Source organism: Carassius auratus, unplaced genomic scaffold, assembly GCF_003368295.1.
Source record: "Carassius auratus strain Wakin unplaced genomic scaffold, ASM336829v1 scaf_tig00217432, whole genome shotgun sequence".
In the NCBI taxonomy this organism is placed as follows: Eukaryota; Metazoa; Chordata; class Actinopteri; order Cypriniformes; family Cyprinidae; genus Carassius; species Carassius auratus.
Window position 1 is genome coordinate 15658 of NW_020529067.1, and position 142490 is coordinate 158147.

General features: G+C 37.4%; 12 protein-coding genes and 2 long non-coding RNA genes across 25 annotated transcripts in view; 5 read left to right on the plus strand and 9 right to left on the minus strand.

Moving 5' to 3' along the window:
* Positions 1 to 7719, minus strand: part of LOC113100969 (nicalin-1-like) — a 10354-nt gene extending 2635 nt beyond the window's left edge. The window contains exons 1-10 of one of the 4 annotated variants that reach the window (XM_026265460.1): positions 7369 to 7719; positions 5385 to 5575; positions 5161 to 5305; positions 4362 to 4456; positions 2784 to 2861; positions 2596 to 2699; positions 2432 to 2520; positions 1562 to 1701; positions 1254 to 1477; positions 1052 to 1139 (exon numbers count right to left, since the gene is read on the minus strand). In XM_026265460.1, coding sequence (XP_026121245.1) covers positions 1052 to 1139; positions 1254 to 1477; positions 1562 to 1701; positions 2432 to 2520; positions 2596 to 2699; positions 2784 to 2861; positions 4362 to 4456; positions 5161 to 5305; positions 5385 to 5575; positions 7369 to 7522 — 1308 coding nt within the window. In that variant the 5' untranslated portion in view covers positions 7523 to 7719. Of the gene's footprint in view, positions 1 to 1051; positions 1140 to 1253; positions 1478 to 1561; positions 1702 to 2431; positions 2524 to 2595; positions 2700 to 2783; positions 2862 to 4361; positions 4457 to 5160; positions 5306 to 5384; positions 5576 to 7368 lie in introns of all 4 variants that reach the window. The other 3 variants (XM_026265459.1, XM_026265462.1, XM_026265461.1) reach the window with 3 other exon arrangements.
* Positions 7720 to 11839: 4120 nt separating this feature from the next.
* LOC113100978 (uncharacterized) lies at positions 11840 to 22209 on the plus strand. The gene is made up of 2 exons (XR_003289869.1): positions 11840 to 15915; positions 21664 to 22209. It is a non-coding gene; the product is annotated as an uncharacterized LOC113100978 (long non-coding RNA).
* Positions 22210 to 29077: 6868 nt separating this feature from the next.
* LOC113100960 (sphingosine 1-phosphate receptor 4-like) lies at positions 29078 to 32887 on the minus strand. 2 transcript variants are annotated; one of them, XM_026265445.1, is made up of 2 exons: positions 32783 to 32887; positions 29078 to 31849 (listed from the first exon to the last, which is right to left on the minus strand). In XM_026265445.1, exon 2 carries the CDS (start codon positions 31761 to 31763, stop codon positions 30591 to 30593), a length of 1173 nt encoding a protein of 390 aa, XP_026121230.1. In that variant the 5' UTR covers positions 31764 to 31849; positions 32783 to 32887; the 3' UTR covers positions 29078 to 30590. The 2 variants fall into 2 exon arrangements, with proteins under 2 accessions (XP_026121230.1, XP_026121231.1); XM_026265446.1 differs by having other exon boundaries at positions 29078 to 31859; positions 32783 to 32886.
* A 5363-nt stretch (positions 32888 to 38250) lies between these two features.
* Positions 38251 to 77171, plus strand: LOC113100959 (unconventional myosin-IXb-like). Of its 4 annotated transcripts, XM_026265441.1 has the most exons (42): positions 38251 to 38565; positions 48289 to 49185; positions 57108 to 57202; positions 58575 to 58637; positions 60257 to 60356; positions 60483 to 60583; positions 60675 to 60804; positions 61852 to 61941; positions 62027 to 62143; positions 62229 to 62363; positions 62452 to 62573; positions 62666 to 62807; positions 62940 to 63135; positions 63385 to 63460; positions 64253 to 64345; positions 65057 to 65170; positions 66025 to 66064; positions 66750 to 66866; positions 67298 to 67378; positions 67565 to 67675; positions 67785 to 67904; positions 67997 to 68146; positions 68246 to 68403; positions 68519 to 69484; positions 69581 to 69644; positions 71017 to 71135; positions 71667 to 71773; positions 71852 to 72030; positions 72179 to 72286; positions 72468 to 72638; positions 72759 to 72800; positions 72879 to 72990; positions 73071 to 73144; positions 73233 to 73425; positions 73584 to 73712; positions 73780 to 73885; positions 73975 to 74106; positions 74198 to 74321; positions 74535 to 74582; positions 75284 to 75399; positions 75474 to 75601; positions 75932 to 77171. In XM_026265441.1, the coding sequence occupies exons 2-42, from the start codon at positions 48349 to 48351 to the stop codon at positions 76354 to 76356; spliced, it is 6531 nt and encodes a 2176-aa protein (XP_026121226.1). In that variant the 5' UTR covers positions 38251 to 38565; positions 48289 to 48348; the 3' UTR covers positions 76357 to 77171. The 4 variants fall into 4 exon arrangements, with proteins under 4 accessions (XP_026121226.1, XP_026121228.1, XP_026121227.1 ...); XM_026265443.1 differs by lacking the exon at positions 65057 to 65170; XM_026265442.1 differs by lacking the exon at positions 64253 to 64345.
* A 3261-nt stretch (positions 77172 to 80432) lies between these two features.
* Positions 80433 to 84921, minus strand: LOC113100976 (uncharacterized). Its single transcript, XM_026265468.1, has 8 exons — positions 84744 to 84921; positions 83748 to 84089; positions 83379 to 83660; positions 83159 to 83278; positions 83035 to 83070; positions 82795 to 82827; positions 80883 to 81232; positions 80433 to 80708 (listed from the first exon to the last, which is right to left on the minus strand). Exons 1-8 carry the CDS (start codon positions 84784 to 84786, stop codon positions 80649 to 80651), a joined length of 1266 nt encoding a protein of 421 aa, XP_026121253.1. The 5' UTR covers positions 84787 to 84921; the 3' UTR covers positions 80433 to 80648.
* A 6226-nt stretch (positions 84922 to 91147) lies between these two features.
* LOC113100956 (uncharacterized) lies at positions 91148 to 92822 on the minus strand. The gene is made up of 3 exons (XR_003289866.1): positions 92692 to 92822; positions 91361 to 91690; positions 91148 to 91219 (listed from the first exon to the last, which is right to left on the minus strand). It is a non-coding gene; the product is annotated as an uncharacterized LOC113100956 (long non-coding RNA).
* Positions 92823 to 101078: 8256 nt separating this feature from the next.
* On the minus strand, positions 101079 to 104539 carry LOC113100971 (SLAM family member 5). 2 transcript variants are annotated; one of them, XM_026265464.1, is made up of 6 exons: positions 104455 to 104539; positions 103339 to 104324; positions 102635 to 102916; positions 102400 to 102543; positions 101724 to 102095; positions 101079 to 101594 (listed from the first exon to the last, which is right to left on the minus strand). In XM_026265464.1, the coding sequence occupies exons 2-6, from the start codon at positions 103691 to 103693 to the stop codon at positions 101512 to 101514; spliced, it is 1236 nt and encodes a 411-aa protein (XP_026121249.1). In that variant the 5' UTR covers positions 103694 to 104324; positions 104455 to 104539; the 3' UTR covers positions 101079 to 101511. The 2 variants fall into 2 exon arrangements, with proteins under 2 accessions (XP_026121249.1, XP_026121250.1); XM_026265465.1 differs by lacking the exon at positions 104455 to 104539 and having other exon boundaries at positions 103339 to 104442.
* A 903-nt stretch (positions 104540 to 105442) lies between these two features.
* Positions 105443 to 107847, plus strand: LOC113100974 (SLAM family member 9-like). Its single transcript, XM_026265467.1, has 4 exons — positions 105443 to 105574; positions 105974 to 106294; positions 106368 to 106664; positions 106756 to 107847. Exons 1-4 carry the CDS (start codon positions 105526 to 105528, stop codon positions 106911 to 106913), a joined length of 825 nt encoding a protein of 274 aa, XP_026121252.1. The 5' UTR covers positions 105443 to 105525; the 3' UTR covers positions 106914 to 107847.
* Positions 107848 to 107965: 118 nt separating this feature from the next.
* Positions 107966 to 112258, plus strand: LOC113100972 (gamma-glutamyl hydrolase-like). Its single transcript, XM_026265466.1, has 9 exons — positions 107966 to 108257; positions 109223 to 109337; positions 109474 to 109524; positions 109656 to 109740; positions 109836 to 109974; positions 110353 to 110459; positions 111144 to 111234; positions 111444 to 111581; positions 111751 to 112258. Exons 1-9 carry the CDS (start codon positions 108161 to 108163, stop codon positions 111870 to 111872), a joined length of 945 nt encoding a protein of 314 aa, XP_026121251.1. The 5' UTR covers positions 107966 to 108160; the 3' UTR covers positions 111873 to 112258.
* A 139-nt stretch (positions 112259 to 112397) lies between these two features.
* LOC113100977 (podocalyxin-like protein 2) lies at positions 112398 to 129679 on the minus strand. 2 transcript variants are annotated; one of them, XM_026265470.1, is made up of 9 exons: positions 129324 to 129679; positions 124754 to 124978; positions 121940 to 122110; positions 120093 to 120778; positions 119227 to 119301; positions 116039 to 116195; positions 114869 to 114930; positions 114572 to 114751; positions 112398 to 114338 (listed from the first exon to the last, which is right to left on the minus strand). In XM_026265470.1, exons 1-9 carry the CDS (start codon positions 129355 to 129357, stop codon positions 114126 to 114128), a joined length of 1803 nt encoding a protein of 600 aa, XP_026121255.1. In that variant the 5' UTR covers positions 129358 to 129679; the 3' UTR covers positions 112398 to 114125. The 2 variants fall into 2 exon arrangements, with proteins under 2 accessions (XP_026121255.1, XP_026121256.1); XM_026265471.1 differs by lacking the exon at positions 121940 to 122110 and having other exon boundaries at positions 129324 to 129676.
* A 597-nt stretch (positions 129680 to 130276) lies between these two features.
* Positions 130277 to 136999, minus strand: LOC113100957 (DNA replication licensing factor mcm2-like). Its single transcript, XM_026265438.1, has 16 exons — positions 136867 to 136999; positions 135936 to 136120; positions 135319 to 135491; positions 134952 to 135224; positions 134650 to 134869; positions 134333 to 134540; positions 133833 to 133967; positions 133117 to 133308; positions 132944 to 133037; positions 132606 to 132856; positions 132331 to 132457; positions 132034 to 132146; positions 131424 to 131666; positions 131145 to 131327; positions 130875 to 131030; positions 130277 to 130782 (listed from the first exon to the last, which is right to left on the minus strand). Exons 1-16 carry the CDS (start codon positions 136870 to 136872, stop codon positions 130672 to 130674), a joined length of 2670 nt encoding a protein of 889 aa, XP_026121223.1. The 5' UTR covers positions 136873 to 136999; the 3' UTR covers positions 130277 to 130671.
* A 391-nt stretch (positions 137000 to 137390) lies between these two features.
* Positions 137391 to 140014, minus strand: LOC113100958 (coiled-coil domain-containing protein 51-like). Of its 2 annotated transcripts, none has more exons than XM_026265440.1 (4): positions 139844 to 140014; positions 139084 to 139442; positions 138699 to 138863; positions 137391 to 138278 (listed from the first exon to the last, which is right to left on the minus strand). In XM_026265440.1, the coding sequence occupies exons 2-4, from the start codon at positions 139396 to 139398 to the stop codon at positions 137499 to 137501; spliced, it is 1260 nt and encodes a 419-aa protein (XP_026121225.1). In that variant the 5' UTR covers positions 139399 to 139442; positions 139844 to 140014; the 3' UTR covers positions 137391 to 137498. The 2 variants fall into 2 exon arrangements, with proteins under 2 accessions (XP_026121225.1, XP_026121224.1); XM_026265439.1 differs by having other exon boundaries at positions 139859 to 140013.
* Positions 140015 to 140255: 241 nt separating this feature from the next.
* Positions 140256 to 141163, plus strand: LOC113100966 (translation machinery-associated protein 7-like). The gene is made up of 4 exons (XM_026265457.1): positions 140256 to 140356; positions 140614 to 140669; positions 140829 to 140916; positions 141001 to 141163. Exons 1-4 carry the CDS (start codon positions 140341 to 140343, stop codon positions 141033 to 141035), a joined length of 195 nt encoding a protein of 64 aa, XP_026121242.1. The 5' UTR covers positions 140256 to 140340; the 3' UTR covers positions 141036 to 141163.
* Positions 141164 to 141165: 2 nt separating this feature from the next.
* LOC113100965 (deoxyribonuclease gamma-like) overlaps positions 141166 to 142490 on the minus strand; it is a 5926-nt gene continuing 4601 nt past the window's right edge. The window contains exons 7-10 of one of the 2 annotated variants that reach the window (XM_026265456.1): positions 141817 to 141974; positions 141651 to 141747; positions 141461 to 141533; positions 141166 to 141373 (exon numbers count right to left, since the gene is read on the minus strand). In XM_026265456.1, coding sequence (XP_026121241.1) covers positions 141369 to 141373; positions 141461 to 141533; positions 141651 to 141747; positions 141817 to 141974 — 333 coding nt within the window. In that variant the 3' untranslated portion in view covers positions 141166 to 141368. Of the gene's footprint in view, positions 141534 to 141650; positions 141748 to 141816; positions 141975 to 142490 lie in introns of both variants that reach the window. The other variant, XM_026265455.1, reaches the window with a different exon arrangement.

Genomic DNA, 142490 nt, shown 5'->3' on the forward strand with positions numbered 1-142490 from the left:
TACAGTCAAATATTACAATAAACATTTTGCTTCATATTTTTTTATTTAGTAGTTATTTTTTTCTTTTTAAGTCAAATATTACAATAACAATATTTCTTATTTTGTTTCATATTTTCTTTAGTAATTATTTTCTCTTATTTTAGCCAAATATTACAATAAAGATTTCTTATTTTGTTTAATATTTTTTATTTCGTAATTATTTTCTCTTTATTTTACAGTCAAATATTACAACAATATTTCTTAATTTAATATTTTTATTTATTTTTATTACAATATTTCTTATTTTGTTTAATATTTTTAGTAATTATTTGTTAACAGTCAAATATTATATTTATTTTTTTAAATTAGAAATTATTTTTCTTTTTAGTTTAGTCAAATATTAAATTTTTTTATATATTTTTATTTAGTAATTATTTTCTCTATTTCACAGCCAAATATTACAATAATAAAATGTATTATTTTGTTTAATATTTTTATTTCGTAACAATAATAAAGGAATAAACATGGTGCAGTTTAAGCAATTATAATCACAATAACAAATCACAAAAACTGTTTCAAGAGTGAAGAATGACACAGTTTAACAATTTGTACTGTAAAAGTAAACTATCATCATTTTTCTTAAAAACGTTCTTATTTTATAGTCCAATATCACTATAGTAATTTTTTAAAATTCTGTTTAATATTATATACACTTATAACTTAGTTAAAATAACTAAATAACTTCAGCTACTTGCAAATTAAACGTTTTTAATTATTTTAACGATGTACTAGTAAAAGCAAACCTGTAGAAATACAATAAATCAATATATATAGCTTATATATAATATTCTAAAACACACACACACACACACACACACACACATATATATATATATATATATATATATATATATATATAAAACAGTAAATTGCAAGTAGATTTTTTTTCGTGCAGCATTAGATCAAAAAGATCACAAAAGTGGTCTTACATTTAATATGTTCATCAAATTATTTCGCACACACATCAACATTTGTGAAGAGACGAACACAAACGAAGATAACGCAACATTACCTTCTCCGTCAGGTTGTATATGACTCTCGCTAGTGTTTCTGCGATGACTTTAGTGTTGCGACTGAGCTTCGTCAGATCCACATGAGGCCTGCGGGAAACGGAATCAAGAGCGAGATGACATCATCAAACCGAATTAACCAATGGGCAGCGAGGGGAGGGAACTAGTCATGAGGGGAGAGAGAGAGCACCAATCATCACCCACCCAGCGGTGGCCTCTCCCGCCCCCTCCAGAGAGGACGACACTGACCGCTTGTCCATGATGGAGTGACGCGCCGGGCTGCGGTGGCTCTCCAGGTGGGACAGGGTGAAGGCGGGCAGGCGGCGGATGCCGAAACGCTCGTGCTCCCACGCCAAAGTGTCATCAGCCAGGTTGATCTTCTTGTGGACCATTGAGAACTTCAGCTCCGGGTGCTGATGGGCCACAACCTAATGGCAGGACACAACGATGACCGACTGAAGGCGTGAAGTAAATGCTGTGTTTATTTCTAAACGAGGAGCGGAGAATCTTACAGTCTCTAGCTCTTTGAGCAGGATGTGTTGTGGGCTTCCCTCTTTCGGAGGCTTGGACACGTGCAGGTAAAGGTTGTCGCTGTTACCCAGAGTGTCTAGACACAAAACAAACGCCACGTTGTCCTGAAGCAGACTGGAATCTGAAAGACAAGGGGGAGGTCAATCCGTACAGATTTTTTAAATTAAGAATTTTTATATATTTTTTTAAAACAGCTTTGAATTGACTACTTAATATCATATTTATTATTAACAGTAGTAGTAGTAGTAGTACTATATAATGCTATTAAGGTTAATTTTGTAAAATTGGACTTTTGTAAATTAAAATTTACGGTTGCAATAAAAACGTATCAAAACTGTGGTGACATTTACAAATGAAATTATTTAATTTGTTCGGTTACAAAATATTGAGATTTATCTTCAATACATTTGTAGCAATAGTCAAAAATACATTGTATGTGTCAATATTATAGATTTTACTTTCATGCCAAAACTCATTAGGACATTGGTTTAAAGATTTTGTTACATGAAGATATTTTGTAAATTTGCTACTGTAAATAATTTAATAAAACTAGATTTGTAATTAGCCCAAAATACACCAGGACTCTTATTTTGAAATGTGCATGCATTACTATTTTCAGCTGGTCATAATAAACACAGTTTACCCAAAATACCAAAAGATAACCAGAAGATAAAATACATGCATTATACAAGACTTTTAATTACAAACAAGGCTGAAATAAACAGACTCTTCTTATGAAATTGCACTTCATATTAACTATATTTGTTTTGAACGATCATAAACATCTAATTTTAGTCGCAAATGCGAGTAAAATGTTTAACCCATTAAGCACAGCTTTGGTCGTGAGGTACCTGTGTGATCCAGGTTGTCTTCCAGCCAGCGTTTAGTGCCTTGGTAGTTAAACTTCCCGCCTCCCGACAAGAAAAACAGCAGGTTGTATCTGCTAAAGACATTTTTTTCGTAAAGCACGTAGATAGAAAACGGTATCAAAATAACTACATAAATCATTAGCTACCCTGCATGCGAGCGTTTGTAGGAATAGAGTCTAGAAAACAGTCTTGCGAGCTCCAAAAGTATAGCGACGCCGCTCCCGTTTGAGTCCGCGCCATACGACAGCCACTGAAAGAAAAAACCACACTCTGAATATAACAACAAACAACTCAAAAAGAAGTATGAAGAATTAAAACGACATGATGTCCTTACCGGAGCAACTCCAAAAGAGTCGTAGTGAGCCACCAGGACAATAGTGGGCAGATCTTCTCCCGCACCTGTGAGACGACCCTGAGAACAAGATTGAGAGATTATATCAGGAGTAAAAAAGGGCAACTAGTTATCGAGAAGCTAATCTTAAATGACATTTCTGTGCAGCTGGAGGGTTTATAAACCTGACGTTCGACTGAACTGACTTCTCAGATTAGTAGGGATGTTACGATTCACTCAACTCACAATTCGATTCAATTCACGATTTTGATTTTATGATTCGATTAATGATTTTTCTTTTTACAAAATAAGATTAAAGACTAATTAAAATTTAAATGAATTGACACAGGATCCTTTTATTATCGCTTGGACAAAATGCTTTACATTTCTTAGTGAAATTGGAAATATAACACTATAATAATATAATAATATACCACTTGAATATTATTATTATTCTTTTGTTGGTTTTGATTGCTTCCATTGTCCATTTTACCTTTTGGATAAAAGCATCAACTAAATAACAAAATGTAAATATAATAACAAAAATAAATTGAAATAAAAAAAGGCCCAAATCAAATAAATAAGTAACACAAATAAAATAAATATCTTCATATATCTTCATATGCCTGGTTACCGCTGTAAACAAAGCACTTATGAACACTGCGGCAGGTGGAGCTTAAAGCGTTTCCTTGGTTACCGCTGTAAACAAAGCACTTACGAACACTGCGGCAGGTGGAGCTTAAATCGTTTCCATGGTTACCGATGTAAACAAAACACTTACGAACTCTGATGCAGGTGGAGCTTAAAGCGTTTCCTTGGTTACCGCTGTAAACAAAACACTTACGAACACTGCGGCAGGTGGAGCTTAAATCGTTTCCTTGGTTACCGATGTAAACATAGCACTTACGAACACTGCAGCAGGTGGAGCTTAAAGCGTTTCCTTGGTTACCGCTGTAAACAAAGCACTTACGAACACTGCAGCAGGTGGAGCTTAAAGCGTTTCCTTGGTTACCGCTGTAAACAAAGCACTTACGAACACTGCAGCAGGTGGAGCTTAATGCGTTTCCTTGGTTATCGCTGTAAACAAAGCAGCACTGCACATACAAACTTTAATATGCACTATACAGAGGCAAGATTAAAAGAAAAATATACCATTTAAACTTTTCTTAAGACAGTAAGTTCCCCTCAGACATATATTCATAAAAACTTCTACCCTTAATTGAATTGCAATTTGTTGAGCATCTCAACCAATTTGAATCGTCACATATTTTAATCAATTTTCAACCAGCTCACGGTTAATCGTTACATCCCTGCAGATTAGTGTTATTAATGTCCTCTGAACCTAAAACTGCTGAGGATTCAACACAAAAGTGGATGAATTACGGTTAAGACCCTTTTTAGAGTTTGACAGCTTCTATTCACAATTGACTTTCACTTTATGAGATCTGCGTGAACGTTCTTCAAAACATCTTTACTTTCGGTCCACACGACAAAAGAAAGTCACACAGGTTTTTAAATGACACGAGGGTCAGTATTTGCTGAGAGGTGCTGGGTTAATGTTCGGGAGTCAGTTTTACTCACCTCTAGGCTAGTAATGGCCCAATCACTGACAGCTTTACTCTGAGCTCCACTGGTCACCATCTGAAAACCGTTAGCTGTCGCTGTGTGCAGCAGCACTGGTCAAAAAAATACGAGTCATCTTTAATATACTTCAGCGTACTATTAAGATATAAATGTATGCTAAAAACTATATAACTATATAACTACATATATATATATATATATATATATATATATATATATATATATATATATATATGTAGTTATATATGTTATATAACATGTATAAAATACTGTAAAAATTTTGTATACGTGCACTTTAATATAATACATATTTTAATATATATTTATACAATATATTTATGGTATATTTGTGTGCATATGCTTGATTATAATATGTATATCTAATACATATACTGCATAATATAATGCATAATATAATAATAATATAATACTTAAAAATACATTATTAAAAGAAATTGTAATTTAAATAAAAATAAAGTTCACAAATAATATACCACATTAATATGGAAATATTATTAAAAAACATACCCACACAAAATGTATTTATAAACAATATTTTTAATGATCATGTATAAAGTATTATTAAAAACAAAACATATGTGCATATTATTAAGCAATATATATTACTCAAATATATTTTTGTACATGTATATATGCTTTATTGGAATTTATCATTTTATATACTTTGTAAAAATATATACTATATAAATATTACATAATTTATAATAAAAAATATACTAATTAGTATGCATGACAAATTTTATATATCATATTTTCTGGGCTCAGTGTGAAGTACCTTCAGCAGCTGATGAAGACCCCTGTGAGGAAGAGGAGATCTGTGTCTGTGTGTAGATGGACAGCAGCTCCTCGTCCTCCAGAGCGAAGTACACGGGCACGATGGTCTCTGTGGCCAGCAGCTCCGGCTCCAGCTCCATGAACTGCTACAGGAGCGAAACACACCACAATCAGCCTCCAGCGAGCGGGACGGCCCCATCAGACTCTAGCAGACCCCAGCGTTACCTGCACTATGTCCTGCGGCATAGTGGACATGTTCTGGGGCAGTATGATGACCACGGCCCCCGCTGACTGTTGCAGGGCTTTCTGATATTTCTCGTAAGAGAAATCGGCGAGTCGCATCATCACACATCGACGGCTGAGCACCTCGGCCTCCACCGTACGAGCCTCCGTGTTTAAAATGGCGTTACGGGAACCTGTGAATAAACTTGGATTATTAGTGCATGGGATGCATATTACAGACAATATGAAAATTAAATATCGGACTAAAATAAAAATAATGAATGACATTATTTATAAATAAAAGCTAAACTCAAAAAGTAAATTAAAAAGTACCTTAATGTATATAAAAAAACTGTATCTTTAAAAAATAGTTTCTCACATAATTAGCATGTTGCTAGCATGTTTCTAACATATTTATGTACTGTATAGGTAGATGCCCCATTCAATTGTGCCAAGCATGCAGACGTGTCCACCATCTTTAAATGGGGGGGTACAATGGTGTTTCGTGTATTCAGAGTTGTTCACAGGGTTAAAGAGATGGATTCTCATGCTAAACATGGCCAAAGTTTTAAAAAATTATTTCGAAGAATGACTGAAAATTTCTGTGCCGGAAATCTTACTTCCGGGTTGGTACAAGTTTCGGCTGTTTTTTTTTTCGATCGTGGATCTAATGACGTAGACAAGAGTGGAACTCCTTACATAAGCATTTCACCCAGAAAAGCACACATTGACCGGAGGAGAGCGAGACCGCGCACATCAGCACACTTCAAAATTGTCGGCAGCGTTGCGTAGGATTTGTTCGAGAATGCCTCCAAATAAGTTAATTTTTGGATATGAGGGAAAGTTTACCGTGTTCAGCTTCCCCAAGAAACCAGCGTTACATGAACAGTGGATGTAGTTTGTTTTTCCGGGGCAGCAACGGAGTGTATCAAGTGCGTTTGTGTGTTCTGGTCAGTGTGACGAACGTTTTATAAACAAGGTCCAGGTCGACGCTGGATTTGCACATCGTTTGCTATTAAAACATGGAGCCGTCCTTGTGATAAAAGACCTCATTCATGTAAGTACAACTTTATTAGATTTCTATCTTTTGTTGGAAATCAGCACATAAGTGAATATATGTTAATGTAAACAACACGAAACCTCAGTATTATAATTCCGCCTACCGCACGCCTCGAGCTCTGCTTTTTCCGGAGAGAATCGCAAAGCTGTATTTTTCTTTTATAAATATGATAAAACTAAAGACTTTTTGGATACATGAAGGATGCAGTACTACTCTATAGGAACTCAAGATTAACATGAGATTATGAATTATGTACCCTTTAATGATCAACTTGACGTCATTCACCATATAATAATCAATGAAAATTCGAAGATGCCACAATCCTGCACAGCCGTTGGTTGTTAAAAACACCTGGATTTATATTCCAGGAGCAACAGGATGACCTGACTTTGACAGATAGATAGATAGACAGACAGATAGATAAACGGACAAATAGAACGATAGCTAAAACAATAGATAGATAGAACAACAGATAGAACGATAGAACGATAGATAGATAGATAGATAGATAGATAGATAGATAGATAGATAGATAGATAGATAGATAGATAGATAGATAGATAGATAGAGTCTCAAGGCATTCTGGGAGTTTATGTTTAAATTTTGACAGTTGGAGTTTGAATTTTGACAGTTGGGAGTTCGAATAGTCTTGGCTCATCTCAACATTCCGTCAATGTAAGTCTATGGGACTTTTATGATTTTTAGATCATTTAAAATCCTTAGTTTCATGATAAACAATGAGTCAGAAAGTCTGGAGGTCTGAGCTGATCGGAGTTCGGGGGTTGTAACGTTAGCTTGAAAGCTCTCGGAGGAGTAGCGTTCAGAAATTAATAAGAAGAAGCTGTAACAGCAGATCAGTAGACAGACGTTCTCAAGTCAAACTAATACAGCATTATGGGATGTTGTGAGGTGTAGCGAGTGTCTCACCGTAGGTCTGTCCCTGCAGGTCGTACTGCTGCATGCGGTACACGCTGAACTCATGCGCCGCTTCCGCCCGCAGCAGCACCAGAAACAGCACCAAACTCAGCGGCAGCGACCACTTCAGCATGTTCTCCAACACCTCACTGGCCTCCTCGAACATACTGCAGCCGGTGCTGTAGACTCCTGCGGAGAGAAACCGAGAAAACACGGAATGAATGACCGACGGAGATCTCTCGAGCTGTCAGGAGCCGCGGTGGGGATTTCAGTCAGGCGAAGTCAACGGACACCTACACGCCTGCCTGTATTGTTTCAGCGATGCACGTTTAGCTTTTTCTATAACAGATTTGGTTTAAAATATATAAAATTAAGCATTTGGGGTTTTGGAAAATAATTTTAATTGATTAAATCTTGTCCACGTGCCTCTTGTGAGTGATAGCTGGGGTCCATCAGGAAATTTCAGGGACTGCCTCAGCTGACCTTTTTCTCTAGTTAGATTTATTATCTTTTTTTTTTTTTTTTTTTTTGGGAAAACATTCAGAAGCAGTTTCCTGTGGGGGATGCAGTGCAAGTTATTCATTTAACGAATTACTAATAAATTAAAATACATTTTAACTTACTTAGTGTACAACCTTTTAATTAATTTCATGTTTCTAAAATATTTCTATTTTATATAAATTTGTATTTACTTGTCATAATAATTAATGAGCCACATATTAAATTAGATTTAAAAACTAGAATGAAATCTGTTTTATTTCTTATATAAAGAAAACAATAAACTTCCCGATGATGATGGTAAAAAGGCCATTGAAATAAATAATTCCATTACATTAAATAATTAAACATATTATTTATTTGTGAAATAGAAAACAACATGTTCCCTGAAAGTGAATAATAATAATAATATTTAAATACAAATGAATAATTGAATATTACATTCAATTATTAAACTATAAATATTGGTTATATCCAAAACCATATGCTCCCTGAAGTTTAATAATAATAATAATAATAATGTTTGAATTAAAGTAAATTATATGTAAAAGTTGCATGAACTAATTACAATTAAATGCTTTTATCGTCCTCTAGAGGGAAGTCTTCCGCAATAATCAAAATCTGACCCCAGTTGAACTTTTCTAAATAACACACACAGATAGACACAGTAAGATCACTTCATTTAGTTCACATCTAAAATACAAAAACATATTCTTAATGCTGAAAATGCTTTATTTGTGAGGTGAAGTCAATAGGTAATAGAGGTTTGCATTTATTTGTTATCTTTTCTGCTTTTGTTTATGATAAAATGGATCCATGCAAGATTCCAGTTACAATTTTCCCAATCGTGTGATTATTAAACAATTATATGACATTCAAATGGGCGTTTTCACATAACCTTTATGAGAAATACCCATTAAAGCAGTGCAAATATTTTTGATTGAACAAAAAGCACATTAAGCAGAATATGTAATGGCATTTGGAACAGAAAGGTAAACTCTAGTGATGGCTGTAAGTGGTTGAGGGAGACAATCAATCTGTTTAAGTGCTATAAAATCCAAAACAGTCTCTAAAGTGTTCACTGGTTTTTAGAAAAGGCCAATCCTTTCCAAAAATGTTCTCGGAATGTTCTGACAAAGCTTTCCTCAAAGTTATGAATAATCGTTTACCGAACATTGAGTCTGTGTTGTCTGGTCTTCAATAACGTTCATTAGTAAGCATTAGCACAAAAACGTTACTTGTATTTATGGTTCTCTTAAAAAAAAAAAAAAAAGAGTCTTTAAAATTCCGAACATAAAGTAACAGTGTTTGCAGAATTCTAAAAAGCAAAGTTCTCCCAACGTTCCAAAGGAGCAACATTTAAAAATGGACACTTTGAATTTTCAGAGAATGTTTATTAATTGAGAAAGTTAATGAATGGAATTTATGTATTGTGTTATTTGACACGTTCAGTCTCTGTGAGCAGCTGGAGTAAAGTCTAGCCTCTCAAAACAGAGCAATGAGTAAAATATAAACAGTTATCATTGGTTTTTAAATAGCTATCAATAGCTATAATCCTTCAGTCGCTGGCTTTCTGTTTGTGTGTGTGTCAAGCCACTGCGGTGAACAGGTCAGCTATAGACGTGCACTTGTTCTGGGTGATAAACACGTGAATGTAAACACAAACAGATATAACATCAACAGAGCCATGCAGTGAAACAGACAGCTTGGCTTGTGTTCTGATGGCAGTCAGAGCTAATGGACAGAGTAGTCCTGAAGGAGCCAACGTTTCCATTAAGTCACATTAACGCGTTCAGGAAAGACTCATCTCTTAAGATCCGGCTCTCTGAAAGCCACACGGGCCGGGACAACACACTTTATATGTTATTTAGAGTTTGGACTCTAAATGAAAGGGCCACTTTTGTCTCACAACGAGTGACCCATACACACAAAGCATGTCCAACATCCCATCTACTCTTTCTGCTTCCTTAAACCAGAGAGATGTCATAACGTCCATTAGCAGAGCAGATCGGTTTCATCGCTTCCAGAAACACAGGCGAACTGTCTAGGTTTTGCTCTGAGGTCTTCGCTTCGTCTGGGAAAATATTGTGAAGTGCTGCATACGATATTGTCTGGAATGTGCCTGATGGGATTCAAAATGTTTGGGAAATGCAAATGTGGCTAGACGTCTATTATCTTGTTGACCATTATAGTTGCGTTTAGAGATAAGAAACAGAATTGAGTCAACTGTGAATGAAAGAATGTTTTATTATATATCAGTGTGGTTAAATAGCCCATGACCCTGCTTCATGTTGAACGTGATGTCTGTTTGTTTTTATTGTGATGCTGCAATGTTGTGGCTGACCACGGTTCTTTTGAAACATAGCCGTTATAATTGCAGCTCTTGTGCGTCACAAGTGTGCCATCGTGTCACCTTCTTTTTAAGCTGATGTGAACTAACCGGGAATGTTTTCAGTACTTTGGCTGATGTTCTGGCATGGTTATGCAAAGTTATGTACAAATTGTTCCAGTAAGTTTGATAGATTGTTTGTTCAAAGTTAGCAGGTATTTAAAGGAATAGTTTTCCCCCCAAAAATGAAAATTTGTTTAAAATGTACTCACCCTGAGTTTGTTTCTTAATCGGATTTGGAGAAATTTAGTACTCCATCATTGCTCACCAGTAGATGCTCTGCAGTGAATGGGTACCATCAGAATGAGAGTCCAAACAGCTGATAAAAACATCACAATAATCCACACCACTCCGGTCCATTAGTTAAAGTTGTGTAGGCAAAAGCTGTGTGTTTGTAAGAAACAAATCCATTATTACGTTTTTTACCTTTAAATGTTTATATAATCCATAATAACGTTGCATTGAGTGGAAATGTTCATCTCCTGTTGTCCTTTCACAAGCAAATCTTCTTAATCTGTGCAGATTTCTCTCCTGATTCAGACGAGATGAGTTTCCACTAGAGAAAGCAATATCATGGATAGATGATTTTATGGATTTATATTAATGGATTTGTTTCACAAGACATTAACTGATGGACTGGAGTGCTGTGGATTACTTGTGGATTATTATGTTTTACCAGCTGTTTGGACTCTCATTCTGACGGCACCCATTCACTGCAGAGGATTCATTACTGATCAAGTGATACGATGCGACTGTACATTTCTCCAAATTTGTTTCAGTGAAGTTCTGAGGGTGAGTACATTTTCAGTAAATGTAAAATTTTGGGTTTACTACTCCTTTAATAATGTTCTAAAAATTTTTAGCACATAAACATTTATACATCATTCATGGAACCTTTGACATACTTTATTTTTTAATGCATTCAAACAACATTTAAAAGTAACATTCCCATAATAATAGAATGGAATTTTCCTTTATGTTCTTTACAAACAGTTGCATAAAAAAAGTTAAAAAAAAAACACATTCAGAAAAGATTTTTTTTTATAACAGGAATGTAATCGAAATGTTCCCAGAAAATAATTGTGTTAGCTTTTGAAAGCACTGGTTAAGCATCAAAACAAGTCAGAGGTATGTGTGTGGGCTGGCAGTTACTGTAATATTAACATCTTAAATACGCTGCAATTAAACTCCCACTATGGCTCTGAAAGAAGCCATTTACTTGAAAAGAGCAAAGAGCAAGACATGCTGTCTATGGTCTGGCTTTTAATATAAAAGCGCTTCAGGCCTGACATTAAATCACTGTATGACCTTTAGAGCAACAAACAGAAGACGCACTATGACAGAAATTCGCCTAGATTGACACAGATGTATTATGATACATCGAAAGTGTTGTGATTTCAATTGGCAGCTGTGCAACACACATTTGTCTTGTGTAGTGCTAAATGCAATGCAATATCATAAACAATGAGAAGGCATTTGTGTCACATCACTTTTCAGAAGAAAACAATGATAAAACGGTCTACTTCTGCAAAATGTCACAGTATTCTTATAAAAAAACCTTGTTGGCACATCAATGTGACACTCAGTTTGATCAGTGCCACACTTCCGTTTCCTGACAGCTCTACTGGTGTTAATCATCTAAATAAATATCTTGTAAAGCTTGCTTTTGTGCGTTGAGGATCCAGTGCATGAATGAATGGGCACATTTTGTTTGTTGCAAGTCAATTTACAAAAGAAAAAGACAGATTCCAAATTCAATAACACTTGTTTTGGACGTATTTGTTTTTATTAATCTGTAGACGTGTAAATCTTTTTGGTGAACTGATATCACAATAAGTCCATTATAGTTTGAATAGCACAGATCTTAGAGTCCAAGGTTTTTCTTTTCATGTTTCACCACAGAAAATATAGGAATGGAATACATTTCGCTGGCCCCTCGAGTCTCAACACTTTTTGCATTTCTTTATGATTCAGTGACGAATCATGGCAAAATACACACAAGATATGACCTTAAGGTCATTTTGAAAGTTGAACTATTTGTGATTTGTACAGCTTGAGATAAAAGATTCTTCAAGTGTCAGTTTTTTAACCAAGATGTGGAGGATTTTGATCCTTTTAGCTCAAGGGCAACAAAGAATTAAATAGCTTATTTAAAGCACACCATCAGATCCTAATTAGTGGCCATGAGTTCTGGACTACCTGAGGATTTGGAGACATTGGGTCGTGTTTGTACATTCTTGATATGCTATCAGTGATCCAGACGCAAATCTGGAAAGCTCTGCGCAGGAAATGAAGAAACTTCTTGGCTACAAGTGATGCAAAGAGCCTAGTGGACAGATTGCTGCCCATGTTTACAAACAGTGCCTTTATTAATATATAATGCGAGATTAATGAAAGTCTAGTTCAAAGGTCAGAATTTTAATAGCGCATTTAACATTTAACACTTTTTCTGTGAATCTAATATGGTTCAGACGACAGCGCTGTAATTGAGATATAGTCTACATCCGCATTAAAACTGCAATACTACGCTTGAAGTGGTAATGTCAAGTGTCTCCCTTGAGCAATGGCTGCGGACAGCATTAACATCTCTCTTTTCCTCTGCCTTGTCTCAGCGTCTGGTCTTGATGGATTGCCTGTGCACATGATGGAGCGGTGAGGAAGAGATGATGAATTGGTCACGTCAAGCTCGTTCCTAAAGACAGCGGGGGCTTGAGGTAGATGCCACCCAGCAGAACAGCCAAAACTATGATCTCAGATCAGTTGCATGTGTAAAGAAGCAATGCAATCCACCATTCCACAGAAGGGTGTTGCATATGCCACTGAAATCTGGATATCCACGGGCCTCTTTGAACAGGGATTACCGTCCTCACAGTCCAGGATTTAACTTTGATGTGAGCACAGCGGTGGATGCCAGATGATGAGGCCCATCTGTGGTCTGGATCTTTTAGGATTTTATGCTCACCTGCTTGAGAGGATCCACGTTGTCACAGATGTGATCGTTCTGAGTCAGGCTGATGGATCATTGCATATGCACAAATCACAATACATAATTAAAAGATAAACAAATAGTAGAAAGAAGATAGTAACTGATCAGAGTTCTCTACAAACTTGGGTTCCCAAATGGGGGTTTTCACTGCGATTCCATAGAATAACCATTTTGGTTCCCCAAAGAACCTTATTTGTTAGTGTGATAAACATTTGAATTATCGGAAAAAAATGTTTTTACACTGTGTAGAACATTTTGTCCAATGGAAAGTTCCAAGGATGTTAAAGGTTCTTTATTCAATTTAAAATGCCAATAAAGAACATTTCTATTTAAGAATGAACATGGTCAGTTTACAATCTTTAGTACAGTAATTCTGTAATGCTTGGAATACGAGATTAATATTGCCTAGAAAACCCAGTGTACGTGAAGTGAAGTGCAAAGAGTTTCAAAAGGGAACGAGGACAAAACAATATACTAGACATGTTTTTTTTTTTTTTTCTTTTATCTTATAGTGGGCGAGAATGGAGGGCCTCGGAGCAAAGAGCACTCATACGTTATGAGTATATGCACAATCCTCGCCCACAGTTTAGGATGAAGTAGTTTAAGATTATACAATTACTAAAGTTTTAAAGCAGAACATATATGGCCAACCTGTATATCCTAAAACCATCCAAATGCAGTTTAGGCTATTGTGGTTCTGTAGACACCGGTTTCTGGGAATCAGTTTGTTATGCTTGGCAACAGTTCTCCAACTTGACTACAGGATGGAGCCTTGCAGATTTGTGTAATTCTATAGAAATCAGTGATGTACAATGAAGCTGATTGTATTTTCCAACCAGTTTCAAAGTTATCATCAGGTCAGAACTTGCAAACCACTTGAAAATGTCATGGTCGATGCCTTTAAATCTTCAATTCTTTTCCGGTTACACAAGAGAAAGACCATTTTTCTAGTTTAGTCTGTTGTGACGGTTGACCTCATGAACAGAGGGATTCTTCTTGGCACACTGGAGTGGGCTGCAGCTCTGGGTATCTGCCACATACCACCAAGCCCTCCGATGTACATGGCACTGTGTCTTTGGGCGTTTCTTCCGAGCAGAGCAACCGGCTAGCATGGCATCCAAACAACAACTGCCCACTCAGACCAAAACAAGCCACACTTCTTCTTCACTACGCTGGCAAACAGGCCAGCAAAACAAACAAACCAAGGGCAGTGGAAGTTCTGCCACTCCATGTCACTGCGAGTATCATACAGTGGTTTTCATAGACAATCTGAAAGAAATGTTGGAGGAAAAAATGATCTCATGTTTGGCTGCCACAAAATCTGAATGTTTTGACAGTTACTGGTAAGCTAATTTGGGTGGTCATACTTATCAGGATGCAGATCTGGAATGGCCACAGACAACATTTACATCACTCCATGCCATTTCTTTCCAACATAGCTGAGGTTTCACTGCGGCGTTACGGAAGGATGACTGTTTAAATGATCAGTTTATGCAAATACTTCCTTATTAAATTCAGATTGTTTTTTAAGTGTTCTTGAGATCTTATGCCAACAAGTTTATAAAAGAAAGAATGGCGACTTTTTGTCCACTTTTGATTATATTGTAAATTTGATTGTATATTTTTACTGCAAAATGTTTGCACACATTCTGATCAATTAACTGCATAAACAGCACTCCTTTATGGAATAGAGTAGCTTAAAATGAAATAAATGTTTCATCTTTATTTGTGTTCACTCCGTTTTTATTTTATTCATTTTTTTAATCCGTTTTTCATATTGCCAGTGGCTGTCAAGTGTAAACACTAACATAATATTATATTTCACTCATGCTGTGAAGATTTGTCATATAATTTTGACATATTTTTCAAATATTTCCACATTACAATTGAACCACATCCATGAATGGAATATTACATTGAATAATCGTTTCTGAGTGAACCTTTCCTTTAAAGAATAAAACCGTCAGGAGGCTAAAAAGAGGGGTGAAGAGATGAGAGAGAGTGAGAGAGAGAGAAAGAGAGAGAGGAGAGATTACCGCACTAAAAGCTTTTCTGCTCTGGCTAAAGGCTAATGTTATTGCCATACTGAAGAAATCTCCGGAGCTGAAGAAAAAAGCGCTGAGCTGATTCATAAATGGACTGTGAGGATCCTCTGGGACAATAATTAGACAAGTCTCAGGCTCAATCTCGCTTCATCCCGCATGTTTTCTCTCTCAGATGATGGATTTACAGCCTTGGCGTGGTCTGGGAAATAATTCATCAGGTTTTAGTGAGAGTTTTAGCCGTTAATTGAACAGTTCCTTACCTCAGCTCGGCAGCGCGCGAAACTCTAGTCCTACGCCAACGGTTCACAGCTCTTGAATATTAAGTAGATCCCAATGACGTCGCCGATAGCTTTCCAATGGGAAACGAGTCTCTTGTAAACTTTTGTTAAATTATTCTGACGTCGCCTACAGAACGTCCAATAGCAAAAGCTTGATCTTTAAATATTAATTACGTGTTTCTGACGTCGCTTGGTATTCGTCAACCGGCTAATACATGGATCATGAATACTAAGTGGCAAACTTTCACCATAGTAGGATTGGTAAATTCGCGTCGCAGTTCGAGGTTAAATGACATGATCTGGAGAGGTTCACTTCATTTCCAACATCCTCATGTGAACCATCACAATACTTGATTTAATGCGGTAAGTGGCTCTGAATTGCATTATAAACGACTTTTTAGTAAAGCTATCTATCTATCTATCTATCTATCTATCTATCTATCTATCTATCTATCTATCTATCTATCTATCTATCTATCTATCTATCTAGTCTGTCTGCCTATTTTGAGGAATCTTTTTTTCACATTGATCCCTGTTTTAAGTTAAATTTAAGATGAAATGAAACTGAGACATTCCAAAAATTGTTTTTAAATTTTTTTTTTTTTTTTTTTTTGTGTGTGTCAGACATTGAGTGTAAACATAAGTGCATGTACTTTGCATTGTAATTGAAAGGTTTCTGTACTGAACTGTATTGAACCAGATGCAAGTGCAGGTCTTATGGACCCTGATAAATATTTAAATGTGTACTGGAGTGAGTAACAACCCATTTGGAAAGTCTGGAAGCAGTAGAAGGAAATTGTATGCATCTTTTCAAACTCCATCCTTTATGAAAGGGATGCGGTTGGAAGGATTGAATCAGGCGGCCAGACAAGTTTAAACCACGGCATGAAATGACTTTGATAGGCCAGACTGCTGCATTTTTACTTTACAAACATGGCATGATCAGACTGGAATGTTCGGCTGTGGTTGATGAAGTACAAGCTCACACACGTGGAGACGTGGGCCCATAATGCAATGGCTTCAGGATTGACGTTTTTAGTGCTTCGGACACCTTGTGAGACAGCTTTTCTCCACTAAATCCTTTCATTTGTACTTCATTGTTAGATTAATTTGTTTTATATCCCCTCTTTCAAAAAAATAAAAATTGCACACTTATTACACATCTTCTCATTGAAATGTCAGAAAGGCCATGCTGTGCAATGAAATGCAACTGGAAAATAAGTGACTACTATATCAATCAGAAATGGAAGTAGAAATTTGTATCTACTGGTCAATGTAGTTTGACAAGGACATTAATGCACTGATATGTTGCTCAGGATGCAATGAAAAATATGACAGATTAGAAATGCTAGCAATTTGAGGCATCTTGTGTGTTTGGAACAGATGGATTTTCCTCATTGGCAAGGTCACCGTCTGCCCATGTCAACACATCTTGATGTTTAATATGCATTGCGGCTGTCTCTACCATGTGCACTTCAAAAGTAAAGAGTTAAATGGTGTTTTATTCTGCAGTCATTTGATTCTTTGGCCTCTCATGAGGATGAAATATGAGCAGGCTGGTCAGCATATTTAGAGATTTATAGATGCAGTGCAATAATACGGGCAAAAACATGTTTCACATTAGCTTGAAAATAGTGTAATCCAAATATCAGAGATGTTTGTATTTGTAATTTAATTATATTATTAGCATAACAAATAGAGTTTAAAGTTAAATTCAAAGATGAACAAGAATGTCTTTGGTGTGTATCTTTGATGATGAAGCATCTTGAGCTTCATAGACCATCTGTACAAAGAGTCACGTGATCAGTGTCACTCATTTACTTGCATTTTAGTAGCGACCTAGAAATAGTTCCTCTTCATTAAATGTCATAACTCTTGGTGTACTTTCGGGTTTAGGTGGAAACGTGGTCTGAGGCTTGTTAACCCCATACGTTCCTCATTTTTCTTTTTCCTCTTCTTTTTAGTATACATTCTAGAAAATGTAGTTGTTTTTGGTGATATACATCCAACCTGACATGGTAGAAGGCACTGGAAACATTAACGCAACCCAACACTGTTAAAAATAAAGGTTTTTTATTGGCATTGATTGCTCCATGGAGAACTTTTAACATCTATGGATTCTTTCCATTCCATAGAAGGTTCTTCATAGTGGAAAAAGCTTCTTTAATGTTAAAAATGTTCTTCACACTAAGAAAAAATAAAGTTTTTTTTAATTAATAATTTTTACTGAAAGTTTCTTTAGGGAACCCAAATTGGTTCTACTATGGCATCACCCTTTTTAAAGAGTATACAGACATGTTTAAAGAAGCTGACATTTCTGCCACAGATCATTTAGTCTTAACAGCTCCCAAAAATGAGGCCATGCTGCCATTATCCAATCAGTCTCAGAGATTTTGTCTGACCTTTTCCTACATGGCTGCTCAGCCAGGCCATGAGCAATTTGGCACAGTCATTCTGTTTGAGTACACCAAAATTCAAAACAATTCATTATTTACTCACCCTCATGTCATTCTAAACCTGAATGTTGTTATTTATGCGGAACACAAATGTGAACATTTTTTAAGAGTCTTTATGCAGCTCTTGCTATAATTGAACATCTAAAGGATCTAAGGATAATAGTATATGGTTTGGAATGATGCAAGGCTGAACTATATCTTTAATAAAGAAGAAAAATAGAAATTCCATGAAAGCTAATGTAAATTCCTTTCTTTGCTTTGTCATGCAGAATGTAGTCGGCCAGTGAATGCAAATGTAATGCTGGTTTTGGTCCATATGTGATCATATTCTATATTTGTAATTTTATTACATCATTTAAAATCTCTGTTTTTAAATGTAGTGTTCAGTTAAGCTAATCTCAGTGTGAGGTGTTGCACAATAAAACGTGTTACTCTCAGACTTTTACAGCAACCTTTTGAAATGTATTTGGCAACAAGAGACTCTAATTTACAGCAAATTCACAAGCAGATCTCACAGGATCTGTTTCTCAGCTTCTGTTTTCCTCTTTTCGTTCATTGGTTTCATGCTGTTTAAATACAGAATATTAAATTCCTGATTAAGTATGGGAGGAATGGGGCTAGGTGTTAACATACATTTCCCCCGGCTGGAAAAATCTGGCACCACAGTGTCCTATTCACAGTACACTGACACATGTCCTCAACCGCTTTAGCAATTTCCTGGAGAAAGCCGGACAGTTGCAGACTCTTGCTACACCGTAAACCCAGTGTACAACAACACTTTTGCGTTTGATTAGAGTAGTAGTGCACGCACATGATGGAGGGATGCATGCAACATAGCTGAGGTAATATTTAATGTATATATATATATATATATATATATATAGGCATATATATTGCTTTATTACGATAGAAATCTTGGGAAAATGGGATTTAGTGATCTTCAGGCCTACAAATAGCATATATATATTGCCATTCAAAAATTTGCATTATTTAGTTTTTGAAAGAAGTGTTTTATGCTCACCAAGGCTGCATTTATTTAAACAAAAATACTGTAAAAATAGTAATAATATGAAATATTATTCAAATTTAAAATGACTGTTTTCTATGTGAATATATTTTGAAATGAAATTTATTTCTGTGATGCAAAGCTGAATTTTCAGCAACATTACTGTTCTTCAGAAATCATTCTAATATGCTGATTTGCTGCTCAAAAAAAACATTTCTGATTAATTTCAAGTTTGAAAACAATTGTCCTGTGTAATATTTTTGTGCCTTTACAGATCAATTATATGCATCCTTTCTGAATAAAAGTATTATTTCTTTTTAATTACCGATCTCTTTTTGAATGGCAGGCGATTATTTCAAGTGACAGTTCACCCCAAAATGATTTATTTCCAAAATGAAATTTACTTACCTTCAAGTCTAATTCTTCTGCTGAATACTAAAGAAGATGTTTTGAAGAATGTTGGTAACCAAACAGAAAAAAGAAACTCATACAGGTTTTGTGAAATATCCTTTTAATTTTACAAATGCACATTGATATATTATGTTTTCGACTACAAATAAAATAATTTACAAACCCTTATCCTTATAATCCCAATCAGCTAAAAAGTAATGCCAAACCATTTGTCAATAAGCTTGTTTTTCCCCATTGTTATCAGTGAAATTTTGAATATATTCAGCAATAACAATTAACCAAAATATATTCTAGTTCCTCAGCAAAATGATATCAGACGAGCACAATCGTGCCATTATGACATCACTACGAGCGTGGTCTAGGAATGCTGTGGAAACAACAATAACGCATCACATTTTTCTGCAGCATGAAAAGTAGCAGTCGTCATGGCTTTAAAATTCGGCTTTCCGTCCTCCAGTCAAGGCATGTCCAAATCTAATGGGTCATTCTGTTTCAATCGGCTCCATGAAAGGAGAATGGCGACATTGGGTCACTTTTTCACAGGACAGGACCATAGCAAACTATTTTCTACACGATCACCCCCTTTCCCCTTGTTTTTTATTCTTGAGGATATTTCACTCCAGTAGTAGAACATGCTACAGAGCTCTTAAAATAGGTTTCTGGGAACAAAAATGTGTCCGGTAGCTGTTTGCAGTGCTCACGTCTTGAGCCATTCAAAACACTAGCCATGTTTTTCCAGGAGTGCTTTGAAAAGATGAACTTTGACTGAGCAGCTGTATCTGTAAAATGGTAACATCTGCTGGTTAATCATATTGGAATCGTCTCAGGCAGTCGATGTCTATCAGCTAAACAAGACAATTTATATCGAGGAGAAGATTATTGCATTCCAGGTTTAAGAAACTGTGGTTTACGTTTTATTCCCCTTAGGATCAGGGCTTTTTTGGAACCAGCTGCCCTTAGAAAAGTCCAATTAAAGTCCTAATATGCTGAATCGGGAAGCTTTGAAAGCTGCAACTTTTAAGGAATAGTCCACCAAAAATTTCTGTTTTGTCTGTTGTATCATTAAATAAGAAATTTTGAAGCACCTAAAATCAGAAAAATATATAAAATTGTCACAAAAATATTTGTTAACTGATTTCTTTTAAGTCACTGAGTCATTGATTTTTTTTATAAGTCATATAGTTTGTGTAGCAAGCCAAAGCTTTCGGAGTCAAAAATATGGCATAAATTCCAGGTTTTACATTATTCAATGAAAAAATTATGTTTTAAGTTAAAAGTACTAAAAGTAAAAGTCCTTTTTTCAGACACTTGTAGATGTTCTACGTAATACAGAAATAAATGTTAATCATTTATCATTTTTCACTGTATATGGTTAGGTAGCTGGTAATAAGTTAACCATTTATAGGGTTTTACTGTAGCATTTTTACAATTACATTTTACAATTTACCTTTTCTATAAATATTAAATAATTATAGTATACTACATTGTATATAAACATTTAAATTTACACATTTAGCAAACGGTTTTATCTAGAGTGCTTACAAAAGAGGAACAAAAGCAATTTGTCAAAGAGCCAACAATATTTATAATATACGAACAATGCCATGTTAATTAGACAATTGGATTAGGAAGCAAGATAGACTTTCACTTCTTACACTATTCAAAATATTTTTTATATAACTTTTTTAAATTCAGTGTTTTTCTTTTCAGTTTTATTTTTGTAATTAGTGTTGATGCTGCAGGTATTGTTTTTATGCTCTAAAGATACTTTTAAAAAATACATTATATAGTGTATACTATGTTTTTATAAAGTTTAGAACCTCATAACTTTCTAAAATATTCTATATTTTATTATGTCTTCAATTTAGTTAACCTTAACTACTTATCCAAATGTTTTCTTCTCTGTAGTTTAAAGCTATAGTGTAATTTCTTCGTAACTAGCACTACTCAACTGAATGGCTAAATAATGACTGTTTTCAAGCAGGTTTCCTGAACTCTCACTCCATCTGCAGTTGGTGGAACAAATATAAAAATGTTTTAACATCAAAATAGTTGCATATATAAGCTTTAACAACTATAAATTATGAGTAGCTTGTCTTCAAAATTACAGTTTTACCGCATTTTCCCTGAGAGTGTTGATAATATACAGTAGAGTGGTTTAGACCACCACCAGGGGTCGAATCCCACAATGCCAACCTGGCTTGGATAAGCTGACTATCTCTCCCTCTCTCTCCACAGGGCACAGGCCGCCCCAGGACACAGCTGGACGGCATCTGCGAAGCATTTGGATGTGAAGCGGGTGGGTGGGAGGTTCGGCTGTGGTGGGGAGGGTTCCTGGCACCGTGATTTGGTAGATAAACAGAAATGAAAATCACATTGCCAGGGATTTCCACCCCTGCGCAGTTCTCCAGGTGCCCCACATCTACACCACCTCCCGCTGGTATGTGTCCAGCTCCTGACCGGGTGTATTTGGGAGAACCTGTAACAACAAGAGATTTGTCTGAATTATTTATCATTCATCAAAACTTACTTGCTCCATCTAGGGAATGATTTTACTTTAATAAGTCAAGCATGACTACATGATATTACTAATGCTCATACTTGGGGTTATGGATTTAAACAAACTCCTAACCATAAGAATAAAACTTTGGTTGCTTGCTTTTCTAAGAAATCCGAATTGTTTTGCCTGGTGGATGATAAAATGTGCAAATGAATCCTTAGGCAAAGCGTGAAGTACCAAAATAGAGCCCTTTTGACTTTGCAATAGCAATGTCCTGGCAACTCAACTCCAATCTAGGAACTAGAGTAAAGCTCTTTTTGACTTTGACCTCTAAGCAATCAGTATAACAATGTGATAAAGCCACTATAACAACTTAGCAACGCCCCAGCAACAACCAACAACACTCTTGCATTGTGTTGGTGAGAGTTTTGCACAGACAAACGCCACTCACATGTTCTTCTGAAAATGCAAAACTCTCTTTTTTAATGTACTTCTTACCACAACATATTAAGATTCAGTTGTTTTGTTTATATAACCCCTTTGGCATTTAGTTCATATGAGAGCAACTCCTTGGTGTGTTTTAATAACTCAAACAGTGACTCATCGTTTTGGAAATATCATGTTTCCTCAGGAATGACAGATAATGGTTTACTGGAATATCGGTGAAGACAAAAGGGCATCTGGCAAGTTTCAAAAAATGTAGATGCAAACCTCATTTGACACCCACAGCGTTTAGGCCTGATATCAGATGATACGTTATGAATGACTGAAAAATCTTGAATAACACAATGCTGACTGGTTGGTGGTTCTCTGGTAATATAAGGCAAGGCAAGGCAAGTTTATTTATATAGCACATTTCGTACACAATGGTAATTCAAAGTGCTTTACATAAAAGAAAGTAAAACAATCATGAAGAAAAATAATAACAAAAATAAAACGAGCAATTTTAAAACTTTTAAAATGATTAAAACATTTAAAAACAGAAAATGATTTTACATTAAAAAAAATAAATAAATAAAAAACAGTGAAAATATAGTGCAATCAGTTCGGACATTGCACAGTGCTCATTCAATACATGCACAGCTAAACAGATGGGTTTTGAGTCTAGATTATAAGTTGATTTGTCATATTTTTATATATAATAGGTAATTATATTAGTGCAAATTTATTTATTTATTATATTATATATTAAAACTAAAACAACCCACATGGAAATAATGTACAATATATAAACATATGTTTTAATATATGTTTTGATATAGGTTTGATATAGGTTATAATGTATGTGACATATAAAATTGGCCGTTTTCCTATATTATATGTACATATATGCACATGTGTACATACTGTATATATGTACATATATACGTGCATACATATGCCTATATAGGTACATATATGCACGCATATATGTGTGCATTTATGCACGTATATATGCACCTATATGTTCACCTATATGTTTACCTATATATTAGTAAAATTATTCAAATCCATAGCTGCTAGGCAACATAAATAAAAGCCCAAAATGTTGAAATTTACATTATTTATTTACTTAAGAACAGTCAAATAGTAAAAGACAAAATAAAAAAACGACAAACCATTTTGTTATACATTTCCTTTCCACTATCTTCATAAAAGAAAGAACTGACCTTGTAAATAGTTCAGGAAAATGTGTAGACATCATAGCTTTCCATCTCCTCTCACTTAAGTGCCATATTGAAATTCCATAACATGCCAATTACATGTAATACCAATTTCATGTGTTCGCACATACATAAGTTCTTGCATAATTTTTTTTTTTTTTAGTATATTCTTAGTTATTGCTTTGATAATAGCAAATATGAGCTAGGCATCATGTATGACAGTTGCCAAAGTGAGATATGAGCTACAAAATGACCAGATCCTGCCATGAGCTATATAGGAGACATATGTATAGGGCTTATATGTGGGATATGAAGAAGCAATACAGGAGACCTACAGTATATGAACTGTAATATGCACATATATGCACCTCAATTTTTGCCTATATGTGGTATATATGCAACATTTATGTGCTTATAAACTGCATATAGGTTTCATATATGTGCATATATCCTCATATAGGTTCTTTCCATGTGGAAACATTTATTAGGATTTCCCAATGGCTTCAAGTGTGGCTTAATCGAATATATTATATATTATTCTTGTCCTTTTCCATTCAAAACTGGTGTTGAGCATTATTTGTGTTAAAATCGCAATGACTATGCAGGTATAAATACTCAAAATCCCAGCTAATACACTCATTCAACTGCACCCTTTCCATCTTGAGTTCGTCCAACAGGTATTCACTTGCTAAAGGCACAGAGCTTAGCTAATTGGTGAGCACTGATCCCTTAAGAATACTGTTCACAGTGGCTAAGTTCAGTGCCTGAAGTGAACTGAATGACGGTATGTGTACAGGAAATCCGCCCATCCCGTCGTAATCAGGTGATGTCCACCCACTCTCTCTGGCATCAAAGTAAGACAGGGCAGGAATTGGACGTAATGATGCCAGTAAATGTGAAACCAGTTATGACATGTACGCAAAAGAGGGAATGTTAAGCTCTTAGTCCTTAGCTCTGTTAGAATCACATCTGAAAACCATAAGCCAGAACGGATGAAGTAAAAGTGTCAGGTTTTGATTTTATAGCTCAGGTTCGAATCACTTTGTCGAATGCAATGGAAGTGCTGGCACACAAGGTTCAAGTCCAGTTAGACCAGTTCTTGTGTGTTAGTAAGCTCACACCAGTCATTTGAAAGCTGCAAGGTGTGGATGTTCACAGTTCATCCCAGTTCATCTTCATTTCAACTACAAAAGTGCATCAACTCCACTGACAGAACAACTACAAATACCATTTTATTTTTTTATTTGAGGAATAATTCATATGATTAATGGGTTACTCCACCCCAAAGTGAAAATGTTGTCATTAATCACTTAACCCCATGTCGTTCCAAACCCGTAAAAGCTTAGTTCATCTTGGAGACACAATTTAACATATTTTGGATGAAAACCGGGAGGCTTGTGACTGTCCCGTTGACTTTCTGACTAATTGTTGAATAAAGTCGTTATTTTAGTTTTCTTCGCATATAAAAAAGTATTTTCGTCACTCGTTACGGTTGAACCACTGATGGAGATGGACTATTATGATGATGTCTTTCATGCCATCTTGAACCTGTTGCGAAATCTGCGATTTCACATGAATTCATACTAGAGTGACTGAATTTCGCCATCGAAAATTCGTCAAACAACCGCACCTAAAACTTTAGGCATGTTTGAGAAAATGATGGATTGTAGTCGTAAACTCTTGCCAGTAACTGCATTTTTAACCTTCAAATTACTGCAAATTGGGGTCAGATAGCTTACATTATGGCTTCCCTGGAGTCTTTACAAACAAGGTGTTGAGTCGTGACCAACCTTTTATTTGTTCAGACAAATCCTCTCCGATCATTTGAATAATTGTGATGGTGTGGTGTTGACAACGATTGAGGGCCGTGCCCTCTTGTGCCTGCTAAACTGGTATCAGTTTGTTGATTAAATGCTGGCTCAGTTTCAGCAGGAACAGGAGTGAAGCCCTAGTGCCACTGCCGCACTCTCCTCCAATCAGGAATGCAGCGTGCTTTATCCTCCAATCAGCATGCAGTGTCCACCACTCCGTCTGATCAGCACAAAATGTGCTTCTCTTTTTCTCAGCTACATAAACATCTGACATCAGTGAAATATAAAACATGTTTTCAAGAGAACTGACCTTGGTGAAATATGAATGGTTAACCATTAGAGGTCAAGCAATTGAGGATAATGATTTTTTGCATACTTATGAAAGCCATATCCATGTTTTTAGTGCTGCTCTCAGCAAATGCATGGCCAAGGGAACGCACAGTGTTAAGATCTAAAGATGTACGTTCAACTGGTTTTACCTCATGCTTGAGAAACGCCTGCAGTGAGTCTCTCTGTGTTAAAGATAGTTCAAATGAATTACGACAGGAGACTTATTTTAGGTGGTGCTGTCATATTCATTCATAAATATAAAAAAAAATGGAAGACTTAAGGTTGATCATAAATCTTTTTTGCATACTTATGAAAGCCATATCCATGTTTTTAGTGCTGCTCTCAGCACATGCATGGCCAAGGGAACGCACAGTGTTAAGATCTAAAGATGTACGTTCAACTGGTTTTACCTCATGCTTGAGAAACGCCTGCAGTGAGTCTCTCTGTGTTAAAGATAGTTCAAATGAATTACGACAGGAGACTTATTTTAGGTGGTGCTGTCATATTCATTCATGCATATAAAAATGGAAGACTTCAGGTTGATCATAAATCTACCTCAGTCTGTTAACTTTCTGCTGGCTACCTACGCTTTTTCGTTTTTTTGCAAGAAAGAGGAAAGATTACAGCTGGACAAATGTCAGGTTTATTGATTGGATATCACTTCTATGTTCATATATTATTATAAAATAGTATTTTCATAGATTTCAGCATGCTGCTATGAGATTGCTAGGATGTTCATAATAGTTTTTAACATGTTTTTAGATTGGTGCCATGTAGTTGCTAGAGCACATTGCTATGTAGATGCTAGCATGCAAATAACTACTTAATCAAAAAAAATATTATAATTAGTTATATCGCATATCTGAGGGACAGCTTCTGTACTGCAGGTCTCACGGCCTGACTTGAACTGCTCTCCTCGCTCTGCAGCATTGACAGCTACTTGGAAAGATTTGTGCTGCTCAGAAACAATTATAGGCCATAAATGCATCAGTGGGAAGGAGCTGCGGGGATGAAAGCGGAAAGCCTCCTATTTTAGTTTCACAGCGATGTCGGAGTCCTTTTATCATGTGCTCAGAGACTGACCAGATTTCGTGACGTGGCCTCCTTTAGTTATTTGATATTGTTTTTGCTCCCTGCGCCACCATGTAGTCAGTTTGTTTGCGGTCCAGACCAGAGCTGTGTGCTTTATAATTGGTTTAACTTGAACAAGACCAGCTGTGCAATAAAGCAGCAAAGCCACGTAAAGAAACCCACGGTACCGGGCGGTTTCTGGATCACGATCCAGAGCATCTGTGCTGAAAGTCAGAGTTTGTCACATATTTATTAAAATACATTTAAAGACATGTTGACACCACATGAATGTCTCTGAGGTCCTCACGGCATGCCACAGATTAACTCTCTTCCAATGTTTTCCTCTCCTCCAATCAGCATGCAGCATGTTTTCCTCTCCTCCAATCAGCATGCAGCATGTTTTCCTCTCCTCCAATCAGCATGCAGCATGTTTTTCCTCTCCTCCAATCAGCATGCAGCATGTTTTCCTCTCCTCCAATCAGCATGCAGCATGTTTTTTCTCTCCTCCAAATCGGCATGCAAACACTACCTTGTTTCTCAGGCAACGACTGGGTTCATCTTATCCTCAGCGATCTTGTGAGCATTTCTCAAGTTAAATCTCGTAGCAACTGAATAACGATAAACACATGCTTAATTTCTTATTCGACAGACTCTTGTCCTGAAGGGAACAATCCTGTTAATGGTGCCTAGAGCCACATTTATATCACACAGTGATATTCTATGCAAATCACAATAATAACTAGTGAACACATTTACCTAATCCGGGTTTTTTTTTTCTTCTTATTTATGATGTGTGTTTTTTTCCAAGAATGCCAAAACAACATATTTCCCTTAATTTAAAGAGACACTAGACAATGAGAACATTGTGTTGGTCTTTATTTCTGCTCCGAGTTGTCAATTAACTGAAATGTTGAACTCATTTGCATGGACTCTGGAATGGTTTGGATTGCTATCAAGCCAACCAGCTACAAATGTGCAGAAACCAATGAGCTGCATTCATCCGAGGACCCTCTGAGAACTTCCCCATTATCTGTCTGCAGAACACCTGGAGGCGACGCGCTGTCTGCACGCAACCGCAGTTAACCCTTCATGCCCTCTATAAAGAGAAGAACATAAATCCATATTTCCTTCAAGACATCATGCAGTCGTAAACTAAACTGTAATCATCTCAGGAACGAACGTGTTTGCGGTGCGTGACGGCTCTCTCTCATAAGACAAGCTCACACCACCAGTGATAACTATTTTAACATCTGCAACTGACTAGTTAAATATTCCAAAAATTTCACAAATAACTTATGGACATAATTTGAATATAAGTCAGACCCTGAAGTGTGTTGCTGTTTGTGTCTCTTCTGATGTCATTCATTGTTTTACCAATGTATCCACACAGAGAAGATTCTTCCAGATTTGTAAATGTTCATCCAATCTCATTTAAAAAAAAAAAAGACTTTCTTCATTTTAAATGTCTTCTTCGGGTTGTTTGAGTACTCAAAAGAGAATATTAAATAATTGCTTTCCTGCTAGCCAAATTTTACATACATTGACAAAAAGTCTGGCTCTAAACCTCGCTTTTCTTTATTCAAAGTTGATGTAGACAATTATAGGGAAACTATTTTAAACTCTGTTCATCTTAATGCAGTGAAAACAGCACCTCTATTTCCATTCTATGTGTTTTTAACCTGGCAACACATCCCATCCAAGAAAAATATAATACAAATCCTTGGTTATTATAGTTTAACCATGGTAGTTATGGTAAAGTGGTTAGGCCTATGTAAAAATAAAACCTTCTCAGGTGATATCAATGGTGGGATCTATTTCAGATGCGGCAATAACAATGATTACATACCCACATATTTACTTGTAAATTAAATTACATTGAATTTATGCATTTAGTAGACGCTTTTATCCAAAGCGACTTACAGTGCATTCAGGCTATCAATTTTTACCTATCAAAAAAAAGAAAAAAAAAACTTGTTTGATCAAAATTATTGCTAGGGACAATTTAGTCATCGCTGCATCCCATCTAACAATTTTTGGTTTCCAATATGGTCTAGGAATGTTAGTTTTTGTTTTTGCTTGTTAAAACAATAACCTACAGGGAACGTTCCTAGAACGTTCTTATTTGGTTTCAAAATAAAAATGGAACGCTAGGGGAACGTTCTGTGTTTGTTGGGATATTAGGGACATGTCATAGCGTCTCTACTGAACACTACACCCTTGAAAGCGAGGCTGGGATAAATATGCAAAGCACATAGACGGTGTTATTTTCACAAATCACAATTTTTTTGTGTGTGTGTGTGTTTGTGTGTCATTTATTGTGATTGTTGTGTTTGTGATTTGAATAAAAATCAATTGAACGCATGTGCTTCAGTCTCTCACAGTCTCGTTTTCATGCCTGTTCAAAATTAAACCTAGCCTACTGCGGCTCTAAATTAGTGTGTTGACTTCCCTATAATCATAAAATTAGACGTGCTTATTAAAACGTTATAATTACAGTTATTGTCGTTGGTGTGAACATGAATGTGTGGTTCTATGACATGACATTGCCTAAAGAAAGTATTTCGTTGTTTCCATCATTTAGCATCACAGACGGATGGAAGATGTATGCTAATCAGGGGCTAGTGGAGTACGCGTTTGTTTATATTTTCCACAAGTATTTATGTAAATACTATATCTAATATCACATACTGAAAAACATTTTACAAATTGTATAACCTGAATGCACTGTAAGTCGCTTTGGATAAAAGCGTCTACTAAATGTAAATGTAATATGCAAATGCTAACAGTTCTGTGGGTGGGCAACGTTACTTTTATGTGGACATGTACAGGTTTTGTACCTGTACATACCATTTTCATTTCTTCCATGCATTGTGCATTCTTCCAACATCTGTTTGGATCGTCCAGGTGGTTTTGAGACGGGTTGTCATGTTATTTTTGGAGGGCCGTGGTTTCAACTTTTGTGCTTTTGGTGGATTCTTGAACTCTGAGTGGATTTTACATAAAACTGGAAGTATTATTTCACATTTGTGTCATGTAAAGCTTAACCTGGTAGTTAGAATCTTTTGGCCAGGGAATGTTATTATTTTGTGTATTGTGTAATATTGTATGCATAATTCATTAGAATTTGACGTGTTTCAATGCTGTTTGAAGTACTGAAGCATGCTTCGTTGAAGAAGTCTGTATATTGTCTCCCTCATGTGTTCAATGAATGTTATTGACTGAGAATCTTCAAGAAACCTTGCATTATCAGTATTAATCAATGCTTTATTTTATTTGCTTCAAAACTATTTTACATTGTATACTCTCAAAACAATTCCCTGAAAACTTTTAAACAGTTTCAAAAGTGCGTGCATAAAATCTAAAGAATCTCTTTCATGTAGAATATAAAAATATATACTTTCTCGTTTTTAAATTATAACATTCATATTACTTGTACATTCTCGTTTAAACAACAATAAAAGGCAGTTTGTATTTGAAGTATTTTACAGTTGTGGTCGCTTTCCTTTGCACTCGGCTCAAATGTTGTATAGAAATGCATTCAAGTTACAAGATATATATATATATATATATATATATATATATATATATATATATATATATATATATATGATTTTTTTTAAAAAGTTTTCTGTTTTTGTTGCACAGCTGCTTTCTTTAACAGTCCTTTCTGCATTCGTCTATGTGCAAGGAAACTCACACCTGCTGTCTTTTGACCCTCAACGATTGAAACATCACTGAAGCCACAACGGCGGTGTGTTTGAGGAGGTGCAGTTCCTGTGGCGAAGGAGAAACACACCTGGCCACCGCGGCTTAACCGCTCGACGCGGATAAACAAGAAGTGGTGGAGCTGAGGCGTGTTTTCTTGCCATTCCTCGGTTCAGGCTGTGGACTGGTGCTCAGGTTTCGCACCTTGCTGAAGCTGTTGCGCAGGCTACTATGTCGACTCCCAGAGGTGCTGGAAGTCTCCTTGGACATGAAGGTCTTGGAGTCGCACAGTCCCGCCCTCAGACAACAAAAGCACAGGAGCTTAGCGATGGCTTTGCGAAGCTCCAGGCTGCCGAAAGAGTAAATGAGCGGGTTCATGGCCGAGTTGAGCACGGCCATGGCGATCACCCATTCAGGATTGAAGAGCGTGCTGCAGTTACGAGAGTGGCAGAAGAAGTCCACCAACAAGAGGATGAACAGAGGACCCCAACAAACCATGAAGACTCCAACGATGGAGATGACGGCCTTCAGGAGGCGCAGCGAACGCTTTCTGCTGCGTACGGATGTGGTCTCATTGCTACTCCGGACGTGGCAGTAGATGGCGAAATAGAGAGCGCCGATTGTGAGCAGGAGTATGAAGAAGATGACCAGGGCGAACAAGATGTAGCTCTTGGAGTAGAGCGGCAGAAGTGTGGAGCAACTTCTCGGATCGCAAACGCAGTTCCAGCCCATCAGCGGAAGGAATCCGATTACGAGCGCCGTTATCCAGCAGAGCACCACCATGATGTAGATTCGGTAAGTCTTTGTGGCGGTTTTCTGGTGGATGGGCTTCATCATGGTGGCGTAGCGCTCCACTGCGATCAACAGCAGGCTGAAAATCGACGCCGCTAAGGCTACAAATAAAATTCCTTCGCGGAATATCCACAGAACTGGGCTTAGCTTGAAGGTGCGGTCGCCGGACATGCAGATGTTGACCACGTAGGCGCATCCCGTCAGCAAGTCGCTCAGTGCGATGTTAGCGATGCAGATGAATATCCAACGATTGCGCAGACGCACCCGGAAAAGCACGGCTAGCAGCACCAAGAGGTTCTCCAGGATGATGAAGAAGCTGAAGCACAGGAACAGGACGGTGATGGCGCTCACGCTTCTCTTCGAGGGCTTGCGGTGGTGGAGGCGTCCGGTGAAGTTGTAATGCTCCAGGATGAGACTGCTGCTGCCGGTCCAGTTGTAGACGTCTGGACAGGAAGAGGCGGAGCTGAAGGAACGCAGGACCTCCATGGTGTTAGAAGCAGGAACGCAGAGTTGAATCTCACTGGGGTTGATTCGGCCTTCAGTGCAAACAGTCTCCAACTTCTCAGGAATATCTGTGCCCAACTGTGGAAAACAGTTGATTTATTTTAAATCTGATGTTTAAAATGCATACTTGCTTAAAAATAAAGGATCAAACAATGCCATAGAAGAACCATTTTGGGTTCCCCAAAGAACCGTTCAGTGAACAGTTCATTAAAGAATCTGCTTAGTGTGAAGAACATTTTAACATTCCAGAAATGGAACCATCAATGCATTTAAAGAACCAAGACAAAGAACCAGTTTTTAAGAGAGGACGCTAAATGAGGGTCATGATGATTGGTAACGTCATTAAATGTTCACCATGCTAGCACTTGGTTGCGCAAATCCATCTTTCTTTAAAACTGATTTCACATCACGGGGACCGTCCCGCTGACTGGCACCAGTGTCTTGCTTAAGTGCACAATGGTGTCATTTCAGGAGTTGCTATTTGCAGTGGCTGTTTCGGTTGCTAGATTTGTAACCACTACATTACACAACCGCCCACAAAATACAGAATAATGACAAAAATAGTGAATAATTTTTCAAATGTTAAAATTAAACTTTTTTTTTTTTTACTTTTTTTTTTTTTTTTGAAGTTATGCATCATGAGCTTGACCTAATGTAATCTCTGCACGTGTACAATACATTTAAATATCTGTAGTTTCACTACTGCACTTGTGGTTAAGAGGGTATTTGAGTGTGATGTGTTTAAAGAGCCAACATGTGACAGTGCAAAGTGTAACTGCAATAAATCCATCAATAAATAAATGAATTGAATGTTAAATTTAAATGCAAAAATTATAACATGCATATAATATTTTTAAGCTACGAAATATAAATGCAAAACATTTTTGTTTAAATAACTACTAAATAGTTCAGAATAAACCCATAAATATACATATAATTTTAGATATATTTATTTTCAAATAAAAACCAATGACATTTTTTGCTGGTGCATCTTAACTTACCTCTTTTTTAGTGATGCTGGTGTAACTGGTATTGAGCCATGCTCTGATGCAGAAAGCTGGAGCATTGGCTCTCTGAGTGATTATATACCCTGTAGTAACAAGGAAGGAAGCTTTCTTGCATCTATTCGACACACCCAATGGAGAAAGCAAAAATTCAGAGTTTCTACACGTTTTCTAAAATGTTCATTTGTGACATCTTCCCAGAAAGTGAAGAAATCATGGATTGCTGTGAGAAAAATCATGTTGCATTGCATGTGCATGCATTAAAATTTGGTAACAAATATAGTACATACTGGGGAAGATCCATTGCCTGTGTCAATGCTGTTTGTGAAAACATGCATTGAAATTTAATACAAATAGAACAAATAAAATTAAAAACAACACTTCAAGAAAAAAATCACAAAATACAAATAATATTTAAATGCATCTAAATAAAATGTAAAAATTATTATTCCTTCAATTTATTAAACAATTTACAATTTTATATGTTCAACAAATGGACAATAATGATTTATTTAATACTACTACAGGAAGTCAGTGTGCCACATTCTAGTCAGCACGTGTGTTACAGTAGTAAAAACATTTTGCAAGACCCTTTAAATACAACTGGTGCTACACGTATACTCTTACAACAGCTTTGATGTTGCTATAACTGGTATTTCTCAGAAGCCAGTCAGCAAACAGGAAGATCTGATGACCCAGTAAAGTGGCCTCCTCCCTTACTTTTTTCAGTTCACCTCATCTGGGTGGAAACGCACACGCACACACACACACACACATATGTGTTTGTTTCACTATATTAGTGAGGACATTGCACTGGCTTTCTATCACCTATTTGGATGTGTCAGTGTCTCTTTGCACACCTCTGATTGGTGCAGATTTGGTTTGAGATCTCTGACCCAAAACATAACCTGCACTGAAGCTGGTCAGCTTTGGAGAGGAACTTACTACGGCGATGAACGCCGCTAAAAGCCAAGCCACTTTCATGTCACCTTAACCCAGGATTGGTGCAAACTAATCTGAAACTTGTTTAGCCAGCTAATCTGACTCAGTGGTGGACAGTAACGGAGTAGCTTTACTTCGTTACTGTACTTAAGTACATTTTTCAAGTATCTATACTTTACTGAAGTAGTTTTATTTTGAGTTACTTTTACTTTTACTTCACTACATTCCAAAGCATAAGATCGTTCTTTTAACTTCACTACATTTCATAAAACATATCGTTACTCCCTATAATATATCACGTGCTCCGACACGCAGAAGCGGTGTCTGATTCATCATGAACGAACTGAGTCTTTTCAAAATAAACCTTTAAATCGGATCGCGAATCGCACCAAACGATTCGTTTACGAATTAGAATGATCCGATTGCAGCTGTTCTGGAGTCGACCACTCACTGATTCAAATGAACCGTTTAGTGTGAGTCTACAGAAGTAAGAACCGTGAGATCTTGTGAGCGCGTGCGTCTGATAAGTAAGTTATTAATGTCGGAATTTAGGATTAACTATTGTAACTGAAAATCATATTTTTTATTATTTATTTTATATATTTTATTTTGATAATTTAGAATTATTACTGAAATACAACCTTTTTTTGTTTCAAACAGTTCATTGAACAATAATAAATGAAGTACCTGAAGCTGACAATGAAGTAAATGTATAATAATTAGCAAAGATGATTAATTTAGCGCTGTAAACGCGCGTGTGAGGGGCGGAGACGCGCCGCGGAGCGTCAGAGGCGCTTGAGGACCAAACACAGCAGAGCGGTAGGAAACTTCACTCCTCTTATTATTTCTCTTTTACTATAGCGATTTAGTTTTAGATACGTGATCTGAGTCTTTTATAGAGTTGTAGAGTTAGAGTTATTAGAGAAATAGAATTATTTTTTACATTCTTTGGTCGAAGTTTTCAGATCGGCAATTCGGAGCCTGTTCGCGACTCTGTTGATTCAGATCGGCACTTCGGAGCATGTTCGCGACTCAGTTGATTCAGATCGGGACTTCTGGACTTCGGAGCATGTTCGCGACTCCGTTGATTCAGATCGGCACTTCGGAGCATGTTCGCGACTCGGTTGATTCAGATCGGCACTTCGGAGCCTGTTCGCGACTCGGTTGATTCAGATCGGCACTTCGGAGCCTGTTCGCGACTCGGTTGATTCAGATCGGCACTTCGGAGCCTGTTCGCTACTCCGTTGATTCAGATCGGCACTTCGGAGCCTGTTCGCGACTCGGTTGATTCAGATCGGCACTTCGGAGCCTGTTCGCGACTCGGTTGATTCAGATCAGGACTTCGGAGCATGTTCGCGACTCCGTTGATTCAGATCGGCACTTCGGAGCATGTTCACGACTCGGTTGATTCAGATCGGCACTTCGGAGCCTGTTCGCGACTCGGTTGATTCAGATCGGCACTTCGGAGCCTGTTCGCAACTCGGTTGATTCAGATCGGCACTTCGGAGCCTGTTCGCGACTCGGTTGATTCAGATCGGCACTTCGGAGCATGTTCGCTACTCCGTTGATTAAGATTGGGTCTTCGGAGCATGTTCGCGACTCGATTAAGATTGGGTCTTCGGAGCCTGTTCGCAACTCGGTTGATTCAGATCGGCACTTCGGAGCCTGTTCGCGACTCGATTGGTTCAGATCGGCACTTCGGAGCCTGTTCGCGACTCGGTTGATTCAGATCAGGACTTCGGAGCCTGTTCGCGACTCGGTTGATTAAGATTGGGTCTTCGGAGCATGTTCGCGACTCGGTTGGTTCATATCGGCACTTCGGAGCATGTTTAATATTTTTTTTTTAAATTCAGATCTCGAAGCAGGAAGTGTTTGTCAAACAGTTAATTGGTGATAAATGAATATTTGGACTTGAGGCTTTTTTTTTTTGACGAGTAACGTTAGACAGACATGAATGTTTATTCAGAACGGTACTGAAAATAAGTAAATATTGTAGCTGATGCTAAATGTCTAGCAGGCTAACTTGAGGTAATTTTTATAAATAATGTCCAAATATTTTAATTCAACCACCTATATATATATATATATATATATATATATATATATATATATATATATATATATATATCTATGTATATATAGGTGGTTATCTTCACAGTGAACATTACTCTCATAAGTGTAGTCCATATCAACAACAAAAATATATCTTGACTCCATATAGTGGTTATTTTGGAAAAAGGTATTTTGAGCAGTAGGATTATAAAAATAAAAAAAAGGGCTAATATAAAATTAAATTAGCCTATATAAAATTGCAAACATCTATCTTTCAGTACTTTTTTACTTAAGTACATACAAAATTGAGTACTTTTGTACTTTCACTTGAGTAAAATTGAAAAAGGAGTACTTTTACTTTTACTGGAGTAATATTTTATTATTCGGATCTGTACTTTTACTCAAGTACTTGATTTGTGTACTTCGTCCACCACTGATCTGACTTCATGGTACAGGCCCCTCAACAAGTTAATCAAGACATTTTCCCAATACTGACAGAGAAATGCTTGGCTATCATGAATATTTTGGATGTGCAATGATCCATTCAATTCTTAATTTCACCTGTAAACTTTATAAAGTTAGAAAGCGTCCCTTTTTTTTTTTTTTTTTTACAGATCAAGAGTGTAAATGGTTTGATTTGGTGCCTTTTTGTCTATGCATCAGTTTTTTTTCTTAATTCTTGTTTTCTATTTACCACTTTGTAAATATTGGGCTAAGATAAAGGAGGAGGCCCTTCTGAAACCACCACATCCTGAGGTAAGAGCAACACCCTTCACAGTTACCAACGCCCTGTCGACACTTGTGCGCTACGAAAATAAAAAGTGTTATCAGAAAAAGCCACAAAAAAGACCAAACTGTGTCACTATTAAACTTGATGGCGTAAGCACAAACACTACCTGCGTGATAACTGAGCTGTTTACAGTTTCAGAAAAGACTCAGCTTGATTGGAAAAAGCTGCACACCGACCAAAAATGCTTGACATGGCTGTTTTATCTTTATATGCACTGATCCAGTTTTCAGACGTAAATGCTAACTCTCTGAACCAAATACATGACTACGCTTCTCATGACTGCAAAAACCTCCGGAGATAAAGACGTTTGAATTCTCCTGACAAAACGCCTGTAAATGCATGAGTTTCTCTATCAGTGGTGTTTAAAATCATTTCTGTATGCACCTCATGAAATTGGTTGATGAATGCATAAGCAGAGCTGGAGTCTTTACCGATAAACTCTAATATAGTTTTTATTTGCATTGCATCGTTCCCAAACCTCAATCTGTGTTATTTTGGAGATTGCATGAGTGAAAATGATTGAAGGCCCCTTCTTTTTCATATACCTTCAAACCTGGTCTACTTGGACAGATTTGGCGTTGTTCAGGTTATTTTATTTCATATCGACATCTAGCTGTAGTTTAATGTAATTACATTTTAGTTTTTTAGTTTTTTGCTGTACAGTATTACTCACAATCAACCACAAGGGTTTGCTCTCTGAACACTTTTGACCAGATCAACAGCTCTTAGAAATAAAGTTTATGTAATAACCTCATGTTAACCCAGAAATGTGAATTAACGCAGAACGGATACATAACATTCTTATGTAGAAATATTACTAAAGCAAGCAATGTTTATTTAAGCAAAATAAGATTAAATGAACAGAATAAACAAGCGATTTATATATATATTGCTCACCAGTGGATCCTCTGCAGTGAATGGGTGCCGTCAGAATGAGAGTCCAAGTAATCCACTCCAATCCATCAGTTAATGTCTTGTGAAGCCAAAAGTTGTGTGTTTGTACGAAAAACATATGCACCTTAATATGTTTTTAGCTTTAAACCATCTCTTCTGGCCAAAATATGAGTCCATGATCCATACCAACGCCTCCTCTGATGAAAAAGTGCATCTTCTCTTGTTTTATCACATAAAAATCCGATGATAAAACTGTTTTGGACCATTTTCATTTGAAAACATGGCTTTTGAAACATGGCTGCTGGTTTAAACTGGTCATGTGCTGGTCCTAATGTCCAGTTTAAACCAGCAGACATGTTTCAAAACATACCTAACCAGCATAATATACTGTTTTTTTTTTCAACAAGGAAAGTAGTATTAAGGATCGAGCACTTGTGTTTAAGCTAGAAGTAGCAGTTTCAAGTGAAAAAAAAGGTGTCTTAAAGGTTTATTTGTTTATTACAAACACACAGTTTTTCACTTCACAAGACATTAACTGATGGACTGGAGTGGTTGTGGATTATTGTGATGTTTTTATCAGCTGACTCTCATTCTGATGGCACCCGTCCACTCCAGAGCAATTCAGTCATTGGTGAGCAAGTGATGCAATGACACATTTCTCCAAGTCTGATGAGGAAACAAACTCATCTACATCTCGGATGACCTGAAGATGACCATACATTCCCAGTTAATTATCATTTTTGGGTGAACTGTTCCTTTAAGGCGAGTTCTCTTTCATCCACCGCGCGTCGCCGTTCAGCTTCTGTTCGCACAGACGAGTTTTCCTCATCAGTGTGTGATTGTGCGGGTCACAAAGCTCTCAGATCGCCTTCAGCATGTCCCTGTGTCCTCTCCGGACTCATATCGGTGTGCTCTGTTTTTAAAGCGGTCTCAGGGGTGGAAATAAACCTGTCTGGATGAGTTTGATGAAAAGGGCGATCTACTGAAGAGGAGGAGCCGCATACACGTATGCACAAACACACGGAGACAATCGACCAGCAGACACATTTATTAACTTATTAAACATGAGACGCTTCGGTCGGCACAACATACACACATCACGGTAAGTTTTTATTAATTCATGTATTCGAGTCGCTTTAGCTCCGCGGCGGCGAACAGAAACTTTGCGGGTGGCTGGAAGTCAAACGGCTTTTGTTTCAAACCCCCAAACAACATTTCTAATCTAAAATATATAAATGTTATGTCGAAAAAATAGCGGTTTAGCTATAAGACAACTCAAAGTCGTGTTAACAAGAGATAAAGGATAGGTTCGCGGCGAAAACTCTCAGAATAAATCGAACTTCCCGGATTGAGCTTTTGTTCGAATCATTCATCATACAGCAACAATGTAACTTTTCATCTTTCATTTCCCGCCATGTTCTGGTCGGTCGGGCTACATTCGAACGTCTGGTTCCATTCCATTTTTTATGATTTATGATCTGTACACAATCTGCGATTCGTAAATGAATTGATATAAACGCCGTCTAGGTTGAACCTCCTACTTGTTGCGTTGTGTTTCATTGTGTTGTCAGATGTCATAATACAGTGTTGGTTATGCTATTTATGGTCACATAAAGCTTTTAGTGTCCACATATTAGCATCATAAACCCAAAATACATTGTTACTCATTATTGTCTTTGGAAAAACCAGTGGGATGGTGTTTTTATGCTTGCCTGGACATTAGGATTGGCTTGTTTTTTCCCCAACTCTGACTGACTTCTGTCCTCCTACTGTTTGTGTTAAACAGCCATTGGAAAAACCCTATCATCATCAAGAACAGAAACCTGACAGGAAGCGAGAAAATTAATTTTGACGTGTCATGTGTTAGCGTTTGAGGGTTTTCACAGTTGTTTTTGTGAACGTAGCATGAGAAAAAGAGCCTTGAAGTGACTGGAGATCTGCGGATGTTCAACCTTTCAACAACCAATCACAGTTCCTGCGAAACAATTCATCAGTGCATGTCACGCCAAAAACAAACATGTCCATATCTCTGTGTCAGTTTCTGATATTCTGGACTATGTCCTGGTCGTTTGGAGGTGATATTTAAACTAAAGTTGCATATGTCAAATCTAGACCAGAAGATGTGCATAGTTTTTTGTTTTGGTAAATGATATCATGATGGGAGTGAAATTGGTTTCATGTTGGCGTTAATGTAACATGACCGTGAAGACTATAATAGAGGCGATGGGTTCACATTGAGAAACTCTTCTGTGACTAGGAGACGTGAACAGGAAGTCGATGGTCGCTGCTGAATGCAGACGTAGTCAAAGGAAATCCAGGTTGCCAGGAGTGTCAGACGGTTGGGTGTCCCTGCCCTGTGTACTCATTCTCACTCGTTTCTTTTTTCTCAGTCTCTGTTTTGAAGCGTTATTGTGAAGTTGAGAGAGAGGCCCACAAAGCGTTTTTGTTGCACCATATGTGCGCTGACGTGCTTGTGAAAGGGAACTACTGAATGAGAGACCTGGAAGTAGGGCTGGGCAACACCGCTTTACAAACAGCAGTGTTTTACAGCCCAGTCTGATAGCTGAGATACAGCTCAATAGATATGCTTTTACTCTGTTTTGGCTCAAATATGTTTAATAAAATAAAAAAATGGTCTGTTTATTTCATGTACATGCAGGAATATAACAACTGCAATATTGGTTCTGCATGTAAAAAACAAGAAAACATTATTTTGCATTGACATTTTCTTGTCACTGATGTAGTACATTTCTTCCTCCCAAAATTCAAATTCGAATTACAATTATTATAATTTTTAAATTATATTTTTAAGTATTAATGGTGGTAATATAATAGCAATAGTCATTTATTTATTTATTATTATTATTAATATTTGTAAATTACAATCACCCATATTCATCATGGTAGTATTTATTTAATTGCAAATTTAATTGAAAAAAAATATTTACGAAATAATTTTTTTTTTAATTTAAATTTGAGATGAAATAAGACATTTGTTCACAACAGGATTCAAATGTGAAATATAATTATTATTTTTTTATCTTTTATTAATCGCGGATGCAAATTAAAGGAACACACTTTTTTATTTACTTATTGAAAATATGTTTGCTAAAACGTTTATTTTGTAGCTTTAAAAGAAATCACATTTTTAGACCTTCAATAATATTTGATATTTGTGTAAATATTTGTATTAGCTCTGATTTGGCTTATTTATTTTTCTTCAATCAGACGAATCATTCTTTCAAAAATTCTTTGCAAAAATAAATCAAGACATTTGTTTACACTGCCTATTTTTTATATATATATTTATAAATATATTTATTCATTTATATGCACTAACATAACAACTGAAACTATTTTTACTTCAACTTTTATGATGGCGCTTTTTTTGGTCTTCAAAAATATTTGTAATACATTTTTTTTTTTTTTTTTTTCACCAAACAAACAGTTAATGCAAAATAAATCTCAAGGCTTTTCTTTTTTTTTTTTTTTTTTTTTTTTATTGCATAAAAATTAAGTGTTTTTTCTGCATCTTTTTTTAACAAAAATCCTTTATGAAAAATTCTACACTGATTATTTTTGATATTTTTTGCAAAATAATCACTGCATACGAATCCATTCGCTTCTAATGTGCAACGTTTTGTTTTGTTAGTAAAGTTTACAAAAAGATGCTATTAAAACCAGTTTTGCTCTCTATGTTTGCAAAACGTCTGCATTATATTTAGTGAATCAAATAAAATACGCATTAAATTATCGCAATATTAACGATGATGATTTATTTTTTATATGTGAATATTTAGTGGATATTCTCAGCCTTATATTAGGCCTAGGTCTATATTTTCTTCTGTAATGGATGAACATGAACTCATTGGTGATCTAGAACCCAGTGGCTTCATATCCATTATCCACTAATAACGAGCAGATGGCAAGAATTAGATGGGTTTTCTCCTACACGAGGTTCACAGAAGCCGCCTTCCTCACGAAATACTGCCAGATTTGCAGATGAGAGCGGAATGCTTCCCTAATTTAGAGAAACCTCCACCACGGTCACTCATCTGTTTGGCTGCGGTGAAGACCAGAAGGTGCCCCACAGCGGCCTGACAGCAGTGCATTATGGGTGTGTGAGGGGGAAAGATAAAAGAGGAGTTGAAAACATCACGCGAACCGACCAGAGTTTGCGGCGTGGACTCGGGATGACGCACGCAAGGCAGAAGCAGACGGAAATCGTTAAAGCGTTCGGACGTTTCTACGTTTCCAATGCGCGCTCTCCATCCAAGTTTATAAATAACCCTAATTATAGAGCACATGGAGAATGAGTCTGGTCTGACACACATTCGGTTGCTGTTTTGCATTAACCCCTTCTAAACATGTTAGCCCTGACATTTTTGGGCGTTTAAGTCATCATGAATAATCTTATTGTCTAACGTGTGTCAAACGGAGATGAATGGGAGTGTCCGTGCGCTACTGTCAGCGTGTGGCTTTGATGAACGACCCAATCATACAATGACCTCATGCAGGAAGTGGCCTGTCTGGACGGGAGAGGAAAGTGGATGGAGTGGTTCGAGTGCCAGGGACTTTATAAAACACCCCCACCCTCCTCCATCCTCCGCTGAGCTCATTAAGCAGAGCTGTGCAGCTGAGAGCTTTCTGGAGCCAATCTCTGTTGACTTGTGCTTGATTCGTGACGCTGTTTGTTTAGGATATGGGCAAACATTGCACCATTCTTCTCTTCATCTGATGTAAATATGCCCAAGGAGGTTCAAGTCTGCGATTTTCACATGCAATAGGCCATAATTCATCAATCAAAAAAACAAAAACAGATTATTTTGCATTGGCATTATTTTCTTGTCACTGATGAAGTATATTTCTTCCTCCCAAAATTCTATAATAGCAATAATATAATAGCAATAGTCATTTATTTATTATTATTATTAATATTTGTAAATAACAATTGCCCATATTTATCATGGTAGTATTTATTTAATTGCAAATTTAAATTTAATTGAAAAAAAAATATTTACGAAATAATTTTTTTTTTATTTAAATTTGAGATGAAATAAGACATTTGTTCACAACAGGATTCAAATGTGAAATATTATTGTTATTTATTTTTTTTATCTTTTATTAATCGCGGATGCAAATTAAAGGAACACACTTTTTTTATTTACTTATTGAAAATAGGATAATTTTCCAACTCGCCTATAGTTGAACAGTTAGCGGTAGCACAGTTGGCGGTAGCACTTTTAGCTTAGCTTAGCATAGCATAGATCATTGAATCTGATTAAGCCATTAGCATGTTTAATGATGCTGAAAATACAGCTTTGATCACAGGAATAAATTACACTTTACTACATGTTCACATAGAAAACATTATTTTAAATCGCTAAAATATTTCACAGTATTACTGTTTTTACTGTATTTGTGATAAAATAAATGCACACGGTGAGCAAAGAGAGCGATTGCTTTAAAAAAAAAAACTTTGGAACAGCAGTGCATGCAAAATCTGTTTGGTTTTTCAGTGTGTCTATCTTTATACAGCCAAGAGAAAGCATGAACCCTTAACAACAGCGGAAAAAGAGTGTTTTTGGTCTTATTTAGTTGGTTTCTCATGCCAAGCGCCACACAGGCAAAAGTAAGTCATGGAGGCGAGGCGAGGCTGACATTCCTTTTGGATATGCCAGCTAATCCCAGAGCTCGTGTAATGACCAACAGAAACATTCAGTGATTGCAAACGAAGTCTGGAGCTGTAATATCGGGAGATTTAGGAGGAGCAGTAAATGCCTTCAAGATGTTTTCAGAGCGGAGCAGATGACACGATGCAGCTTTGGCTTCTGTTTGATGAGTTTTTAGAGGCTAATTGGTGGTCGAGAAGAGCATCGACCTGTTTGATTGAACATTTAGCTGTGAAATGCATGCATATCCTCATGTTTTTCTGCAGATTTAAGACTCGGGATTCAAGAAAAATGCATATAATAATTGATTATTCATTCGCACAACAAACAGTAGATGCACTTCTCCTTGGTCAATGGTGTTGCTTGTAAACTCACGTTCTGCTTTTTTTGGATCATAATTAGCAGTTCCCCTCAGACAGTAAATGCGTTGCATATGCAGCCTGTATTTCAGGCGCTCGTCACTAACTATCTGCATGTTTTTTGTCAAGATTGTATGCAGAGATTTGTCCTGGAGCGTTTAGGCCTGTGTTTTCTCTGGCACGTCCAGGAAACAGTTTGCATGCAAATTGCACAGAACGCATGTCGGCCAATTTGATAAAATTCAAAACAGCCCCTAGATCAGAGCAGCTAACACTACGACTCGAACACAAAGAGTCATTTTGAGTGATTTGCAGCTCAAAGGAAAGATCAACTCTGAGATTTCCGAATGCCTTTTCGAAGTTGTATAGGTTTTTTGGGTCTACGTTCGGTGTTCGTGTCAGTGATGAACTGTGATAGGATGGTGAAACTAAAGCTGGAGCACATGTGCCTCTGCAGGAGGTCCTGGCCCGCTGTGGAAACTACTGCCGATGTTTTATTGAGCTCCACTCAGGCTGGTGTTGAATTCCCTCAAGAGTTGAAATGCTTGTTTGGCTCAATTCGGCCTCTTTATTTTAAACAAGCTTGCTTTTGTAAAAACTGAAGCTTTAGCTGGGCTAAAATGGGCTTTTAGTACTTCATTCCCCTAAACATTAAGATTTGCTGAATATTTTCTCATCTTGAATTCATCCAAGATCAGGATGAGTTTGTTTCTTCATCAGATTTGGAGAAATGTAGCATTGGATCAGTTGCTCAACAATGGATGTGAATGGGTGCCGTCATAATGAGAGTCCAAACAAGTCCAAGACATTTTTATCTCCGAACTGTTGATTCTGGCTAAAATATGAGTCCATAATCCACATAAACGCTTCCTCCAGTGTAAAAGCCCATCTTTTGTTGTTCTGTCATGTCAAAATCCACTGTTTTAGCGTGTTATCATTGCTTGATCTGTGCAGATTTCTCTCCTGATTCAGACAAGGTGACATTTTCACTGGAGAAAGTGTTATTGTGGATCATGGACTCCTCTATTTTATCGGGAAGCAATGATTTGAAGTTAAAAACATCTTAATGCTGGATTTGTTTTAGCTTTTGTCTTCTCTCATTGAACTCTCATTCTGACGGCACCCATTCACTGCAGAGGAGCCATTACTGAGCAAGTGATGGAATCTGTTCTTATGAAGAAACAAACTAATCTACATCTTGCATGACCTGAGGGTGACTGAATTTTCAGCACATTTTCATGTTTAGGTGAACTATTCCTTCAAGTTGCACATTTTAGACGATAAAAATAGCAACTTGTGTTTTCCGGAAAAAATGCGGTACTTTGTAGGTCACTTTGCTAAATGGATACATGTAACTGCAGTTATTACAGCATCATCTGTGCAAAAACCCCACAGATTAGCATTGAAGAGTCATATGTAGACACCTGTGGGTGTTTCTGTGACTTATGCATGTTCAGTCTGATTGAAAACCGTTCAGCGTAGGCATACATTTGCAGGAAACGTCCACCAGACCAGACTGATGGAGGAGTTGTCCGTAGGGAATCCCATGGAGGTTTGTCTTTCCTCTGCCCACGCGTCTGCTAAAAGACTTGCTTCCTAAATGGAGGTGATGTTAAAACAAAAGCCCTGTTTCTGTTTCAGCCGCACATTCCACTTCAACAGCCTTTCATTCAGATCGTCTCCAGCTGCATCTGTGCTCCACAAAGAGCCTGTGACTGATTTACCTCATGGGTTTCTCTTCTCTTCTCTCCGCCGGGAGCTCGGCCAACTCTCCTGCATCTCTATCTGAGGGGAAGTGTTAAAGGAAGCCTCCGCGGCAGAACACCAGGATCTAAGCACAAAAGAGGCCCAAACTTTTGTTTGGGTGCCAGTCAGTTAATCTTGTGAGAGACGATCCTGGTGATCTTTGGAAACGAAGTAACAATAACAGCATGGTCTTTACCGGTGCACTGGAGACTTTGTCTCGCTTGTTCTCGTCCACCTCAATCAAGTCATTCAGCTTAAAACATCCTCATGAAAATGAGAACTACGTCTCAGATTTGTTCCAAAACATTTGAATGTGTTGCAACAGGAACTGTGAAGTTCTATTTGTGTCACAAATTTGGAATATTCCAAAAACGTTTCTATTTGAGTTAGAATGCTCCCTATCTAGTATGTAGATTTGCAAAGCCGCTCACGAGTTGTTTTTTTAGATGCATGATTGTTCTAAATGTCAAATTTGCCAGACTGCCACTCCTTTTCTTCGATCTCAGGAATGTTGGACTTGCTCTGAAACATGAGGTGTCTGTCTGTCAGAGATAAATCCAGCTCTGTTCTTTCCCCCCAGTGGCGGGCGCTTCATGTGTTTTTCCCCCAGTCTTGAGTAAACCTGGCTGGTCTTTTTCAGGCCAGCTCAAAATGAACCGTAATGATGATGCTGTTTTTGTGGTCGCTGACTTTATGCATGCCTTGGAGTTTTATTGATTTTGGTTATGGTCAAACGCCAAGTTGGGAGGATGGCCTACTTTCAGCCATCTGAGAAACCAGGCTGGAAAAGTTGAAACGCATCCACTGTTCATTTTACAGACTTAGGTTTACATTTAGCCATTGTTTACCAGAAATTTCTTCTTTAATTATTTTATTTAGGCTACTTTATTTTACTGATATTTTAATAAAAAAAAAAATAATATTCATATTTATTTATAAAAGAAGCCATGCTTTGAGAGATTTTGTTGACCCCTGCATAGTTTGGTTTTGATCTTGCATAAAAATGTTGGTTTCAATGGTTCCCCATTATGTCAAACCATCAGAAAATAGTCCATTCATTCTCGAGGACTTTCCAGAGTAACTTAATTTCACTCAATATAAGCTGACAGTTGTTTAAGACACTCCCGGGAAATAACTTGCATCCTCAAATTTACTGTTAGAGCAAGCGTACAGTGTTTTACGTCATTTGTTCCGCCACATAATAATAACTCTGCCAAACCAAAGTTCGGTAATCTATTATAAACAGCGTTGGATAAGCTTAGATTGGTTGGTTTGATTTTGGTTCTTCAAGAAACCCTCGGGAGCATGTGGCCTGTTAGGGCACCTTTCAAAGTGGCATTCACAAAGATTATTTTTCGCGATGGAATTATTTTATTGATAGAAAACGTCATTGAAGGGATAGTTTGGAATATTTAGATTGTCATAATTTTTGCTACAGGTTATGATTTCCACATCAGAAGCATTAAGAAATCATAACCAAAGGCTGGTATTAAAAGTGCCGTGCACAAAATGAGCTTCACTTTGTGTGTTGTGTAACTTTGTTGCTTGCAGAGTTTAGTTATTTCCTCTTTCCTTGCTAACTGTAAAGCATTGTTTTCTTTGAGTGTTTATATATATATATATATATATATATATATATATATATATATATATATATATATATATATATATATATATATATATATATATTAGTTTTATATACTTAAAGATACAATAATTTAAATCACAGGTGTGAATTTAAGATTGTTTTCTGATATAAGCAAATATATTTTGCTTTATTTATGCTTGAAGCAAGAATATTTTAATTATATAAGTAATTTCTGTATTGATTCCCTAAAAATGTCTTCATATTGATAATGCATGTTTTGTTTGAGAAAATGTATCTTTTTTTGGTCGTCTTTGGTTCTACAATACAGACTTTATGCAAATGTTCTTCATGGAATGACCATAAACCACGTGACTTTAGTGGTTTCTAACTCTTTATTATATACAGGGATGCAGTTGCCATGCCAATATTGACACCTATGATGTAGCAGCTGTGGCTTTGTACTGTATATTTATAGAGATGTGCTGTCTAGTCACAGCAGATACACAGCAACACACTAACTCTGACTGTGACCATGGTTTCCTGTTAGATGTTGCTACACAGATGCAGTTTTCACTCGTGATCAGAGAGTATTGCAGGGACATGCTTTAGGCAGATTAAATAAAGGAGCTGTTGAGTTTGTGTCAGGCACCATGAATAGTAAGGTCAGATGGAGAGCTGCAGGCCTGAGAAATAAGGGATAGAGGTGATCTGTTCATCCAAAGAGCAACAGTAATGGCACCTTATCTCAGTTTTTAATTAAATCCCAAAGTTCTTGTTTACGAATGATCGATCTAATTAAGATGAATGACACTGGCTGGGACTTGTTCCAAAACAAAAAGTGAAAGGTTAATAGCAAGAAACAAAGTAGGCCAGTATGAAACGAAGTAGGCCAGGGACTGCAATATCTAATCAATACAATCAATGGAAATGATTGCTGACATGACGTTATTGGCTGGTTGTCTTTATGTGCTTTCAAGGAAAAGCCTTTTTCAGTAAATGTCACCTTTCAACACCTTTCAAAAATCCGGGCTTGGAACAAAAATGCATGCATAATATGGCCACAGGGTGATCCACAATGATGAGTTATCTGAAGAAATTGTGATTTGTATTAAATGCTCTAAAGAAGGCCAGAACTGTGTTGTTTCATGTGTCTAGGCTAGTGTTTAATGTGGTTAAGAAGTGTTTTTGTACAAATCTGTGCCTTATTTTACTATAATATGTATGTTTTAATGTTTTACAAGTAAACAAAATAATGATTAATCGACCAAATAATCGATTAATCACTCATGTTAGTTGCAGACCTAATTATTTGGTAGTTTGTACCTTACTTTACTGCAGTATTCCTATTTGTATCTTTTAAATTAAAGTGAGTATTTTGCAAAATAGTGATTAATCAAAGAAATCATCGACTAATCACTCATGTTAGTTGCAGGCCTAATTCTTTGCGTCCTCTTTTTCAGGTGCTAGATGGTGGTTGTGAAGGCAGTACGTAATGCTGAAGGGGCTCGTCCTGAGTCAGAATGAGTGTCAAAGATGGCGACGGGACGACTAGCCAAGATGGAAAGGCCTACGAACTTCAGATATACCCCCGACTCTCTCTGGAGACTGCGTCGTGCTGTATACTCCGAGTCACCAAGGAGGCCACCGCAGCTAGCGTCATACGGGATGCGGCTGAGACCCTTGGACTGGATACCAGAAAGCTATATGTCCTGGCTGAGGTGAAGGAGTGCGGTGGGGAGGAGTGGGTGCTGGAATCGACTGACCTTCCCGTGCACAGGGTTCTTCTTTGGCCGAGAAAAGCCCAGGAACAACATTCTCAGAAAGAGGGATTTTACTTCCTCCTGCAAGAGCGCAACCACGATGGCTCCATCCGCTACGTGCACCTACCTACCATGGGGAACGAGCAGGAGTCCAAGCGACTGGTTGCTCGGGGTTTCCTCCCACCCCAGCAGGAGGACCTTGAGGACCTCTGTAACCTTCCAGTCCTAAATGAGGACAGTATCTTGGATAACCTCCGCATTCGTTTTCAGAAGAAGAAAATTTATACATATGCTGGCAGTATCCTCATTGCTATTAATCCCTTTAAGTTCTTACCCATTTACAACCCCAAATATGTCAAAATGTATGAGAACCACCAGTTGGGCAAGCTGGAGCCCCATATTTTTGCCATTGCTGATGTAACCTACTATGCCATGTTGCGCAAGCACATCAACCAGTGTATTGTTATCTCAGGAGAGAGCGGTTCGGGCAAAACGCAAAGCACTAACTTCCTCATTCACTGCTTGACCGCTCTCAGCCAGAAGGGTTACGCAAGCGGAGTGGAACGAACCATTTTGGGTGCTGGACCAGTGCTAGAGGTAAGATGATTACCAGCTTGATGCAAACTTGGTTTAACAACATGATAGTCATCATTCGCGAAGGAGTTCAGGAATAGTAGATTCGTTCGGGGACTTACTGGGACATGGGATAATTGACAGGGTTTTTTACTGAAAGTAGAGACTTACTCTTGGATAGATTCTGAGTTTGAGTCTCTAAGAATTTGTAAACCTTTTGAGATGCTGTTTAACTGTATTGAAAGGTAAAAGAAGTTAACTGATGGGTTTGCAGTTTGCAGTAGTCAACTGTAGACATTTTCAACCCCCCAAAAATGGTAAAGCATAAGAACCATTAGATTTGTGTTGACTTTGATCCATTGGATACTTCTACAGATTAGCATTTTTTTCTTCATTGTAGGATCTGGAAAAGAATTCAGGATCAGTAGATTTGTTGGAGGACTTACTGGGACATGGGATAGTTGATGACCATTTTTCATTGTCGAATTGACATTTCATGCTGCACAGATTCTATGCTCAAGTCTCTAGAGTTTCCTAACCTTTCACATGTTTTTGTGCAGTTACTGAGATGGTTAAGATAAAGGAAGACTGTTGATGGGTTTGCGGTTGGCAGTTGTCAACCTCAGAACTTGTCAACCCCCCAAAAACTGTATGTTATGTAAGAACCCTACATTTGATAGTCTGTCTTGGGTGTTTGTGTTGTATCTTTATTTGAGCATTTTGCATTAGTTTCTTCAAATCCTTGGAGGCTTGCTTCTACAAAATAGCTCATTTGTTGGAATTGTAGGGTCTGGAAAACTCGCTACTTTGAACAATGCTTCGTAACAACCTTAATGACAGCTTACCCATAGATCACTCAGTCTTCACTGTAAACTGTGGCTCTTTGGATCAGTTTTTTTACAGAGCATTTTCCCACAAGCCTGTGCTTGAAACGTGGGGTCACAACTTGCTGTACTTGCATAGCTCATGTTGCAGTACTGGCTAACCTACATCTAGAGGCTTTCCTCAGGGGGCTGTGTCTCATGCAGTTCTTGTTGTTTTATGTCTCTTGCATTAAAATTATAGCTCGGTCCCATAAACATGTTCAAGCACATTCTGTTATTGTGCAAAATATCAGTAGAAACCCTTCCCCAACTCTGATCTCATGGTGGTTTATGGTAGAGGTACCTCTGGTAAAAACTGACCTTTGAGACTCAAGTCCATTTGGACTTGACGGTTAGAGTGGATATTGTGAGTCTTTCACAACTCATGGGTTATCATCTAAAGGGTCTTGTGAAGTCCTTCTTCTCAAGATTTCACGGTTGCATACAAGTGCTATTTTTGAAGTTACCAGTCAGACAAAAACAACCCACTTGGCTTCTACGATTCACATCACTTCTTTAGTACTGCAGAGGTTTCCTGTACACATGATGTCATTAGAAAACCTTTGGTGTCATTTCTTAGCATAGCCTCCTTTAGCAGAATAAGTGTAGCAAGTCCTAAAAGGGATGGAAGATGGCAGGTTTTGTTTGACGCTTGCCCCAGTGCTTGTGGTTACTGAAAACTAGAAGTCAGTTCTCCGCAGTCAGCACAGTCATTGTCCCTTGGCAGACAAGTCTTCAGGCTTCATTAAAAAATATTCCCCACATCTCTGCATTTGTGGTGAGAAGCCTTCTGTGAAACTGGTCAATTGAACATTGAGCCCAGAATGAGACTCCATCCAGAAGTTTTCAATGATAGTAGTCAGATCTCCCTTAGGCTTCTCTTCCTTTTACGGTCTCATGAAGTCCAATTGTCTCGTCCATCTTACAAGATGTTCAATTGGTGCTGATTTTTAAGAAAGGACCAAATATTCAGTTTTTATTATTCTCTGCATTGTATCAGAGGGAAAAGTTTCCATATGTGAGTCAGTGCAAAGTTCCTCCTCGTCTTTTTTAGTTATTTTTTGCTGTTTGACGGATACATCAACTCATGTCCCAATTCCAAACTTTTGGACCACAAGTTACCACCATCAGTTTCTTCTACCGAAGTTACAACTGTGGAATAGTTTAAGGGATCGTTCACCCAAATAATGTAAATGCTGTCCTTGATTACTCAATTAATTATGTCACCTTTTTAATTGGTTTTAATTGTCACCTTCCGAGGCACCTTGCCCAGTAGCAACTAGTTTTGTGTAAGTTTAGCTTTAAACTGAATCGAAAGCACATTGATTGACCTTGACTCAATCTAAACTGTAATTTTACAGTTCTTTCTTTTTAAAGCTGAAGGTTGCTGTCTCAGTTTCAACTTGCATGATGTAAAAGAGATGTTTGGCACCTGTTGTTATTGACCAACACGTCAGACCGGTTTCGGGCGCCTTTTCACCGGAGCTGCCCTCTTTCGAAATCCCCCTCCTACAACACATTGCTTTGTTTGAATGCATATTTCACCTTCAGTGCATGCGGAACAACATCTACGGCGAGTAAACCATGCTGTTTGACCTAATAATGTGGCATGCTCTTCTTGAAAGTGCCCTACAGGAAAACAGTTGGGAATCCAGCAAGCCAAAAATGTGTTTTTTGTCCAGAACCAAATGGCTTTTCTGGATTACGTCAATGAGTATCATATAACAGGAGAGTTTGGAGACTCTGCAAATGCCATTGAGCTCTTTCTTTTTTACACAATGGCTCTGCAAAACACCTTGTTTCTGTGTCAACAATTTGGCTTTTGATCACACACGTGAGTCCTCTGAAGTAATACAGAACTTCCCTCTGTCTGATCACTTCTTCAACAGGAAGCAGTTTTTTTTTTCAACAGGAAGTGGTAGCGGTAGAGGTTTCGCTCCCCATTGGCTGGTCTGCTCACTGGGTGTCGAGACCCAGCGTGTTGTTCCTCAGGAAGCTGTCATGGCTATATCATGGCCATTGTTTATCTCCAGGCTTTGTGTTAGTCTTGTGTGGTGGACTTTGGCTTCCTGAAACTGTCTGAGCTATTTTTGGTGGGATGACTGTAATGACACACGTGGGATGTCGACATGTGGAAAAGAGTACCATAAAATGGCCCATTGGAGACCTACACTAATAATCTCGGTCGATTCCAGTTTCTAGCAACCTGGACCGAAACTTTTCAGTTAATTTAAAAACCTGAACTGTAGCCAAACACCAAATGTCTAACTTGAAGATCTTATTTGTGTTTATTAGATTGATTTCTGAACTGCTGCGCTTTTCGTTCCCTAAAGGCAATTAGCTTTGATGCTAGGGCAGCCATTGTTATTTAATTTTTTTCCATAGTACTTATTTTTTTCCACCTTTCTTCATATAATGTAACTTGATTGCTGTTGTGAGCTAATGAATTGTTGCCTCGTTCTGCTTGAAGGTCATTTGTTGACATGCTATTGTGTCGCGAGCTCAATTAGCGCTAGTACACGCTGTCACCAGCTAACCCGATATCGTAACGCCGAACAAAACCACCCAGAGTCTGCCTTTTGTGTTCACGCTGAAGACTCGGAAAATGAAGTCACACAGCTCACTTGAGATGGCCTGATGTTTGTGCTCAATGGCTGCGAGGCCGTGAATAAAAAAAACAGCTCTATCTGACAGTCATGTGAGCATCCCATAGTGTTACTTTTGAGTAATAGGATTCTACAGGCCTTTTTATGAAATGGCTTTGAGAACAGGGTCTTTGTTGATTCCAGATGGATTGTATGGATGGCTTATATTTCAGTGGCTGTGTGTATACTGTATGTAAAGGAGCAGTCTTATGCTGCATGATTAATGTGGCTGATAATATCTATACAAAGTTGTTTTGTGATATTATATGTACAGTAGTACACTTGTACATTATATGTTAGTATACAATGTATCTGTTTATTTTGTAAAAATGTTAACTATTTCTTAATCAATTGTATATTATGTGCAATATTGTAGTATAATATTAAAGCAATATCTAGTACAATTTCAAATAATTTATTGTCTTATTATTAGTAGTATTTAAACACTCACTTATAATTTATAGTAATTTAATTGTATAATTTATTTAAAATATGTAGATTAGTACATGTGTATTAATATACTGGATATAAAAGCATTGTACTAAAATATTGAGTTTAAATTATTTAATCGAAATGAACATTTTCATGTGTATACATCTATTATAAATGGTATATGTTTAAATACACATAAATATATAGTTTGTGCATTTATTAATTTATAATATTAATTTAATTATTTTTTGCATTTAAGTCTTCATATAAACATACTGTGTGTTTATGTAATAAACCTGTCAAATAATTTAAAATTGTATCATTTTTATGTATATACACACATTAAATAGAAATATATAATTATGTATTAGTGTTTGTGTGTATAGTATAATGTACTATTTTATGATTTTATAATAATTTAATGATTTAAAAATAGTTAATATAATTATAATTGTATTATTATTTAATTATAAATTAATCAAATAGAAATTATTATATTAATATTAATTGAAATTTAAATATACTGTGTAATATACATAATTTGTAAATAATAATAATTATAATAATGAGTTAAAAGGTATGTTCATTTATATCAATATTTAATTTAAGAAAGTTTTAGTGTGTATATATAATGTATACAGCATAATATATTTTATATATTAAAATTATTTTATAATTGTTTATTCAAATTGTTTAATTAAAAATCAATTAAGTTGTTATTAATACTAATATTTCTATATCAATATTTAGTTTCACATGCTGCTGTTGTAGTAGTGTTGGAGTTTTCCGAGTGACTCAAAGGGTCAGTCCTTGCTTCTGCTCAAACCCGATGTGTTTTGATGCCGCTGGCGAGCAGTCAGTTCAACTAAATGGGATTTATTGTTGTCGAAGTTCGAGTTTCGATGCGGAAGCAGAGCCTTGTGGCTTTGTCGTGGAAATCTGTGGAAAGCTGACTCCCAAATAACAGTGAAGAATAAGAACTAGTACAGACAGGTCTGCAGATTTCTGTCTTCTCCCCTGCCCCGTATTATTTCCTTTCCCAGCTCAGACAGAAAAGGCTTGAGCGTGTGCGCCGCAGTTGCGACATTCTGACAGAAAAATAGCCCGGTTGGCTTCTGCGGTCGCGCCGTTGTTTCCTCATAGCACTCGAGCCCTACACCAATCAGCAGGAGCTTGTGAGCTTGTGTTGTTTATCGAGTGATTGCCAACCGCTCGTGTCAAACCAAAACAGCTGGTCTGCTCCGTTTCTGACGGACTTCAGCGAGAGAGAGATCTTTCCCTTCTGTGTTTTTTCTGTGAATCTTTCTAAATGTTTCCGCGAGTTTAGAGCCAGTCCCTGCAAAGTCAATTCTGAGAATTGTTTCTGAATGCATTGCCAATGTATTTCTGAAACGCATTACAAAGACTGTGAACGATGTATTTCTGAATAGATTTAAAAAGTTTTTCACTGTGTTCAGGATATTGTGGGCGGGGCTAAAGAGTGGGTTTGATGACACACTGGAGCCCCCGAGCAATGGCCCCTCCCCTAACACTATAAGTAGAGCATTTTTGCAAACCATTCACCCGCTCAATCTCGAGTTGTCAGTACTGTTAGGACACACTAGGACATCGGTTCTCAATTCCAGTCCTCACGCCCCCCAGCTCTGTGTATTTTGCATGTCTTTCCTTAACACCTGATTCAGATAATCGGCTCATTAGAAGTGAGCTCTGTGCATGAACATTGACATGGTCCCTAAAGAGTGTTCATTGATTGAAGTTTACCTCACTTCGGAACATTCATTCACGGACAAGTGACATCATATACCTCTGTAAATAAATACAATTTAAATTCACGTCTTCAATGCATTTTGAATGGAACATATACGTTCGCTTCGAGCTGGAATCACGGCGGAATATCCTGTGATGTCCGCTTCACAAGGCACGTCTGAAACCATAAGAGAAACATACAAAATGATCGACCGATATATCGATTAACCGATATTTTCCCCGATATTTGAACATTTTACCATAATTGGGTATCGGTTTTGTAATATCAGATTTACCGATAAATGCCACAATCTGTCAGGTGTTATGAGAATTTCAAATTATTATGCAGTGTATAAACATTATCCAGTGAATTATTTTTGTCTCTGTAGCTATTAAACGACTTATAAACCTACTAAAAGGACGTTTTAAACTACCGTTTATCATGATTGATATATCATGCCTATTTTTATTAACATTTATTTTTCATTATCTGTATGTGCTTATTTTGTTTACTTATCTACTTTATTGTTTTATTTATTTAGTTTATTGCATTATTTTTATTTGTATACATTTAATTTATTTTTCTTTTAAACTTCATTTTTAGTATTTAAATCTTTTTGATAATCCTTTTTTCATCCATCTTTGTATTGACAACTAATGTTCATGTAGTTACAGAATACTAATGATAATTATCATAATAATGTTTTAATATTACATTTTTGTTATTAAATAGCCGATTTAAATTCATATTTTTACTTTATTATTAATACTTAATAAAAAAGATTTTTTTCTTCTTTTTTTGCTATTGTTTTTTTAGTAAATTTTGTTTACTTTTTGATTATTAATTTTCTTTCCAGAAATGTTCTATTTCTTCTATAGATTTACTTGTTTATTTTTATTTATATATTTATTAAAAACAGCATGGTCTGTGACATCATGAAGTCGTGAGTGAATCATAACGTTTTTGGGTGTACTGTCTCTTTAATCACAGAAGCTCTGATTGGTTACAGTATCTGCTTCAGTTTTTCCCAGTATTCAGCTGTGCGTATTGGAAGCGGGTCAAAGGTTGAGCGCGGGGAATCTTAATTAGGTTAGAGCCCTTCCCCCGGTCCGTCTGGAGCGGGACGGTTTTCCTCTGCTGGCTGGCACAAAGCCGCCCTCTTTAACATGCACAGAGCCACTTTCCCCACGGCAGGCCTTTTGTTGGCTTATTGAGGGATGGGGTGACCCTGCACCCTCTACTCTTCCCCAGCGGCCCATTAATAAAAGGGGGTCGCTGTCACTGTTTTTTGCACAGATGGGCAACCCCACACTGGAGGTGTGAACCGATGATTATGATAATGTGATAAGATCAAACTGCTCTTCACAAGTCAGAGCGAAAACTAGCATCCGACACGTTCAGGCAGATTGACTCAAATAAAGAGAATTGTTTTATTGCTCTCAGATGAGGACTGCATCTGAAACGGGTTTTGTTTAAAGCTCATTCATTCATTAATTTAAAACAAATTAAATATTAATAAAATGAAAAAATTATAAATTTTAATGATAAAAGTAATGTTTTAATAATTTGTTTTTCATTTAATTTAAATTAAGAATTATTATTAAAAACAATTATAATAATGTTTTAATAAAGATGTGTATTATGTTTTAAATCAAATAGTTTATCTATTACTGTTTTTTTATTCTATTTGTATTCAGTTTATTCTTTTTTGATCAATAATTAGTCATTAACATATTTATTTATTTAGATATTAACAGAAAGAATAAAATATATATTTATCAGGTTTGCAGTGATATTATTTATATTCTTTTAATTTTTTATATACTTTTTTTTGTTAATTAGTATTTATTATTATTATTATTATCATTATTATTGACCATAATAATGATGATTAATAATAATGTTAAATCTTTTATTATTAGCTATTATATTTTTTGTTTCTATTATCATTAATAAATGAAGGCAATAAAATGAAGATCATAACGAATTAATGTGCAAAATGTTAGTTACAATAATGATTAACCAATGATGATAATTAAATGGTGATTAATAATAATAATAATAATTATTAATAGTTAATAATCAATTTTTTATTATTATATATTTTAATTAAAATACACATTTAAACACACACTTAAGATTTTTCTCTTCACAAAATGTTATGATTAGTTTGCACATGCACATCTTGCTTAAAAAAAAAAAAAAAAACTAACACAACTTGTCTTTAAGTCATGCGTCCTGTTGGGTTTTCTTTTGCAGGCATTTGGCAACGCAAAGACGGCCAACAACAACAACTCCAGTCGATTCGGAAAGTTCATCCAGGTCAATTACCTGGAGAGTGGAGTGGTGCGCGGGTGAGTGTCTCGCTTTGATCGGCTTTATCAGCTGACGTCTGACGTCACACCGGCCACTTCCTCCGACTCACTTCCTCCTCAGAAGAGCAGCTCTTATCACAGATCGTTCTCTATGGTTTATTGTTCGTTCTGGCCAAATTTCACTTTTTTTTTTTTTATCTGAACCGCCATCTTAGTTTAGTTTATCTGTTTGTAGTCACCCTTTTTTGGCTTCTTTTCATTTCACTTGAGTGGTTTAATGTTTACTTGAGGTTTCAGCTAAACCTTTCCCAGGTGCAGTAAAAAATTAATAATTTAATCATCATCATGTATTGAATGAATAAATCTTTAATGACTGCATAATTTTTCAATAAAGAAATATATTTGACGTTAGAACTAAATTGGTAATTTTTAATATATATATATAAATACATATGATAAATAAATTACTTATAATAAATAAATGTAATAAATACGGTATAAAATAATAATTTAAAGTAAATATAGAAATACATTTTGATTAAAAAAATGAATATTTAAAATTATTTTAAATCAGCTTAAATTATACCATGATGTATAAATACATTTAAAATCTAAATAAATCTAATATCTGAATAATTAAATGTAATACAGAAATAATGTAAATAAAAAAATGTAATATATAAATACATTTTGATTAAAGAAAACTATTACAATGAATATCTAAAATTATTTTAAATCATCTTAAATTATACCATGATGTGTAAATACATTTAAAATTTAAATCTAATATCTGAATAAATACATTAAAAAAACATATAAAATAATAATGTAAATAAATAGTAATGTAATATTTAAATGTAGAAATTAATGTAGAAATACATTTTGATAAAAAAACTATTACAGTGAATATCTAAAATTATTTTAAATCATCTTAAATTATACCATGATGTGTAAATGCATTTAAAATCGAAATAAGTGTAATATCTAAATAAATACATTTAATAAATGAATAAAAAATAATAATGTAAACAAATAAAAGAAATGCATTTTGATAAAAAAAAAAAACTGCATTACAATAACTTTTTTTTCATGCATTACAGAAATGACAATGACAGTTTCACAGTATGATGATAAGGCAAAAATGTGCTTGATTGACATGTAAATGAGTCATAAAAATATGCCTGGCTAATAAAGTAAAAAAAAAATATTACAAGATATCAATGCAAAGTATGTAATCATTACAAAGTTAGTAAAATTGCAGTCCATCCCAGAACAGGTTGGTTTGGTTCTCTCTTAAATGTGAATGAGGAGCGTTCGCTGGTGTGCTCTACTGAGGATCTTCTTCTGGCCGTTCACCGAATGCACTTTGTGACGAAGACTGGCGTTTGACGTGTTTGTGGTTGTCTTTCAGGGCTGTGGTTGAGAAATATCTACTGGAAAAGTCACGTCTGGTGTCCCGAGAGAAGAACGAGAGGTACGACGTCCAAACGTCTCTTCTGTGCATCAGAAAGCGGCTTTGATGTGTAGTTCGAGACTGAGATGTTTCTCACCGTATCTATCGGCCCATCGCTCTCACAGCCGTTTCTGCAGCATTAACCGCAGTATTATCAGCTCTTATCAGCTCACCATGACTGCTGCAGAACCTGAAAAACAGAGGCCATGTTTCTCAACAACCTGATTGTGCGCCTGTGTTCAAAATACTATAAAATAGCTTTGACTAATTAGATAAGTAGCAAGTGGTTTTGGGATTTACCCTAGTGAACTGATTCATTCAAATGATTCAAATGGGGGAAATCCTATTGGACTAATAATAGCGTGATTTATGAGTGAAATGATTCATTCAAATGATTCGTGTAGATGAATTGGTCTAAAACTAAGATATTAAATTCTTCAAATTGAATGTGCATGTAAATAAATGGAATATCTAAATAAATTTAAATCATAGTTTTTTATATACAAAAAAGACTGTATTAGACTTGTAAATTAATTTGTACAAAAACAAGATAACGCCTTCAGATTTAATATATAAATAAATGTAATGTATAAATACTTTTAAATATATAAATGTGCTTTTGTTTTGGAAAATAATTTATTATCATTTAAATCAGCATAATTAAATATACAATTTTTTATGAATGAACCTGATTCATTCAAATGGTTCATTAAATTAACATTGTTCAAATGTAATACATAGAAAAAGTTTAAAAAAAACTGTATTAAAAATTAAATGCATTGGTAGATAAACAAGACATTACCTTTTGTTTATGTAAATGTATTTTAATGCATTAAAAAATATATTTATTTAAATCAGCATGAATTAATAGGACCATGATTTATAAATGAATTGATTCATTCTAATGGTTCACGACAAACAAGAAATCACATCTTTCAAATTCAATGCAGAAATAAATACATTTAAGATATGAATACATTTAAATAAGTATATAAATCAAGCTTAAAAGTTCAGGGAAAATGTATTTTAATTAATATTTTAATAAAATGAACATAAATATAGTGCTGAGATTCAGAGTGAATTGATTCATTCGAAGGATTAATGTAAATAAATTTGCCCAAAAACAAGAAATCCCCTCCTTCAATTTTAATATAGATTCAACTATAGAAATCAGTCCATATTTGAGGGAAAAACTGTATAGCAATGAATATTTTAAGTTACATTTGTTTACGAATTGATTCGTTAAGATATTTAATGTAAATTAATTGCTCCAAAAACAAGATATCGCCTTCTTTAATTTCAATATATAAATAACCAAATACACTATAGAAATTAATCCATATTCAGGAGAAAACCTGTATTACTATGGATATTGTAATATAAATCAGGATGAATAAATAGTCCCATTGTTGATGAATTGATTCGTTCAGATGGTTCGATGTAAATGAATTGCTCCTAAAACAAGATATCGCCTTTCTTTAATTTGCCTCAGTTTCATTATCGGCCTTTTATAAGTGAAATGTGGAGTGTAGCTAACTAGTTTTTCATAGCGGTAGCTTGTCTGTGGTTTACTTTTAATCATGAGTAGCGTGTAGCTTTTTCGAAACTCAATAACTCCTCGTTCTTTCCTCCTCGTACAGGAACTACCACGTGTTTTACTATCTGCTGGTAGGCGCGTCGGAGGAGGAGCGGCGGGAGTTCAGACTCCTGCAACCAGAAGAATACTTCTACCTCAAACAGGTCTTCTACAAATTAAAACACCCTCTCGTCTCCTAATATCACTGCTTGCTGATACTAGAATAGCTTGTATGTCAAAAACTGCCTTGGAAATTGCAACCGTTTTCCATTTTTGGTTTTCGTTTTCAGGAAAACTTTATGATAGAAGATGCAGACGACCTTCGCCATGACTTCGAGCGACTGCAGCAGGCGATGGAGATGGTGGGCTTCCTCCCGGCCACCAAGAGACAGTGAGTTAAACTCTCAGGACAGATGTCTTCAGACAGACGGGTTGTGTCGATGTTCAGAGCATCTGAGACTTTCATCTGTTTATCCTTGTAGGATATTCTCCGTCCTGTCGGCCATCTTGTATCTGGGAAATGTGACGTACAGTCAGAAGTCGTCCGGTAGAGAGGAAGGTCTGGACGTGGGGCCGCCGGAGGTGCTTTCCACACTTTCAGACCTGCTTAAGGTGAGTGCATTTCTCAAACTTTCCATCAGGGACGAGATTTCTGCTCGTTCATGAAGATTTCGGTGTTTTCCGAGATGAAGTACGAGTTTTCAAATACGTTAAAAATACATTTTGTCATAAGAATGGAATTATGGCTGAATAAAAGCTTGATTAGTTTGAAATTTGACAGCAAAGAAATATTGATATTTAAATGTTACAGTTGATCTGTAAAATATTTTTTATAAGATTATTATAAATATTTTACAATGCAATAACATTTCAATAGTCATGCATTCCTTTATTGATTTGTATAATTAAGTTAATAAAAAAATATAAAATAAATGATAAAATAAAATGTTATTTTGAATAATAATAATAATAATAATAATAATAATAAAATAAGTATTGGTTTATATATGCTGTTTTACTTTATTATTATTATTCAATAAACTAGTATTATTTCAAAACTAATGTTTCTTTATTTAATTTTTATAATTTAAAGTAAATATAAAAAATAAAATATATATAAAATATTACTAACTACATTTATTTATATATATATATATATATATATATATATATATATATATATATATATATATACAATAATAATAAAAGATAAAACTAATATATATATTAGTTTTATCTTTTATTATTATTGAATACACAAATGTCATTGCAATAGTAATATATTTCCTGATTGATTTGTTTATTTTTATCACTAATATATATTTTTAAATATGTATTTTGAATAATTAGTAGTATTTTATATCATTGTTGATTTTATTTCTAAACCCATCCCTATTATTGAGTACATATTGTATCCTAAAATAAAAAATTGTTATTGCAATAACTTTAAACTATACAATTTAAAATGTTAGTAAAACATTTTTTTATGTAATAATATTAATTAGTTATTATTGTGTAGTCCTATTGTAAAGGGGCAAAAAGGGACTTTCCTCCATATTTGTGCTTATCTGATTACATGCTTGTTTTATGCTCTTGCTAGTTTGTTGTATGTTTCGGATGTCACGTCTTAATCAAGCTTTCTTTGGCGTTTCGTTCCAGGTTAAGGAGGAGCCTTTGGTGGAGGCTCTTACTAAGAGGAAAACGGTGACCGTAAACGACAAGCTGATTCTGCCCTACAGCCACAGCGAGGTGCACTAGAGCCGTCCGCTTTCATACACCACTGTTAGCAGAGCACCCAGGTGTTTTTGTAGCTAAACGAGTGTCGTTTGTGTAGGCGATCACCGCTCGAGACTCCATGGCCAAGTCTCTGTACAGCGCCCTGTTCGACTGGATCGTCCTGCGCATCAATCACGCGCTGCTTAATAAGAAAGACATGGAGGAGTCCGTTTCGGTAAGATGCTTGAAACCGCAACAGTCAGAGTCTGCATTAAGGATGTTCAAGCTCTTACAGTCGTGTGGTTTCTCCATTATTTCAGTGCTTATCCATTGGCGTGCTCGATATCTTCGGCTTTGAAGACTTTGAGACCAACAGCTTTGAACAATTCTGCATCAACTACGCCAACGAGCAGCTCCAGTATTACTTCAACCAGCACATTTTTAAACTTGAACAGGTTAGTGAGCTGGTTTGCACGCTCGCAACCTTCAAAAGTCTCCATTTTATCCCAATTTGATCACACTATGTGGTTGGTCCACCTTCAGGAGGAGTATCAGGCTGAGGGCATCACCTGGCACAACATCGATTACACCGATAACGTCGGCTGTATCCACCTCATCAGCAAGAAGCCCACTGGACTCCTCTATTTACTTGATGAGGAGAGCAAGTAAGACCTGCATTGGTTCATTGCTCTCTGAACGTATTGTTTTTAAAGAGAAGCACCCGTTTTTGTGCTGATGTACATTTCTTTCTTCAAAGCTTTCCTCACGCCACTGATAAAACCTTGCTGGCTAAGTTCAAACAGCAGCACCAACAGAACCATTACTTCGTGCCAACTCCAGTGATGGAACCAGCCTTCGTCATCCTCCATTTTGCTGGGAAGGTCAAATACCAGATAAAGGTAATTTGTTTTGGGTGGGGTCAAGCCACATAATAAAAACCATTTTAAAAACTAAATTTAACAATAAGACTCCCGTTTTGTAGAATGACCCTGCTAATATTCCATCTTTTGCATGTGAATTTCCTCCAACAGGATTTCCGTGAGAAGAACACGGATCACATGCGTCCGGATATCGTGGCTCTCTTGCGAAGCAGCGACCGAGCTTATGTCCGGCAGCTGATTGGGATGGACCCGGGGGCGATGTTCCGATGGGGAATCATCCGCGCCTCCATCCGCGCATTGGCCGCCTTCAACGAGGCCGGCCGCCGCTGGGCAGCCAAGACTGCGGGTAACCCTTGGAGCGTTATGCATTACTTTCAGATTAGTCAAAACTTTGGATTTTCAGAGACTAAGGTGTTATTTATAGCTTGCATGTAAGAAAGCTGCCTGGTGACGCAAACAGTCTTATTTAGAAGGATTGCAGAATGATTAAACTAAGAAGGGATAATAGAAAATAAGCGAGTAAGGTTGTTTGCGAGACGTTTTGGGTGGAGTGTTGAAATCACTCTCTCAATGCTGTTTGTGTGTTGACAAACAGGTGTGGTCAGACCGAACTCCAGAGTTCCTCTAGGAGAGCTGCAGAGATCTAACGTGCCCATTGAGAGGATGTACCGGTAAGCTTTGGACTAGAAAAGAGAGCGAGAGAAAGAGGAAGTGTTGTGAGGAACTTGATCTCTTCCTGTCCTTTCTTTTGCCTTTGTGTAGCAGGTGATCATGTGACCATGCTCTCTCCACAAAGGCACATTGCAGGCCGATTTCTTACTGTAATCTCATGCGCTCGGTCCTATTTAAGCAAATAGAAAATATAACAGCATCTATAATGAAAAACATGACAAGCTCATATTCAATCTCAAACCCCCCCCCCCCCCCCCCCCCCAAAAAAAAGGAAATATATTTTGCATGGAGAAAATATTTTCTCAAAATAATTTCTTGAAAAGCATCGTAATAAGTAGACAAAATGCAAGAAAAATAAACATTTTATTTACTGAAATACCAGTATATCAAGTGAATCACAATCATTGAAGACAATACAACAAATCCCATTTAATATATATTACAATGAAAATTGGATGGGATGTGCTTAATTGTCACGAAAATATTGGTTAATTGTTTCATGGTTTGTAAATTATCCATTTTATTATTATTTTGTGGTCCCATAACCAGGACATGTTTATGACATATTAGAAAAAAGAATCACTTTAATAAATGTACTTGTTCCTGCAATGTCCCTGTGTTTTTCCTCTGGTGTTTGTCAAGGGTTTTCCCCTCAGTTACTGACCTGTGATCAGTTTCACTGAAGTTAAAACCGTACGGTCTGTAAAGCTGGTCATAGATCAGCACCTGCTGGTGGCGTTCGCCCTCGGGTGACTGTGTGTGTGTGTGTGTGTGGTGTTTATTTTCTACAGCCATGCTCCTATGCTTGATTTCTCCTTTGATCATTCAGAGGAGCGCCCTCTAGAGGCTTTTGAGGACATCTTTGCTAGTTGTGAGAGTAAGAAGTAAGTGGACTTGAGCAGAACATCGAGGTCAGACAGGGAGAGCTTGGCAGCTTGGGAAGGCTGGGTTTCCGGTTTTCTGAGCAAACTCAAATACCACATTCAGATGTCCGCAGAATCCAGAAGCTAGCGCTCTTCTCTCTTTATATGATCAAAGGGCTGGCCAGAGTTTGTATTTAACCTGGTTTGTTCAAAGAAATCCACAACATGTACTCCTAAATCCCAGTTTGTGAGGTTTATTACCTCTTAGCACTCCCAAGTGGAAAGGAAACCATAATGTGTCCTTTTAAGGCGTTTATTACGGAAGCGAGTTCTCTTCCTGGTTTGCTGTCCCCAGCCCCCGGTGCCAATCTTATCTGTTTGACCTCCTATTGTTCTGATCCGAGTGGTAAGTGAACCAATGCATGAGTCCAGGCCTTTGCTGAGTGGGGTGGCGACCCCCGTTTTAACACCCCGTCAGGTCGAAACCAGAGTAACAACAGCATGGATTCACCACTGAACCCTGAAGTAATAGTTCACCGAATTAAAGACCTTTTCGAATTTAACACACTTGCCTGCATTTGTTTATTGTATGTGATTCCTTTGTGGAGGGTGTTTCCTTGTGCAAAAGTTGGTTAACCACATTGGTGTTGGGTTCCTGTACTTTCCCCTCCCCGTTCAACTCACCTTACACCCTCTGTCTCCTCCCCCTACCTTTTTACTGGGCTGAATCAGGGACATGCATGCCCAAATCATCAACTCCATTAAGGACTTGCAGTTGGATGGAGAAGATCCACGTAAGCTGCTGCAGTCCTGGGGTCGCCTGCGGTTCCCACGCCACGTCCTCCAGTGAGTTTGACCGCTGACTCCCCTCTGGCCCAGAATGGATGGGTCCACCTTGCTTGACCCTTCATGCCTTGACATCATCGGTTGGCATGGAAGCCAATGCTTGAGGCCCTTTGCTAAGCTTAGTTCTGAAACATTCCCTACTCCCAAACTTTCCCAAATATGCACCATTATTTATCGGCTCGTCCTGTGATTTACTGTTTAACCCCAACCGCCCTTTTAACCCTGCACTAATAATATCCATCTAACAAGTATGCCTGTTATTTTTAGACGGCGCCCCAGTGGTGTATGTTAGAGGAATGCAGAGTTTATGAGCTGAAGGGAGTGTGATCTTCATTAGCGCGTGCACTTGGAATGGTATCCATATGCTAACAAGCTGCATGAACTTATGAGACCAACCCATTGAGTCTGTAATGTTTTATGAGCTTCAGAATCATGGCTTATATAGACCACAGACATCCAATAAACTTGTCATCTCATAACTGTCATGCACCCTAAAGTAGGAATGCCATAGATTAGTTCCGTCAATAAAAATCATTCCACCCTTCCATTGTGTTTTTATCTCCCCCGAAACCATCTTCTCTGTTATGGTGTCTGCATGCTAGATTTAACCCCAGAGAACTCTGGGAATCCATGCATCTCAATGGAGATGTTAGAAACGAATGTAGGCCCAGCTTTTTCCACACCATTCCGTAAACAAATCTTTTGCGGTGTTCTCCGTAAAATGCTTTTCAGTTGCACAGGTTTCCTTACTCACACCGCACAAGCCAAAGCATGACTCACTCTGCTAACACGTCGTATCCCTTCGCTTCTTGTCTCAACAAACCATCAACCCTCCTCTTCCTCCTTCCCTACAGGAAAAACAAGAACCCCAAGACCAGGCAACTCATTCCCAAGGTAAAGCTCTCTCTTGCTGAAATGACCTAACGGCATATTTCAGTGAATGCTGTCTAGGGGTTTGTTTGACTTTCAAGATCCTGCTTACGGCATTTGTAGCATCAGTTTGTTATTTTTAACGTCAACATGGTCAAGATAGTTGGGTTAGAAGATGCAAATCAAACCTGCCTTTGCAAAAATGTTGGCATGCAAACAGAAACCCATAGCCTACTCTGCAAACTTTTTAAAAACCCAAAGATAGCTATATTTAGAAATCTTGTGTCCTGCTTAAACACTGTGCAATTGTAGGCCAGATTTGATCTTGTTGTGTTAATATAGAATTGCCTCCATAAAAGCATGTAACCAGCGTAATTTGAACAATGACAGTTGTTCAGTAATATCTTGGGTAATAGCAACATTGAGGCAGCCCCCCCCCCCCCCCAAGAAAAATCACTAACTGCACTTTTAACTTGTTAAGCATTTGCAGCACAGCAGGTACATTTCCATCACCATTGGTGAAAGTGTTAAGTTTAGCCACGATTGTTTATGACTTTCCGTCACATGTGTGAGGCTGGGGAAATGTTTTGAAGACTCTACTGCTGTAGCTCTGGCTGGAATGAGATTTTCCATGTCGTCATGTACCCATGGCATTCATATGAGTCTTCTATGTGAGAGATTGACTTTCTGTTTTTGTGTGTTTGGGCAGAACCTGTTGGACACTCGCTCGCTGAAATATGTAGTGGGCCTCCATGACCGCACCACCAAGTCTTTACTTCATCTGCACAAGAAGAAGCGTCCTCCCAGCATCAGTGCCCAGTTTCAAGTAAAAAACAAAACAAAAAAATTGTATTAGATTAGCATGGCTGTCTGAGCCAATTTGGTGGTTCTGATTAAAAACAGATGCTCTGTTCCAGAACCCAGTGGAGGCATTGTCAAGCATCATAATCACTAAGCTGTTCCAAAAGATACATTTCATTTAATCTAGTTCATCAAGTATATTTCTTTCAGTGCTTAAAGTAAAATCTAAATAGAAAAAGATTATTTTAGTCAGTATGTTTTCATTTTATTTGTTTTTTTGTTTGTTTTTTTTGTGGCAAAAAAACTATTGTAGCATGTGCTCTGCATGAGAAGAGCTATTTGTGCAGCAGAATAGAAGACCGCTGCTTTTATAAGCAGTAGACTGAAAGGAATAACAGAAATCTGACTAGGTTTTGGATTTAAGATTTGGGTTTAAGATCTTTCTTCATATTGCAGACATCTCTTAGTAAGCTCCTGGAAACACTGGGGAAGGCGGAGCCATTCTTCATCCGATGCCTCCGCTCTAATGCTGAGAAGGTGCAAATAAAACGGCCTTGTTCACCTTATTCAAGTTGATCTTGATTTTAACCATCAATCTTTATTTATTTTCATGTATATTCTTAGTCTTATTTTGAACGGTTCATCTGTGCGCAAAATCCTTTTTAAAATCCAATTAATACATTTGTCTTTTTTATTTTTTTTATTTTTTTATTTGGCATTCAGAAGGAAATGTGTTTTGATGAGGCACTCATTGTGCAGCAGCTGCGGTACACAGGCATGTTGGAAACAGTGCGCATCAGACGTTCAGGTTATGGAGCCAAATACACCTTTCAGGTAACCCATATAATTGACCTAGCGATTAGAACAAACCTATAAACCTAAAAATGTAAAGTATATAACTTGCTTGTCCGAAAAAAACCAAAGCTGGTTTTCTGTATTACAGGAGTTTACTGAGCAGTTTCGTGTGTTACTACCAAAGAATTCTGCGTCTCTGGAGGATATATCATCTTTATTGCACAGGCTTGGCTTTGACCACACTACCTACCAGATTGGAAAAACCAAGGTAAGCATTTTTCCTTGGAACCTTAAAGGGTTTAATTGACAACTAGTTTTGGAATTTTAACAATAATGTCTGGCATTGTTTCTTTTCTACAGGTGTATCTCAAAGAGCTCGAAAGACAGAAGCTTCAGGACATCCTCCACAAGGATGTTATGCGCAAAATCATTTTCTTGCAGCACTGGTTTAGAGCTAAAATAGAGAGGATGGATTTTATTAGAATGAGAGAGGCAGCCATCTTGATCCAGGTATATCAATATCGGTTTTATGTTTGTGCAGTATTCTTGCAGTTGTCTTGTGTTTAGCCTGTCTGCACTTGTCTGAAATTTGATTGGCTTTGTCTGCAGCGCTCATGGCGTAGGTTCCGCAAAGAGAAGTTCTACCAAGCGGCAGTTTTGATCCAATCAGCATGGCGAGGTTCCAAACAGAGAGCTGGATATCAAAAAACACGAGCATCCATCACAAAGATGCAGGCACTTGCAAGAGGGCATTCGGCTCGCAAACGGTATAGACCTCAAGACAAGTCAACACTAATTTGAAATTAAATGTATTTACTTTCTTAATACACATTCTTAGCTTATCGAGAATGATTTAGTAAGTCTTGGATTTGGACTTGTTAGGTACTACTCACTAAAGGAAGAAAAGAGGAAAAGAGATGAAGAGGAAGCTTGCCGAAAAAAAGAGGAGGAGGAAGCAGCACAACGAGCTAAAGAAGCAGAAGAGGCAGCTAGGCAAGCTAAAAAGGAAGAAGAGGCAGCCAGGCATGCCAGAGAGGAACAGGAAGCAGCTAGAAGACAGAAAGAGCAAGAGACTCTACTACAACAACCACTGGCACCAGGCAAGCAGTCCAACAATGTGGAGACACTAGTGCTGGAGCGCAGTAAGGCTCCTGTGGATGTTGAGATTGGAAGTAAGGGCACGGCCCAAGTTGATGTCTCAAAAGACCGAAGTAATTCTGAGATAGTTCCACAAGTGGAGGCTGGTCCTCCTGAGGTTAAAGAACACCAGAAGCAAAAGGAAAATGAATCTTCTGCACATCCCAGGGAGGAAGGTACACAAACTAAACCTACGTCTCTTGAAATCCCAAGTGGACAAAGCCAAAACAGAGCTCCTCCGCTCGCCAAGCTGCCAGTATCCAGAAGTCAGGAGAAACGGGAGCTTAGGAGACAACGTGGCCTAGAGCACAGCCAGAGAGAAAGTGAGAGAGCAGCATTAGCTGGAAAAGACAATACTTTCTTCGAGAGCAAAACTCTAGAGAGACCAGGGAAAGTAGACAGCAAGTTGAAGGAGCGATCTGACAGCAAAGAGTTGGATCAGTACACCTTTGTGGCTTGGAAAGTAGACAAGGTGAAGAAGGATGCCAAAGATGTCCCACCTGAACTTGTTCGACCTTCCACCTTACCCTTGGATATCCCTAATTCAGGACCTGAAAGAAATGGTTACACAGACCCGTCCATCACCGCTCAACCTGCTCTCGCCAAAGAAGAGGACAACAGGAAAAAAGAACCAACAAGAAGCAGCACTCAGCCAGAAAACCTCATGGCAGGACCCCACAGTCAGGAGGACAGGAACATCAAAACTCTCCAGTATGGTTTCTCATCTTCTCCTTCCTGTATATCTTTCTTCATCTCCTTTATTAAGATTCTGACAATATCTTCAATCTGGTTTTCCCAATTTTACAGGAATCGCGGGATCTCTATGTCACTAGACGATGTGTCCAAAATAGGCTTGGGCGGTTCATCACAGGTAATGTTGACTTGATTTAACTAGGTAACACGATGATGATACATGAAGAAATATATCGATTTCTGTGCCTTGAAGTTTATGTTTGACTAGATAAAGGGGTCATATGACGTTGATAAAAATAATTTTATGCTATTTTGTGTATTTGGTGTAATGTGTGGTTTAAGGTAAAAAAAAAACATTATTTTCCACATTCTGTACATTATTGTTTCTCCTCTATGCCCAACCTTTTCTGAAATGTGTCGATTTTTACAAAGCTCATCCTTCTGAAAAGCGATATGTGCTCTGATTGGTCGGTTATCTAGTGTGTTCTGATTGGACGAATACCTCAAGCGTGTGACGGAAATGTTATTGCCATTTTAGTAAGGCATGGCTGAGTTTTCAATTTTATCAAGAATATCGTTTTGGGTTTGAGACTTTAATCTTTGCGACTTTGCGGATCTTCTGAATGCACGAACACTTAACACTCCGAAGACAAAGGTAAACATGAAGTCGCATCATATGACCCCTTAATTTCCACTTCAAGCTTCCCATTTGTATGCAACCAGACAATCATTACATTTGGTTATTTAGTATTATAATTTAAACATTCGCTTGAGTTTAAGTGATCATGCTTCTCTGGCTGATTCAGGGCAAAGCTCGTCAAAGACGCAGGCCAAGGCTCGCCCTTGCACGTATATGTTTGCCCATTAAAAGTGTTGAAATGGAGGATGCAGAGTACTGGACTTATCCTCTTCCCCCCATGAGTCCATTAGAGGTGGTATATTACAGCCTGAAATTAGATGTTGTCCTGTGATCTGTGGTGTGGGGGCTGCTGGTGGATTAACCAAATGGAGTCCTGGTGGATTAACTTGTGCTAAGGAAAAATAAATTATACTGGTGCGGAGTGAAGGCCTTAAGTCTGTTTGTTATCCAGTATGCGGTTTTCAGACACTTTATCAAAATTTCAGATACTGTGCTGCACTGACCTATTGCCATGGCAACACAGTAGAGCTTTCTCTGATTGGCTAAACTTCCTGGAATTGAAGCTCAATGGCCTGTAAAACTGGATTTACAGGATAACAAACTAAAATCTCAAAATGCCATGGCAGACAATTTCAGACTCTGGACTTTTCAACTGTTCTTTACTCTTTTTCAAGTAAATAATCATCACACTTTTTAATTACTCCGTTTGGGATAAATAAAGTGAAGCATTGACCCACTTCAGCTTCCTTTTAAGGTGTTACCTACACAGGAAGAAGGAACTTTCTCCTTGACCATGTGACAGGCTACTCATTATGCCATTATCTAATCAGCGGAAATGGTTATGTTCCTGTACACTAAACTGTGCTGCATAAAATTAAGACATTTGCTGTGCTCATACATTCTTGTGTAGAAGCAGCCCAGCACTGAGGGTGGCACTGATAAAGCAAAGGCCAGCACACTGAAGGAAAAAGCTCATGACAGCCAAAGCCTGCAAGATGTGCCACCTGTCCAGCCATCGACCCCAGAGAGGTACTATCCCACCATACCAGTATTACCAGTTTAACTATCTTCTGGTGTTGTTAAACCGTTGCTTGTCCTAGACAGAACAGATTGTAGATTAAAGCAGTTTACTCTAACATCCTCTACAGCAGAGAGAATGTTAAAATGTTGAGAATGTTATGTTAAATGCATTGTGTTATGACTTCCTTGTTTTTATGTCTGTGAAGTTGAGCATAGCTACAAATTAACTTTCACATGTTTCATGTCTTTGCTTTATCTGAAAGACTTTCTTTCTCATCCAAAAAATCTTATCTGTATTAGAATGTGGTCACACAGGAAATCTGACTCATTGGTACTCATGGGAAAATATGGCCTGTGATTTACCTCAGCAGTGCTGACTCATACGTCCGACTCCTGGCATAGTTTACAGATTCCCTTATATAGATGCACAGCATCTGCAATGAGAAAAGGGCGAATCCTGAAATTCCGTAGTCTGTGAAAGTTTGCCATCTCAATGTTGCTACAACTAACTTTATGCAATGGTGCATTTTTGTTCAACAGGACAACAGGGTTTTTCAGAAAGATTCTGAAGAAGCGTCCACATAAAGAAGCTCAGACCCCGGAAGATGGAGACCTGAGCCTAGCTTCCTTTTTGGATCAAAAAGAAGGTACACACTGCAGAGACCGCATGTGATTCTTTTAAATTGTCATACTTTTATTCCATTAATGTTTTTGTTTTTTTATAGCAACTTCTCCATCACGCTCGCACAATTCAAAACCTAATGCGAGTCGACCCACTCGGACGGCCAGCATCAATATCAGTCACTCAGCAACTCGGGCCTCTGAGCGGTGCAACTCCTCGCTCAACCGTGTGATCACCAATTCGAATGAGCTACGCCATCTTGATGAGTTCCTAGGCAATCAGGTCTAAAGAATAGATAGGAATGGAAGATGTTGATTGTGTGGTTATGCATAATAGTGCAATCAATTGATGAGTGATTGAAGACTGTTAAGTCGTGTTTATAATGTATACAATTTCTGAAAAGCTTTATTCTTTCTCTTCTGTGGTGTAGGTGAATGATCTGCGTTCAAGGGGAAAGCAGCTTTCAGGAACAGAGCACATCTTCATTACCGCCACGATGCAGTTCAGAGAAAACATCAAGGGGATGTACTCATTCTCTGTGAGTAGAGCTAATACAACACTCCCTAAAACTACAACCCAAACACTACAGTATATACCAAATATGCCATGACCTATCTATGATGCCACTACACCAATTTGTTGGTTTGCTAGGTCAATATGTATTATGGGTATTAAAAGAAACTTGTAGTTCATGTTATTCATTTCTTCTTCACCAACAGAAACCACAAATTGGGTACGAGGCTTTGATGAAGAGCTACCACAATAAAGTGATCAATCTAGCTGGAGAAAAGCAGAAAGGTGAGGTGCCACTGGTGGTCAATCTCTTCCAGTCAGTTCTGGACGGCTTCATCAGAGCGGAGATCAAAAAAGAAGAGGCCGAACCAGCCAAGGTGAAAGTTCATGCATGCCCTGTTACCCTCTAGACTTTCATTAGCTGATTTAAATGGAAGTTATTTATCATTTGAATGCATGTTATCCTTTTGACTTACCTCGGATAAAATCTGTCTCAGCCCCCCAAAGGTCGGAAGATGAGAAGGAAGAAGGACAAGGGCGTAAGTATCCTTTCATCCTTTCATATTGACACTGCTTTGTGAATTGTGAAGGAATGTAAACATCTTGTCTGAATTTAGTTGGAGAATCCATTGGACCATGTGTTTACGAACTACCAAGTCAACATTATGCAGTCTTGTGATCAGTGCACGTCCTACATCTGGGGCATGGAGAAGGCCTACATGTGCAGTTGTGAGTATCTCTGATACATGCCCTATGGATTTGCTTCATTCAGGCTGAGAACATTGTATGATGAATTCCTTCTGTTTCAGATTGCAAAATGGTTTGCCATAAGAAGTGCATTTGTAAAATCGCCATAGACTGCTCTACTTTCTGCTCTAAAAAGGTAAGAATCCAATCTTCTAAGCAGTTTGGAGAAGCAGTCATTTCGAAATCTTGTTCAATTGGTCGACCTTTGTGTGCTGTGGGTCTAGTGTGATGATGAGCCAGGATCACAACACTTTGGTGTTCGTGTGGGCCACCTGGTCAACAACAAGACCCCTGTGCCAATCGTTCTGGAGATAATGATGGAACACGTGGAAATGAATGGCCTGTACACAGAGGGCATTTACAGGAAGTCCGGCTCAGCCAATCGCATGAAGGAGCTACACCAGCTGTTGGAAACAGGTGAGCTATCATGGATGGTACCAGAATTCATTGGCACACTGGGAAGACGACCTCTCTGTAGTCTCACGCAGTCATATTTGGACTTTTTTGTAGCTTATCCTGCCCACTCTTGATAACTTTATTAAATAACCCTGTTTAATGACTGCATGTTTGTGTAGGCCCAGAGAACGTTTGTCTTGAGGATCACCCAATCCATGCCGTAACTGGCCTGGTCAAACAGTGGTTAAGGGAGTTGCCTGAACCTCTCATGACCTTCACGCACTACAACGACTTCCTCCGTGCAATAGGTTGGTCCCCACAACACCCTTTTGGTAGCCCTTAGACATGCTGTAACTCTTTTGTTGTCCCTCATAGAACTGCCTGAAAAGCAAGAACAATTGCAAGCCATTTACAGAGTTTTGGAACAGCTTCCGGCTGCCAACTTCAACACCTTGGAGAGACTCGTTTTCCATCTTGTCAGGTACAGATGACTACATGCAGTCGAACAAATTCTGTTAGTGCAAAAACCATGTAGCTAGCCATCAAGTTAACGATCTGGTGTCATTTCAGGGTTGCAAAGGAGGAGAAGAGTAATCGGATGACGCCAAACTCTCTAGCCATTGTTTTTGCCCCCTGCATCCTCCGTTGTCCGGACAGCGCTGACCCACTCATGAGCATGAAAGACGTCGCCAAAACCACCACGTAAGGACTTCATATCCACATTGCAAATTAGAGAGTGTTGTTAAGAACAATGTGAATGAAGTCAAAAGACTTAACCTTTACCTTTCCTCAGTTGTGTGGAGATGATACTAAACGAACAAATCCGGAAATACAATGAGAAAATGGAGGAGATCGAGCAGCTGGAATACGCTGAGGCACTGGCAGTCAATCAGCTCAAGCTTAAAAGACGAAACACGGTACACATGACTTACCTGTCCTAGCAGGATGTCTTCTAGTATTGCTGTATCATTATTTGAAAGTGGTTTGTCTCCTGACGCCTGTGGAAAAACGTCTATATTTCGCCCCCTGAACAATCACTTTTTCCAACAGTCTGCAACCTTCCATAAGGCTCCTACAGAGAGTAATTTTCGCAACACTTTTTTGCTTCTCGTTTTTATGTCTTTATGTAGAGCTGGAATTTACCTCTCAGGTTTATCACTCCTTACAAAGAAGTGGCGGTACGTATGACCCTGTGGTGTTGTGAAGCCCAGTGGTTTGGCATGTTCATGCATCCTGTGTGCATGCCTCACCAATACTAACTCAAACCACTGCATGTGTTAGTGTTAGTTTAGATCTGTAGACAAGGGTGTCGGGTGGATGTCGGTGTAGATGTGTGCTGGTTTTGGTTGGGCATTGCAGTGAATGGCATGAATTTCAAAGCTACGCAAAGTAAACTGCTGAAGATTACACTATAGGGGGATTCTGTAATGTTTCTTGTTTGTATAAATGCAGACAATAATGCAGAAAGATAAGCAGTCAGGTTTGACTGTTAATCTTTGTTTTTGGTTTCTACAAACCTTTGAAACTCATGCCATTATAACTTAGAGACTTTTTTAATTGTGTTTAGTTCCACAATATAATATAACATCCATCCAAGTGGTTGAAATTCTCTCCCAGTAGACCTTTTCTCTTTCTCCAGATTGACTCACCTTTGAAACATCTCTAGCACTCCTCATTTTCAATCCACAAGGGATTGTTTTTCCCCCCTACTAACCAAATGGGCACAGACTTGAGTCCAGTGAAAATACTTAGTACTGTAGTCCCTTTACTGAAGAACCTCCTGTCTTTATGTGCTTCCTTTTTTTATGGCAACATGGGGAAAAGCATGGATTCATCTGTCTTTATCTCCAGTTGAAGATTGTGTCTGTCTGAACTCTAGATCCGGGAGACGCCAGGTTCCGACCTTTGTGCTGTACCTGAGGATGAGCCCCTGGATTCAGATACAGAAGCTGAGCGAAGCCTGATGGAGCGGATCAAGTCCATCAAGCAAGAAAAGTATGTAAATGTAGAAGTAGTCTCGGGACCACATTGCATGACTCTTGAACGTCTTTTTCTGGTTTATGTTGCAGAGAGGACCTTGCCTGCAGGCTACCAGAACTAGAACAGCCCGGTTCTGACCAGGAGAACCTGGACTCGGAGGCATCTGTCAGCTCTGAGAGCCTGTTGGATGAGCGAGCAGTCTGTTCGGACACGGAAGGTCAGTATTAAGGTACAGACTCTCTTTGTTTCTGACCAGTCCTTTGGTTTTCCTCTGCAGTAGTCACCCATGTGTGGGTCCTGTCCTTGTTGTGTGTGGCGCAGGTCTGGACGGGATGCTCCTGGCACATTTAAAGAGGGTGGCGGTGCCATCCGCTCTGTAGCAGGTTGTGATCTCATCTAACCCAAGTGTTTTTATGTGCATGTTTGCGTTGATGGAATAAGACGCTGCATGTTGACTCTCTTTTATGACTGTTGGTGGCATATCTTGGGTTCTGCTCTGGGCTTTCTTCTACTTTGGGGGTTGATTGGTTCTCTTTCCCTGTTGTAGGACAAACAATCGTAATCCCAAGATTATCCAAACCAGCTTGCCTTCCTAAGTCTGTCACCCTGGCCCAAGGAGGCAGCACATGGGCTGACGCCTCCTCTCTTCCTTCACTGTCTTCTCCCAGGCTTCAGCTCCAGCGTCGCTGTCCTGTCATACCCCAAACGGTCAAGCTGCCCCCAGGAGTCTTGTGCCACCCGGCTGTACAGTCCCTCCCTCCCCGCAAAGCCCGGTCCCTCACCCTCGTCCAGCGGCGCGAGCAACCGGGCCGCCGCAAAGACAGCATCCAGTCCCTCTACATCGCCGCTGGAGTAGATCTCCTCTTCCCGCCTTCACCTGCAGCCTCAGACACCGCCAGCGCACAGGAGCTCCAGACCTCCTCACGACGTTTCTCAGACCCAGACATTGCTTTCGTAAAGGACGAGGTTTGAGTTGCAAAGTGGCATGCTCTCGAAAGAGCAATTTGATTTTATTGACGTCATTGGCGCGGACTACTTGCCCCGGTCATAGTGACTGATAAAAGAGAATGGTCTCACCTAGCACTTTTCCATACTAATAATATATTGGATTTTTAAAGATACTTTTTTTAAGACTCAGATTTGGGCGGCATATAGGCATTGACATGCATCAATGCTTTGCTTTTTTTTAACAGTCTTGCACCTTTGTGTCTTTTTAACGAAGATGAAAACTAATTCAACCATGACGAGTGATCCCTTGATGGTGTTTTGTGGATGGATTTATTCATACACCCAAAGCTTTGTTCATCTTAAATGGACTTTTAAGTTGTAGATCCTACTTCAATTCCTGCACAAGAACTCAATGGACAAGGTTTGACTAGAAGGGGGAAGGATGCAGCACTAGCCACTTTCCTCTCGGACCAGAATGCCATAACCGAATGCAATTTTACATCATAACTCAGAACTTTTTCTTTTTTTCATTTTGGTAAACGATATGACACTTTGGATCTGCGTGGATGTCTGTTCAGAATAGCTTTGTGTAGGACAGTTATTGGCCAAGCCATTGTGTTGAATACTAAAGTCAAGAGTTACGAGTGTTGTTGATTGTTGAATGAAAAGTATGGAACGAATGCCGGCTGGATGTCTATGATGTAAATTACATTTTGCATCATGAGGACCGTATGTGCCTACTAGTATCGCTGTTTTTGAGTCCTCAGTGACGTTTTTTGCATTTAATGGAGAAATGAAACTAATTATTTTCCTACAATACAGTTTGTACTTGCCGCAAACCTGTGTGCTTTTCCTGTTTCTTACCCAGAATTCTTTGTAGCTTCCTTTTTCTCCAGAGGTACCACCGACCATCTATTCTTGCTGCTCCTGTCCTACACAATCCTTAACATCACCTTTAAATGAATGAGGACAGAACATCAGTTAATGAACACACAAATTATTAATTCATTATACCTTTCGTATAAATTAAAACATACTCATTTTTAATGCATTATTTAGTTTGAGTTCATCAAAGAGCTGCAGATTGGTGGGTTGGTGAGTAATATTATAAACATTCCTGTTGTCATTGTGTCTCCAGTGGACTGTCTGTGGTTTTTCAAGTTCAATACGTCCGTGACTGCACTTCAAGATGACCGTCTTCTCCAATGCCTCCAACTACGTGATTCAAAGAGGCTAGAAAACATGACTTTTCTTAGTTACAGAACTTTAATTATTGACTATTATTCTGTCAGCTTAGAGGAAAAGGCAAGCTTATTTATTTTCAAAAAATCCCCACGTTATGCTATTTCATTTTAAAAATGTCAGTCCGAAAAACAACTAATTTCTTGAATGTGTAAACATACTTGATTCTGATATGTCACCAGCCGAAAAACCCTTCCAAATCTCGAGTAGCCTACATCTAACCGAAAATGAACACTGAGAAACAGTAATATATTACACTTAATGTGCTGTTTAAATGGATGAAGTCTGTACATGTTGTAGTCTGCTGTTGCTGTATGATAATGATGAGCTGTTAAAAAAAAAAAACATGTCATCTCTCTGCTTAGACAAACTGGGTTTTAAAAAAAATCGACTCTTGATTCTCTGCTGGGGGAGACTTTGTTGTTTCGCCTCCTCTCGTAGGAGGAGCGATAAAGTAATGGCTAGGCCTACAAATAACTCAATAGGTGCACATCATCTAAATAACATGAAGTCTAATATACTAACATTACAACTAAATAACTTTGCTTTTCTCACAAAAGTTTCTGAAGTTAGAAATACCCAGAAGACAATGCGTTTACCTTGAACTGAAAGAAGCTGATCCATTTCTTCACATGGCATGTGAAAACTTATGTTTAGAGGAATGGTTATGTTAATTTTATTCATTATTCTTTCTTTTTTCCCCCTTTTTTTTAGGGATATCAATGCATGGTCAAATCATTTTTGAAGGACAATTTGACTGCAGTTCAGTCATAATCTTGAAAACCCCCAGCATGCATTTCTTTAAAAAGAATGTTCTCTTTTAAACATAGGAAGAACCAAAAACATATTTTTGAATTTAAAAATATATTTATTTTATTTACAAGTGTGTAGTAATATATATATATATATATATTTAGTTGTAGAAATAAAGCTGTACACATTTTTTTATATTTATACACCCCCCCCCCCACATACACACAAATTATTCCAAAATAGTGTTATCAAACAAAGACAGTAAATGCAAATTAAATTACACTGATTTTCTTCTTAGATGTGTGTATATATATATAGAGAGATATCTATCTATATCTAGAGAGATATCTAGATATAGATCTATAAATGTAGTTATATCTAGATCTATGTCTAAATATAGTTTTAGATCTAGTTATATCTAGATATAGTTCTAGATCTAGTTATATCTAGATATAGTTCTAGATCTAGTTCTAAATTTATATCTAGTTCTAGATCTAGTTATATCTAGATATAGTTCTAGATCTAGTTATATCTAGTTCTAGATCTAGTTATATCTAGTTCTAGATCTATATCTAGTTCTATGTCTAGATATAGTTTTAGATCTAGTTATATCTAGATCTAGTTCTAGATCTAGTTCTAATATAGATCTAGTTATATCTAGTTCTAGATCTAGTTATATCTAGATCTAGTTCTAGATCTATATCTAGATCTAGTTCTATGTCTAGATATAGTTTTAGATCTAGTTATATCTAGATATAGTTCTAGATCTAGTTATATCTAGATATAGTTCTAGATCTAGTTCTAAATTTATATCTAGTTCTAGATCTAGTTATATCTAGATATAGTTCTAGATCTAGTTATATCTAGTTCTAGATCTATATCTAGTTCTAGATCTATATCTAGTTCTAGATCTATATCTAGTTCTATGTCTAGATATAGTTTTAGATCTAGTTATATCTAGTTCTAGATCTAATATAGATCTAGTTATATCTAGTTCTAGATCTAGTTCTATGTCTAGATATAGTTTTAGATCTAGTTATATCTAGATATAGTTCTAGATCTAGTTAAATCTAGATCTAGTTCTAGATCTAGTTCTAAATATAGATCTAGTTATATCTAGTTCTAGTTCTAGTTATATCTAGATATCTCTAGGTCTAGATTAGGGCTGGGACAACGCGTCAAATTCATCGATGATGTCAACGCAAAATATGCCCATCGATTCGTCGACCTGTTTTTATTGCTCTAAAAATGTTTGCAAAACTTTTACCTTATGTGCGCTGAATATACGCGATGGCCGGATCAACATTCTGTCCAACGTTAAATAACCAATCCATGGGTTTTTCTGCATTGATCTTTTTTTTTTTTTTGGCGGCTGTCAAAGCCTTATTTGATCAGTGAGTGAGGCCGGTGACACACTGGCTGCGTGGCGTCTCTGCTGCGTGCCAGAAGCGTGGGGGCTGCTTCGCGTTTTCTGTGTCTTTACACTCCAGAAGCGTGAAATATAGGCGTCGGTTCTATTTCTAGCATGCACGCGTTTTCCGCGCGGCTCGAGCCGACACCCGTCTCACGCAGGCAGTCTGCATGCTCTAACCTGTTAACATGGGAGCCGAATTAAAAACAGACACGCCACGCAGCTGAGACGCTTGCACCACGCATCCAGTGTGTCGCCGGCCTGATGTAGAATAGAATGACTGCTATGCCTGACAGGGCGCGTACGAGAGAGAACCCCGGCTGTGCGCGCACACTCACAGTCTTCAAGCAACACAAGCGCTTCTTGCTCTCTCCCTTGTGCATATTAATCAAAATCATTAAACACGACAGAAAAAGGGCGGAACGCCAAAGTTTCACATGGAGCATTCAGAGATTTTTTTTTTCTCCGTGACAGGCTGCTGGCTCCCACTGTTAATTTTATTTATTTATTTTTTTGGTAAAGCACTCTCTGTATTATCTTAAAGCCCTCAAGTTTACATTGGTTACTGTATTCTTTCAATTGCTCTAAACAAGTATTTTGGGTGACCTTTTTTATTGAATGCTTGAAAAATGCATCGAAAAAATTATCGCTAGATTAATCGTTTAAAAATAATAGTTTATCCCAGCCCTAGTCTAGATATCTATCTATCTATCTATCTATCTATCTATCTATCTATCTATCTATCTATATATATAAATCTCTGTATATCTATATATATATCTCTATATCTCTCGCCTATCATTAGAGTGTTTTGTGTTTAGGGATGTAGGGGGTGTTTATTGATTTTGGCAGTTGAACTGCATGTGGATGCGATTTCAGTCTTCATACACGGGAAGGTCATCGGTTGTAATCAAGGGCAGGTTTGTCTCCTCTGAAAAGAGCTTAGTGTCCGTTCTCTTCTCATTAGATCCTGTAACAAAAGAAGCATAGAAGGTAAAAATAGTGTTTAAATGTTCCCATCAATCCAAAATGTCATTAGTTTCCCAATACAGTGATGAATAACTATTCACAATGAATTAAGCCACACTGACAAAGACAACTATTTTCATTAACAGCTTCCATTGAAATGACTTGACCTACTCACATGAGCAACAAAATTGAACGTACGAACGACCATCGCTCCTTTTCTGATGATCTGTAGATTATAATATCCGTAATGTTCAGGGGTGATGCTTGAGATGGTCAGAGATCCGGTATTGTAGTCCAGTTTCAACTTGTCTTTGAACATTTCTTCATTACATAGGTATTCCTCGTTGTTGGTTTTATTCAGTCTAGCTATGATAACAAATTTAGCACTATTGGCATCTTTGGAATCAACAAACTTCCACCATATTATGTCAGTTTCCTGTGTTTGAGTCAGATGAGTGTTTAGTTTGACTGAGTGGTCTTCACTCATTTGCACCAAGGTGACGTCATCTTCTTTCAGAAACACACCTGGAGAACAACAGAAACGGACAACATGATTCAACACGCCGGAGTCTCCTCATCTCTCGCTCTATCTATAGACTCTTGAAACGCCTGTCAGTTGTCAATGAAGCTCATCATCCTTGGCTTGAGAAAGACCCAGCAACACCCTCTTTCTCCCACAACTCCTGCCAAACAAGTGCTGATTTGATAGCTGTGCAATGCAGCATTTCACCAAGTCACTCCCTATAGGATAAACCGCTTAGATTGCTTTGGATAAAAGTGTCAGCAAAATGAATGAATGTAGTCTGAAATGTTCAAACCATCTGTATGATTTCTGAACGGAAAAGCGAGACGAATCGGTAAATTACTATCTGCCTGCAGCAGACAAATGCAAGTTAGACGGTGAGATTTAGTTTGCACAGTTATGCTATATCTGGAATGGATAATAATCCAAAAACAGTGGCATTTATAGCAAAGTGTGAACAGTTTTGGAGTTTCCACTTTGTCTCAGTCACACCTTTCACCTGAAGACGGTCTGGAACCAGTTCCTCCTGTTATCTGTTCAGCCTCACACCCAGCTAACACAACTTTACGTTCTGGCAAGTTCCTCTCAAAGTGTTCTTCCAGTAACACGAATAGAATATTCATTCAAAGTTATCTGCTCTTTAGTAGCGTTCAAGAAAAATAAAATGCTAAAAAAAAAAAAAAAAACTGACATTCACAAACTTAATAAAACGTTCAAAAGTTAAATTTGCATAATGTTCGTTACATTATAAAATGGAATGTTTTCTTTTAACATTCTCATAACCAAGAACCTTTATTTTTAAGATTTAAAAGAAAACGCATTTTAAACACTTCAAACGGTTCAGGGAACATTTAAAAAGTAACATTTGCTTAAATGTTTGCTAAATTATAAAATGTAATGTCCCCTTAATGTTTTCCCTAACATTCTCGCAAGAGAAAAAAATATTGGACATTTTAAATCAGGGAACATTCACAAATAAACTTTAGAACGTTCCAGAAAACATTAAAAAGTTACATTTGAATAATGTTTGCTACATGTTAAAATGGAATGTTATCGTAAAGGGATAGTTCACTACAATTTATTTATTTTCCATACGATGTAAGACGGTGTGTACTGCAGCTGTTTTGTTACCAATATTCTTCAAAATATTGACTTTTGTGTTCAACAGAATAGAGAAATGCATATAGGTTCAGAACAGCTTGAGGATGATTAAATATGACTGAATGTTTTATTTTGGGGTAAACTATCCCTTTTATGTTTGAGGCAGCATTCTCATAACAAAGTTTTTTTTAATTATTATTTAAAAAAAGAATTGGAAGTTTTAAACATTCCGAAGATTTTGCCCTGCCATTTTATGCTATTTATTTTCTAATCAGCTTCACAAAAAAACATTCCCAATATGCTTAACTTGACAAGAACCAGAAATAATAACCACATATTATCACACAGTATCTTACCATTTAGCTCCATAGCTAGCAAAGGAACTAAAACAAAATCACAGACTTCATTAAAAAACACTATTTGATCGGTCTAGTAAGGTACACACAGTTGTACTGTAACTTACCGTTTTTTGAATCAATAGACATTTCTCCATTTGCTGAAACAAACACAGATAACAATCCCTGTGAGTGTGTGGATTTATACAAACACGAGAGATTCAGTAATGAAGTATCTTTAACATTCATCACATGACTTAAATTTCATTTTATCATCTATAGCTATAATATGATTACTTAAGCGTGTAATGATGTTTGAGAATAAAGCCACATACGAGTAAGTTCACATACGTTAAATTGAACCTTACCTTTATTTAGCTTGATAAGTTCTGCATTAGGTTTGTCTGTATAAACAATCAGTTATTTTAAATAAACTGATAACTTCATGCACAACTATATTTTGTAATATTTGCTGTAGGTAACACACACTACCTTCGACTTCTTGTGTAGGCGTCTTGTGCTGACAGTAATAATAAATCCCACACAAAACTGCAACCACAGCCAAAGCACCAGCACAAACCAGTGCCACATGAGCTCTGGACAAACCTGGTGCTATAAAGGAAAGACAGAGACGATATTAATGTAGGACTGAGGTGCTAGAACATGACCAGCTGATATCAGCTCTGTGAAAATTAGCTAATTGCTGCCATACCTGGACATGTGTGACAGAGCTGAGTGATGTCCAGATGTTGAGTCTGGTTGCTGATGGGATTGTTGAGCACACAGCTGTAGCTGTTTTTATCCTGATATTCCACCTCCAGAGGTAGAGAGAGACTGATGCTGAGATCAGACACACTGATGCTGGACAATAAACTGTTTCCTTTGTACCAGGAGAGAGTCACATGACCCACATTCACCACTGAACACACCAATGAACAAAATGAAGATGATGAAGAAGAACAGTTTCTGCTGATGACAGGAACAGGAAGAAATGCTGGAAAGCATGAGAGATTAAGGTCTATAATGGATCCACACTGCAATGCAATGAAATCAAGCCGAATGCATCGAGAAAACGACTCACCGGAAACAGCAATGCTGAATTTTTTGGGTGTGACTTCATTTCCATCAAAGATCTGTAGAAATCCATAAACTCCAGTGTGTTCAGTTGAGATGTTTGTGATGGTCAGAGATCCAGTTTGATCGTCCAGCTTCAGTCTGTCTCTGAATCTCCCGTCAAGAACATCCTCATATAATGAGATCTTATTGGAAATTCGGTTTATTTGAGCTATTCGAGTGCTGTCCGATCCAAACGTCCACAGTATCAGATCAGCCTTCTGTATCTCAGTAACATCAGTATATAAAGTGACAGAATCTCCCTCCATCGCTGACACTGACTGTATTTCAACCACAAAACTAAACACGTCTGCAGAACAGAGACTGTTTTAGAGATTTAGTCTAGTCGAAGGGTTAATATTGTACTAATTAATGCAATTTCTTCTCTATTCAGCCTTATAGTGTGGAGAAGAGTGGAGTCCACATTTCAAGGATATTGTGTTTGAATACAATACAATGAATTATTTATTTTTTTATTTTTTACTTAAGCTCCACAAAACAGACCAACAAATTATGTTAATGAGTATAAATAATATCTGTGACCCTGGAGCACAAAGTCTCTGGGGTATATTTGTAGCCAAAAAACATTGTATGGGTCAAAATTATTGATTTTTCTTTTATGCCAAAAATCATTCAGATTAAAAGTAAAGATCATGTTCCATGAAGAACATGAATTTTCGATTAGTAATAAGCATTACTAAGAATTAACTTTTTTTTCAGTATTTAATTTTTTTTAGCACCATCAGATTCCAGATTTTCAGATAGTTGTATCTCCCCTATCCTAACAAACCATACATCAATGGAAAGATTATTTATTCAGCTTTCAGATGACGTATACATCTCAATTTCGTCCTAAAATTGACACTTAAGACAAAAAAGGTTGTGTGGTCCAGGGTCACTTGATATATCACACAGATATTAACATTTTTGTGTTTAATTCTCGAAACCATTTAAATCCACTCACCATCCACGAGCAACAGAACAAAAAATACAACAAAAGTCTCCATATTTCTGAACACGTGAGAGAAAGATCAGTAAAAGTTGTCCATAGTTGTTAAACTGTTCCGTTGAGCGTTCGATCGGTTTCTAAACGAGCTAAACCGCACACGGAGAGATTAGCATAATTACTTTTGCACACGTGATTTTCTCACATTCAACTCTCAGAGTGACGCTTTGACGTGAATGAATGGGTGTGTTAGAAACGACACCAGTAGGTCAAAGTTCAAGGTTTAATTCAAATATCATACTTGCTAATACAGTTAGTCCTAGGTTTACAGAACTTTATAGATGCAACATGATAAATTTCATAAGATAACATTTTTATTATTAAAAATTTAGTTGACAACTGTTTGAAACAGTGCAAGTTTTAGATTGTCCACTAGAGGACAGAAAACGATTAAATATTACTCTTTCGTTTATTTACACTAAACAATATTAAAACGAACACTATAAAAAGTAACAGACATGCAAATAAACCTGCATAACAAACAAGGTCAGGTTACATCGACGGTAAAATAACAAAAAGTTCGTGTAAAATCAGCATCACACTTTTCACCTTTTTTAAAGCTGAATTTTTTTATTCGAAATAAGGATAATGTAACTGTCACTTCATATGCGTTTTCAGCAATCTCTCCATTCATCAATGATTTTGCCATCTCTGGCGCATTCTCTTCGTTTTCTGAGGAATCTGTAATACATGAGTAAAATAAAAACATTGACAGATTGTCGTTGAACTAATTGGTCGTTTCAGATCATCTGACTTGTTCAGTGTGGATGGATCTTTATTCTAAATGATCTGAGATTCTCAGTCAATGTTTTGGGGATCATATTTGGTCCATTCCTGGAGATATGTAACAACTGGAAGACTTGACCTACTCTCTTCTGAGATCTTCTGTCTCTCACTGATGATATGTAATGTATAGTGTTTCTGATGGTCAGAGATCCAGTATTGTGGTCCAGTTGCAACCTATTTTTGAATCTTTCTTCATTATATAGGTCTTTCTCAGTCTTCGTTTTATCCCATTTAGCTTTGACAGGAAATTAAAAAATGCAGGAAAGTAATTTTGGTCAATTTTATCCTCCCACATAACTTCTCCAACTTTTATCTAGTTGCATTGACTGTCCATTGGGTCTACTCTGGCTTCACCACTCTTGTGCTTTTCTGAGCTTTAATAGGATAAATGGTTTTAAGTTGCTTTGTAAATGTAAATGTTCTTTGTAATGGTATCAGCCAAATAGACCCAATTGGGAACCTTTAAATTGTTTAGCTGTCCGATAACTTAGAGTTTTGTGAATGTCTCTGCTGATCAGGTGTTTCTGCACCTGCTGAAAACAAAACCAAAAAGCACCAATAATAATAATAATAATAATGTCTTGTGTGTGGATTAATATGAACACAAACATGCAGAGAGATTCAGTAATACAGTATCTTACCATTGTTTGGACGATCAACATCCCCAGCATTCACAGGAACTATAACTAAACAGTCTTCTAATCCAATAAAGCCATTTTTCATAATTTCAATATTATAACTCTATAGAGTTCTTTGTAAAGAGGTTTGATATATGTGACCGGAATATGAACGCAACACGCAAAGTCTCAAGTTAAGCGTTTTCCTCCCTTTGAAAACCATTATTTGAAAATGCTATTGCTTAATGAATTAAGAACAGTGATTAAAAAAGCAAAGCATACACCTTATTGATAAAGCATAGCATAACACTCCAATAAAATTCACAGGAGTAAAGGAAGAGACAAATAGTTTCCTGACTGGACAAGATCATTTATTTCGGGCATCGATAGCCAAGGAGACTCAAGCACACAACCATAATAAATACAAATATGGCGTTTATTCTTATACAATACTACAAATCATATTAAAGCCTCAAAAGGGCAAAGCAGCTGCTTAAACTGGGTATCACATATAATTAATATTGTATTTGACCGATCACAAGTTACCTAGAATAAGTAAGCAATCAACGAGCAGAAAGGTATTCAGCAGAGGGTTTCAACATCTAGAAATGAGTTCATGTGCCACCAGTTATACACAATTTCTTTAGACAGCAAACACCAAAAGAATCAAAATCTATATGTGCATCAGTTAAATTACACACTTCAATACACACCAAAAGGCCACTCAATACATGCCTAGTATAATACTCCCTATACACACACACTAACAATTACAAACACATACAAAGGCCGGGGGACTGATAACAATTAATCAATCAGAATAAGAATTAAACCAATCACCAACTTGTTTTGGGGCTTGGTAATAGGCAGCCACTAATCTCTTTTGATGGTTATGCACCCAGCTGTCAACTGTCCCCAAAAATCTATCTCCCCGGCCCAGCATAATGTCAATAGGCAATTTTGCATGATGGACAAACATGAAAAAATATGGGATATAGCCTGCAGAAGGGTGAAGGGTGTTATTGTAGGCCTGTACCAATTCTGCCACATACTGGTCCCAAGCCTTGGTCTGATCATCCTTTAAAGTGTCCAGCATACTCAACAGTGTCCAGTTAAAATGAGACTTATTGATATTATACAATGAGCATAGCTCTTTAATGACCCTTGATTCAAAATTTGGGCCCTGGTTAGATTGCAATTGATCAAACCCCCTAAAATGACTGTAAAAAATGTTTCCACAACACCCTTGCAGTAGTCACCGCCTTCTGGTCTGTAGTAGGCACTGCAACTGAATAATTTTTATTTTATTTTTTTTAACCAGGGGAATCCTTTGAGAACAAGTTTCTTTTACAAGGGGCCCTGGCCATGGAAATCATGACCAAAATTTATCAAGTATTAAATCATTCTGTAACAGGTTCCATGCTGATGGGGCAGAAATTCTAAATGCTTGCTTCCCCAATTCTGTGCGAGCCCTAGGCACAACCAGGTTAAAATAATCATTAGAGTGTAGAGAGCTAGTGCTGACTTTAAAGGACATAAGCCTACATAAATAAAGGGGCAATGTCCCAATGATGGATTTATATATAAACAATCGCCACCGGGTTAGCCTGCGCTGAGAAAGGGAGGGCCACTGGACTAGATTATACAGAGTGCAACTTTGTGAAAGGCTTGCACCCAGTAATAAATTTCAATGCACCTTGATAAGCTGAATCCAATTGGTGCAAATATTTATTAGGGGCTTGCATATATAAAAAAATCTCCATAGTCCAAAAGAGGCAGGAAAGTAGACCCAACCATTTTCTTCCTTGTTGCAAAAGAAAAACAGGCCCTATTCCTAAAATAGAACCCTACTTTTAATCTACGTTTCTGGGCAAAATTTTGGATATGAGCCTTAAAAGTCAAATGGTCGTCAAGTAAAAGTCCTAAGTACTTGTACTCAGCCACACACTCTATTAGATTTCCCTGCAGAGTAATAATGTTTGGAAGGATAGTTGTGGAGTTCCTAATATTTGAGAACAGTACCGTCTTGCTTTTACTTGCATTCAACACAAGCTTCAAGTTGGACAGCCGAGATTGTACAGTGTCAAAGGCATCCTGCATATACTGAAAAGTCTGGTGAAGGGTTTCTCCACAGGTGTAAATAATTCTGTCGTCAGTATAAAAATTAAACAGAGCATTATGGACATTTTAACCAAGGTAATTTACATAAATGGTAAATAAAACTGGGCCCAGCACCGATCCCTGTGGGACCCCTGATACAACTTGTAAGTTGAGTCCTGCCTGAGAGGTAATTTTCAAATCAACCAGCTGCCTTCTCAGAAATATCAATATTGAGCAGTCTCTGTTTTAAAATACAATGGTATAATGAGTGAAGTGGTCCATCATAACCAATATATTACAGAGTGCAGTCTCCAGTGACAAAAAAATAAAAACAGAAACATTCTGAAGAGGTTATTCTGATTGTTTAGATACAAGAGGGGCACTCACTTTATTTGCAGGATTCTTGTGCAGGCTGCATCGAACACACTGAAGGCACCAACTCTCCACTTCTCGTACCAGCCCCGGCCCAAAGAAAAAAACGTTGACGGATCAAACCCTGTCAACCAGGCGTCCTGCATGGTCATGCAACCGTTCCAGAACTTGTGAATGCAGACACTGCTATTTGCTTGCATTTGTCAAATGTCTTTGGATCACATACCTCCCTACACAGCAGTCACTGATCCACACAGAGGCAGGCCCAATGTCGCAACAGCACTTGGGTAGACCGATCTTCTGCTACTCGCTCTCTTGGAGAGTGCCCTCTCCCTCTGTCCGCATAGATCCAGAGTCGTAATAGCACTGGATCAGTCCGTTGGGCCCTCCTCTCCTCGGCCAACAGACTAGGGCCTGTCTCCATGACCCATGTGTACCACTTTCTCGAACTCGTGACCCTCCTCCAGGTCCTCAGTAACTGGAACAAAGGCATGGACACAGGTTGAGTACTTTACGTTGGTTTGATGTCCCCCACAACATTGCGTTCAGTGGTGCTGCAATCTGGGCAAATTCTTCTATAAAACATCTATAATCTATAAAAAAGTATGCAATTGGGTAATATTTTGAGGGGTTACCCAGGCCTCCACTGCCCGAAAAGTCTCTGGGTCTGATGACACCCCTCCTTCTGCAATCACATGGCCCAAATACTGAACTTGACTCTGGAAAAGGGAACACTTACTAAGTTTGACAAAGTCCCCATAGATGTTTGAAGACCAAATCTAGATGGGCAATACGGACCTCCAAAGTCTCATTAACCAATGGTCTTAACTTTACATTTCCCTACGACCTTGATGGACACAACTCAACATCAGACATAACCGACAACTCTGAAAAAGCATCAACGGAACTGGAGAAAGGTTTAAGATTCTGACTATAACTCTACCATTTGAAACCGTGCTCAATGATCGGGCTACCAATAACTGGCCTGGCAATACATCATCTTGACATGGTTCTACCAAGCTCACATAACCCTTTCTATCAGGCCGAACAAGTGTGCATGCTTCGATCACAACCTCTGACTGTGCTGGTATTATTTTTCCTTTTCCCTGGGGCCAACAAATAGCGCTTATCTGCCCTGACTCAACAAAGTTTACACAGAAAACATTTGGTTCCACACCTTGACTTGTACTTCACTTTTCTACCACTAAACAACCATCCCCAGACTGAAAAAAATAACCATTAAAAAAAAAACTAAAAAAGAAACCCCGTCATTTTACTTTTCACAGGCTAATAGCATGCAGTATTCATTTTAGAAATGTTTCCAGTTTTAAAAGCTCATAAAAGCAGAAAGGTTTTATTTAAATGCAACAGTCACTATATAGAAGATAGGGCTCCCTATCAAACATCGTATAGATTTTAAAATATTGCTTATTACTTATAAAGCCCTGAATGGTTTAGCACCTCAGTATTTGAATGAGCTCCTTTTACATTATACTCCTCTACGTCCGCTACGTTCTCAAAACTCAGGCAATTTGATAATACCTAGAATATCAAAATCAACTGCGGGCGGCAGATCCTTTTCCTATTTGGCGCCTAAACTCTGGAATAACCTACCTAACATTGTTCGGGAGGCAGACACACTCTTGCAGTTTAAATCTAGATTAAAGACCCATCTCTTTAACCTGGCATACACATAACATACTAATATGCTTTTAATATCCAAATCCGTTAAAGGATTTTTAGGCTGCATTAATTAGGTAAACCGGAACCGGAAACACTTCACATAACACCGTACTTTCTACATCATTAGAAGAATGGCATCTACGCTAATATTAGTCTGTTTCTCTCTTATTCTGAGGTCACCGTAGCCACCAGATCCAGTCTGTGTCCAGATCAGAGGGTCACTGCAGTCACCCGGATCCAGTACGTATCCAGACCAGATGGTGGATCAGCACCTAGAAAGGACCTCTACTGCCCTGAAAGACAGCGGAGACCAGGACAACTAGAGCCCCAGATACAGATCCCCTGTAAAGACCTTGTCTCAGAGGAGCACCAGGACAAGACCACAGGAAACAGATGATTCTTCTGCACAATCTGACTTTGCTGCAGCCTGGAATTGAACTACTGGTTTCGTCTGGTCAGAGGAGAACTGACCCCCCAACTGAGCCTGGTTTCTCCCAAGGTTTTTTTCTCCATTCTGTCACCGATGGAGTTTCGGTTCCTTGCTGCTGTCGCCTCTGGCTTGCTTAGTTGGGGTCACTTCATATACAGCGATATCGTTGACTTGATTGCAAATTAAAACAGACACTATTTCAACTGAACAGAGATGACATCACTGAATTCAATGATGAACTGCCTTTAACTATCATTTTGCATTATTGAGACCATGTTTTCCAAATGAATGTTGTTCAGTGCTTTGGCGCAATGTATTTTGTTTAAAGCACTATATAAATAAAGGTGATTGATTGATTGATTGATTGATAGAAGTGTTTTCCATAATCTCTCCATTCATTAATGCTGTTGTCTCCTGTTGGACGTTCTCTCCATTTTCTGCAGAATCTGTATAAAAAACATCGAAAGATTATTGTATGGAACATTTATCTCAGATTTGGTGAATTCTACATGAATTAATCAGTCATTTCAGATAATCTATCTTCTGTTAATGTATCTTTACTCTCCTAAATGATTTGAGCTTCTCACCTTGGACGATAAATGTCTTGGAAATCACATTTCTCCCCTTCCTGGAGATATTCAGTTTATACATTCCAAAATCTGTGGATCGGATGTCATTAATTGTAAGATAACCAGTTATTTTATCCAGTTGTACTCTGCTGTGTGTGGATTGCCCATCACAACCACTCAGTTTGGCGATGACGGTGAATGGGCTTGTGTCTTCTGTGTTTAATTCTCCAAACCTCCACTGCAGTACATCAAAACTTTCTATTTCAGTAACACCAGTGTTTAGAGTCATGGACTCTCCCAACCTCGCGGAGACTGTCTTCAGTTTATGTGTCTCTGTTAAATCATCCGCTGGAGAACCCAGACAGAGAGTAAACATTCAGTACAAGCATTATATTTGATTGAAAACCATGGAAAACCATTGTTTCTTTGTAATTGCATTTAAATGACAGAAAAGGGAGAAGACTAATCCATGCATTAGGTCTTAAAGTGACAACAGCCTAACCTGTTGCTCTCTGTCATTAATGTTTACAAAAAAAAAAAAAAAAAAAAAAGCATTAATAAAAATGTATGTATAAATATGCTATTGTATTGAACATTTGATTGTTAGAGTTATTAGAATTTAAATCACTGTTTATTTCATTCGTAACTTAGTTCTATGGTGTTTATTTGTTCTATTGCTAGTCTTTTGTTTGTTTGTTCTGACGGTTCACATGTTTTTACTTATATTAGTTAGTCAGGTAGGAACTGCTAGTTTTTATTCATCTCAGTTTAGTCTTGTTTATGAGTCAGACATAAACAATGAAGTAAATCAATTACTTAAATGTGGTTGAATTATTTTATATTCTTGCACAATCTCACTCATCTTGCTCTATTTACCTATTAACGGTCACCCATTCACTTGGTAGGACGTCTACGTGTACTTCACTATATTACAATTAAATCCTAATCTTATCATTGCACACTATATATCGTTGGAAAGGTCTAATAGATAGTTTACCAATCTTTTTTTATAAAAAATTATGTAGGAAAAGTAATAGATTAATTTATGGCTAGAGTGCACCTCAAAAACCATAGATCATAACAGAAGTTTTGACCTTGCCTTTTTCTCTATCACACTTTAGAAATCATCAGAAATGATATATCAGTTGAAAACTTAAAATCTCAAAATTCATCCTTTGAACCCAATTTTAAATTCAAACGTTGCATTATCATGAAAATTGTACATCAAAATCATGTCACAACATGTTTTCAGTCATGAATTATAAAAATGTAGGTTTGGATCATGCACTTTCAAGTCCATGTTCAAAAATGTGAGTAACGGTTAACAGGTTAAATGTGAGTAAACTTACGTGGTTGATCTGTTTTTTTATATTTCCGGGAGATAATGAACAATCCAACCACAGCCAAGACTAGTATAGCAACTACAATATTGCAGATCAGCACCATGTGACCCAAGGATAAACCATCTGCTGTGGTTAAACTTGATGCATCCACTACAGAGATAACAGAGAGAGAGTTAATAAATACAACTTTTGATGTGCTAGAAGAACAAGAGAAGAACAGAACAAATAATATCATCTCTGCTGTACCTGAACACATGTGACAGAGCTGAGTGATGTCCAGGTGTTGAGTCTGGTTGCTGATGGGATTGTTGAGCACACAGCTGTAGCTGTTTTTATCCTGATATTCCACCTCCAGAGGTAGAGAGAGACTGATGCTGAGATCAGACACACTGATGCTGGACAATAAACTGTTTCCTTTGTACCAGGAGAGAGTCACATGACCCACATTCACCACTGAACACACCAATGAACAATTCTGCTCTGAGGATGAGGATGATGAAGAACATTGTGAAGAGTTACTGCTGATGACAGGAACAGGCAGACGAGCTGAAAACAGAATATTTATTTATCTAGTTCCCTATCAAAAGCAATATTATATTATATAAACCATATATTAACCACATATTCCAGAAAAGTATCTTTTTAGATTTTTAAACAGATTTTTAACTTACACAGGTATGGATCAAATTCAAATCACTCACCAGAAACAACAATACTGAATTTCTTAGATGAAACCTCGTTTCTGCTGCTGATCTGTAGTTGATAGACTCCAGTGTGTTCAGTTGTGATGTTTGTGATGGTCAGAGATCCAGTTTGATCATTAAGCTGCAGTCTGCCTCTGAATCTCCCGTCAAGAACATCATATAAGATCTTATTAATCTCTCTGTTGAGTTGAGCTATAGGAACACTATCAGGTCCATATCTCCAACGTATCAGCTCAACTTTCTGTGTTTCATTAAAATCAGTGTGTAGAGTGACAGAATCACCCTCCGTCACCGACATCTCTTCATCTGAAGCACCAAACACACCTGTTTCTTAAAAGAGATTACAGTTGAACATTTGCAAATGACTCCTAAGAACTAAAGTAAACCTTTACAAAAGTTACATTCTCCAATAACTACTTCAATTAATCACGTCTTTACTTGAACTTAAAAATAGCATACATAAACTTGAACTTGAAAAAACATGAGCAAGCTAAGTGAAAGAGAAAGTCTCATGATCTCTTTAAACACTTACCTTTCAAAAGTAAAACATATGTAAATAAAAGGAAATTCTTCATTTTGGTGTAGATTCGAGTGAATTGTGATTTAATAATGTTGACTAGTCAATAACCTGTTTCGTTGCGTTCTTTAGTGTAGGCCAACATTAAGAACGTTACCTTTCGAGGAAAACCTGCAGCTCAAGTTATCTGTCAGGAACTGGTTTTTGTTTTGTAATCACGTGAGTAACCCAGTGCTGAAAGTCCTTTAATGCGCACATAGTTGATATGAGCTAGCTATAAGAACATTAAGTATTGCATGAAAAAGGTGCAGCTTTTCTCACAACTTATATGATTTTATTTTTCCTCGATGTTTATGGGAGAGAGGAAATATGATGCAGGGTGTTGGAGCTAGATATGCAACTTATTAAACGACTGGTTTAAGGATAGACAACTTAAAGTTTAGTTAATCAATTGTATAAAACCACAATATTTTTTTATTATAATACCATTTAAAATCATGGTAACCTGTACAAACAAGAAAAACATGAAAAATACTCCTCTCCCAAGAACACAAGAAAATTAAGTAGATGAACAGCAGTTTTGCATACTTGTGGGTATTGTTAGTTGGCTTTATTTTTAAATCAGATTCTTTCAACGGGACATTCAAAAACACTTAATATCAGGTCAAGCATTTTCCTCCCATATCAGTCCATTATAATGAAACAACAACGTGGTTTAAAAGGAACAGTGCATCCAAAGATAAAAATTCAGAAATCATTTACTCACCCTCATGTCGTTCCAAACCTGTATGACTTGCTTTCTTATGTTGAACATAGAAGAAGATATTTTCAAGATTGCTGGCAATCAAACAGTTGGTGGTTGCCATTGACTTCCATAGTAGGAAAATAAATAAATAATGGATCATGGTTTGATTAGGCTACCAGCAATCTGTCATTATAAACATATTATTTCAGTTTTTAATTCGGATCAATACGATTGAAAAGCTAAAAAGTCATTGAAGAAACTATGCTGGGAAAACAGTTTCTGTGTTGGAAATGCCATACTATCATACCCTTACTATTTCTGCAGTATCCAGTATGTATGCTGTGCATAGGGTCCAAATTTTTTGTATGCATCAATTACCCGGATGACCTACTATATTTAGCAGAATCTGTTGAATATAATTCAAGTACACTAAAAAATGTGTACAGAAGCTGTGTTCGGAATGGCATACTTCCACACAACTCCTACTATTTTGCAGTAAGCTGCATGTATACTGTGAATAGTAAAACAATGTTTTGTATGCATGGAATGCCTGGATTAGCTGCTACATTTGCTGTTTCCAAGAATGCAACATGCTCTGTGTAATGTTTCATCTTCAAACACGTGAGTGAGCTGGAGACGGGGAATAGTAATTATAAAACACTTTTCTAAACTATCGCTGTGTATCTAAAAACAATACCGTAAGCAGTGAGTGTTGTGCTAGTTACTAAGAAATAGTAACTAGTTACAGTTACTAGTTACTTAATTAAAAAAGTAACTCAATTACTTTGTTGATTACCTACACCAAAAACTAATGCATTACTGTTAAAAGTAACTTTTTAGTTACTTTTTTAAAGAACTTGATTTAATGTTCCCATTGTTTTGTGCTTTTATGCGTTATGGTCTATACAAACACAAAGTAAAACGGAAAGTAATTTTTAAACACTATTTTGATTAAAGGTTCTGTTTTTTGTGATTTTTTGAAGCTTTGATTGTTTACAGTGTGCAATATAACATGTGTTCATGTTTCGCGTGTAAAAAAACACAGTATTTTTCACAGAATTCACCTATCTGTATACCGCTGTTTTCACTGTCATAACAATGGCCTGATGACTTCCTTGTTCTATAAAGTCAAATAACGGACGAACGTTAAGAGAGCGATGGAAACGCACAAGTCAGCAATATTTCTTATATATTGGCATGAAGTTTCTGGCAGAATAACAAACAGCAACAGGAGTGCAACATTCTCAAAAAAATATATATGCAGAGGGGACGGCTGCAATCACAAAAGAAAAACATCACTGCAGGCTTCAACCCGGCTCCATTTATGATTTAGGCAATTCAAAAATCTCCAAGATTATTTTAAATAATGATCAATCCATTTCAAACAACTGTTCAAAAAAATGAAACTTTAAATGGACTTGAGAACAGGCCATGTGTGTGTTTTTTATTGAACGTAACCGACACTTAGGCTAGGCGGCACTAGGCAGGCATGAAACGCGCAAAAAGGCTAGGACCATTACAAATTTATTGGACAGGAAAACAAGTCGATCAACATTTTCGGGGTCCAGAGCAGAGCGTTATTCACTATATGTCCAGCTGTTGAGAAGATGCACTTCGACCGCACTGATGTCCCAGGGACACTCGGGTACAGCTGTGCAAGGTGGGAGTATTACTGCCAATTTTCCACCACAAAAGCCGATCACTCTCAGCTTGCAATGGTCCTTGTCATAACTCAGAATCTCCTGTAACTAGATGCGCGAATGAGGTGAATTCAAGTCTACCGTGCCGTGAGACCGCAATACGCACGTAAACGCGTCTTTACATTGACTTATCATTGAAATTATTCACGCCAGACGCTCTATTCGCGTTCGGTGTGAATGCAGCATAAGAGGACGCTTTCGATGTCACTGGGTCTTATAGGCGCGCAACAAATGAAGCCCAAACAAAGATGAATGGACTCTGAGATGAAAATAACAGCGTTTATGACATGGTGACAAACACAAACGCAGCTCTTCCTCTTCTCCGTCGGAGCACAACAAGACCACGCCCCCCTTTTTGTGTATTCATGTGGTCGGAGGTTAGTCTAAAAACTGTTTTAATGACATCATTACTACAGGAACTAGAGGGACGTAGTCCAAAGGGTCGTTTTTTGTAGGCAAATTATGTTAAATAAAATATCTCGCTTGGCATTGAACTTTGAGCTTTAGAATTTTACAGATATTATTTATACTCTAACAACAACATTACACACTAAATAAAGTTTAAAACATGGAATCACGAAGAACGGGACATTGAAGTCAGACCAGCACAAACTGAATATTGTATATCACAAGGATTTCTGAAATAAATATCAAAACACCTTAATAATATATCAGAATCAAAAACTAAAGTGGCTTCTGCATCATAAAAGCTGTTGTGTTGAGCCCTTAAAATGTTCCTTTCACAGCTTAAGTATGAAAACTATCAACAATAAACAACATAACACAAAACAGTTTGAAATAAATAAATGAAAGCAATCTGAATTTTTCAGAATCAATTTCGAGAAACATATACATATATATAAACATATATATATATATATATATATATATATATATATATATATATATATATATATATATATATATATATATATATATATATATATAAATACTGTTTAAAATGAAATCTATGTTATCATGCTAAGGAGCTGACTGAAAGACGGCGACTCCACAGTAGAGACAGGCTGCATGTTTTCAACAATGTTTCACCTGTATGAGAAAAACATACAGAAAATCACTTAATTAAGACACTTTGCTGTAGACCCATTCCACATAATAATATTCCTTAAAACTGTGTGTTAACACGTAGGAGCTTGCTGCATGAATTCGAAATGACTCAAATGAATCACGCTCCGAACTCCCAAACTGACTCAAATGATTCGCGAACCCGCTTCGAACTCTCGAACCAATTCAAATGATCCACGAAGCCGCGTAAAACTCCCAAACTGACACTAATGATTCGCGATCCCTAAACTGACTGATTTGCGAACCCCAAACTGACTCAAACGAACCTGCTTCAAAACCTAAAAACTGACTCAAATGATTCCCGATCCCGCGAACTCCCGAACTGACTCAAATGATTCACCCGCTTCGAACTCTCGAACTGATTCAAATTATCCACGATCCCGCTCCGAACTCCCAAACTAACTCAAATGATTCGCGGTCAACCAACTGACCCAAATGATCCGCGAATCTGCTCCAAACTTCCAAACCGACTCAAATGATTCGCGAACCCGCTCCGAACTCCCGAACTGACTCAACTGATTCGCGATCCCACTCCAAACTCCCAAAATGACTAAAATGATAGGCGATCCCCAAACTGACTAAAATGATTTGCGATCTCGCTCCGAGCTCCCAAACAGACTCAAATGATTCGCGGTCCCGCTCCGAAGTCCCGAACTGACTCAAATGATTCACGCTCCGAACTGCCAAACTGACTCAAATGATTCATGCTCCGAATTCCCGAACTGACTCAAATGATTCGCGATCCCACTCCAAACTCCCAAAATGACTAAAATGATTGGCGATCCCCAAACTGACTAAAATGATTTGCGATCTCGCTCCGAGCTCCCAAACAGACTCAAATGATTCGCGGTCCCGCTCCGAAGTCCCGAACTGACTCAAATGATTCACGCTCCGAACTGCCAAACTGACTCAAATGATTCATGCTCCGAATTCCCGAACTGACTCAAATGATTCGCGAACCCGCTCCGAACTCTCGAACATTAATTAACATTTTGTGAAATAACAATCAAAATTGCATCTAATTCACATTACACAATTACAGGTGCTGGTCATATAATTAGAATATAATCTAAAAGTTTATTTATTTCACTAATTCCATTAAAAAAGTGAAACTTGTATTCATTCGTTACACACAGACTGATGTATTTCAAATGTCTATTTCTTTTAATTTTGATGTTTATAACTGACAACAAAGGAAAATCCCAAATTCAGTATCTCAGAAAATGAGAAAACACTTGATAGACTACATGTTCTGAGCAGCTGATGTGTGATTAGGACTCGTGGCCAGTAATGCTAAAGTGAGGTGCTTTTACTTTTCTGTAGTTACTCAATGGCCTTCAGGAGACTGTATAGACCTCCCCTGTCATCCTCTGCTTCTGGTTGGTCCAGACAGTGATGGTTTTTGTGACTGTTACATCATCAACACACATGTAGGCAGTGACAGTCTCAGAGTACTCTTGGAGGTCTGTGGTGTTATTGTATGTGGCAGCCTGCTTATACATATTTCAGTCAGTGGTGTCTTGAAGATACTCTGACAAACCTTCCGGCCACACATGCATCTGTTTGTGAACTGGTTTGGTGACTTTAACGGGTGGTCTGTATGCAGAAATTAGCATGACAGTGATGTGGTCTAAGACACTGAGGTGGGAGAGGGCTTTGTAAGCTCCTCTCTGTGTGGTGTAAACAAAGTCTACGATGTTATTACCTCGTGTTGGAAAGTTGGTGTATTTTTGGAAACACATTCTTTAAGTCTGCATGGTTGAAATCCCCAGCTATGATGAGAAAAGCATCAGGGTGTGCTGTCTGCTGCTCAATGATGTGCTGGTACAGTTGAGTGGAGGGCAGTTCCACCCACTGGCATGAATACTAACTTCATTTCATCCTTCTCAACAATCACATCTGGAGCACAAACAGAAGCAGTTTTTCAGACAGAGATCAGTGAAAGTCATTCCTCACCTGGATTAACCACATTTAAACAATAATTTCTGATTATTTTCCCATTACAGTCACTGACACTAAAATTTGATAGATCTTACTGATGCTGCTGCGTATAAGCAGAAATTAATTTGCTAACTTTTGATGCTCTCTAGAACTTGCATGTCAAATGGGACCAACACAAGCACAAGAAGAAAAAAGGCAGAAGAATATCAAAGCATGTTTGAGAACAGTTTGTTTTTTGTAATGTTGTTCCACATCTAAAAGTATCAGTCTTATACTTTTAGTATTTTTCATTATGACAAATTAATAGTGCGTCCCAAAGCCTGACCTTTTCCAAATATCATTAAACCCTAGGTAGAAACTTATGTGATTACATTTAAAATAAGAGCTACAGCAGAGGGGAAGCATAGTAGTGAACATCTTAAATTTAGCTCTTTTTCACATACTAAGCTACTGTTCTTGAAATATGTTTTTTTTTTTACAAACAAAAGTACACAACTGAAACTCAACATCTTACCGTCAATAACTGGATCACTTTCTTCCCTGTTTGAACAATAATGAAATGAACAATGAAAAGGCACACTGTTTTACAGTAACTTACCATCTGTTAAATCTCTCTGCTGCTGATATGGAAGGTAGTGTTGGCAGGAGCCAAATCCTGCTGGAAAATGAAATCAGCATCTTCAAAAAGCTGGTCAGCAGAAGGAAGCATGAAGTGCTCCAAGATTTCTTGGTAAACAGGTGCATTTACTGGTATACTGGTGCAGTTACTTTGGTTTTCAAAAACACAATGGACCAACACCAGCAGATGACATTACACCCCAAATCATCACAGACTGTGGAAACTTAACACTGGACTCCAAGTAACTTTGGCTATGAGCTCCAAAACTTGCTTTCATCTGAAAAGACGACTTTGCACTACTAGGAAACAGTCCAGTTCTTCTTCTCCTTGGACCAGGTAAGATGCCTCTGATGTTGTCTGTGGTTCAGGAGTGACTTAACAAGAGGAATATGACAACTGTAGCCAAATTCCTTGACACGTCAGTGTGTGGAGGCTCTTGAAGTCTTGACCCCAGCCTCAGTTCATTCCTTGTGAAGTTCACTCAAATTCATGAATTGATTTTGCTTGTCAATCCTCAGAAGGTTGCGGTTCTCTCGGTTAGTTATGAATCTTTTTTTTTTTTTTACTTTTTCATTCCACTCAACATTCTGTTAACATGCTTGGATACAGCACTCTGTGAACAGCCAGCTTCTTTAGCAATGAGTGTTTTTGGCTTACCCTCCTTGTGAAGGGTGTCAATGATTGTCTTCTGGACAACTGTCAGATCAGCAGTCTTCCCCATGATTGTGTAGCCTAGTGAACCAAACTGAGAGAACAGCTGCTAAGGGTGGCCCAATAACGTGGTTATTACGTTTAGGGGGCAAACACTTTTTCACAAAGGGCCATGTAGTTTTGGATTGTGTTTTCCCTTAATAATAAAAACCTTCATTTAAAAATTACACATTGTGTTCACTTCTGTTATCTTTGACTAATATTTAAATTTGCCTGATGATCTGAAACATTCAAGTGTGACACACACATGCAAAAAATAAGAAATGAGGAAGGGGGCCAACACTTTTTCACACCACTATATATATGTGTTTTTGTTTTGCATTTATGGAATAAGGTTTCCCTTAAGGTTTTCCAAAAATGTATAGTACAATTACTTTAATTTTTTTTTATTAAATAGTAATAAAATAAACTCATACTTTGTTCTTAATGATAATTACATTACATTCAGAACAAAGTTGCAGCCTCTCATTCACATTATTAGTTAGAGCTTTAAAAAAAAACACGCCATTATATAAATTGTACACTAGAGGGCAGACACCATAAAAAAATATTTTGTTCATTTACAATAATCAAATCTGTACAATTGATACTAATGTAACATGAATATCTGCATAATACATTTCATCAACTGTAAACGACAAAAACAACAATGACAAAATAGTTAGTGTAAAGTCAAAAGCAACCCTTTGTTATGTTACTTTTCATCAGTTAACAGTATGCAGCATTATTTTAAACACATTTTCTAGTTTTAAAGGCTCATAAAATTAGAGATGTTTTATATAGTAAGGATAATGTAACAGAAGCTATAGACAAGTGTCTGCAGTAGTCTCTCCATTCATTAATGTTTTTGTCTCTTCTTGAACATTCTTTTCGTCTTCTGAGGAGTCTGTAAAGAAAACAAAAAAATCAAACGATTATTGTTATAAACAAGGATGCATGAATTAAATCGGTCATTTCAGATCATCTATCTTCTGTTAATGTATCTTTACTCTACTAAATGATTTGAGCTTCTCACCTCGGACGATAAATGACTTGGAAATCACATTTCTCCCCTTCCTGGAGATATTCAGTTTATAAATTCCAAAATCTGTGGATCGGATTTCATTAATTGTAAGATATCCATTTTTTTTATCCAGGTGTACTCTGCGTCTGTAGCTGTCTCTGAGTTTCTCAACACGAGCAGTAAAATCAAAATTGTTTGGTTCATTCAGTTTGGCGATGACAGTGAATGGGTTTGTGCTTGCTGTGTTTAATTCTCCAAACCTCCACTGCAGCACGTCAAAACTTTGTATTGCAGTAACACCAGTGTTTAGAATGACTGACTCTCCCAACCTCGCGGAGATTGTCTTCAGTTCATCGGTCTCAGCCAAATCATCATCTGGAGAATCTAGACAGAGAGTAAACATTCAGGGGTGCACAATCTACTTTTCAAACAAATTGAAGAGATTGATAATAAAATTATTACCAGTGGTAAAACAATGAGTGATAAAAAAAAAACTCGGATGAACGATCAAAGAGTAAGACATGCTTGTTATTAAAACAAGATATTAAAAGTGCAGTAAGCCACTGAAACAATGAATATGGTAAGTAAATCAGTTATAATGAGGTAAATCAATTATAATACATACAGTAAATGTGATCAAAATTACATGACAAATACATCTTGCTCTGTTAAATGTGATTGAACTTACCCGGTTGATCCTTTTTTCTATATTTCCAGTAGATAATGAACATCCCAACCACAGCCAAGACTAGTACACTAACTACAATATTGCAGATCAGCACCATATGACCTAACGATAAGCCGTCTCCTTTGGTTAAACTTGATGCATCCACTACAGAGAGAGAGTTAACAAATACAACTTTTAAAGTGCTATAGAACAAGAGAATAAAAGAACAAATCAACTAATATCATCTCTACTGTACCTGCACATGTGAGACAGAGTTGAGTGATGTCCAGATGTTGAGTCTGGTTGCTGATGGGATTGTTGAGCACACAGCTGTAGCTGTTTTTATCCTGATATTCCACCTCCAGAGGTAGAGAGAGACTGATGCTGAGATCAGACACACTGATGCTGGACAATAAACTGTTTCCTTTGTACCAGGAGAGAGTCACATGACCCACATTCACCACTGAACACACCAATGAACAAAATGATGAAGAACATTGTGAAGAGTTACTGCTGATGACAGGAACAGGCAGAGGAGCTAGAGATGGAAAACACAACAAAATAAACAGACAATCCAAACCTGTGCATCTATTTACCAGCATCCATTCATCTCATTGACTCGGAAATAAACAATAATACTAATAAAAAGATAAAAAGTCTTAAACAACACCTACATCAACAAAAAATTTCCACTAGTTTTGTTTCTCTGGGTCACTTGCCACAAATTACACATGCCAGGCTGTGACAAAGGTCTCATATTACTCTTTACACAAGAAACCTGATACTGTACATCCACCTTGGCTTTGTCTCCAAGAGGATATAGGATGATTGAAAGATCGCAAAGTTACAAAAGTAACAACATGTGACTTGGCTAATTTGACATTTTACCTGCTGACCGACTCAGGTGACTAGTGGTTCAATGACTGAAATCAACAGTAATTCAACTACAAAACGACTCACCAGAAACAATAATACTGAATTTCTTGGGTGGGATGTCTTTTCCACCAATGATCTGCAGTTCGTAAAGACCAGAATCTTCGGCTTTGCTGTTAGTGATAGTCAAAGATCCAGTCCGATCATCCAGCTGCAATCTGTCTCTGAATTTCCCATCAAGAGCATCATTGTATATGGAGATCTTATTGGCTACATTGTTGATCTGAGCTATACGGGTGCTGTCAGGTCCAAATATCCACAGTATAAGTTCATATCCCCGTAAATCAGTAAGATCAGTGTGTAGTGTGACAGAATCTCCCTCCATCACTGACTTTACATCAGCACCAAACACACCTGGAGAAATACAGAAACAGTTGCACATACTGACAACATTGAGCAAATCCAAATGCTAATCAGCTAATTATACTTAATAAAGGTTAGCAGGTTAGTTGTTTGTGGGGAAACAGTAGTACACTACCACAGAATGAGCAGATGTGTGTGATTGTGGTTGTTATGTAAATATTACACCACTCAACAACAAAATTAATTTACATATAGGCTAGTTTGATTTCAAATGCACACTCAGACTCAAGCAAAGCTTTTAAAGAGCGACAAAGTGAAACTGAATGTCTAAAGCTTTTTAAATACTCACCTATCGCGAGCAAAAAGCATAAAAGTAAAACAGGGGTCTTGGTCTTCATTTTGGTGAGTAAAGATGACGAGTGTAGTTAGCAAACTGTTGTTGTGTTTACGAGTGATTAGCATTTAAATAGCTCGTATCAGACCCAACGTAAACACGCCTTTCTAACTAACATTATTGTATGTAACCGACTTAACAATACTGTATAGAGATATTTTATACCCGGTTAAAATTCATTTGTGAATCATATTCGTCTTCGGAGTCGAAATCATGATTATTTCGCTGCTGATAAGCCAAAACAAAACGCATTCCGAAGATCGGAAGTAAATATCAGGAAGTTCCACCTGTCAAGTATTGATTCACGCGTCGTCACCTGCAAACAACAACATTAGCTTTAACTGTTTTGAGCTTTAATTATCGTTTCCTAATGATTTTCCAAAATACGTGTAATCACGTGGGCTTCAGATAACAGAGCTCTTTTCAATAAAATAAAGTAACTTTACCTCATGAAAACGACGTAGTCAAACGCATTTGTGTGTCCTAGGTGTGCATTGCAATGCATTTCCACCTCATGACCAGGAAACAGAGTTGGTGTGACTTTTTTTTTTTTTTTTGGAACTGGCGGGTGTAAGTCAACATGAAATCAGATTTACACTTAGAAAAATTAACCATGGTTTTATTATAGTAATATTGTAGTGACCATGGTTTGTGTGTGTGTATAAAACCACACTTTTACTACAAATACCATAGTTAAACCATGGTTAGTGTTTCAAAGCCATGGTTAATTTAATAATAACCATGTTTTTTTTTGTTTTTTTTTTTGTAGTAAAACCATGGTTAATATTTGTAAGGGTTAACTCTAATCAAATTAATAAAAAGTATGTCCGTTCTTATAAAATTAGGTCTGGTTTTGAAAATGGTTTATGTTATTTTACATTTTAATGTTTAATGTTTTATTTTTATTTTAATGTTATTTAACAAAAATAGTATTGGTAGTTAGATTGGTTTTCATTATCACACTCATTAAGCAGATCAAGAGAAGACTGGCAAGCTCGAACTGAAACCTAGAGCTGATTTCTTATAAAGGTGGTTTTGTTTTGTTGGGTGGATGGAATATCTATGTTGCATGCGGTTAAATGGCTTCTTCCTGTCTTGCTAACATGAACCACAGACTTTTTCCTGTTAAAATAAATAAACTCTTAAAGTAGTTAGTCTGTCAACAATAATGCTATTTAAAATAAGCTATCGATTTGCCAATGACTATTTAATATTTAATGTAGAAAAAAACTTAACCATTATGAGAAATTGCACTTAAGTAGGTTTCAGTTTACACACTCTAGTAACGTAAGTTATTGACCTTTATTCCTTTTAATATCAGCAGTTTTGACATATAGGCCTATCATTATCATGATTGGTCAATCAAGATGTACTTTCTACCAACAGATGCATGTAGGACAAAAGCAGATGCACAGTTAGTGCGTGAGCACAGGGAGGGTGTAAAATAGGGGAGGATTCAGACCTGGTCACATTTTGAGTGATGTTCTCTCAGACAGCTCAGTAAACGGCTGATAAAAATGCTTCATGGGTTACTTTTGTTTGGTTTGTGCTTCTGGCGTCTCGTTGGTAAGAAAATAAAATGCCTTTTTTAAAGCCATTTTAGCTCTTGCAGTTTTATAATGGAGTATAAATCTACTGTTTAAAATTAATGATTGTTATTTTGCAATGTTTAGCAAGCTTATATTAGTATAGTAAGCAATTTGGATGCATCTTGTCATTTTAATCTAGTGCTGGTTATCAGTAAACCTATTGTTGTGTGTTAATGGTGTACTTTAAACTTTAAGAAGAAACTTTAAGCCATGTTTTTTTTTTGACAATCGTATCAATCTGTGGTTTTACTGTGACGACCTGTTATGCGTGTAAAGTGGTAAAGTGGTTTGATGATGAAATCTAAAATAGTGAACCAACAGAAAGTTAGAAAAGCGGTTTAGTCAGTGATTGAAGAAATGCTCTTGCATGTTTCAGGTGTGTTTGGGGTTGAGGCAGATGAAATCGAGTCGTTGTTGGTGATAGAGGGCGATTCTGTCTCCCTACCGACTGGTGTGACTAAAATACAAGAGGACGATCTGATCATGTGGACATGCGGAGACTATTGCATCGCTAAACTCAACATTTCATCCGAAGTCATCGCTGAAACTCATGACAGATTCAGAGACAGACTGCAGCTGGATCATCAGACTGGATCTCTGATCATCACAAACACCAGAACCACAGACTCTGGACTTTATAAAGCACAGATGATTGGACAACAAGTGTCTAGGAAAACGTTCAATGTTACTGTCATTGGTGAGTAAAAACTCACAGACTCAGACACAGACAATTTAATCTGATTTAGTTATATTTCTCTAATATTTTCCAGCTCGTCTTCCCGTTCCTGTCATCACCAGTTACTGTCCTCAAAATCCTCCATCAGGATCATCAGTGTCCAGATGTGTGCTGCTGTGTTCAGTGGTGAATGTGGGTCATGTGACTCTCTCCTGGTACAAAGGAAACAGTTTATTGTCCAGCATCAGTGTGTCTGATCTCAGCATCAGTCTCTCTCTACCTCTGGAGGTGGAATATCAGGATAAAAACAGCTACAGCTGTGTGCTCAACAATCCCATCAGCAACCAGACTCAACATCTGGACATCACTCAGCTCTGTCAACCATGTTCAGGTAGCATCAAACCATCACTAAACAGCACAACAGCAGCATATTATCAATCATTCCACATACTTATATGTATTCAGTTCTTCTTTTCCTTCAGAATGTGTCTGCTGTTGCAATTCGACTGAAGCTGTGATCCAATTGGTCGTCTCTGCTCTGGTGGGCGTGGCTATTGTTGTCGTTCTGGTTTATGACATCAGATCCAGAAAAGCTGAAGAGAAAAGAAGAGCTCGGAAATCATCATCAGATCATAACTGACTTACTGTAACAAGAATATTAAAAATGGGAGCTGGGTAGTAACTTTCATCTTCAAATATACCTTTTTTAAAAAGCCTACTGCTATTCTGAATTCTGAATATACTGTATATTCACAAAGTCTTCCAGTTTTGTGGACATTCACACAGAGACCAGTCTCTAGTCAAGTGGCTATAACTCACTGAGGACATACAGCATCCGACCACTGGTTTTACAGAAATCATTTCAGTTTTAATCATTTCAATTGGGACGTTTAAGTAATTTTTATAAACGTGCCTTAAAACAACATTACTGATGCCCCTATGAATACCCAGTTTGCTCAGAGCTAATAAAGAATTTTGATTCTAGTGCAATCACATTTAAAGCTCTGCTTACTTAACACTTTCTGCTGTTTTTGTGGTCTTGGTAGGTAGCAGACCTGACAGGAAGTTGGTTAGTTTTGCAAAAAAAACAACAACTTATGACTTCAGAAGAACTTGCCCTTTACTGGCAGTACATAAATACTTTTACACAAAACTTTCAGAAAGTTTTCTATGGCCTAAACTGACCTACGGGAACTTTTGAACTTTTACACACTTACACACTTCTGTTTGAGAACCAAGTTTACTTTTTAGCAACCCACCACAGTAAAAGTCTTATATGGCTGTGTATTACATCATATATTTCCTCCAGAGCACGTATTCATTCTACAGAACTGATGCACCATTAGTACAAGTGGTTACCCTGTTATGAAATGTCATCATTGTTGATTATGATGGTCGTCACTGAGAGATTTGTCTTGATATTGTTTTAATAATGCCATGCAATGCTTTTCTTTGTATTTAATGTAGTAAATAGCTAATCATTATAATCAAAGCCTCGCCATTGTGCATTTATGCGATTATCAGTTAATCTTTTAACGGTGTAATTATTTATTTAAAACACACGTGGCATTACAATTAGCTTCTGAGGAGAATGCACTTGGCATTTAAGAACAGTTTAATTCGTATGGTGACGATTCGAGTGGGCGGGGCCAGGCGTGACTCTTCGCTATTCTGAATTCGTCATCAGAGCTGATCCTCGCTGGAGAACAGCCAACGCCTGGATAATTCACGCGCGTCAAGTTAACGTGACGATTGCGGATACGCGGATCCGGGTGCAGCTTTCATTAAAAAGCAAGACATCGGCATTGGAGCTGACATTGCCTTCTATTACTGATACCATCGAGGAGTTGTCATTTATTTCGTCCTTTGCTGTGCTACCTGAGGTGGATGTATCGCCAGGTGCTCGTGCTCGCGGTGTTCGCCGCTCTTCTATGCGGTTTTCCAGCATCATGCGCTCGTAATTTAAATTACAGACCCATCATCGGTAAGAATAAAACGATTATTTTTAGCGGTTTTATCACTTTTTAATGTCCCGTTATATGAATGCATGATGTCTGATAGCTGATGTTAGTTGTAATATTACGTCTCTCGCTTTTTGAATCGCAGCATCCTTCTCCGCGCGGCTCTGTTGCTAGAACCTTCTAGTTTCTTCTGGATTCTTTTTTTTTACTCTTAAAAGCACTGTCATGGCAACAAGTTTTAAACACGCTTGGAAGACCACCTAACCTTGACGAAAAAAGGTTAAACCAGCCAGTGGTTAATTGGTCTGCTTTGATGGTTTTAAAAGGGTTGTGGGCATCTGTGGTTGTGGCACCAGCTGCTAAACAACAGCATGACTAATCTGAAAAACCAACTAAACCAGCAAACCAGTACAGCCTTAATGACAATTAACTATTGGTTTGTTAAAGTAAAAGCAAAGTAACCATGGTTTTTATGCGGATTGATTAATATTTGGGTAGCACTTTATTTTACAATCCTGTTCCCCATGTACATGCTATGTACTTATTATAGTAATTTCAATAACTATGTAATAACTAGGTACTTACCCTGAACCTACCCTTAAACCTAACCCTACCCCATGTAGTTACCTTGTATTACCAGAACTTTCTTAGATAAATACACTGTAAGAACACTATAAGTACATGTTAGAACACGTACTGTAAAATAAAGTGCAAACACTATTTGCATACAATAACCATTTTTTTAGTACAAATAATAAAACTATGGTTAGTGTTGCAAAACCATGGTGAATTTTTGTCAAAATTGAGTTATTCACATTCTTATGCTGTGACAATTTATTTAGATTATGATTTTTTTCAAGTTGAGTACATCTTGGGAATGTTGTAGAGACTTGTTCCCCATATCACTATATGGAATGCAAAAACGTTGCAAATGCAGATAGAACCTTATATGTATGTGTGTGTGTGTGTGTGTGTGTTTGCGTTTCAGGAATTTTAGCCCAGGAAAACTTGGAGGACGACCCTCATGCACAGGGATCTTCTTATATAGCTGCATCATATGTGAAGCACTTGGAGTCAGCAGGTGCCAGGGTTGTACCAATTCGGTATGTTAAATACAGGCTACATACAGACTACATTAACACAAATATAAATATATATATATATATATATATATATATATATATATATATATATATATATAGGGGAAGAATACATAAAAATAAATATGTATGTTTGCAGAATAAATCGCACCAAGGAAGAGTACGAAAAACTGTTCAACGCAATAAATGGGTGAGTGTTTCTGAATACTTTGACTTTTCTGGTAGATGTGTTTGGAAAATGGAAATTGGTTTATATTTGGTTATATTTGGTTTTTCTTTGACTCCGTATTTACATTGATTGACTGCTTTTAACCCATTTAGTTTGCTGCTGCCTGGTGGGAATGTGGACATTGAAAAGTCTCAGTTTACCAGAGCGGCAAAGGTTTTCTATGAACTTGCAATAAAGGTTAGTTTAAAAAAAACCATCATGTGAAAATTAGTTTGAATTGATCTTGATCTGACGGATGTGGTTTGATGGTTCTTCTTTATTAACCATGACAGGCTAATGATGCTTCAGATTATTTTCCGATCTGGGGCACCTGCCAGGGCTTCCAGCAGCTCACGGTTCTTACCAGCAACAAGAACTTGTTGACCTTGACTGACACCAAAGCAGTCGCCCTGCCGTTGACCTTCAGTCCAGGTTGGTAACAGTGCGTGCTTTTCTCCAAATGTGTCACATTCTTACTAGTATTACAGCACTGTTGTCCATTATAGTGATTACAAGTGACGGTTAATGGGAGGGAACATATAACAACGCATACTTCTATTGTTTGTGTTTATATAAGCATATTTATATATTTATTTCCAAAACCATTAACTGGATGTACAACATGATGTGGCTTACTAAATATATACGTTTGTAAGACTTGCTAATTTTCACAAATAGGTGAGCCGCACCAAAAATGTCCAAAATTGCCAAGGACAGTTTGTGCTGTCTGCTTTTACCAAAGTCTTGCGTTAGCTCATTAATGTTGTTTGCTATGAGTTGACATTTGGTCAATGATTTTGACTATTACAGGAGCCCAGAAAAGCAGGTTGTTCAAGAAGTTTCCAAAGGATGTCCTTCAGTCCCTGGCAGAAGAAAACATCACGTCTAATTTCCACAGCTGGAGCTTGTCCATGCAGGTACCAATCTAGTAATGTTTTTTTATACATATGAGAATTTTGTTTTTCAGATGTAATTTCACTATGCATAAACTGAAACAAAACCAGAAACACTGACTTCTGTATTTCTTACACTTCTAATTTTTGCATACTGACCAGCATTGTTGGGGAAGGTTACTTTTAAAAGTAATGCATTACAATATTGCATAGCTGTTTCTTACATGGAGTGGGCTTGCTAACAAATATAATAAATTAATTGCAGTAACACTCTTATTTGATCAAAAAACAAAAAAAGTCAACAGTGAGATTAAATACATCAAGTATTTAACAGATTTAATTATTGCACAATATTCTGAGTTTGCATTGGACATTTTGTATTAATTTCTAGGAATACTGAATCTGTTTTTAAGGAAGTGAGATCATGTTTACACAGGGCACACGGTGCATCTGCACCTTTCTCATGATTTCTCTCAACATGGACATTTGAGCTGTTGGCCAATAAATGGGAAAACAAAGTAATTGGAGTTACTTATTTGGAAAAACAACTATTTTATTGTACATTTAAAAACTTTACTAGTAACTTGGGAAAAGTAATCTGATTGCGTGCTTGTAATGCATTACCCCCGACACATCTGACCAGTCACTGTATACCACAACTGTTGTATGTTCTTATTAGAGTTGTCTGAACATGATTTGCTCTTACAGAATTACAGTAGCAATGCCAAGCTTAAGCGTTTTTATCGAGTCCTAACTACAAATACAGATGGCAAGAAGGAGTTCATTTCCACAATGGAGGGTATGAATGCTACAGAGCATCTCTTAGTGCATGTGTGTGATGTAACCCACCAATCATTTCACCCATAATACAGTGCTGTAGTGAGCTAATTGTTTGGTTTAACATGTAGAAGTAAATATGTAGATGTCGGTTTGTTCAAATGTTCAGTAAGTGATCACTATGTAAATAATGACATTTTCTTATGTGTTGCTCTGTCATTTATCCTGTAGCGTATCGATATCCCTTCTATGCTGTTCAGTGGCACCCAGAGAAAAGCCCATTTGAGTGGATTGAGAAAGCCGGTATGGTGCACACGCTCTCAGCCATCAAAGCCACTTTCTACACTGCTCACTTCTTTGTTTCTGAAGGTTAGTCTTCTAAAAAATGGAAAATACAATATGAAAAATAAGATCCCTCATCTTGGCTCTTTCATTAACCCTTTTAATTTGACTTGGTGTTAAACTTGGTTTTGTTTGTATATGTACATTCTTTCTGACCGCTTAATTTATGCATTCATGTGCTAATTGTCTTTTTCAGCAATGAAAAACCATCATCGGTTTTCTTCGCAAAGCGAAGAAGAAAAAGCTTTGATTTACAACTATCAACCCATCTTCAAAGGCCTGAACAGCATCTTCCTGCAAAATTACTACTTCGATTAAGTGCTTACAGTATCTTTGTGTCAGAAAAATTATGATTAATAATAATTTATTTGTTTTTAAGTATTGTTTTTATTTCGTTCCCCAAAGTTCAGCAGAACTTGATGTTTCGAATGCTGCGATGCATAATTGTAACGTTCATGCTTCTAATTCACTCATGTTTCTCTTGATTGTAGATTCTGGATGTAGATGTGAAGTGTTCTAGAATCATCATGGCTGAATGTATAGATGCAGTTATGTCCAATTCAGAAGTCAAATTATATAATATATCTTCTAGCGCCATCATTCAGAAGTTGAACATTGTAACGTTTCACAGGGTTCAGTGGCATGACCAATGCAATGTTTAAAAAATCTAGTACTTTATCAATATCAGAGAAATAAAATATGGATTTAAACTTTAATCTTGTTTTTACTGTTCGAAATCCATAAATATTTGAATTGTAGATGGTAATTCATTCATTATTCAGTAGAGGGCAGCAATGACAGTCCGTACTTTGTGGTGCATTTAAGAAGCACCGGACAAGAGTTCTCAAAACATTTATTTTATTTTTAAATTTTTTTTTTTTTTTGCATTTTTAAGAGGTGGGATAACATATAATTACCAGAAAATTACGAGATCTAAACCTCCTTACAACAGATACATAAAGCAGTTTGAAGTACAAAATCAAAATGGAAAAAGTGCAAATTTGCTAATAGCTCTTGTACCAGGACAGAAAGATACAAAACAAGCGTTCAACACTGGCGTCAAACTCTCCTACGTCGTCAAGGCTTAATAAACAAACAGAATGCATGTATAAAACTTTCTGGAGTACTAACCATTTAAATCCGTAAAACATCAACGGTTCACGTTTGCTAAATAGTGTACAATCAGTTGACCCCTGACGTGTGCATAGACAATACATTTCTTCATGCACTTAAAATGAATAAAGAAAAGCCTTTCTGTTGCAACAAATAAGATTGTTCTTTGACACATAGGTGTACCATGAACAAGATTATCACAATGATAACTTTTTTTTTTTTATTGTGATAACCGTTTACGTTTAAAAAATTGAACGATTTCAATGAACACTGAAAAATATAAAAGAAAACGTTACCTAGCACAATTCAACACTTTTCAATATGAAAGATTCTTTTGTAGGAAGAATCTTGTTCTGCTTTGGAGGCTGTTGGTGCTGAGCAATGTTAAAGGTGCAATATAAAAAATATAATAAATAAATAGCAACATTAATCTAGTGCAGAGCAGCCAAATAAATAAGCAAGGCTAGGCGACCATCCAGCATCCAGCATGAAAACACAATATGCAGCCTGCTTAACTGTAAATACTTGCATTGAAATACATATAAAACGAGAATGACTGATTATAGTGTATTAGAGATACACTGTCTACTGTACATCTAGAAAATAACCTTGGTTCAATCTGTCTTCAAGTACACTAGTGTTTTTTTTCCGCAATTCACCCAAAAGAAAATAATAATAATAATAATAATTTAACTGCCTTAAAGCTGTTTTAAACGTGTATGCCACTTTTCCATGAAAAAAGATTTGAAAATCTTTATGGACAATTTCATAAAACGCATTTTAAAGTCTGTGTAAAGGCTTATTTTTTCAAGATTTGGATTACCTTTATGTACCTTTTTGTTCACATTCAAATTTGGCTGGTGGTTAATAATCTTTCTGTGGTGTGCAAACTCAGAACACATTTAATATTGCTTTATGCAGATTTTTTATATGGCGTTAGGTTGCTACCATTGGTAAAAAATAATAAAAATAAAATAATCCACTATTATTATTATTATTATTAGTGGTCACTATGGACTGTTTTGTATGGAAACAAAATGTTATGAAGATCCTTCAAAATTCTCAAAAAAGTAAAACCAAAAAAGTCAATTTTTGTATAAATTTGGAATGATGAGAGCGAGTTAAACGACATGTTTAGGATTAAACTATTGCTTCAACAGTGCAAGAAACGATTGCATAAGAAAATTATAATTAATTTTAAATTGCCTCTGATTGTTTGACACATTCGATTTAAATAAATTCTGCACTGAAAATGGTCTCATATCATATCATATCATTTTAATGCACTTTTTAGTCCGTCTGAATTTATTAATACAGATAAAGAAAAACGTCAAAGAAGCTAAAATACATCACATTTTATAGAGCAGATGTTTTGAAAAAGCTTAAAAATGTTTTGTGCCTTCACAGTCTGTAATGTGATGCTTTCCCGCGCCGTTTTCTCTGACAGTATTCCCGCGATTAAAGGTGCGTGTCTTCCTCCTGATCGTCTTCCTCGTCTTTCCCGGGTTTATTGACGAGCACCCGCCATCCGCTTCCCGCGTCTCCGCCCGCCGCCACCCCATTGGCGCTGTGCTTCTTCTCCTGCGTCTCTGATTGGCTGTCGCTGGTAACGTCCAGTGTGGGGTTGTCATGGCAACCGTTCTCCACAAAGTTAAGTTCCTCGCCTCTCGACTTCGGACGCGTCGTATACAAGAGAAGATGAGGGGGCGGGGAGGGTAATTAAGTTAATGATTTTGAACCCGAGACGTCATTCAGAGATTGTTAAGGTTAGTAATAAGAATTCGAGTTGCATATTAATCGCGCTCGAGGTCTATTGGCAGCATCACTTGTCATTACCACAGAATATTTGTACTTATGTACCTCAGATTAACGTTATGAGTACAAACACCCTATCAAAGACCTACCATGTTTTTGAGTTTGGGTAAACGTCGCTGCCAGCAGATATAGATGATTCCAGAAGCAATAATGAGCACACAAACCGATCCGATGATTACTAGCACCACAAACAGATTTCCGAAGTGGCCACGTGACTGACTGGGCCTCGAGTGGCACGTGCTCACGGTCGAATAATTCTGAATTCCGATCTGAATAAATCAATAATAATAATGAAATAAAAAATAACAGTGTTATGAATAATAATATATTATACATATTGCATAAATCTATTTAATTGATTAATATTTGCTGCATTTCAATCTCACCTCATATAGACCTCTTCTGATTTCCCCCAGCATTGACACAACATCTTTTGGAGGGATGATTTCTTTAGCGAAAAGACATTATGAAAAGAAATTAGACTAAAATACTATAGAAATACAAGTTTGGGAACCCCTTGCAGAATCTGTGAAAATGTGAATAATTTTAACAAAATGAGAGAGATAATATACTAAATGCTGGAAAACTGATTTTTCAGTTTAACTGTTCAGAACAAACAAGGAACTCATGCAAAACCATCACAAAACAGAAAGACAGTCGAGGATCATCAGGTAACCACACACAGTATTCAGAACCAAGGGATCACAAACTTTTGAATGGGGTTATTTTAATAATTTCAGCATTTTTTTTTGTCTTGTGGACTATATGCAAACATATTTTATGAATAATATCTTAATCAGGACAGTACTAAATAAATAAATAAATAACATGCATTTAGCATAATCTCTCTTATTTTTTTTTTTTTACAAATTATTCAAATTTTCACTGATTTTGCAGGGGGTTCCTAAACTTCCGCATGCCACTGTATATGCATTGTGACTTTATGTAATAACAAATAAGCACATTTACCCCTAAAATCCTCAATGCGATCCACAAAATTATTATTATCAAAATTATGATTATTCTAAATAAATTAAACCACATTCAGTACAACAAATATTACAATATCAAATGAATACTTCAATAACTTCTAGTAACGTTATTTTATAGTGTCTTTGTTACACGTTACATGAACTTACTATAGTAATAAAATAAATGAAACATTAATGCATGCAATAACCCAAAACCAAGCCCTAATCCTAACATGTTGTTAATTAATATGACTAAGTATTTGAATACAATGTACACTGTAACTCTGACACCGTAAAATAAGTGTAACCTAATTTTGGTAATAAGAATTGAGGGCATAATGGACTTCACTGACATAAAGAAGATTATAAAAATGTCACAAATGCAAAACATCTTAAAACAGTGGGAATATTTTCCTCAAACAAAACATTATTACTCATTTTATTCTTTTGATTTTGCGAACTTGAACAAGCCTTTGTCAGGCTTTCTTAGATATTACTAACACCTCTCATTTTAACAATGAACCTTACATTACGTGTGATCACAGAGGCCCTGAGTAAGTGTGTGTGTGTGTGTGTGTGTGTTACCCTGCTCGCTGGCTAAAGCCATCAGGAGCTGGTGGTCCTGTTGTGTGGGTTTGCTGAGGAAAATAAGCCAGGAGCCTTGTGGGATGTTCATCTTTCTGGAGAAAGTGTTTTCCAGCATCTCCAGGAGTCTGTCGCCGCTCTCCATACGAAACTCATCCTGTGAAATACACATAAGACACACACCATCATGTAAATGTCACTGTCTTAAAATGATAAAACATTTACATTTAGACATTTACATTTATGTGTGTATGTAGGGATATAAAATCCAAAATTAGATATATAATGAAAATGCACCATGAAATGCAGCAATAAATAAATACATATAATAAATTGATGGTATAAATAAAAATAGACAAAAACTAAATTAAGTACAGCATAAAAAGGTGTAATGAATAAATAAAAAATAAAGTAAAATATGAGCATAAATAAGGCGTCAGTTGCATTAATGTAAATAAAAATACACACTGAAATGTAATATAGAGGACAAATTAAAATACATATAGAATTATTTAAGCTAATAATAAACAAATACAATAAATTGGGAGTATAAATGTGCACAAAAATATATATTTTTTAAATAAAATATATTTTACTGTAATATAGTGGACAGAATAAAAAAATAAATAAACGGTGTAATCAATATAGCAAACAAAATTTGAAAACATGATTATATAATTATATAATGCACCATGCAATGTCGCAGACAATAAATAAATAAATGAAAATGGAGAATAAATAATCACAAATCTCAAAGCAATATAGTGGACAGGAATATTAAATACATCATAAAATGGTGTAACAAATAAATTAAAAAATATAGTAAAATGTGAGCATAAAATAGACATAAGTTGCATTTACCTAAATAAATAACATGCAATTTGTCAAATAATATAGATAATATAGAAAATGTGCTATAGCAAGCAAGATAAAATAAAAATATGATCATATAATTATACAAGCTGTAATGCATCATGAATGAAAAAAATACAATAAAATGGGAGCATAAATGCACAAAATTTATGTAGAAATAAAATGCATGTAAATGTAATATAGTGGACAGTATGAAAAAGATACATCATTGATGCATCAAATAATGTAATAAATAAATAAAATAAAATGTGAGCATACTGAGAATGCACATGGAGTTTGTGAGAAAATAGGTTAGACCCTGAAATGTAATATAGCAAACAAAATCGAGTAATAAATCTACGATGATATAATTACATACCTATTGATGATTAAAAGGAAAAGTGACATAAAAATATCCTTTGAAATAAACTGAGAACCAGTGACCACCTAAAAAAACCAGTCTGCTTGGTCTGTTACTGAGACGTCATGTCTACGATGTTTCTCAGCCTTACGTTTGCGCCCAAGAGGCTCAGTAACAGACGTCTTCTGAACAGAAATCAGACTCAGTTTTCTCAGTCTCTGAGCTCTCGTGGTGTGGGCTGGATTGGTTTCTGATCAATGGCTCTGCAGGCGTCGGGTTCAAAGCATAAAGCAGGGCTCCATCGCAGGAGATTTGGCAGTTTAGTGCGCATCTGTCGGAGCACCGCCGGGGGGAAAGTTCTCCGTGATCGTGCTGCAGTTACGTGGCACTGAAGCGTTTCATGTGGAAACAGACAACCGGCTTCTTCTACGCCGACGAGAACGTGTTTGTGCCGATGAAACACCACCGGGTCGCTTTAGACAGCAGTGAGACTCAACAGAGAACTGAAGCTGAAGTCTCGGATGAGAGGATGCTGTCTCCTCTCATCAATGTCTCAAAACACAGTGATTCCAGTCAAAGACACGGCTGTTATAAAACCAAAAATACCTTGATTGAAATGAATTACATTAAAAAAAAGAAGATATTAAGAATTCATTCCCATGATTGATTCATTGTGAAAGAATCCATTAATTATGACTGAATTCACTCCCACTTCTGATTAATTTATTAGTTTGCTAAATTTAGTAAGTCACAGCCACATTGTACTAATTTGTTCCTTCATTTTAGTTAAATCATGGCTGTTGATTTACCCAAATTTAAATGAGGGAATGAATAGCTACAACATGGCCAGGTTTTACTGAAAGAAAAGAGAACAAAAAGATAAAACGTGGACATGAATTAGTAAGTCAAGGAAACAAATTGTTAATGGGCAATATATATATATATATATATATATATATATATATATATATAAACTGCATGTAATGTGTGGGACTCTATATATTTCAGTTAGTTGCGGAAGTTAAAATATTTGTTTAAAGTTGAAGTACTAGAAGTAAAACTGAAATAAAAAGTACTTCGACAAACTAATACAAATGACTAAAACGCAACATAATTGCTACAAAATAACTAAAATTTGATGTAATGATACTAAAATAACACTGATGTGACATCTCAAAATGAATATCTCTGATCAATTTGTTACAAATCAAATGATCTTTATTCTTCTATGCCAATTATTAACCAAAATGAATGGGACTGTCAAGCTCCAAAACATCACATAAAACTGCCACTGAACCATAGTAAAAGTTGCCAATATGACTTTATGTGAAGAACAGATACTGTGGTGAATGGGTGCCGTCAGAATGAGAGTGCAAACAGCTGATAAAAACATCACAATAATCCACAGCACTCCAGTAAATCAGTTAATGTCTAGTAAAATAATAAAGCCATCAAGACATTTTTAACTTCACACAATTCCTCTGTCCATAATATTGCTTTCTCCAGTGAATTTTTTTTTGTCTGAATCAGGAAAGAAATATGCACAGATCAAGCACCGTTTATAAGTGAACTTATATGTGGATGGATTTTGATGTCGGGGGACAACAGGGGATGGACGTTTTCTTACTTGAATGAAGCATTATTATGCAATATCATATTTTGGCCAGAATACATAGTTTGAAGTTAAAGTTTGTTTCTTACAACTGAACGTCTTTATGCTTCTCAAGATGTTAGTTGATGGACTGGAGTGATGTTTTTATCAGCTGTTTGGACTCTCACTTCTGACGGCACCCATTCACCGCAGAGCATCCATTGGTGAGCAAGTGATGGAAAAACTGATTTTTGTGAAGAAAATGCAAGTGGTTTGCATATGCAAGAACAATGTGTGACTGGGTTCTAGAGAGTTCTGGGTTGGGTTTTGTAAAAAAAACAAAAAAAAATACAAATAAAAATAAATTTTAAAAATGGCTCTTACACAGTCAAAGTTGTCTGTCATGTTGAGTATAACGTAGCCCTTTCCTGCGAGGTTGCTCCAGTCGACGCAAATCACCTGCATAGAGAGAAAAACAAAGAGGATGTTTAGCAGTCGAAGGATCACCGTGAATTGTTGTGGTTTAACCAAAACGCTAGCTGACAACAAATCTATAAACGCATTACTCTTCCAACACTGTCAGATGAAATCAATCAACTGTGAAATCATTTCCACAAAGACATATTTCATCCAAACAAACAAAGGAGAATTTTATAGTAAGGACCACCTGTAGATATTTGTAAAAGTTGAAATGAAAAAAAAAAAAGTACATAACATTCTTTGCAGCGTTGTTATTGTTAGCTATTAAAGATCATTTTTGAAATTCGGAGGGTGACATGATATACAATATATATAATAGATATACATTAAATTAAAAACAACAAAATGAAAAGAAGAAATAATGCGTTGGCACTTACTGACCTAAATAGCTTTTAAATTGAAGTACTAAAATAAAAACTGAAATAAAATGTTAAAGTTATAGCAAATTTTTTTAAATAAAAATTACAAAACAAAAGTACTATAACTTGAGCTGAAATTACAAGAATAAAAGCTATTTCAAAATAAATACTTTAATAACACTGATTCATTAAAGACATTTCTTGTTATACAGTACATATATTAATAAGATACTGTTATATATTCACATATATATTTAAAATAATAAAAATATACTTTATTCAATAATATATATTTTTATTTTTGATCAGAGTATCTAACCTACAGCTGAATTTAATGCAAGGAGGATTATAATATTGTATTATATATTATTGCAGATCTCAATTAATTTGTCATTTTCTGCCATTGAGTACCTGCTCGGCCTCCTGGGATAGCTCGGAGTCGTGAAGCTCCGTTTCGGCGAGATATTCGGTGCCGCCGTGACGAAGCTCCGCCCCCTCCTCATCCGCCATTGTGGTGAGCAGCGCCCCCTGCCAGGCGGTTTTGGTGAAGACCACGGGTGACAGGTCTGAAGTTGGGGAGGATGAGGGTGCGGTTGTTAGCGGCGTGAGGTACCGCCATTCATTCTCTTCCTCCTCATCCAGTGCGGTGGGGAAAACCACCAACTCTTCTTCATCCTCCTCTTCCTCAGAATCATCCTGGTGTGGTTTGTCAGGCTGCAGGGGCTCCCGGCTGGGAAGGGGGCCAATTTCAGGAGCCGTGGGTGCTTGTGTTACCTCATGGCTCCTCTCATCATCAAACAGGTCATCGGACATCTGACTCCTGTCAGGCCCAGCTGTGGCCTCTGTCTGGTTCTGACGTGTGACTCTAAGGAGAGGGGGCGTGGCAGGGGAGTGGGCGTGGCTTTCAGCACTGGTGATTGACGGCCCCGGGGAGGTGTGGGGTGAGAAGCCACTCGATTCTGAATCACGCTCCCACCGCTCCAGATCCACAGACTCAGTCGTAGGGACAAACAATGAGGAAGAGAGGTTCGTCACAATGGGCTTTTGGCTCAGAGAAAGTGGTGAAGATGGTGGTTCTGGGGACGAAGGGTTGTAATCTATGATGAAATAAAGCAAGAAAAGTAAACATTTCAGAGACATAAAGTATAAAGTACACATGTACTTAACTATTGTAAAGTATGTTTATACTTAGCTATAACTGTATTGATTGTATCTATAGTTGGTTTTTCAAGTTTGGAAATATTGGATTTTAGAGACCAACCGATACTGATTTTATATGATTGATACAATACCGATTATTTTAAAATGTGTCTGTAAGCCAATGATTATTTCTTTATTTATGCTATTAGACTACATCAGGGTCATTATAATTAACTAAAACTAAAAATTAATAAAAAAATTCAGTTTAGTAAGATTTATTATTTATCTAAATATAACATCTGAAATTAAGTGCATTAATGAAACTAAAACAACACTGGACTACACCAATAAAATAATGATATGCATTACAAATATTTAACAATATGATATATTATAAAAATGTACTAGATTCACATTTTTTTAAATGTTTTAATATGAAATACAAAACTTTATTTATGCCATTATACTGATGCAAAGTTGTGATATAAATAGTCTTAAACTTATTTTCATCTTTTTTTAGGGCTACATCTAAACATTAACATCTTAACATTGTCTTTAGAGACCCACCATTTATCGGTAGACTTAATATTAAACAACCGATAATCTAAGTTTAAAAGTGTGAATATCTCCAAAAGTGTCAATATCGGCCATCTCAAGTCAGATACTGAAAAGCATAAAATATTCTAAAGCATGTTAAAATATAGCATAGCCTTGTAAACATTTAGTTAGTTGAGTTTTACATGATAGTTCATTGATATAGAGCAATCAAGTACATGATTACAAAACACTGATTAAGAAAATGCTGTTTTCACAGTTTAGTATAGTAGGATGTGGTATAGTAAGATCTGACGGGAGCATGCTGTCTTATTCATCTTTAGTTTCTTGAGTACAGCAGATTGGAGCAGCTGCACTGCAGCACTGCACCTGCGTCTGGCACAACACACACATCAGGGACCCGAGAGCGCTCGAACGCAGCCTGATTATTCATGAGACACACACACTGCCACACTGAAGCGCTGTAATGAGGAGAGCTATTGTCTAGAGTCAGCAGGAGGGAGACCATCTATACTTCATCATGAAAATTATCATAACTGGATGTAATAAAAAAAGCAGCGTACCAGAGAGTGTGTGGCAAGCTTTGGCACACTCCTCCAGTGACAGGAAGTTATTGTGATTTTCTCTGCAGCCCCCAAATATGAAGTTTTCACACTTTTTAGTGACGGGGTTAAAGTGCCAGCGAGGGATCGCCCCACGACAAGGTCCCGCCTTCTTGGGCATCAGACAGCGCTCTGAGAACAAAAACAAACAGAAACATCTACTACTTCTGAAAGCATCTTTTAGAAAACAATAGTGTTTCTCAACATAGCCTAAGATCCAGTGGAGTCTCTCCTCTAAGTTTAGTAACTACACTGCTACTGGCCTGGGATGAAAAGCATCAGGTAACTGGAAATCTTCACACTAATTTAAGACAGTGGATGTGTGAAAGGGATAAGAAGACTGAAAACTCCAGCGACACAATAAGAGCACATGGATGGATGGATGGATGGACTGATAGATGGATGGACTAATGGATGGATAGATGGATGAATGGATGGACTAATGGACGGATGGAATGATGGATGGATGGATGGACTAATGGACTGATGTACGAATAGATGGATGGATGGACTGATGGATGGATGGACTGATATATGGATGGACGGATGGATGAACTAATGGATGGATAGATGGACGGACTGATGGATGGATGGATGAACTAATGGACGGATAGATGGACGGATAGATGGATGGATGGATGAACTAATGGACAGATGGATGGATGGACTGATGGATGGATGGACTGATATATGGATGGACGGATGGGTGAACTAATGGACGGATAGATGGATGGATGGACTGATATATGGATGGACGGATGGGTGAACTAATGGACGGATAGATGGATGGATGGACTGATATATGGATGGACGGATGGGTGAACTAATGGACGGATAGATGGATGGATGGACTGATGGATGGATGGACTGATATATGGATGGACGGATGGATGAACTAATGGACGGATAGATGGATGGATGGACTGATGGATGGATGGACTGATATATGGATGGACGGATGGATGAACTAATGGACGGATAGATGGATGGATGAACTAATGGACTGATGGACGGATAGATGGATGGATGGATGGACGGATGGATGAACTAATGGACAGATAGATGGACGGATAGATGGATGGATGGATGGATGAACTAATGGACTGATGGACGGATAGATGGATGGATGGATGAACTAATGGACTGATGGACGGATAGATGGATGGATGGATGAACTAATGGACTGATGGACGGATAGATGGATGGATGGATGAACTAATGGACTGATGGACAGATAGATGGATGGCAAAATGTCTAAAACATCTAGACAGACTGAATGATAGATCAATAGACTGAGCAAAAGAAGATCTCTGTCTATTTCCTGAACAGATGAATGCTCATTTGATTTTGAGAAGGTACAGGCACAGAGCCAGGAGAGAACACCACACCTGGAAGTGTCTTCACACACTCACACACACACACACACACAGGAGCTCTCAGTCATAGTTGTGTCCACCTGTCTCTCCATATGGCTGATCAGTCGAGTCTGTTTGCGATGTGACACGGCATGCGCGTTACTCATTCAGCAGCGGTTGACTGTGAAGGGCTCTCGTGTTCACGCTCAGATTTACTGCTGTGCGCGCAAATCCACTAATCTTCCATATGTGCTTGTGTAAAACAATTAATCTGACATTTTCAAGTTTGTCTCAAGTTCTAAAGCTAAAGATAGTTGTGTTGTTGTCTATCAACCTAACTATCAACCTAAAACTGTTTCATGAGAGTGAGTTATGTGCCAAGGTTTAATACATAGGATTATGGGTTTGCTCAAATCTCTAATAAGATAAATTATAACAGTAATGTCTCATGAGAGTGCCACGAGACATTACTGTTATACACACAAAATTTTACTCTCCTCATGGCAGAAAATGATTGGATAGCTCCGTCCTTCTCTCCGTCTCATACGCACACACCGGAAACAGGCCACTGCACTTAGCGAGCTAGCAGGTGACTAAAAATAATACTGTTTTCGGGCACATTAATTCCCAGAAGTTGTGTAGAAAGTGGGTATATTTTCTCTACTCACTTGCTGCCAAACACATCCACGAGCACAAGGTGGACTGAAGAATCATCAATGGAATTGTTAAAGCCGACAAAACTCCAATCAACAAAAATAAGGTAAACATCAGGAGGGGACCGTAGGCGTCGAGGAAATGACGCACGGTAATGAGTACTAAAAGCTGCTGTTCACACCACTTTACACCTCTAACTGGAGTTTAAATAACTGTCTAGAGGCTGAGTCATACAGAGATACTGACTTAATATGAATCTGTCGTCATTCAGTGCCTCTGCACAATTTACATTTTATCATTTTGCTACCATATTCAAACATAAATATGCCACCAAATTAGGAAATTAAATGCGTCAAACAACAAACCCGTAAAAGCTTAGTTCGTCATCGGAACACAATTTAAGATATTTTGGTTGAAAACTGGGAAGCTTGTGACTGTCCCATAGACTGCCACGTAAAATACACTGTCAAAGTCCAGAAAAGTATGAAAGACATCATAGAGTACTCCCATCTGCCTTCAGTGGTTCAACCGTAACGCTATGAAGCGACTAGAATACTATTTGTACACAAATAAAACACAAATAATGACTTTATTCAACAATTCCTTTGTCAACAGTTACAGTTTACATCTTCTACTTGACAAATGAGATTCATGACATCAGACGAAAAAGGAAAGGTCTTTATGCCTTTGAAAGTTTACATAGACAAACTTGATGAGCTTGGAGTGACATGCATGAATCATGTTTTGACTTACTGCTTCTACTCACCATTAATGGCACTTAGGTCAACACCGCTGTCTTTGGTCTCGATTTGAGCGTTCTTGCCTTCCTCGCTGTCTTCGCTGAAGAACCCAGAGCTCTCCTGTGAACTCTCTATGAAGCCAAGCCTGCGATCCCTCGAGACCTCATCGTGTTCCTTAAAGCCTACGTGAACCTCCAGACCTGGACCAGCGCTCAGAACCTTGGCACACACCAGAACCAGGAGAACTGAACCTAAATGAAAGGAAAAAGAGATTTAAAAAGCTCACTTTTTGAACTCAGACTCAAAAACACAGATCAAATTCAGCATTAATAAACCAAACCAAACTCTTTTACTGCAAATTAATAATTTTTTATTGATTCAACAGTGACAGATGCTTTCAAGGATCTATAGATCCATCACTGACTGGAGACGTCTTGAGTCCTGATGGACCTCAACCACAGATGGCTCCTTATCATGGCGGCTTAGTGTTGTCTTTCAAACCACCCGGTCTTATCTTTCCTCACCATACCAGGTCACCGAAGGATTAGTGCTGCTTTTAACACTGGACAGCCAAAAATGGCAACAACTGGGAGGGAATCTGTTTGAGCCAAGTTGGAGTTTCAAAGCCAATTAGAGAGTTCTCTAATTCTGACAGGACTAGTTTTTATTCATCAATCAGTTTAATGAAATATATTCTCTAGCAAGGCTTGGTTTAATTAGTGAGACCAGCAGGTGTACGTCTCGGTGACTCTGGTATTATATCTAGCAAGTGTGTGACTGTGTGGTAATTAACAGGATGGAAAAACCAGGCACTTCATGCTCCAATTTATGAATTGACCAACTTTGTTTTCTGGAAACTTTCCAGTGCTTTTACAGACCTGGTGCAACCAGTGAACTCAAGCCATACAATGCTGCAGAAACTTCCAAAATGGGATATTGCTGGAGAGTACAATACCAATTTACTAAATTACATTAACTCAGTATTTCTACATTCAAGTTTGAAGTCTGCATTTGGATGTCTGAATATATCTTGCGTTCAACATTGAAAAGTTCAGTGAAATGTCACCTGAAGATAAAAATCATCACTTGTACACCTGCAGAGTAAGAGCTAGCATACATACCATAATTCTCCACAATTTGGACATTATATAACTTTGTTGCCATGGTACTTTCTTACTTGCATTCAAAAATGGCGCAAAAACTCGTTGCACGGCTTGATGTCAATAATGCTGAACATTCTTGGATCTTGATAAGTGTAAATGGTATTTTAGAGTCAAGATTAGCAGTGAATAATTACTGAACTTAATGCAAAACTATTGACTTCAAAAGACTTGGAATACAATGGGATTTCATCATGCCTTTATTGTAATTTTTGGAGCTTCACAATCCCTACATGGTCACTTGTCAACAATGGTCATTTCAGTTTACAATAAATAGACTAATAACGGAATAAAATTTGGGGCTTTTCCTCCAACTTTATATGCTTCCTAAACATGTACCACTGAATAGACCAGCCCAAAAGTGTTGTAACAAACACACATTCAGCTCTATCTCTGTGATGTATGTCATTAGAAACCGTCAACGTCCCACCTCAGTACATCACATTAATTATGGTCAACGTAATCGAATAGTGCCTCAGTGGACTCCGGTTTCTGCAAGGCTACTTCTGACCTTGGTTAAACAGCGAATAAAGAGTGCGAATTTGCTGACGGCTGAACCCAAACACATCTATCTCTCAGGAAGCTTCTTGGCCTTGTACCCCAGAGATGCTCTCAAAGTTTGACGGTACATTAATCATAAAATCTAATGAAAATCACAAAGATGAATCATTTGCACATAAACTTGGAAGGACAAAAGAAGAACTTTAGGAGGTAATATCTTGCCAAAAATGTTTGTAAGAAGATCTTCAAAAAAAAACCTCTTTACTCTGTTCTCTGAATTAATAACAAATCTACTTATTTAATATTAAGTGTGTTTCCTGAGACAAATAATGCACCCCAAAAATATTTCCAACCTCTGGATGAAAATACAGGATATTTGGTAATTTAAGTTCTTATTTCAGGAAGATTTGATGCATACAGAAAATAATTCAATTGATCAATAAAAACGTTCAATAACCGATCTACAAAATGTCACTCCAAATAAATAAATAAGCAATAAATATCATGAAAATAATGTCAAATGACCACCCAAAAAATCCAAATGGCAATGAATATGAAACAGACATGTTCAACACTCTGGTTTCATATCAAAGCAGTCGCAGCACGTCCAGCGCCCACCTGTTTCTGTCTGACTGATTTCAGATGTCTTAAAATAGTGCACATTCATCCGTTCAGACACAGTCCTTTTGTGATATCTGATACGGTTACACAGATCCGTCACATAGCAGCTATTGTACTAAATATACGAGCACTTCAGCCAGCGCCAGCATCAGACGCTCTGAAAGAGACGAGGAGCCTGAACACAGAATAAAATGATTCATAAATCATCAAACCCAATAAAGCTTGGACTTCAGCAACACACTGTGAATACATAAAGCTGCAAATTATTTCCCAGTCGAAAATCCTCTCCGCCTCTTTTTCTTACCTCTCAGAGAAAGAGCCACGTCTGATGCGAGCAGCTCAAGACGGGCTCAGTGGCGAGATAAATGGTGTCACCTGACCTGAATGGGTTTACAATGCAGCAGTGCCTGTGGGTGTAGGTGGCACTGAGTGTTAGGAGTCAGATTTATAAGACTGGCAGCTGGTGGTCTGCAGTGCCTGATACTGCTGGAGAGTTAATGAGTACTGAATGATTACCATATTTCTAGTGGTACAATGTTCAATTAAAGAGGACATCTATAAACACAACTGTACTGTAACTATAACCTTAATTAAATTGCAAATAGAGTACCTTGATCAAGGCATCAAATGTTCTCAATATTGTATGCCAATATACTTTAAAAAAATACCATTGTATAAGTTCCAGAAACATTGTATTAGTAAACTTATTCCACAAAAACAGGGTAATACTTTGGTATATACTATAGCATTAGGTGATTATTTCAAGAAAATACCATGGTATCAGTGATACTGTAGTAATAACCTGAATTAAATGGCAATACCTTGGTATGTTCAAGTACTTAAAGAATACCATGAAATAAGCTAAAAAAAACAAAAAAACATGGTAATCTCACAAAAACTGTGGATGTGTCAAACATTGACACCAAATGTTTACTATGTGGTACAACCAAGGTATACAATGAAACAAGTACAAAAAGCATTGTATTACCAGAGTTATGCCACAAAAACAGGGTGATATTTTGGTATAGTATTACCAATGATAACTGGGTACTCCAAAAAACATTTTTAAAAAATTACAGTAAAGGTGTAACCATGGTATTTGGTAAATTGATTACCATTCGTATAACCACATTTTTACTACAAATATAATGGTTTAACTATGGTCAGTGTAGCAAAACTATGGTTCTTTTGAGGCTACCATGGATTTTCATTAAGGGACAGTAACTATAAAGTAAATATTTATACAGTATTTTGACATATACCAAAATATATCATATTTTGATATATATGATGATATTAGTGAGTGATTACCACGCAAAAAAAAAAAAAAAACATGGCACCATTTCCAGTATATATAGCAAATGGTAGTCTAATATACATTCATAATACAATGGTACCATCATGGTACTGTAATTTACTATATACACCATGCCATTTGCACTCCACTCCACTTTACTTAAACAAAAAAAGAAATACTAAGCTATTACCATGGTAAGTTATAAAATACTCAAAGAGAGTGAGAACAGAATTAAATTTCAGTTGATTTCAGGGTGAAATGGGGTGTTGAACGGAGACTTGTCTTTAGCCTGAATCTGTGCTGCCCATTAGACTAAACAAAGCTGACCTATGATTGTTGTGTCTGGTCATCGGTCTGTCTGGAGCGGCTTTTGACCAGCACAATCTGTCAGCCGTGGCCTCATGGGCATGACAAGCCCTCACACACGCTGTGCCAAACACAATCAGCGTCCACAACAGCTGCGAAATGTTCTTTTCTCAGTTACACGATGAATCATGCTGACCAGACCTGAATACATCAGCTCGGTCTCCAGATAGAGAGGAAAAAGGGGCGTGTGCCATAATCTGCCAGATCAATAACACAAATATCTGAATGATTTCAATGGCTGGACTCTTCATACTGGGGATGAGGACAAGCAAAGCACATTGAACAAATCATAAATGATTTTTTTTCTCTCCTCATTGTTGCCAAGTGTTGATGATGCTCATTGGTTTCAGACACAGTGTAACGCAAACAATGTGATTACTGTGCAAGCTTACAAAACTAGTAGTCTGTTGATTAAACAATCAGAATTTGTTTTTAACCACATATTAACATTACATCAGGGTAAAAAAATGTTTTTAATTCATACATTCTCATTTAAAACAGATTAGTATAAAAATATAATAGCGAATAATAATAATACCAAGCAATAATAATAACACAATGCATTGATTTTCTTTTATAAAAACAATTAATTAAATATGTTGTAATATATTTACATATGCATTCATACAACACAAAGATGTCTTAACTCACCAAACATCAGGCACTGGACAGACGCGACTGACATCTCTGCAGCTTTAAATGATCGCGGTGAGAAATAATCGTGTTTCAGATTGTTCGCATGTGCATCATATGGGACTTACTGACCTCAGCGTGCGCTAGACAAGACGCACGAACACGAATTAATCATCTGAACTGAAACAAAGCGTGGGGTGACTGCGAGGGAAACTAGACGGTGGGTTTGTCTGCGGCTCTTCTTGCAGTCAATGGATTTGCAGCGATAGATTATTTTGGAGTGTTTGATTCCTGGCGCAGTGACTGCAGGCGACCCGTTGCAGCGACGCAGGGTCCTAAACTCCGCCGAACTTAATGTTTTACCTGTCAGCGATGGAATCCCGACATCGACCAATCAGAAAGCCCCGATTAAGATAAACCACGCGCATTTCAGACAGTGCATAAACAATGAAATACAGTAAAAAGTTAACCCTTTTCCTTTTATTTGCTTTTGGTACGTTTTGCGATCTCGTTTCTGCAAACAAAATAAAAGGTAAATGCAACGGTTTGTATTAAATTGATGGCGCTTTATTAAAATAAAATACTAACGTTTCTCAGAACTACAAGTTTATAACCTCATAATTGAAAGTTTACATCCTACAATTCCATTTTTTTCCCCCTCACAACGTGAACTCAAAATTCCGAGGAAGTCGGTTGGAACGGCGATATATAAAACGTCAATTTTGAGGTTATAAACTTGCAGTTCTGAGAAAAGTTCGAATTGTTAGAAATAAAGCACCATCAGTTCAAGACAAACAGTTGCAGTTACCTTTTTGTTTGCAGAAACAAGTTCCAAAAACATTTGCAAATCAAAATTGCGATTTATAAATTGAGAGAGAGAGAGAGAGAGAGAAAACTCAGAATTTTATACGTTTACAACATAGACCTTCAAGGTATAAACTTAAAATAAGGAAAGAAACGGAACTGTGAAATAGTTGCAATTACATTTTTTATATTTTTATTCACGGGTGCAAACAAGCTTCAAGTAGAGATTACGCTACTATAATAATACAAAGCAGTCAATAACAGTTTAAGATTAATTTTTCAGAACATAAACCATACAAAAGTTATTTATTTTTTTTACACCACAAATTCGATAAATGCAGTACTTCTGCAAAACTGACATTAGAGAAATTTCAAGAATGACTTCATCTCACAGTATGAGCCAAGCAGATCACTACAACCGTAATGGCTACGGTAACAAGTTAATTTAAGGACCAAAAACAACGTTCAATCCACGCAACAGCTGCTCCGACAACCGCATGACAGAATATATACAAGTCCAAGGGATTCTACGCAACTGCTTGAACAAATCCATAACAAATGCCTAGAACTGCTGTGCGATCAGCTTTTTCTTGGCATCATGGGAGAATTTGTTAGAGCGGAACAGGTCGCTGTCGTAAAATGAAGACAGGTTGTGGATGTTGATCTGTCGGGCCTGAGGACAAAAAAAAAAAAAGCTCAAATTCGCAAATGACATGTAATATCGTACTTAATGGGGAATTTTAAATTGAAACATTTATTAGATACCTTGTCCACCAGATCCTTCTCAGGGATCTCGATGTTGTCCTGCTGGGCTCCGTAACGGTTGCGCTGATATGCGACCTGCTCGGAAACCAGTTGCTTCAGGATGAAAAGCAACAGCTCGTTGTTGTCTCGTCTGAAGGCTAGATACCGTGCGAACGTCTGTAGAAATGCAATAAATGACTTCAGTTACCAACTTAAGCAGGATAAGAACGAATCCTTGCAGTCGCAAGACATGCGCAGCCATGCACACATGAAAACCAACGCCTTGCTCACCTTCCGCATGCTCCTCATTACACTGAACTTCTGCGTGTCGATGAAGCTTTCCAGCATAACACGGATGGCCATGTTCACGTCGTCCTCCAGCACATAGTCTCGCAGATGCATGCGGGCGTGTGCCTCGGCCATGCGGATCATGGACTCTATGTGACGCACCGTGATTGGGATACTTCCTGTAGCCTGCAAGACAACATACATGATTAAAACTTGCCTTGAATGGCCTGAAAAATGGTGGAACTTCTTAAAATTGCCTTTAGCTATAGATGCTACTCTCACCATAGACTCTCTTCGAAGGTCGCTGTAAATCCGGGCCACCTTGTCCTGGTCCATCTGATTGAGTTTGGGTCGCACGCGCTCTTTGGCATACATGATGTACTTCCTGAGCAGCTCCTGAGGGATGGGTGGGACATCGAAGGTGTTTGGCAGCACCACCTCCTCTAGACTGGCCACGCCCCCTTCTTTGTTGCTTGGGTGATGTTTGATGTGGCTGCCCACCACGAAGCGTGCCAGCATCTCATCCTAAACCAAAGAGAATTATGGGTAAATAGATTGGCAAAGCTTGGGCAAGTCATGTTTACATGACAACAATGTATTAAAAAATGAAAAGTTAGCCTTTTTGATAAGGAATGCTACACCTCGGCATGTACCTATAGACTGAACAGGTCAGTTTTTTTTTACAAACTTGTGTTTCTGTAGTTTACATAGAGACAAAAAGGGGTATTGTTTTCCAAAAACTGCCCTTTGAAAACCGGTTTTCAAATTTTCACATCTTCAGGCCCCCAAAATGCCATTGATGGGTAAATGAATGGCAAAAATGGATAAAAAGTATTACATTTTCAGTTAAAAACACTGTGTTACTCACATCAAAAGACATCAATGGACTTACCTGCACAGGGTCGATGGTGTCTCTTACAATGCACAGAATGTCAAATCGAGAAATGATGGGCTCTGTCAGGTCCACGTTTTCCGAGAACGTGAGTGACGGGTCGTAACGCCCACCTTTTAAGAGAAAGAAAACTCTTAAGAAAAATTACAGCTGCCAAAATCTTGGCTGCGACTTCTAGTCCAGTAGAAAGTAATTAAGAACATGACTGTGCTTTAGATTAACATGCAACAAAGTGCCGATGGCAAAATTGAAGTTATGACCCTCATTAGACTTTCATTAAACGCTCCCAGAACGCACCGATGGGATTGGCGGCAGCGATGACCGTGCAGCGAGCCTGCAGCGATGTGACGATCCCTGCTTTAGAGATGGAGATGCTCTGCTGCTCCATGGCCTCATGGATGCTGGTCCTGTCCTGATCGTTCATCTAAAAAAAAATATATAAACAGCTTCACCCAAGTATTCACCTAAAAATTGCTGGTCCAAAAACTGGTGGAACGGTGCTTAAAAAACTTCTTTAAAGCTACAAACCATTCCCAACTCAACACACGACACCAATTTTAACGTTCACTCACCTTGTCAAACTCATCAATGAGACAGACACCTCGGTCCGCCAGCACCAATGCTCCCGCCTCCAGCGTCCACTCTCGACTCACGGGATGACGTTGCACGTAAGCCGTCAGACCCACGGCGGAAGCACCCTGACCTGTAGTGAAGACCGCGCGACTCGCAACCTTCTCAACGTACTTTAGGAACTGGGACTTGGCTGTGCCTGGATCTCCACAAAGGAGAACGTTAATATCACCACGCACCTTGTGCTTCCCACCTGTTGAGAGAACCAGAAGACGATTGAGCAACTTAAAGGACTCGGACGTGTAAATTAACAGCTTTGAATGGAGCATGAGCAGGATACCTGGATTCTTTGCTTCGCCGCCAAACAGAGCAAGCGCCAAACCACGTTTGATGTCCTCATGCCCATAAATGGAAGGACCAATACTTGCGAAAATCTGTAGAAGGAAAATTAAGCTTAATTTATAACTTTTGGATTTACCTCAGAAGTTCAAGATCAGAAGTTCCCTCGCTCACCCGTTCTCCGATGCGCTCGTCTTTGGACAGCGCCATGATGGCTTTGATGTCTTCATCAGTGAGCTCCGCCACGGCCACGCCCTCATCCTTACGGGCAATGTGATTGGCCAGGATTACAGTAGCGAAGACAGGGAAGCCGTTAGCCATGTTGAGAGAGCCGTCATAGTTGTTGTGGTAGATTCCTGTGAGCTCCTGCAAAAACAAACCATTTTAAGGATATGCAGTATTTAAATGTAAATTCAAGTATTACTTGCAATGTTATATAGTGGAAAGACAAACAAATACACTTTTAGAAGAACATATTGTACTCGAATATTACTTATTGGGATATATATACACACGATGTTGGGGTGGAAGATTAAGCCAAAATAATTAGTGTATTTTATTTAAATTCATATTGAAGCATTATAAACTGTGTAGAAAAATACATTAACATGTAGATGGGTATACTTTACTTGAATATTAGATTTAGATACATTAACAAACATTATAAGATGATGTAGCTCGTGTTGCTCCAGCAAAAATAATACACATTTAGGGACTCTTTTGTACATACATATTAGTTATATGTATTTTTAATGATGCTAAACAAAAATTTTTTTCATGTTTTAATGTTTCCAGGTCCAAATTGACATATTTGGGGGCATGCACTTCTTACATACTTACATTAAAGGAGATTTGATAAATGTTGTATTCATCAGTGTCTGTTGACTCACAATCTCGTCTCCGGGTTTGCAGGTGTCCACCAAGTCGGCCAACAGGATGGCGTCTTTAGAGCGAGGCAGGCGTCCCGCCGCGACTTTGCCAGGGCTCTCCTGAATGGTGATACGCTGGTAGTTCTGGTACACGGTCTGTGAAAAGCAAGAACCTTAGTTTACATCAGAGGGAAAAAATAAACATCTGCTTCCTGTTGTTATGGCAACAAATGGCAAGAATGAGATGGCCAAAGCTGTGCTCTTAAGAGCACATTTACATAAGTAGATAAACAAGGACGCAATTTATTTTCTGAAATGTATTGGTTTATTATTGAATAAGCTTGCAGCTGCTAAATTCTGTTTGGATCTGATAAAATATAGATAAATAAATCTCTCAAAAATGTGGAAATGGTCATTAGGTTTGTTTCAGTTAATAGAAAAATATATGGTTTCTTTCGAAATTTTAAGATTCTGCCAAATACATGTTACACAAATCGCACAGAAATGTTTATCTCACGCACCTGCTCCATGTTAATGTCAAACGGACCGAGTGACTGACACTCGGGACAGGAGCCAGGCTTCACCTCCTGGTTCTGGGACTGGAAGAAGGGTCCCAAGATGAAGTTACACTTGTTACAGTTATATTTCACCATACCGAGCTGCGGCAGAACTCCAGTGCAGCTAGTTACCACACCACTAGTGCGGATCAACTGGTTCAGGTGGAGTTGTCTGAAAAAAATTTACAATTTTAAATAAATATCAATGAATAGAGATCACAGCTGTGCACTGTGTATCTAAAATGTATTACGAAACCCTGAAGACATGAAATTGTTTGTACCGGAGAGATCGAAGTTCTTCGACCAATGGCAGGTTGCCGATGCGGACGTGGATTTCATGCGCGATTCTGTCGTATTTGGGGTACATTGCAAGCACCACCTCTTTGGCAGCTTCGTCGAAGATCTTCAGCATCTCGGCAGGAGCCTCCGGCAGAAAATACGCCAACACATGCTCCCTAGATGCCAACTCTTCATAGTTCACCAATAAACTCTCCTTATTTTCTGTAAAAGTCGTAAAATATCAAGTCAAATCAATGCATCTGGACTATATTACAGTTTTCCCAGACGACCATCCGCCTCCCACCTTTGCACATATCGCTGATGCGCTCTTTGAAGACGTTGTGTCCGTGCTCGTCCACATGAGTGCGCAGGAAGTTCTTGAAGCGGTGGTAGATCTCCAGTCGCGGGGCGGCCATTGAAACCCACTCCCTGACCGTGTGGCCCTTCATGTCCTCAAGGTTCTCAATGCTTTCAATCATCTCTTCATCCTCGCCATCGATTGCGACGCCTTCAGCTGCCCTCTCTGCGAGAACACGCTGCCTCTTCGTTGGTCGTTTGTCATCTTCGTCTTCACTGTCTGTTCATCGCAGAATCACAAACAAGGTTTAACCGAGAGTTTTTTCCTTAAGTGGCTTGCGCTAAAATTATGTTTCGATGACTAGAGCACCCACCGTACAGAAGTCCACGTCCAATGCGGCCCATACCAAGTCCCTGTTCTCTGTCGCGCCGTCTCATGGCCGCTTCAGCTTCCGCCCGAGCGCCGGGGGAAAGTTCACTGAGATCTTCATCCTCATCCAGACCCTCCTCTTCGTAGCGATCCAGTTCTGGGATAACACGGTAGTCTCTGCAAAAATACAGTAATAAATTTTGCTGGTTAGCTGTATTTCCATCCAAAGTTAACTTGGATATCGCATTAATCGTTTGCATGTAAAGCACCGTTTTCATCCCATGAAATCAAGTGAACAAAACTGCCAATGCCCTTGTAAATCAAAACAAATTTTGATAAAAATAAGAGTTGCTGCAACTGAGGAACCCATTAATAGCTTGTTTCCTACATAATGCAATAATAAGCAACGCCATGTGGACTAATAATTTCATACACCTGATGTTTGGAAATGCAATTGGGTGTTTTAACGCACCATCCCAAAATTTGCATAACAATAAGGAAGCGGTCAGTATATATTTTATATCACTGCATCAGGATATAAAGTCTACATATTGTATTTCTTTGGGTTATTACCTGCAAGCCACCCTAAAGATGCCCCCCATCAGAAGCACAGTCTCTCACCTCTCCATCCCATCTCCGATCAGCTCCTCTCCGTCTCCGTCCTCCTCATCAGGAAGTGTGTCTCCCAGAAGCCCCTCGGACTCGTCCTCAAACGGGGGCAGATCTCGGCCGGGGCTGGAGGTCAGGTCACCCCGCCGCGAGCCACGACTGGGGCTGGTGGCCATGTGAAACGACTCTGATGAATCCTGTTTTGGAACAAACAAACAAAAAAAGTCAAGCCTTTGCACTAGAATTTGAGGAGAAAGGCCCAATGTCAATGAGGAAGATGCATGTGTAACTAGCTCAAGCTGAGGTAAAAATACTGAAATAACAGAATAAAATGGAAACCAAGCATCACAATAACTTCTGAAAAACAAACCTGTCATTCTGCCAATGTGGCAGACACTGAATCTCTACTAGTACACATAGCCTTTATAAAGCTACCATATTATTTGAGAAAATCTATAATAACTTGTAACAACTGCTGAACCACAACAAAGAAAATAGTTTGAACCACGTGGGACCTTTTTAGCCCAGCATAACTCTTCGACAGACACGATTATTAATATATTTATATGAATACAGTATGTCATAATTCGATTTTTAGTAAAATTAAGACCACACATTTCTATTATATTTATATAATTAACATTTCCCCTAATCAATTATTTGACAGTTACGGTTGTGACAAAAATGTTTACAATACAGAAATCGAATTGAGATCACAGCGTATGTTTAAATGTGAACGCATATTAGTTAATGTTTAGTGCATTGCGTTAATTGTAATATCAAGACCAGTACATTTTAACTTTACTAAGACAATCCTACAAGACAAGCAAAGCACGCATAATTTCGAACACGTTTGTAAGCTTACGATACTTTAAAACATATCTGAGCTATCTTTTGAACTATCTTTTTAAATAAACATAATATTACACAGAAATACACTCACCGCCATCTCCTCACGTCCGTGTCGAACAGCAGCAAGTCTGTAAACTAGTTTTTTCCCGGGAAGACTTTTCGCGCGAAATGCTCCACGTGACCACAAAGCGCGCGAAGCGCTATGAATATGTAGCGAGAAAGAGTCTCTGAGCGCTGTGATTGGTTCGGAGGCAAACACGTCATTCCGAGCTGAACGTTCATTGGTTTGACGCGTGAAAGTAAGCGGAAGTTGATAGGAAAAAACTACAAAAAGCACAATAATAGGTTCACATTTTCTGTTAAATAAAATAATCAGTCGGATCTACAGTGAAGACTCACATAAGTGGCAAATTATGTGACTCCTCATAGTTCTTTAGTCCACAGTTTTTTAAGTTTATAATAATACTTTTTTTCTTTTTTACATTTTCTAAAGAAAACATGAGTGGTGTTTCTTTGTGGAACGGATATCATTAAAATTATCACGTTCTTAAGTACAATATGTTATTTGGTTTAGTATGAAGAAGTACACAAAGAATGTACATACAACAATGAAACTAAGTATTGACAATATTTAATCAAGCCTCAGACAATACATTGCACTCTTAAGTTACATTATTCTCTAGTGTATTAATTGGCCCCTAAAGTGCACAGTCTGCATACTTTTCAAGTTCCTCTTAACAATATATACAGAACTGGCACAGTCACAGCAAACGCAGCACAGGTCAGGACTGTATTGTATAGACTTGTTTTGTTGATCTGCGCCTCCAGTCTTTTCTCTGTTTGACCGAGGCCTTGAACGACTGTCTCTGTATCGCATACAAAAAGCTGCGCATCTTGGGTTTGAATGACTGGCTTCTCCGTGGGACGGTACTGAAGGGTCTTCTTGACTGCCTGCAACTCCGTCTCGACCTTCCCGACATTCTCCTCCAGCTGTTCCAGATGTGGTTTAAGGCTTTCAATGAGCCCTTGGGCTCTTTGGCTGTGCTGGAGAATCTCTCGGATCGCTTCTTCTGAAGCACTGGATGCAGAAGTTGGGACGACGGCAGCTGCTGGCGAGACAAACGCTGGTTTGACTGTTTTCACATCTTTTCCGCTGCCTTTCAAAGCCATCCTGAGTGAGTCGATGAGGATGCGGAGTTCGTCTTGTTGTGTTTTGTGCATGCTGGCCTGGTCCTTGATGGCTTCCTGAAGACTCACCGGTCCCTTCTGGGCCTCCAGCAACAAACTCTTGAGTTCCTGCAAACGCACCCGGTTTATATAAGTCGAACCCATCACGCCAATGACAGCGCCCAACACTGAACCAATAACAGACCAGTTTTTGGTCCGTTCAGCCCTGGTCCGCTCTTTCTCGTGGCTGCCTCGCACAGCAGCAGAGAAAAGCGCAAACTTCTCTCGCTCGCCGCCTTCTGCATTCTCATAGGCCGTTCTGAGACGCCGTTCTTCCTGTAAACGAGAAAAGATAGGTAAAATATTGTGCAATCCATATATGTATGGCTGGGCAATATAAAATGATAATAATAATTGTGATATAAATTTACTTTATAAAACAATAACAAGAGTTTGATACAGTGATTATGCACCAAAAGCATAACAAATCAGTCATACTCATGTGATCTGTGTCACACGGACCATTTATATGCTCGGCTCAAACTCCAAATGGCAGCGAAGAGCGAGTTTACTAGAATATTGGTCACGTGACACTAAAAAGCACTGTATGATCCAGAGGGAAGTGCTTGAATTCAGAAAAGAACACAAATGATTTAATCTAGTTTAAACCCAGATTAAATAATATGAAAAACTTTATTGTAAATTATAATCTTTTTGAATTTATCGTTCCCATATACATTACTAGATCCAACTCACCTGCAGTAACTTATGTTCCAGTGTGGCTAACTCTAAATAATGTGCTTCTTCACGTGACACGCGGTCCAAACGGTCCCTCACTTCCTTCAGCCGAACTTGGAGAGCCTCCAGGCTGGCGTGAGCTTCTCTGACGATTCCTCTGGCGACCATGAAGGCCTTTTCGGCCTACCAGCAAAACATAATACAGATTATACTCTCACTTAAATACATCTAACAGTAGTTTGCATGCACTCATTTTTGTCAATTGTAATGAAATGAAAAAAAAAATGAATCCAATTGAGAAGTAGAGGTGGGTCTACATTAAAATATGGTTGGCAACCTCAGGTGTCTAATGGATTATTTGGATACATGCAAACATAATCTTTTTTGGGTCATCAGTCATTACCTCTGTGACATTGGACTGAGCATCTCGGACTTCATTAAGCCCGACAAACTCCTCATATCTCTCCCACCAGTAGTTGACGCTCACTGTTGCGGTTTTCACCGCATTTCGTCCCCACTGCCTTCCCAGCTCTCCTGCATATGTTAACACAGACGCTGTGCGCTCCTTAACAGATGTAATTTTATTCTGCTCATCTTTGGGACCTTGCTGCTGGGTGCAATAGGTTCTGTGGAGGTTCCATTGGACCGGACCGGACACCTGGTGTCGATAGAGACACATGGAGCCGCTTGGAAATACAGTTTTCGCTCTGAACCTCATTGAAGAGCCTCATATGTGGAGCCAATGCACGTCAAATAGGCAACCTGTAAACATACAAAAAATGCTTCATATTTCATGAAATGATTCATAGGGTGGTTTCTAGGTTTATCTGCATTGGCAAAACATGTACAAGAAGCAAAAACATAAAATAGAGAGGCTAACCATGATAAATCTAGACTAAATAGGACATTTACTTAAAATTAGTTTCGGATTCAGTTTGCATTTTTGCGAGTCAGAAACACAACATAAATTAAAGTTGTCTATGTTGGTCATTTACATGTGAATTACACATAAAAATCATTAGGTTTAAAGTAAGTGACGCTGATTTTGCTGTTATATATGTGTACCGAAACAGTTTTTATAAATTCATTTAATCTGATTGTCGAGCGGATGAATGAATCGGCAAACAATGTTTACAGTTCTGAATTAATTTCAGGACACGAACCAACAAAACTCATACCAGCGACTCTCCGTTTCGATACGTCTCTGCTCTGGTCAGTTATTTCTCATGTTTACAGTCTGTATTGTATATAAAATATCTGTCTAGTTTCCTGAAATATCATTCTGCGGCACGACAGCATTTTTCTTCAGGCACTGGCTGGTACTCTTTTCAATAGATTCTTTTAACGATTCAATTGAATCGATTCGCAAATCATTTGTTAAGAACTCGACTATAAGATTTATTTACACAGCATTAACCACAAAAAAACAACAGCGGGGAGATAATAATATCGAGGAGGGTAAAACGTTTCCAAGTCCTCTAGGAACTCCACGACTCGTACGAATCAAATTAGCTAATGATCCAGTTCATTTCCACTTACCGTCCGAACGAACCGATTCGCCAAGACATATCAGGCACTTTACAGGAGCACTACATCCGGGTAACCGCTGGGGTCCTGACAGCGCGGGCGAATAAATCGTTTGCTAAATATTCAGAGCAGCATGTCTGGAAGAGAAGGTAAAAATCTAATAAAATACAAAGACCGTTTTATAATATTGTAGAACGTATTATGGAATAAAAAAGAGAATTTAGATAATGTTTTCCCGGGTCTTTGACTTTCAGATTGTAAACTCGTCGATTATTAAACATTATATTCAGCATTAGCAGTTTTTAATGTTACGCTGAAAATCTATTTAAAATCATTATTAACTTTAATAAATGTATTATCTTTACATATTGATGTTATAATGGTATCCAAATACTTATTTCTGCAGGAGGTAAAAAGAAACCCCTCAAGGCTCCCAAAAAGCAGTCGAAGGATATGGACGATGTAAGTTAACTTCTAATGAAGTGTTTTTCTACATAAACTCTGAGAAGAGAACGGTTTGTGCATAGATAAGCTGCTTCAAAAGAAGTTATGACTTCAGAATTCAGAATTCAGAAATAATAATGCTTTGTGCATTTTCATAACTTGCATTCATTTCTACAGGAGGACATGGCTTTCAAACAGAAACAGAAAGAGGAGCAGAAAGCAATGGAACAGTTGAAAGCCAAGGCTTCTGGAAAAGGACCTTTAAGTATGAGACATTAAGCCACCAAACAATCTTCCTATATAGTTTTTTGCAGACAATAAACAATTCTGTTTTGTTTTCTTTCCATAGCTGGAGGTGGAATCAAGAAGTCTGGGAAGAAATGAATGTGTGTTCGTGTATATTTACTTGACTTTTCAACCAACTCATAACTTGGGTCCACAGTGGCAGCGTAAAACTTTTTTTTGGTAGTTTATATTTCTCTTGAAGAGGAATAAAGTTTGTAATGACTGTACATTTTGATTTTTAGATGTTTAATGTCTTTGTGAAATGTTCATGTGACAGTCAAAGCTCATGAAAAATAACTACAACATTGACACATTTCAAGCAGATTTCAGTCCCATGTACACAAATCACAAAAGTGTTAATCTTATCCATCTCATCTCTGGAGTCGTACTTTTCTTGTCCAAGAATGTTCCATCTCACAATATCATCTTTGTTCAACCTAAACAACAACAACAACAAAGAAATTGATGTTATTTAATTTTTTATGTATAGTATCAGTCATTAAGCTGCTCTTCATGTGTCTTACGTTGACGTTTAAGCTGTTTTCGGTTTTTCTTCAGTTCCACTTCTACTGGATAGTGGTCACTCACTTTCAGCGCCTGTGAAGACATTAAATCTGTGTGATAAAAAACTATAGCTACAGTTCGGTAATAATTTGTGTCTTTATGGTAAGTCTGATTAAATATCAATTAAAAAGTAAAATGATTCTTGTTTACATCCTCCTCTTTCAGTTTGTAGGCCTTCTGGAAGTTGAAAGGTTTTGCCGAATTTGGAACGACAGCATTCAGCATATCCTCTCCGTATATCACGATCCTGTGCATGAACACGTCACTTAAAATCATATTTCTTTTTTTTATTTAGTTTTTTACACTGAGTAATTACCGGTCGTAAGTGTTGTCGTTTTTGTTGCTGGCTGTGGTGTCCACATCATCCGTGATCAGCCAGTGGAAGTCCTCGTCACTTCTAATGCGTATCGTTTTCATTTCCTTACCAGACACGTAACTGCCGTCTGCATTGAAGTCCCCCAAAATCATGATGTTCTGTGTGGATGAACAACATTTTTTTTAAGTTTGTAAATGCAAAAATGCATGGTATGTGATTGCACAAGGTTCACCCAAAAATTTTAATTGGTTTAAATTGTATTCACTCTCAGGCCATCTAACATGTAGATATGTCTGGTTCTTCATCAGATTTGGAGAAATGTGGCATTGTATCACTTGCTCACCAATGGATGCTCTGCATTGAATGGGTGCCTTCAGAATGAGAGTCCAAACAAGATATAAAACATCCAAGTTATCCACACAACTCAAGCCCAACGATTCATGTCTTGTAAAGTCATATGCCGCTTGTAAGAAACAAATCCATCATAAAGGTGTTTTCACTTCAATTAAAAGTCCATAATAGTCAATAATACTGCTTTCATCAGTGCAAAAGTGATTTAATCTGAATCAGGAGAGAAATATGCACAGATTGACCACCATTTACAAGCAGAAACCGTTCTAAACAAACATGTTGACAGATTTTGATGTGAGAGGAAAACATGGCTTTGACTTTCA

Bases quoted from the DNA above. Each gene is read 5' to 3' on its own strand.
- LOC113100960 (XM_026265445.1), bottom strand. From the start codon at position 31,763: ATGGAGGTCCTGCGTTCCTTCAGCTCCGCCTCTTCCTGTCCAGACGTC.
- LOC113100959 (XM_026265441.1), top strand. From the start codon at position 48,349: ATGAGTGTCAAAGATGGCGACGGGACGACTAGCCAAGATGGAAAGGCC. The intron at 61,942-62,026 runs GTGCACTAGAGC...TCGTTTGTGTAG, and splicing joins TGCCCTACAGCCACAGCGAG to GCGATCACCGCTCGAGACTC. The intron at 74,107-74,197 runs GTAAGGACTTCA...ACCTTTCCTCAG, and splicing joins GACGTCGCCAAAACCACCAC to TTGTGTGGAGATGATACTAA.
- LOC113100976 (XM_026265468.1), bottom strand. From the start codon at position 84,786: ATGGAGACTTTTGTTGTATTTTTTGTTCTGTTGCTCGTGGATG. The intron at 84,090-84,743 runs GTGAGTGGATTT...TCTGTTCTGCAG, and splicing joins TGTTCTGTTGCTCGTGGATG to ACGTGTTTAGTTTTGTGGTT. The intron at 83,279-83,378 runs GTATGGCAGCAA...TTTCCTTTATAG, and splicing joins GCTCTGTCACACATGTCCAG to CACCAGGTTTGTCCAGAGCT.
- LOC113100971 (XM_026265464.1), bottom strand. From the start codon at position 103,693: ATGTGCAACTGTTTCTGTATTTCTCCAGGTGTGTTTGGTGCTGATGTA. The intron at 102,917-103,338 runs GTGAGTCGTTTT...TTCCATCTCTAG, and splicing joins ATTCAGTATTATTGTTTCTG to CTCCTCTGCCTGTTCCTGTC. The intron at 101,595-101,723 runs GTGAGAAGCTCA...TTTTCTTTACAG, and splicing joins CAAGTCATTTATCGTCCGAG to ACTCCTCAGAAGACGAAAAG.
- LOC113100974 (XM_026265467.1), top strand. From the start codon at position 105,526: ATGCTTCATGGGTTACTTTTGTTTGGTTTGTGCTTCTGGCGTCTCGTT. The intron at 106,295-106,367 runs GTGAGTAAAAAC...AATATTTTCCAG, and splicing joins GTTCAATGTTACTGTCATTG to CTCGTCTTCCCGTTCCTGTC. The intron at 106,665-106,755 runs GTAGCATCAAAC...CTTTTCCTTCAG, and splicing joins GCTCTGTCAACCATGTTCAG to AATGTGTCTGCTGTTGCAAT.
- LOC113100972 (XM_026265466.1), top strand. From the start codon at position 108,161: ATGTATCGCCAGGTGCTCGTGCTCGCGGTGTTCGCCGCTCTTCTATGC. The intron at 108,258-109,222 runs GTAAGAATAAAA...TTTGCGTTTCAG, and splicing joins AAATTACAGACCCATCATCG to GAATTTTAGCCCAGGAAAAC. The intron at 109,741-109,835 runs GTTAGTTTAAAA...TAACCATGACAG, and splicing joins TCTATGAACTTGCAATAAAG to GCTAATGATGCTTCAGATTA.
- LOC113100977 (XM_026265470.1), bottom strand. From the start codon at position 129,357: ATGTCAGTCGCGTCTGTCCAGTGCCTGATGTTTG. The intron at 122,111-124,753 runs GTGAGTAGAAGC...TTTTGTTCTCAG, and splicing joins TGACCTAAGTGCCATTAATG to AGCGCTGTCTGATGCCCAAG. The intron at 114,931-116,038 runs GTAACACACACA...TTTTCGCTAAAG, and splicing joins GGCTTTAGCCAGCGAGCAGG to AAATCATCCCTCCAAAAGAT.
- LOC113100957 (XM_026265438.1), bottom strand. The intron at 134,870-134,951 runs GTGGGAGGCGGA...CGACTTTTACAG, and splicing joins CATCAGCGATATGTGCAAAG to AAAATAAGGAGAGTTTATTG. The intron at 134,541-134,649 runs GTACAAACAATT...AATTTTTTTCAG, and splicing joins GAAGAACTTCGATCTCTCCG to ACAACTCCACCTGAACCAGT.
- LOC113100958 (XM_026265440.1), bottom strand. From the start codon at position 139,398: ATGAGGTTCAGAGCGAAAACTGTATTTCCAAGCGGCTCCATGTGTCTC. The intron at 138,864-139,083 runs GTAATGACTGAT...TTTTGCTGGTAG, and splicing joins CTCAGTCCAATGTCACAGAG to GCCGAAAAGGCCTTCATGGT. The intron at 138,279-138,698 runs GTGAGTTGGATC...TCTCGTTTACAG, and splicing joins TGGAACATAAGTTACTGCAG to GAAGAACGGCGTCTCAGAAC.
- LOC113100966 (XM_026265457.1), top strand. The intron at 140,670-140,828 runs GTAAGTTAACTT...TCATTTCTACAG, and splicing joins AGTCGAAGGATATGGACGAT to GAGGACATGGCTTTCAAACA. The intron at 140,917-141,000 runs GTATGAGACATT...TTCTTTCCATAG, and splicing joins TTCTGGAAAAGGACCTTTAA to CTGGAGGTGGAATCAAGAAG.